This window comes from Lampris incognitus, chromosome 2, assembly GCF_029633865.1.
Source record: "Lampris incognitus isolate fLamInc1 chromosome 2, fLamInc1.hap2, whole genome shotgun sequence".
Taxonomy (NCBI): Eukaryota; Metazoa; Chordata; class Actinopteri; order Lampriformes; family Lampridae; genus Lampris; species Lampris incognitus.
The window spans coordinates 132,046,170-132,190,348 of NC_079212.1; the positions used below are offsets into that span (position 1 = coordinate 132,046,170).

Below are 144,179 nucleotides of genomic sequence, written 5' to 3' on the forward strand. Positions count from 1 at the left end.
GTCCTTCTTGCTTTTTAACACCAATATGGGTTTGAAAGTACACGTGCCTAATGGTACACTCAAGTGCCACAACATGTGAAGTGGAAGGATTAAAACAAAGTTGTATATAGGTTAGAGGGTCTATATATTAGCATCTCTGATATATTCTCTGCACCATTGCACCTTATCACCTCTTATTTCACCTGTATATAGTCAATCCTTGTGTATGTATCTGAAGATTGTTGCATTGTAGTGTTGTTATTCTGTGTTAAGTACACTGAGAGAGTCATGAAACCGGAGTCAAATTCCATGTATGTGCAAACCTACATGGCCAATAAACATGATTCTGATTCTGATAACTTCCAAACCCAGCAATGAAAAATAACTTTGTTACAACGTTGCGGTATATTAACAACAACACCTGGAGTCTGCAGTTATTGTGGTTCTTTTGTGGGTCTACATGAGGCTTACATTTGCCTTTCCTTGCTAGTCAATATAAACCAGACACTAATTTTACATCTGAAATGAGTTGTCCCTCTAGTCTCTGTGCATGGGGAGACCCCCTTGGTTAATGTCTATTCTATGGTCCTCAAATCAAATTCTTTAGTGAGTCTCTGAACTTTGGAATAGAAGGGTGTGTCAGGTTAATATGGTCTACAACACACACTTGTTCACAGCAAGACATCGTCAGTGGTCTCTGAGTCTGGATGGGTTTTTACAAGAGGTGCATTCAGACAGAGTAAATTAGTTGACCTCAATACTACCTCGTGCAAACACAGCAGAGCTCTTCTCTGGTGACGAAGAGAGAATCCCACCCTCTTCCCTCTTGTTTATAGAAAGTGTTAAAAGCTGTCCCACCCAAGGCTATGTGACCTGTTCCTTTACACATAAGGGGGTTAACCTCTGCTCAAATGTGAAGCCTCAATGGAAGGAAACTCTCTGGAAACAAAGTGGTCGTGCCAAGGCTTAGCTAAAACAACAGACACCTTCCTGCTTTTTTCAAGATCCAAGGTGGATAATTTATAGAAAGTCCTTTGCTATGAAACTCGCGCCACAAGAAAAGCTTCTTCCCCACAGCAGTAGGCCTTTCCAACAAGCCCCCAGACACCCACACTGCCCCCAACATCCCACCCTTTGACCCTCTCTCCACACATGACATACACCTACACACATGCACAAACACACATGCATACACAAACAAACACATGCACAAACACAGTGCAATATATGTGCCCTACTGTGCCCTCTGTACATGGACACTTTGCATAAGCCTGCACTACCCTGTAAATAACTCTTATTCTGCAAATAACTTCTTGTTCTGTAGATAACTCCTTATTTAAACATTCTCATTTAACATTTTGTAAATAGAGTACCATATTGCCATATTCTCAGTTTATATATATATATATAAGATCAATGTGCCAAGCACATAACATTTAACGACCTATTGAAGAACCATATGGACAAATAATAATACCTCCCTATTGGGTCGAGAGAATTCAGCATCTCTTTTTTCTCTTCTCAGTTCTCAAGTGTTTTTCCAATCAAGCCTCTGGGGGAATGGGGCATTAGCTCATCTTTCTGGGAGAAAGAGTAAAGAGCTTCTAAGAAGAACCATGCAACCCGTTACATACAGTGCCACTATTAAGCTGTTTGAAGGAAGTACTTGTACACAACTAAAGGCACGAGAGCCCTGTAAACGTGATTTATTACCAACAGAAAGTGGAGATCATTAAACTAATTGATAACATACGTCTATGACCCAAAACCTTTCTATGAGAGCGTGCAAACAACTATCACTTAAAGTGCTGTCAGTGCGATGGTACAATTGTTGTACATTGTTGGTATTCTACGTTACCGCTACGTTTCATTGTGTGTGAACATGACCATTTATAGCCAAGCAGACATAGGAGAGTGAAGAATGTGTGATGTGAAGTCCAACAGATGTGGTATGTAGTGTAAACCCAGGCTGAGTTAGTTCAGATGCCTCAGGTAGCTCCTGTGTGCTGTATATAAAACAGTGTTGTAACTATGCATGGACAGATTAAGCATGATCAGAGCCCAGCCTATTTGTCCCAGAGCTTGCCCGCTCCACTAAAACTGGTGAACACAGCAGTGCTTTGCTTCCAGTCTCCCAACTATGACCAGCTCCATAGAGGGACTGTCTCAGAGCAAGCCACATAAGGTCATCAGAAGCCTAAAAAGGGAGACCAAAAACAAAACCTGTCTGGGCCCGCAGAGCAAGCTGCAGTTACAGAAAACGCCATTCAAAAGGCAGCAAAATAAACATGTTTGAAGTCATGAGGAAACCTATTCACAACCAAAAGTGGGAGAGCTCTTGTTTTTTCCTGTCAAGTCCATGTAAATGAATAATCCTGTTTCAAATAGCCGGCCTCGGCTTAAAAATAAGGTTTTTTTTTCCATCATGCAGCGTTTGGAGCTCCACGCTGTAACAGTCTCAACAAACCGGGCAGTTTGTGCATTTACTGTCATACATGGTGAACAGCAGAAGGCTGTTTACTATGAATGCAAAGTCTGTGGTGGTCTGATATCCCCCCCCCCCCCACGTTTCTCTGTTTATGGGGTGCGCAGCAGATTAAGATGTGGATTTCACCTGTTTCACTGGCGCATTGTTAGAAATTTTAACCCTCTAGAGCCAGAGGGATCTTTTTTGGGGCAAGCCATTAGCAAATGACTTTCTATTCATGAGCTTATACTGGGATATATTTCCAGGTTTTGTTTTTTTTGTTGGTTAAATCACACATTTTGCTTACACTTAGCACAGGCCAGCAGCAATATTACACCCAAGAGGTGTTTTCCACTAAAACATATTTGGCATTGTTTGAAAGTGGCCTTGAGGTTGGCATCCGTTAATGTGAGCAGCTGCCCCGTGCAGCTATTTAAAGCGTGGAGCTGGTCCCCGCGCTGAATGAAACGGATTTTGAATGGCTGATCTGCGATGGCCTTTATTTGCCCTGAACCACTCTTATTCACAGTTTTAACGAGGTGGGAGGGAGAGACATGCTCTTTTTTAAAATGTCCTTCTTTTTTTAGCGCATCCTACAGCTTAACGCTGTCGGTGGGAAACGTTATAATGAAACATGCAAACGTAAACCGAAGACAACCGCCAGAAACACGCCGCTTTAATCGATGCAAACCAGCGAGGATCGATGCCCCCGCCACCTCTTCAGGTTGCTCTCGGAAAAATACTGGAAAATAAATGACACACGCGTTCGTGTAGTCAACGAGAAGGAAAAAAAAACTTTTCAGGTGCCGTCGGTTCAATTCCCCCGAATATAAAACCCCAAACTGAAAAATCGTTTGATATTAAACTCGCGGGTAATTAGCTCATTAGAAGAAGAAGAAGAAGAAGAAGAAGAAGAAAAAGAAAAAGAAAAAGAAGAAGAAGAAGAAGAAGAAGAAGAAGAAGAAGAAGAAGAAGAGAAGAAGAAGAAGAAACAAGAAACCCAAAGGCATTATTCACTGTTGCGATCAACTATTTCATAGTCTTGTTAGTGTTTCCGGTGTTTTCAGGCAGGGCAAGTTGTTGGGTTTTTTTGTTGTTGGTATTTTTAACAGAAAGTCGGTATTTATCGGCCGCCTGTAGAGAGACGAGGTCTTACCTTGAGACATGGCTGTGGACAGTGCGCGGTGTGTTTCCAGCGTGCCGTTATCCGGGCTGGGAGAACCTGGGCTGGTATTTGTAGCGCTTTGTACGCGTCATCACAGCTCCTCAGAAGACAGATACGTCTGGATTCCCCCACCCACCCCAATTGATCCTTGGCATTTCCCAGAAGTTGTGTAAAGAAGAAAGCGTTGCATCACTCATTCACTCACTCACACGCTGTCATTCACTGACTCGAACGGGCGAGACGGTGGAAACGAGCCTGGCTCTTGCGAGTGAGATGCTGAAAAGAGACAGCGCACAACGGCTCCCAGCTGCAGATGAGCCGTATCTACCCTTCAACAGGCAAACCCAGGCGGAGATGGACCAAGGCAGCGATGCCCCTTAGATGTAACCCGAGTCTATCTTTATTGAGTCTGATCATCTTTGTGCCGTTACAGACAAAACAGACTTTCTAGAATGATTTTAAATATATTTTGATGACCTACGTAGACCGTCATATCTCATACACAAGTAAATGATAAATTCATAAATGGTGATGCAATGCGATCTTCTGCTAACTGTTTTGATAGAGACTTTTGGAATTCATTCGTCTCCAGGCTGAAAGTGTACAGGTGCGAGGGTCTCCCTAGTCCTGCTTTTAGGGAGGATTAGCTGCACCACGGCTCCACACACCTTGTCGACGTCCCCAAACTGCGGACTTGGAGGAGGACCACGTAACGGTGTTGGGATGCCACTAGGGACCCAGTGGCATCCCAAACCGCATCAGACACAGAGCGTTTGTTCGGCCTATCGTCGCTGGTGCACCAACCACTGCTGGGTGATGGAGAGCATGTAGCTACCTGTGTGTCACTTGGGAATTTTGGCTGGAATGTTGCTACAGGCACACATTGTATTTCTCTGTATTTCTGCAAAATGCAAGCATGCATCATTGGCGTTTTTGGCCACACATTTTACAAGTGAGAGGTAGAGGAGCCGTGAGGCACCTTGTCTCATTGAAATGAATGAAAAGCATTGTACACACGTGCAAAAGCACATTAAAAAAACCTCCGTGTGTATGGCCCCTTATTTGGAAACATAAATGTATTTAAAACACGTTTTTGTAACCTCATTATAAACTGTGGAGTCATGCTTCCAAGCTCCTCTGCCCTATAATGGAGTCTCTGAGTTAGAGTCTTTAAAGATGCTAAATTTATCTGTGACACTTTTCATTAGAATTTTTTTTATCAAATCCATTATGATCATCAGAACTACCTCCACCCAGTGGGACCCGCACCTCATATTTTAAATTGCATCACTTAAAGTTGAGATGCCTTCTGAGCCGATGGACTGCGTATGGTTGCACAAGGCCAATAAGGCTGCTCATGGTACTTTGTCTCCACATCAACCAGGTGTCAGTTTTTGCAGTTCAAGGATGTCCTGGATTCTTGTTTTGCTGTCTGAAAAAAACAGCATGGAGCCCTGTCATTATATCTACAGTGCATCCGGAAAGTATTCACACCCCTTCACTTTCCCCACATTTTGTTATGTTACAGACTTATTCCGAAATGGATTAAATTCATTTTTTTCTCATCAATCTACATAAAATACCCCATAATGACAAAGCAAAAAAGGTTTTGTAGAAAGTTTTGCAAATTTATTAAAAATAAAAAACTGAAATATTGCATGTGAATACATAAGTATTCACACCCTTTACTTGGTTGAGGCACCCTTGGCAGCGATTACAGCCTCAAGTCTTCTTGGGTATGAAGCTACAAGCTTGGCACACCTATATTTGGGGGTATTTCTCCCATTCTTCTCTGCAGATCCTCTTGAGCTCTGTAAGGTTAGATGGGGAGCGTCGCTGCACAGCTATTTTCAGGTCTTTCCAGAGATGTTCAATGGGGTTCAAGTCTGGGCTCTGGCTGGGCCACTCAAGGACATACACAGACTTGTCCCGAAGCCACTCCTTCATTGTCTTGGCTGTGTGCTTAGGGTCGTTGTCGTGTTGAAAGGTAAACCTTCGCCCCAGTCTGAGGTCCTGAGCGCTCTGGAGCAGGTTTTCATCAAGGATCTCTCTGTACTTTGCTCCATTCATCTTTCCCTTGATCCTGACTAGTCTCCCAGTTCCTGCCGCTGAAAAACATCCCCACAGCATGATGCTGCCACCACCAAGCTCCACTGTAGGGATGGTATTAGCAAGGTGATGGGAGGTGCCTGGTTTCCTCCAGACGTGACGTTTGGCATTCAGGCCAAAGAGTTCAATCTTGGTTTCATCAGACCAGAGAATCTTGTTTCTCATGGTCTGAGTCCTTTAGATGCTTTCTGGCAAACTCCAAGCGGGCTGTCATGTGCCTTTTACTGAGCAGAGGCTTCCGTCTGGTCACTCTACCATAAAGGCCTGATTGGTGGAGTGCTGCAGAGATGGTTGTCCTTCTGGAAGGTTCTCTCATCTCCACAGAGGAACGCTGGAGCTCTGTCAGAGTGACCATCGGGTTGTTGGTCACCTCCCTGACCAAGAACCCGATGGTCACTCTGACAGAGCTCCAGCGTCGGGGGAGAAGGGCCTTGGTCAGCTCCCTGACCAAGAACCCGATGGTCACTCTGACAGAGCTCCCCCGATTGCTCAGTTTGGCTGGGCGGCCAGCTCTAGGAAGAGTCCTGGTGGATCCAAACTTCTTCCATTTACGAATGATGGAGACCACTGTGCTCTTCGGGACCTTCAAAGCTGTAGAAATTTTTTTGTACCTTTCCCAGATCTGTGCCTCGATACAATCCTCTCTCAGAGGTCCACAGACAGTTCCTTTGACTTCATGGCTTGGTTTCTGCTCTGACATGCACTGTCAACAGTGGGATCTTATATAGAGAAGTGTGTGCCTTTCCAAATCATGTCCAATCAATTGAATTTACTACAGGTGGACTCCAATCAAGATGTAGAAACATCTCAAGGATGATCAGTGGAAACAGGATGAACCTGAGCTCAATTTTGAGCGTCATAGCAAAGGGTGTGAATACCTATGTACATGCAATATTTCAGTTTTTTATTTTTAATACATTTGCTAAAATTTCTACAAAACCTTTTTTACTTTGTCATTATGGGGTATTGTGTGTAGATTGATGAGAAAAAAAGGAATTTAATCCATTTTGGAATAAGGCTGTAACATAACAAAATGTTCGGAAAGTGAAGGGGTGTGAATACTTTCCGGATTCACTGTATATACAACTGGGGGCCTATTTCTGCTGCAGCCTTCATCCGCCTTCCCAGTCATTGTGATGCTTCCTTAAAGTCAGCTATCATCATCCGCCTGTTCGACCGTCGAGGTCTTGGTTGGATTGCTCTTTGTCAGGGACCTCCCTCTTGACCTTACCGCCATGGGTGACCCTACCAGGACCATAGCGCCAGATGGCATTGCTCTTGGGATCTCAGGAGCATGCTTCTCCACCACAACAAGATGACAATCCATGGGTTTATATATATATATATATATATAATACATACACACACAGACGCGCACACACACACACACACATCTATATATATAATATGTGATTTTGGTGGAAACAGGTTTATCTGACATCGAAGACACAGCTACAATTTCTTAAATCCATGGCAAATGTGTGTGAAAACACGCAGCAACGGGCAAAAAGCCTAACTGAAAACATAACTGATATTGATAACAGTGAACGATCATATGACCTGGTTACACTCGTTTATTTATTACACGTACATGTGCAGGAACATTCTCTAACATACAGGTCTCGTTATAAATATGTTATGTCTTGGGATATATCTGTGACAAAAATCCCTGACAGATAGAGCAGGTCCAAAAGTGTAGCCAGAAGTCAGCCGTTGATATTGGTGCTCAGATATTTCATGATTAATAGTTTTGGCTTATCATACAGTAGCAGGATGACAAATGACCATGAATTCATTAATAGTAAAGAAAAACAAAAAACACCTACAATCATATGCATTATCAACACAAACATCCTGTATTTCAAATGGAAAACCCTACAAATGTAGATACCATATCTGCACATCAGTAAAACTTAAGTTCTCACAAACAGTGTTAATAAAAGGTAATGAAAATAGTAAAAATGGCTCACTGTCATAGGAAACATACTATTTGCAGATGACTGTACTTGTACAGCGCTACCAAACTGCTTCATAAGTAAGATAAGTAGAAGACTCAAGTCAAAACACTGACAGAGATGGATTAGTAGTGTCTTTTTTATTTCGTTCTTCACACTATGGAAGCTGGACTCGATGAGAACAAGATGTCTATACAGAACAGTTTCGTTCGACCAATAGGGCTTTGCCACGTAACTGAACTGCAGTTTTCAAATTGCAGTATCATGATATGAGCATCTGGTTAGATCACCAACCGTTTCCCTGTTTTTTTTTTTTTTTTACATCATTTCAATAGCCCCTTGTGCTATGAAACTAGCTTGATTTAAAATAGGCAGATATCACATTTTTATTAAAAAATAGTGTACACTTGGGGCATCCAGGTGGCATAGCGGTCCATTCCGTTGCCTACCAACATGGGGATCGCCGGTTTGAATCCCCATGTTACCTCCAGTTTGGTCGGGCGTCCCTATAGACACAATTGGCCGTGTCTGCGGGTGGGAAGCCTGATGTGGGTATGTGTCCTGGTCGCTGCACTAGCACCTCCTCTGGTCGGTCAGGGCACCTGTTCGGGGGGGAGAGGGAACTGGGGGGAATAGCGTGATCCTCCCACGCGCTACGTCCCCCTGGTGAAACTCCTCACTGTCAGGTGAAAAGAAGCAGCTGGCGATGCCACATGTATTGAAGGAGGCATGTGGTAGTCTGCAGCCCTCCCCGGATCGGCAGAGGGGGTGGAGCAGCGACTGGGACGGCTCGGAAGAGTGGGGGGAATTGGCTGGATACAATTGGGGATAAAAAGGGGGGGGGGAATCCCCCCCCAAAAAGTGTACACTTTTCCTTAACTGCTTGTTTAGTTGTAGCATAAAAATAGTGGTTATGGTGTACATTAGCCATTATAAAACATGGTTATAAAGTCTGTTACGATAGTCTTCTACATACGGTACCATGGTAAGGCTTTTTCTTGACCCCTCTTGAGCTGTTGCAAAATCTGTCAAAAAATATTCAAAAAATGTATTGTTTGAGACTGAGCACATGATTGAAGTGAATAAGGCATTTATTCTGTACTACTACAGTGTGCCACATAATATTCATTAGTAGCATTTGATTCTATTGTGATTATTCGCTTGATTCATGATTGGAGATCTAGCAACTCACCTCGAAAACAATTCAAACCTCAGTGGATTTTCCCACAATTGGGTTCTGAGCCTGAGGAATAATTAAACAATAATTAGTTTTTAAATGATCAGTTATTACTCTGATGAACATATTGTTAGATATCTGCAATTATCAGAGGTAGTCACTGGAAAACGTGAATTGCAAAATGAAACATCCCACACACACACACACACACACACACACACACACACACACACACACACACACACACACACACACACACACACGTGCGACATGGATTTTAAGGGTCGGAGCTACACCGCTACATACCTTGCTGCAGGACAGATCCTTGGTGTGGTTTAGAAGTGGTTTGGGTGCAACTGGTGGTGCAGTTCTCTGTGAAGCCCTCGCAGGACTGTTAGGTTTATGGAAGTCCGTAGAGGGCTTAACTTCATGGGCCGGTGCTGCCTCCTTTATGGTGAGTGTAGAGGTGCATATGGATGTGGTGTCCTCCGTCTCCCCTCCCACAGCGGAGAGGTAGCTGTGACCTGAACTGCTGAAGCCGCTCACGCTCTCTCCTGATGACTCCGAGCTGTCCACTGCAACAGTCGCGACATTTAGTGGCGCACACACGTGAATGGAAAGATAAATAAGTGAAGGAGTAAATCAATTAATGAATAGACAACTTGATCCACAAACCAACTGTCCAACCAATTAGAAATGATTGCTCTGAGACGATATCTGTGGTCTTGTTGACACAATTGTTTAACATAGGCAGCGGGGAAGCAAAAATGCCAAAACATATAGCATCACTTGTGTCTTTTAATACTATTTTCTTCTTTTGGCTTATTCCGTTTCTCTGGGGTCGCCACAGCATATTTTATAGTTTCCATCGGTACCCTGCCAGAACACAGCACCAATGGCGGCCGTTGTTAACCTGGGCCTCCACTTATCCAGTATAGAGCCTCGACCGATCCAGTATGGTCTTGTCAAGCCGCATACTGATTTGGAAAAATTGTACGTCTGATGCCCTTCCTGAAATAACCACTAACCCTATGGATGGGGGCACAGGTAAAGCCCTGGACGCCGTCCCAGTATTCATGGCTTTGTACCCATGCCCGTCGCTATTTATCATCCCATACAACAAATTATCTTTTCTCCTGAATTGTGAAGGAGGTTGTACAACTGCGGTTGATTCATTGTGTGTGTGTCAATAGGTTAGGTAGATTCTTGTTCTTGTTCCAAGCCTTGGACAGCATCTGCCTTGAAAAAAAGCGGGCCTTGGGAAATTAATGACGGCAGCTATTAAAGACTTGTGGATTCAGCCAAGCTAATGGAGTGTCTATCAGATAACTGTGCTCTGTTCATAAATTCATTTTCCCCTAAACTGTGTACTGTGTTGAGTTCTACATATTACTGTCTTAGTATGAAAGCCACTTTATTTTGTTATTGTACAGGTTACAATGAATTGTGTTCTCTGCATTTAACCCATCCTATTGTCTAGGAGCAGTGGGCGGCTGCAGCACCTGGGGACCAACTCCAGTTCTTCTTTCCATTGCCTTGCTCAGGGGCACAGACAGGAGTATTAACCCTAACATGCATGCCTTTATGTTGGTGGGAGGAAACCCACGCAGACATGGGGAGAACATGCAAACTCCACACAGAAAGGACCTGGGACGGCCTGGGGTTCGAACCCAGGACCTCCTTGCTGTGAGGCAACAGTGCTAACCAGTGGGCCACCGTGCTGCCCATCTGTGTATCTGTTGGTAAAGCTCCTCTGCTAGCTTTGGGGCACCTGTTCGGCCATCTTTGCTTTTCACCCACAACTTTGCTTCTTTAAACTCAGTTGCCTGCCTTAATCTTTTGCATTTGGCTGCTGCGGTGAACACATTAAACACTGGGTGCCATATAATTTTCCTGAGGATAGTCCCACCCAACAACTACCATTAAAATGAATGACACCTTAAAGCAAAAGCAGGTTAACTTTTTGCTTCAACATATCATCACTAAATTCATTTTGGTCTCTGTGGCAGAGAGGGGTGTGGAACAGCTTTCCTGAGTTGGTCTAATTAACTCTGGACAGATTAATTGGTTTTCACACCCAAAACGAAGGCAAACCAGAGCCAGGGAGAGAGCTGAAGGCCGTAGGGACACGGACATGCATTGCTATCTCTCACACAAGACTTTAAAATGGATGTCTGTTTTTAGTCCTTTTAATGGCTTTTAAACACTTTTGTCTTTAAAGTGTTTTAAATAACTGGGCCATTGCTCCCTCAGCGACGACCTGTGTCCATGTCTGTGCTGTGGACCCCCAACTGTGGCGCAGATTTGCCATAGACACAGGGCATAATGGTTTATGGGAGAATAACACAATCACTGCTCAGATTAGTTCTCTAGAAACCTTGTTTTCGTCATGCATTTTGTCTGCCACCGGGCACAAAACCTCCCAGGAAACATGGTGATTGCTTTACGGCACACACATAAGTATAGAAGTTTTACTTCATCTTGTCTGTGAACATAGCTCTTCTTCTGATAGTAATTTGAGCTACGGCTTGTAAACAAATGTGCTACGCTACGCTGAAAAATCAAATCCCCTCGGTTGTTTTTGAAACAGCTGACATAAAAGACATTGCTGACATCCAAAAATGCACCTGATGCCACTTTAAGTGCTCTGATGGGATATTTGTGGATTAACTATTGCCCTAAACACAGCAATGATAGAGAGAATAAGAACACATTTTGTTTGCATGGAAATATTTAAGATAGTAACTTTTTAAAATTCTATTTCTGATTTTTCTGTTTTTTCTCCCAATTTAGTGGCCAATCGATCCCTATTTTAGCTCAAACACCCACCCTCGTACTGCATGCGTTCGCCAACTGCATCTCTCCAGCCGGCAGTCTCGAAGGAGTCGCCTCGCCACTTCCGTGACAAGGCGACTCCAGGCCGAACCACTGCTTTTTTCGACACACACAGAGACGCATTCATGTGACGAACACAAGCCGACTCCGCCCCCCTCCCGAAGACGGCATTGCCAATTATTGCTGCTTCATCGAGTCCGGCCATAGTCAGATCTGACGAGACCGGGGCGTGAAACCCGGTCCCCAGTGGACAACTGCATCGACACAAAGCCGATGCTTAGACCACTACACCACCGCGGACCCCCGTTAAGGCAGTAACTTTAATACCAAACTGCTGCAGAGTCTTGCTGCACAGGGCCAAAAGTGAGAGGCTATATTACACCAAGCAGTTCATCCAGGTGTGGAGGTACCTATGTACAACTAACCCCCCCCCCCCGAGAAATGGATATATAAATCTCATGTTAAATAGCCAATCAACTGTTGAGAACATACTGACTGCATTGCATCAAGTCAAACCGCCAACTACGACATACTATCCACAGAGCTGCCACCAGCAGCAGTCCACTTACAAAGCAGGTTCTGACTCCCACTCTCATGGTCCAGGTCATCCTCCTCGAGCACTCCAGGGGGAGGTACATATCCTCCGGGGCACCCTGAAACCCCCCTCTGCTTTGGCCCACACAAGTATCCCATGGGGGACAGGGAGCCTCTTCCGGAGGAGCAAGATGAAAGACTGCTTGCAGAAGATGAACTGCTGCCCGAGCCGTCAGAGTTTGGCCGCACAGCATGAGGCCCACCCTGTGTGCCGCTCGCCCCCATGGAGCCCAGCACCTTGCCCTCTGTCAAGGAAACACAAGGACATATGGTACAAATACAGTTCAACGAATGAAAGCTCAGAGAGGGTGGATGTAAAATGAAAACCATTAACCTTATTTCTTCAATCCCAATCTTGGATGTATTTTAGCACCAGATCCACTTTACAATCATCGGGAATTTGTCTTTGTGCATTCAGAGACATGATACATAACAGAAAAGACATCACGGTCTTTTCATGGTTACACAACAACAGTGTGTTCAGTGCACACCTACAAGGCAATTACTTTTAATCAGCAAGCGATGTAAAGTAGTACAACACAATTTTGAAGGCATGTAAAAACTGGTTATAGCAAGGTGTGTGTTGTTTCTGAAATATGATGTTCTGGGTTGTATGATCCCTGAAATAAAAGCTCTTGGAGTTATCGCATAACTAAAACCAAAACTACGAGGTATATGGCTAAAAATAAATATCAGACAAGCCATTATTTGGGGATATAGGGGCTCATTGACAGCGGCAATTAACTGTAAATATAGCACGGCATACCTCTTCCCATCAGCACATAGTTGACGGCTCTGTCATGTATGGCTGCATCGCTGGGCTGGATGTCCATGAAGGGTTTGTTTCCTATACCCATGAACACTCTTTCCTGCATACGGACCTCTAGTGTGCACATGAGAAACAATATTGTCATTTTTCCATCAATTACATATAAATGTAAGTTATATGTAAGAACACATACAGCAAGTTAACCAAAGCTTGGGGAAAACACAATGTTTCTGTGATAAGTATGTGATTTAAAAGGGCAAACTGTTCAGACTTTCAGTGTCTTTCCAAAGTATGTGTACACCAAACTATGGCCTTCATCCTTCACTTTGGTTGGAAATTTGACTTCCTTACTTTTATGTAGATACTAAATATTTAGAAGAAAGAGAAGAAAGCCACTTTATTTTGTCATTGTACAGTTGTTTGGTTACAGTGAAATTTGTTCTCTGCATTTAACCCATCACTGCTGTGTGGCTAGGAGCAGTAGGCAGCTGCAGCACCCGGGGACCAGCTCCAGTTCTTCTTTCCATTGCCTTGCTCAGGGGCACAGACAGGAGTATTAACCCTAACATGCATGTCTTTTTGATGGTGGGAGGAAACTGGAGCACTCGGAGGAAATGCACAGACATAAGGAGCACATGCAAACTCCACACAGAAAGAACCTGGGACGACCTGGGGTTCGAACCCAGGACCTTCTTGCTGTGAAGCAACAATGCCAACCAGTGGGCCACCGTGCCAATTTAGTGATTTTATCATCTTGCTTGTGTGTTTCATACAACTAGCCAAGTCCTGACAGTGATTTTGACCTCTACTTGGCCGCATCTTTGTTTGTGCGGAAAGACAGTCAGCTGGCCTTTTTGATGGCTTTGTGTATGTGTGTGCAACGGTGAGTGTCTAAACAGGCTGACATGAAATTATACACAGCCAAATACACTGTATTTACAGTAAGACCTTGGGCCCCATACAAGAACCTTACTCTAGTCCTCATCAAATGTGTCACCATGAGAAGAATATAAAACAAATAAAAAACATCAGCATTATGGAACGTTCTACTTACACGTGTCTTGGATGCTGACCGCCTTTATTTGCGAACTTTTAATTGGCATCACTGATGCCTCAGAAAGACCTCATGAGGAGGATAGCTGATTTTGTTGTGCAATGTGCAATAAAATGTGCATCGTGCAATAAAATGATTTGGAGAAATAACTGAACAGCTGATGAGGCCAAAAAGAACATCAAAAAATAAAAAGAACTGATACATTTAGAAATTCCCGCCCTGCTCTGAGCTGAGAAAAAAATAATTTTCCAGATTCAATTAATCAGACTTGCCATTTGCATTTCCATGTCAATGTGAATATATAAAAGTACACTCGTGACTAATCTGAATATGATTATGCAGTATGTATTTGTTTGTATTGTATTGTATTGTATCATCATCATCATCCTTCTTTGTGGCTTGTCACCTTGTCGTGGTGGAGAAGCGTCCATGGTCCTGATATCCCGAAGGCAATGCCGTCTTTATATGTTTACACAAATGTATCATATTTTAAGCCTTAATGTATTTCTTTAAGTTCTTTGATATTAAAACTAGTCTTTCGGTGGTTTAGGCAAACAATTTACAGACTTCTCCCACTTTGAAAGATGTGGTAGTGAAGGGGCTTTTGTGAGTGCTGCCCTATAACAAGTATTACTGCTCTTAAATTTTAATGTCACAAAAAAAAATCCAAAATAATGGAAAACTAGGGAATGTCACAAGATTTCCTGAATAGTTCATGCACACACTCTAAGAACAGAAGTACTATAAGTGTTAACATTTTTTGTTGCAAGAGGCTTATTGTCATGTCATTTACTATAATGTGTACCATACAACAGTTAAAATAGCTCAGCTCTTCTGGCTCTGTGTGTGTGTGTGTGTGTGTGTGTGTGTGCGCGCGTGTGTTCGTGTGATTGAAAGATTGAGAAAAAAGGGTTTTAGAAAACCGTGACCTTCTAGCCAGAACAAAACTCCTGGCGTACAAAACGGTAGTGCTGCCCACCCTACTGTATGGGTCAGAAACCTGGACCACATACAGCAGGCACCTGAAGGCATACCAACAGTGACACCTCAGGAAGATCCTTAGGATCAGCTAGGAGGATAAGCACACCATCTTCAGCGTCCTCGGGGAGTCCAACATGCCTACTATAACTGCCACCATCGCACAACATCAGCTGAGATGGACTGGCCATGTATTCCACATGTCTGACTCTCGGCTCCCCGAAACAAGTCCTTTACTCTCAGCTCGTGACAAGACGCCTTGGCCCAGGAGGACAAACGAAGCAATATAAAGATAACATCAAGCCCCACATCAAAAGGTTTGGCATTGACCTGGGAACAAGCAGCAAAAAACAGGGAAGTCTGGAGATTGGCTGTCTGTGACCTCCACTGTGCTGCTGAAAACAAGAGCTGACTCAGGAAAGGAACAAGTTACCAGACAGGCCCAAACCACATTCTCGACCACTTAACCACTTCTTCATACCCTTGCCCACATTCCCTCAAAATATGCGGCTCCAGGATCAGCCTCTATGCCCACGTGAAGACCCACAAGGACCTAGAAGGAAGACAGTCATACTCGACCCGGAGTGACCGCCGATGATGATGATGATGGTGTGTGTGTGTGTGTGTGTGTGTGTGTGTGTACACACGAGTCTACGTGCTTGTTAATACCTCTGTTATGCACAGCCTGATCCCAGAGGATCCGCTCCAGGTCTTTGGTCCAGGCTTCCTTCACCTGTCGGCTGGCTGCCTGCAGCACGTACGTGTCCTGACTCTTCCTCCGCCGGAACCAGATTTCAAAACACAGGCCACTCTCGCCACTGTTGTGGGTCATTCCTATGTCCGATGTCTGGAAAAGCAACACATAGGAGAAAAATGATAATAACGGCTTCTGTTGCATTAAGTGGAATTGCAACAAATACAGTTGGCAGTTTGGAAGACGTTGAATATTTGCTCCCAACAAAATTTGCTCAGAAGCAATAACATGGATGACTGATGTAATTGGTAGAAATTTGAAAATTTTCCAGTATTGCTTGTAGTGCACTAAATACAGTGACTCTTCATGAATGAATTCTAGTTAATGTTGTGTAAGACAAACATGTCATCGGGAGTGGCTGGGTTCAACCTGTGCTGATCTGTTGAAAAGAGGAAGTAGAGCCAGATTAACACCCTCAGGAACTTTAATTCTATTACACATATCAGACATCTCTTTGGATTTTAATGTTTGAGCCATGACTTCTTTATACATTTGAGTTATACATCTCTGTTTTCATGAACAACAGGAACTCATTCAGTAGGAAAGTCAAGCATGAATGAACAATTACCAAGGGGTTTTTGTTCCTGTTTTCCCTTTTGAGAATTAAGATCTCAAAATAACTTAAGTGACGAAGATTGGGTATTTTTATTAGTTTACCAGTTCTTGCTATCTATATAGATGTGATTCCACTGTAGGAAAAAAAAAATACACAATATCCCAAAAATGGTAGATTTTTATGTTCATATACTCTGCTCCTGGTACATGTGCAACACTTGTCCATGTTTTACATCTGTGCATAGGGAGATGGCTTACATTTGTTTATGTTTATATACTATTGGTATGCATAGCACAGCACAGCACAGCACAGCTAAGCACAGCACAGCACTGTGTGTTTGTGTGTGTGTGTGTGTGTGTGTGTGTGCGTGGGTGGGTGTGTGCGCGTGTGCGTGCGTGGGTGGGTGTGTGCACGCACCTTGAATGACTGTTTGTAGATGTAGATATCATTGCCAACATCAGTCTTCCTGGTCTTGCTGAAGAGAATGAGGTCATGGAAGAGGAAAATATGCCGGAAGCACTTTTTCTTCCTGAATGTGACCAGAAACTCATCTTGGCGAACCAGTTGTCCTTGCTCTTTCAGGTTGACCTGTGGGAGAAGAGCAGATCACTTCAGCTGTCCTTTCATTATTATTACCCCCTCCTTTTTTTTCTCCCCAATTACCCCACTCTTCCGAGCCATCCCGGTCACTCACACACTGGTTTTTGCTGGTTTTGCTGAGTAAATGCACGATTTATGTTTTATTTCTCTTTAAAGGGATTGATGATGAAGGACTTCTTCAGAACTTCACTGCTCCTTTATTACACTAGGTTATTTTCTGCTCTCATCAGCCCCCCCCCCTTTTTTTTTTCTTTCTCCCCAGTTGTATCTGGCCAACTACCCCACTCTTCCAAGCCATCCCGATCGCTGCTCCACCCCCTCTGCCGATCCGGGGAGGGCTGCAGACTACCACATGCGTCCTCTGATACATGTGGCGTCGCCAGCCGCTTCTTTTCACCTGACAGTGAGGAGTTTCACCAGTGGGACAGGCACCCGGACTGACCAGAGGAGGCGCTAGTGCAGCAACCAGGACACATACCCACATCCGGCTTCCCACCCGCAGACACGGCCAATTCTGTCTGTAGGGACGCCCAACCAAGCCGGAGGTAAAACAAGGATTCGAACCAAAAACCCGGTGAGCCCCATGTTGGTAGGCAATGGAATTCATTATTTAAGTCTGAAATACCATAGTGATATTTTTTGATAAATGAAGCAGAGATTTGAATCCAAGTTAATTAATGACAATAGCACTGGATCCATGTGATGAATAACAATCTTAAATTCCTTCAGCGATATGACATATAATAATGTACTTCCCTGACGCATCCAAAAATGAGTTCCTTACCGGCAAAATCTTATCCGAGTAAAATTTGTGCTAACCAGAACTTAAAATGACCATTTTCAATGCAAAGACATCAAAACAGTCAAAGATGATACTGTAGGGAGACGTTGTGCATAGGATTTCTATAATCTTGAAAGGAATGAATGAACTGTTTACCTCGATTGAATCACTACCACTCTTATGGCATTTAATACTTGTATGCTTCAGGAAGGTCAAAATATTACACAAATTCTATGTACAGTGGTGCTTGAAAGTTTGTGAACCCTTTAGAATTTTCTATATTTCCGCATAAATATGACCTAAAACATCATCAGGTTTTCACACAAGTCCTAAAAGTAGATAAAGATAACCCAATTTAAACAAATGAGACAAAAATATTATACTTGTTCATTTATTTATTGAGGAAAAGGATCCAATATTACATACCCGTCAGTGGCAAAAGTATGTGAACCGCTAGTATTAGCAGTTAATTTGAAGGTAAAATTAGAGTCAGGTGTTTTCAATCAATGGGATGACAATCAGGTGTGAGTGGGCACCTGTTTTAATTAAAGAACAGGGATCTATCAAAGTCTGATCTTCACAACACATGTTCGTGGAAGTGTATCATGGCAAGAACAAATGAGATTTCTGAGGACCTCAGAAAAAGCATTGTTGATGCTCATCAGGCTGGAAAAGGTTACAAAACCATCTCTAAAGGTTTTGGACTCCACCAATCCACAGTCAGACAGATTGTGTACAAATGGAGGAAATTCAAGACCGTTGTTACCCTCCCCAGGAGTGGTCGGCCATTAAAGATCACTCCAAGAGCAAGGCGTGTAATAGTCGGCCAGGTCACAAAGGAACCCAGGGTAACTTCTAAGCAACTAAAGGCCTCTCTAACATTGGCTAATATTAATGTCATGAGTCCACCATCAGGACAACACTGAACAACAATGGTGTGCATGGCAGGGTTGCAAAGAGAAAGCCACTGCTCTCCAAAAACAACATTGCTGCCTGTCTGTAGTTTGCGAAAGATCACGTGGACAAGCCAGAAGGCTATTGGAAAAATGTTTTGTGGACGGATGAGACCAAAATAGAACTTTTTGGTTTAAAGGAGAAGCGTTATCTTTGGAGAAAGGAAAACACTGCATTTGAGCATAAGAACCTTATCCCATCTGTGAAACATGGTGGTGGTAGTATCATGGTTTGGGCCTGTTTTGCTGCATCTGGACCAGGACGGCTTGCCATCATTGATGGAACGATGAATTCGGAATCATACCAGCGAATTCTTAAAGAAAATGTCAGGATATCTGTCCCTGAATGAATCTCAAGAGAATGTGGGTCATGCAGCAAGACAATGACCCTAGCCATCAGCACTCTGAATTCGTCCTTATATTCCCCTCCTCACACACCATTGGCATAAATATCACCATTCACCTAATTGTTATGTGTGATGTGTTCGTTTCTGTTATTGTGTAACTGTATTGTTTGTGATGTGTGGAGTGTCTATTGTTGTCCATGTATGTATTGTGCTGCAGAGTGTAATGTGTACCAAAAACAAATTCCACCGGCCTTGGTCGTGTGGCTAATAAAACAATAATCTAATCTAAGCACACAAGTCGTTCTACCAAAGAGAGGTTAAAGAAGAATCAAGTTAATGTTTTGGAACGGCTAAGTCAAAGTCCTGACCTTAATCCAATCAAAATGTTGTGGAAGGACCTGAAGTGAGCAGTTCATGTGAGGGAACCCACTAACATCCCAGAGTTGAAGCTGTTCTGTACAGAGGAATGGGCTAAAATTCCTCCAAGCCAATGTGCATGACTGATCAACAGTTACCAGAAACGTTTCGCTGCAGTAATTGCTGCATGGTGTGTGTGTGTGTGGGTGGGTGGGTCACACCAGATACTGAAAGCAAAGGTTCACATATTTTTGCCACTCACAGATATGTAATATTGGATAATTTTCCTCAATAAATAAATGACCAAGTATAATATTTTGGTCTCATTTGTTTAACTGGGTTCTCTTTATCTACTTTTAGAACTTGTGTGTGAAAATCTGATGATGTTTTAGGTCATACTTACGCAGAATTATAGAAAATTCTAGAGGGTTCACAAACTTTCAAGCACCACTGTATTCCATTGAAAAGCTGCGTCATTTTGTAGTGGAACGCATTTATGACTTTTTTATGCCAATGAGCCAGACAAATACCACACAAAAAACCAAACCAAAACAAAACCAAAAGAACCAAAAAAACTTCTCCATCATTACCATAAGTCGAGAATGTCTAATTTTCTTCATATCAATCCAAGAATAGACTGTAGCAGTAAGGTCTTCACACTAAACTGCTGCCAAAAGCAACATTTCGACCAGTTAAATCTTCCTCGGTTACATAAATGTTAGTGCGCATACTTGATCTTTTCATACCACCGCAGGCATCATTTCATGAAGAAAATTAAATTCATGATTCACCTGTCAACTACCGCGCCTCCACACATTTCAGATTCCAGTAATGTTTAACGATGGATCAGGAAACGTCTCATTCCGTCATGAATCATGCTTAACCTTGCTTATGATCTGCATCCCTCCATCATCCAAGCTGCATCTCTTTTATGACTGATAAATAGGTCCATAAAAAATTATTACAGTCTGATCCCGTCAGCTCCTCAAAAAATTATTTGAATGATAATGTTTATCTTTCTAGCTATTCTAGCAAGAAAAGTCAAAGTCTGATCAAGGAGCAAACAGAAATATGAAGCCCTAAATGGTTTGTTTGTCAGTGTGGACACTGTGGAATACTACACTGCTCAAAAAAATAAAGGGAACACATAAGCAATGCAATGTAGCTCCAAGTCAGTCATACTTTTGAGATATCAACCTGTCCAGTTAAGAAGCAACACTGATTTGTGAATCAATTTTACCTGTTGATAAATTGTCTAATTTCCACCAGGTGGAAATTAGACAATTTGCAAGACAACCCCTATAAAAGGAATGGATTTGCAGGTGGTGGCCACAGACCATTTGCCTGTCCTCATCTTTTCTGGCCGATCTTTGGTTAGTTTTTCATTTTGCTAGTGCCCTCACCACTAGAGGTGGCATGAGGCGGTATCTGCAACCTACAGAAGTTGCTCAGGTAGTGCAGCTCATCCAGGATGGCACATCAATGCGTGCTGTGGCAAGAAGATTTGATGTGTCTCCCAGCACAGTATCCAGAGCATGGAGGAGGTACCAGGAGACAGGCAAGTACACCAGGAGACGTGGAGGGGGCCGCAGGAGGACAACAACCCCGCAGCAGGACCGCTATCTGGTCCTTTGTGCAAGGAGGAACAGGAGGAGCACTGCCGGAGCCCTACAAAACGACCTTCAACAGGCCACTAATGTGCAGGTTTCTGCTCAAACAGTGAGAAACAGAATGCATGAGGATGGTATGAGGGCCCGACGTCCACAATTGGGGCCTGTGCTCACAGCCCAACACCGTGGAGCCCGATTGACCTTTGCCAGAGAACATCTTGGTTGGCAGATTCGCCATTGGCGCCTTTGCTCTTCACAGATGAGAGCAGGTTCACACTGAACACATGTGACAGACGTGAGAGAGTCTGGAGACGCTGTGGAGAACGTTCTGCTGCCTGCAACATCCTCCAGCATGACCGATTTGGCGGTGGGTCAGTGATGGTCTGGGGAGGCATATCCTTGGAGGGCCGCACAGACCTCTACGTGCTAGCCAGAGGTACCATGACTGCCATTAGGTACCGGGATGAGATCCTCAGACCCATTGTCAGACAATATGCTGGTGCAGTGGGCCCTGGGTTCCTGCTCATGCATGACAATGCTCGTCCTCATGGGGCCAGAGTGTGTCAGCAGTTCCTGTATGTCGAGGGCATTGATGCTATGGACTGGCCTGCACGTTCCCCAGACCTGAATCCAATCGAGCACCTCTGGGACATCATGTCTCGTACCATCCGCCAACGCAATGTCGCACCACAGACTGTCCAGGAGTTGACCGATGCCCTGATCCAGGTCTGGGAGGAGATCCCTCAGGAGACCATCCGTCGTCTCATCAGGAGCATGCCCAGACGTTGTAGGGAGTGCATACAGGCACGTGGAGGCCACACACACTACTGAGCCTCATTTTGAATCGTCTTGAAGAATTTCCACAGAAGTTGGATCAGCCTATGTTCTCATTTTCCACTTTGATTTTGAGTATGATTCTGAATCCAGACCTTAATGGGCTAATGATTTTGATTTCCATTGATCATTCTTAGGTTATTTTGCTCTAAACACATTCCTCTGTCTAATAAATAAAGATTTTCAGCTGAAATATTTTATTCATCGAGGTCTATATTGTGTTTTTAGGTGTTCCCTTTATTTTTTTGAGCAGTGTATAAGCACCTGGGGGTGTATATAGAAAATAAACTGGACTGGGCTAAGAACACTGATGCCCTCTACAAGAAGGGACAGAGCCGTCTCTATTTTTTGAGGAGGCTGAGGTCCTTCAACATCTGCCAGACAATGCTCAGGATGTGGTATGAATCTGTGGTGGCCAGTGCTCTCCTGTTTGCTGTTGTGTGTTGGGGCAGCAGGTTGAGGGTAGCGGATGCAAACAGGCTTAATAAACTGATCCGCAAGGCCGGTGATGTGCAGGCCCTCACGTCCAACTCCACCTGCCCCTTGGCTGACCGACTCAGTACGTACTGACAGACGGAGCCTGAGAGTGGCATAGCGCAAATGGAGAAAAGGCAAACTCCCAGATGACCTTCTCAACTTCCAATCTCTTCTTTCAACTTTCCCCTCCTCCCTTTCTGCTGCTAAGGCTGCCTTCTATCGCTCTAAAATCCTATCCTCTGCCTCTAATCCTAAGAAACTCTTTGAAACCTTCTCTACACTTCTTCAACCCCCACCTCCTCCTCCTACTTCCTCCCTTCTCCCTGATGACTTCGCTAACTTCTTTGACAAGAAGGTAAATGACATCAGAGCCTCCTTTTCTCACCACCCGGTTAGTGCTGTTTGCACTATCCGCCCTTTGCACCCTCCCTCACCTCTCCACGTCCCACCCTATCCCACCTCGCTCCCCTCTCCCCCAATGAGGTTCTAAACCTCATCACATCCAGTTGCCCCACCACATGCTCCCTTGACCCGGTCCCCTCCCCTCTTCTTCAGTCTATAGCACCTGAACTCCTTCCCTATCTAACCCACCTCATCAACACCTCCCTCCAGGCAGAATGTTTTCCATCTGCCTTCAAGACTGCTAGAGTCACCCCCTTCAATTCAATTCAATTCAATTTCATTTGTATAGCCCAATATCACAAATTACAAATTTGCCTCAGTGGGCTTAACAGCAACACAACATCCTGTCCTTAGACCCTCTCATCGGATAAGGGACAACTCCCTAAAAAAACCCTTTAACAGGGAGAAAAAATAGGAAGAAACCCCTTCTCAAGAAACCATCACTTAACCCCTCTGACGTCAAAAACTACAGACCAGTTTCCCTTCTACCCTTTTTATCCAAAACTTTCGAACGTGCTGTCTTTAACCAACTTTCTTTGTACCTCCACCAGAACAACCTCCTGGACCCCAACCAGTCTGGGTTCAGGGTCGGTCACTCGACAGAGACGGCCCTCCTTGCAGTGACCGAATCGCTGCACTCTGCGAGAGCAAACTCTCTCTCCTCTGTTCTGATACTCCTGGACCTGTCAGCTGCGTTAGACACAGTGAACCACCAGATCCTCCTCTCTACCCTTGAGGGGCTGGGTGTCACAGGCTCTGCACTCTCAATGTTTGCAACCTACCTGACGGGTCGCTCCTACAAGGTGAGATGGAGGGGATCTGTGTCGGAGCCTCGCAGACTGACTACAGGCGTTCCACGGGGTTCGGTTCTGGGTCTTCTTCTTTTCTCCCTGTACACGACATCCCTGGGTTCTGTTATTTGCTCGCATGACTTCTCTTACCATTGTTATGCTGATGACACCCAGCTGATCTTGTCCTTTCCTCCCTCTGACACACAAGTAGAGACATGCATTGCTGCATGCTTGACTGACATCTCGGAGTGGATGGCGACACACCACCTGAAGCTCAATCTGGACAAGACAGAGCTGATGTTCCTCCCGGGGAAAGGTTGCCCGCACCGAGACCTGGCCATCACCATTGACAACACCATAGTGACGCCAACTCGGACTGTGAGGAATCTGGGTGTGATCCTGGATGACCAACTGTCGTTTGCTGAAAACGTTGCATCGGTTGCTCGCTCCTGCAGATTTCTCCTGTATAACATTAGGAGGATTCGCCCATTCCTCACCGACAAGATGGCACAGGTGCTCATCCAGGCTCTGGTCATCTCCCGGCTGGACTACGGCAACTCCCTCCTTGCTGGTGCCCAGGCGTCAGCCATCAGACCTCTGGAGCTTGTTCAGAAAGCTGCAGCTCGTCTGGTGTTCAACCGCCCTAAGTTCTCCCACACAACTCCCCTTCTCATGTCCCTACACTGGCTCCCAGCAGCTGCTAGCATCCAGTTTAAGACTCTGGTGCTAGCCTACAGGGCAGTGAAAGGAACAGCCCCTTCCTATCTCCAGGCCATGGCCAAGCCCTACACCCCTGCCCGACCACTTCGCTCTGCTGCCTCAGGACGCATGGTTGCCCCATCGCTCAGAGGCCCCTGCTGCCGATCAACCCGGTCACGGCTCTTTTCTGTCCTGGCCCCACAGTGGTCAAATGAACTCCCCACTGATGTCAGGACAGTGGAGTCGCTGCCCATCTTTCGGCGCAGGGTGAAAACTCACCTCTTCAAGAACTACTACCCTGTTACTTGTTCTTAGCACTTATTGTATTCACTCATTTAAAAAAAAAATCTCATTCTTGCACTTTTACTTTAGCACTGGTTTTGCTCTTAGATGCTTGTTTAGATGCACTTATGACCTCTGATGAATAGTAGTTCTCCTGACTTCCCACATTACATGCACTTATTGTAAGTCGCTTTGGATAAAAGCGTCGGCTAAATGACCAATGTTATGTGGAACTGAATTCTCTGGGAGTGGTTTCTGAGAAGAGGATGCTGTTGAAATTACATGCCATCATGGACAATGTCTCCCACCCACTCCATGACATGCTGGTTGGGTACAGGGATACTTTTAGTAATAGGCTCATTCTGCCAAAAAGCACCACAGAGCGCCACAGGAGGTCATTCCTGCCTGTGGCCATTAAACTTTACAACTCCTCCCTCAGAGTCAGACCGTCAGATACTCTGAGTTGATGGTCATTGGATTGGCCCTGTCGAGTTTTGTTTTTGCTGCTTGTTGTGTGCTGCGGTAGTGCAGTATAGATAGGGTGTTATGTGCACCATGCTTGTTGATATATTTTGTTCTTATTTCTATTTCTTATTTATCTTTTACTTCTGTTTGTTTCTGTTTCTATTTTCTTATCTTGTTAGTTTTTAGTTATTAGAGCGTGAGTGCCTGTAAATAGAACTCAATTTCCCCTCGGGGATAAATAAAGTATTCCGATTCTGATTCTGAAAACACACTTTTTAACTCCCAGGCTTTTGAGTTTGGATGGTTTGGAGACAAAGCAAGAGAGGCAAGATTGAGATGGTTTGGACATGTGTGGAGGAGAGACACTGGGTATAGTACATGACCCACCTAGATGGAGAGTTCAACAAAAATGGACCCACAATCAATTGATTTATATTTTGCAGTTAACACTTCTGAAACTTCTGCAAGCACCAGATGGGAAGCTTTTAAAGCTTAATGTTAGGGGTCAGATTATTAATTTCATGGGTTTCAAAGCCAAACCAAAATTAATATTACTGGAGTCAATAATGAAGACCATGGAGCACAAATACGTTAATAATCTCTGTCCTAAATTACACCAAGATATTCACCATATTCTTCGTATATTTTACAATTCCATTATAATTCTGTTATCCTCTTTCAATGTTGTATTCTGTAAATTGTGTACACACAACATCCGTTGCACGTTGTCCGTCTAGGGAGAATTTGACACATGTACGTGGTGCCTGGCTTAGCTAGCCTGGTTCACATGAAACTGTGATTTATTTCGTTGCTTTTACATTGTTGTAGTTTTTCCATGTAGTTCTTTCTATTTTTCTTTGTGACATTTGTAGATTATGTACATATTTTGGCTAATACAAGTTTGGTTTTTGTTTTTTTAGATGTGCTTTACATATAAGGTGACCTGGACCACAGGTCAAAAACGCACACACATCCAAAAAAAAAAGAAGCTTCTTCAGGGGCAGAGTTGGAGAAATCAAACATGAGTCAACACACACTAAATCGAATGCTTCAGACAGATTTATTCCAGCACAGTTAACCTTTCAGCCAAATAATCCTCATCTGAATAAGTTCTGACAAAGACTGTTTGGTCGTGTAAATCTTTTTTGGAGCACTTCATTTACTGTAGGAGTCCTATGTTTCTCACATTGACCATGAGCACATGAAATATTAGCCCCGTGTTCAGGGCAGGTAATATGACTTGCCTTTGTGTCAAGACAATGTCCAAAAAAAGCCCTTATATTGCAGTGGTATGTAAATAAAGGCAAGTACACTTAATCTAACCAGAACTGTCTCTGTGTTCCATCAGGACCCATTGTGCAAAGGTTTTGACTTAGGTCAAAAAGCTCAAAAAAAAAAAAACCAAAAAAAAAACAAGCCAAGTAAGCCCCTTACATCACACTGGTGGATGTCGTCCATGGCCAGCAGATTGTTGCCATGGCGGAGCTGGAAGTGGATGACCTCAAGGGCAGCCTGGACCTCTGCCATCTCCTTGCTCTGCTGTGGACCACACTCCCTCACCATGTCCTGGAGCAGCAAGCTGTACTTACTGATTCGCTGCACAGGCTTCAGCAAATAAGACCACAGGTCCATTTTATCTCCCAGCTGCAGCTGCTTTTCCTGAGAAGATGAGAAACAAAGTTAAGTTCAGAGTAAATTCCATGGTAATGGTGGCCAAAGTTGAGTTAAGCTGTAACTATGAGGACTGCGCTGAAGCCGGGTGGTGGAGGCATGGATAAACAATTTGTATGATGTATGCTGATGGATATGAAAAGCCTCAAGGGATAGCCCATATCCCAGGTAAAGTGAAAAATGTGTACAAATGATAATATAATATACTGACAGTTGGGATAAAACTTTCTCAAGACATACAGTTAAGTCTCGTAGCTCAATCCTTATTCAAAGTACATTCTTTTTAATGAAAAGACAAAATGTACTTGTTGTGCTGAAGGATGAAAAGCAGAGATAGAATAAGAAGTGGATGCTGTCCTGGGCAGTTGTCCTTACCTTAAAGAAGCTCTGTCCATGACTGATGAGTAGATTATCAGACTGGGGTTTGTTCTTGCTGTAGAGAGCATACAAAGCAAAGCTGTCTTTCTAAAAAGAGAAATGCAGATGATTAGATGGTATCCATGTCACTCCATGCAACACACACACACACACACACACACATTGTGTGCACACGTTACGTTGTGTGCACAGTAAGCAGTATCAGATGCATGGTTTACTGCACAGATTTTACAGATTTTCACTCTGTTGTTCCATGAGCAAATTAAGTTAAAAAGTTCATCTTGAGAACACATCTCGATGGGCTTTCGTCAGCAGCTGGGTGCTGATATTATTGTTTTGATTTAGAGCAGAAGTGCATGGACCACTGCTTTATACTTTTTAGCAATAAATGATATCATGCAATCAAATAATCCCCAAATTCTTGTCACTCTGGGTCATTAAACACATTTGTTAAGTTTTGAGAAAAACATTAAAGATAGCATTCTCTTATATTTGAATTAGTCTTCGAGGCAAAGTCATTTTAGCTATTAAAACAATTTGGAATCAAAAGTTATGTAGGACCCACATGTCGGAGAAAGCAGCGTCCCACTCTAAAGGGCTCTTTCACGCAGTTCTCCAACTCCTGCAGGAAATGATGGTGGTGAAAGTCATGGAGCTTCTCTAAGTTGCCGAAGATGCTCCCCCTCTGGCCCCTGAGATCCTGGGGAACGTCGGCCCTCTCTAGCTCAGGGAAGTAGTGCTCTCGCACATAGCCCAGCGCCCTCACATACTCCCTCTCTGTTGACAGTAGCTCTTCTATGATCTTTTGCAGTTTCCTGTTGCAATCAGGAAATGAAAAATTAGACAAATCTGAAAAGTGTGCATGTTGATTTTGTTTTAGTTTATGTTTAAAAGGCCATGGAGTTTAGGACCACAGCAAGAATATCATGCTTTTATGCTACTAGTCAGTTCACACAATATTTTTCCATATAAAGCATATCTCTGTAAGGTGTTATATAAAGTTAACATGGTTTGCTTAGATCACTGATGAATGATAACTGGTTAACTAAGGAGACAACTTACTGATGCAATACAGTTCCCTGGAACAAGAAATGGACAGCATACTCAAGAATATTACTCATCTTGTGGTATGCTAAATGCGGACCTTTTGATGACTGTTAAGGTATGCTGTTACTTACAAAATTTTGTCATAGTGTTTTGCTGGTGCATTGTTTACAAATAATCCCTCTTGTAGTGACGAATCTTGAAGGTTGTGACCAGGGACAAAAGATTCCTGGCCGGGATCATCCTCTTTTACACTGTTATTGTCCTTATTTGACTCAAAGCATGAGTGACCTGAGATGAAACTTTCTTTGCCAGAGATGAGTACATTTTTGGCAGTGGTCTGCAAACTCAGTCTCAGTGGGTGTGTCCCAATCCGGCAGTGGTTGAGTCCCATAGTGAAAGGTGAGAAACCAGAAGTGGATGACAGAGGGGAGCTCACACATGACCCTTCACTGAGGGAACGACCTAACGCTTGGTGCAATGGAAACTCCCTTCCGTGGCTCGTGGAGTCTACCTGCCTGAGGTCTGCCTCACTGTGGTGCTCTCTTGGCCTCCATTTGACCCCGAAATTGCAGTCAGCATTTTGTGGCGCAACCAGTATCAGATCAGCATTTTCTTGTTTTACTGTTGTTTCATGTAACTGTTGTGTAATGGCATCTTTGCTTTCTTTCAAGTCAGATTTCAAATGGTTTGAAAATACAACATTGGTGCTTTCCATGGCACCACTGTCTCTGCTTTCCTTCAGAGCCTCTGAGATACTGTCCAGCTCCGTCTCTCGGGTCAAGGAGGAACCAGCCTCCCCTATTTCCCTCTTCCCCACCTCCCTCCCTGGCACTTCTGATTTCCCCTGAGAGACTGCAGCTGTGGCATGCTGGCTCTGGTTCTTATCTACGCCATTCATCTTCTTTTTCTTTCTCTCCGCCAGACGTTGAATGACTTCTTGGTACTGAACCTGGGATGCGTTCCACATCTTCATCGCCCCTGATCCCAAGGCACAGGCCTTGGCTTTCACAGCCTGGAAGCGCTGGGTTGAGAATTCACCAGCTAATCTCTCCTCATACATCTTGAGTGTACTTAGAAAAGTCTTAGCCGGGTAACACCCTTTCTCTACTTGCTCCAGATAATGACAACATTCTTTGGCCAGGGCTGATGCCTAGAGAGAGGGATAAAAGAAGGTGGCAAAAGGTAAAAGTTAAATCCTTGTAGTGTTTCAGGCTTTGAGTTCCTATCAGTGGGAGAGACTGATGTATTTTAATGCCAGGACATACTGTGCACATTCCACATCTGTCTTTTTTTTTTTTTGATTTCCCCCCCTTTTCTCCCTAATTTTACCCGTCCAATTACCCCGCTCTTCCGAGCCGTCCTGGTTGTTGCTCCACCCCCTCTGTTGATCTGGGGAGGGCTGCAGTCTACCACATGCCTCCTCTGATACATGTGGAGTCGCCAGCCGCTTCTTTTCACATGACAGTGAAGAGTTTCACCAGGGGACGTAGCACGTGGGAGGATCACGCTATTCTCTCAGTCCCCCCCCCCCCTGAACAGCCACCCTGACCGACCAGAGGAGGCGCTAGTGCAGCGACCAGGACACATACCCACATCCGGCTTCCCACCTGCCAAGTGCCAACATGGCCAATTGTGTCTGTAGGGACGCCCGACAAAGCTGGAGGTAACACGGGGATTTGAACCAGGATCCCCATGTTGGTAAGCAACAGAATAGACTGCTATGCTACCCGGACGCCCCCTCATCCCACATCTTTTACTAAATTAAAAAAAAAAAAGGAAAAAAAATAAAAAAGGTGTAGTTAATATGTGCACATGAAGAACATTAGGGACAAGCGCTGAGCAGGTGTTTGGCTTGGGGTTGTACACAAACCTGTTCACAAAAGCGGTAAAAATACACCAATGTGTCCAGTTCTTTATGCTTTTGTTCTGCCCGCAACAGGAAGTCGTCCACATTGGATTTAAAAGTGCTGACCACAGTTCGAAATACATCTGTCGTGGGGCTGGAGTCACTCATCCCCAGAATGCTCTCTGCCTCCGTCACTAGCATCATGGCATGCTGCTTTTTCTCCTGTGACGAAAGGTACAATGTCAACTGCATATTACCAACGTTCGCTGTATTTCCTCTCCTTTGCATTTAAGTTCTGAATCTTGACATTGCGTTTAAGGTGTTTCAAATTAGAGTTCGACAACTGCAAGAAACTTGCAAAAATGATCACTCACTCATTCATTCATTCATTCATGACAACACAAATCCTAAAACTGATTTTGATTGAATTTCATTTTGATTTCATAGTGAGTTTTATATTGAGTCAAGTGTAACAGCAGAGCCTTTGATAAATTGATTTAAGCTATTTTTCCAGTACCTTAACTTGTTTGAGAAAAGAGTCAAAGTGCTGCAAGGCCTTCTCGAAGCTTTTCAGGGATTCATCAGTCGGGTTGGAGGCCTTTAGTCTCTGCTCCCCCTCTATGTTGAACCACGTCCCATCCTAAAAAGAGACATGTGGGGAATTGGGAAGTTTCCGGCATGTTGCTTTTCACACTTTAATGGAACCATTTATCTGCTCGACTGTAGATCAGGGAGCACAGATTTTTGGCACATGACAGACTAAAGGCAGCTTAAGTACATGCTATATACATGGTGTCACGGTGATCTACCGATACAGAAAAGTAGATCCTGAAACAGAACGCCCAGCACAGAGCAACCCACCATGTGGATTTTGCCCTCAATCTCTCTGAGCCTGAAGAGGAACTCGAGGTGTTGCAGGGATTCATTAGATCTCATCACAAGTGTGTGGACCTTCTCTTCCACTTGGTTATACAGACCCGTAACTGACTCTAGAGCATCTCTACAAATGAAGGAGAGAGCGAGCTGTCAAGAATGCATAAAACAGTAAGTGTATAAGACATGCATTATATGTACTGACATTGCTTTAGTTTCACTTGGGAAAAATGATGTGCATAACAAAGTATATGCATTAAAATGCATTGTAAGTATGTCTTGACTGTGTCATGACAGTTATTAGCGATGCAATTTCCTTTTTTTCAGTTTTCTGTTCAAATAAAAGAAAGCTTTGAAAATATTTGTTAAAATATCCATTGCAGTAAACAATAAGGTAAGGTATCTAATATCAAAAATATCATATCATGTACACAGTATAATATTTTCTTTGAATATTATATGGTTATACTATATTCAAGATATGGTAATTATAATATGATACAATCCCTTACAATATTTAGTGAGAAACATTTCAGAGGTCTAAAATGCAATTCATGTGATCAAATGTGGAGATCCGATGGTAAGGCTTTGCTTCACACAATGTTAACTAGACTGTTCAGAAGACATGTGCACTTGAAATTCTTCGCAATTAAGTGACTAACGGACACCATTTTCTGATCAACTCCATCATGAGTTATTGTGATATATTTCTCAAACAGTGCCGTGACTGTATCCTGCAGACTGAAGATGAGACGCAAATAAGAGTCAGACATTGATGAAGGTTAAAGTTCACACCTGTAGTCCTCTGACTGTGGAAACCGAAACTCCTCTCTCCTCATTCTGGCCAGCACGGCCCCACCCTCTCTCTGAAGAGTGACTAGCCGGGAATCTTCCAACACCTCTTTCATCAAGGCCTTCTGTTCCTGGATGCATTGCTGCACGTCCTTTTTCAAAGACAACACAGGTTAAAGCAACATGTGTGTATGAACCCATCCAAACATGTGTGGCGTCTCAAATTGCCCAAGTCATTGCACAGGGAAAATACCTGAGCAGTGTCCATTTTTTTGTTGCCATCCACTTTGTGGATGGCCCTCTGGAGCAAACCATCCGCCCCTTGCAGGTCGGTCATGAAAGAAACCAGCCGCTGAAATGAAACAAATTCAAGAGTCACGAAAAGTAAAAAAAAAAAAAAAAAAAGGTTCCTCATACCAGTTATTGGCTCCAGAGCCGTGGTTCTTAAGCTGGTCTTCAGGGACCCACAGTACTCCTGATTTTCTACTCATTCATACTACATACTAATACTATGACATTTTTAGTATACGCAATACTACGTGCTCATTTCGTATGTGAAAGGCATGTGTATGCATACTGCATACATGAAAATATTAAGTATGGAGCTTATGGTCACTAAATGATCAAAACTATCACATAATTATTTGCGCCTTTGTCATTTACATGGAAATGAGTAAGATTTCCTAAGAAATGTGGCTGGCAATGAAGTGGGAGGAGTGGAATCTGCTTGGATGGGAGTTCACCAAGTGTAACATTTGTAGTAGTAAGTAGTGCATGCTGCATTTTAGGTACTGAACAGAACATGGGGTCGAGGACTTGCGGAAACAGCTGTCTCCACTTGTGTAACACAGATTTCCTAAGAAACATTTACATAACCACATAGTCTATACTGCAAATTGACCCAAACCTTGAAACGAGGGAAAGGGATGTGTGTTGTCATTCTACCGTTAACTACTTACAGGGGCAACACCTCAACAACAGACATGCAGATAAAGTTGTGCAATTTTTACAATGTTCAAAGGGAATTGTACATTTTATATATCTATATATAAATATGTAGCGTTTTTTCCGAAACCGTCAGTGGTGTTGAGTGCTCAACTAATGAGGAGCGGAATGTCAACATAATATATATATATATGTGTGTGTGTGTGTGTGTGTGTGTATATATATATATAAAACAGTTGAGCACGTACAACACCATTGACGGTTTCAGAAAAAAACGCTATATATATATATATATATATATATATATATATATATATATATATATATATATATATATATATATATATGTGTGTGTGTGTGTGTGAGCGTGTGTGTGTGTATATATATATATGTAGGAAAAAACTAATATTTTAATAATATTACTGTTATGTATTAATGTTTTTTTTTTCTACATCTATCTTAATATTCCGCTCCTCATTTGTTGAGCACTTTTATCAACACCAATGACAGTTTCCGGAAAAAAAAAACGCTACCTACATACACTCACTGGCCACTTCATTAGGTACACCTTGCTAGTACCGGGTTGGATCCCCTTTTGCCTTCAGAACTGCCTTAATCCTTCGTGGCATAGATTCAACAAGGTACTGGAAACATTCCTCAGAGAGTTTGGTCCATATTGACATGATAGCATCACGCAGTTGCTGCAGATTTGTCGGCTGCACATCCATGATGCGAATCTCCCGGTCCACCACATCCCAAAGGTGCTCTATTGGATTGAGATCTGGTGACTGTGGAGGCCATTTGAGTACAGTGAACTCATTGTCATGTTCAAGAAACCAGTCTGAGATGATTCGAGCTTTATGACATGGCGCGTTATCCTGCTGGAAGTAGCCATCAGAAGATGGGAACACTGTGGTCATAAAGGGATGGACATGGTCAGCAACAATACTCAGGTAGGCTGTGGCGTTGACACGATGCTCAATTGGTACTAAGGGGCCCAAAGTATGCCAGGAAAATATCCCCCACACCATTACACCACCACCACCAGCCTGAACCGTTGATACAAGGCAGGATGGATCCATGCTTTCATGTTGTTGACGCCAAATTCTGACCCTACCATCCGAATGTCGCAGCAGAAATCGAGACTCATCAGACCAGGCAACGTTTTTCCAATCTTCTATTGTCCAATTTTGGTGAGCCTGTGCGAATTGTAGCCTCAGTTTCCTGTGCTTAGCTGACAGGAGTGGCACCCGGTGTGGTCTTCTGCTGCTGTAGCCCATCTGCCTCAAGGTTCGACGTATTGTGCGTTCAGAGATGCTCTTCTGCATACCTCGGTTGTAATGAGTGGTTATTTGAGTTACTGTTGCCTTTCTATCAGCTCGAACCAGTCTGGCCATTCTCATCTGACCTCTGGCATCAACAAGGCATATTCGCCCACAGAACTGCCGCTCACTGGATATTTTCTCTTTTTCGGCCATTCTCTGTAAACCCTAGAGATGGTTGTGCGTGAAAATCCCAGTAGATCAGCAGTTTCTGAAATACTCAGACCAGCCCGTCTGGCACCAACAACCATGCCACGTTCAAAGTCACTTAAATCACCTTTCTTCCCCATTCTGATGCTCGGTTTGAACTGCAGCAGATCATCTTGACCATGTCTACATGCCTAAATGCATTGAGTTGCTGCCATGTGATTGGCTGATTAGAAATTTGCGTTAACGAGCAGTTGGACAGGTGTGCCTAATAAAGTGGCCGGTGGGTGAGTGAGTGAGTGAGTGAGTGAGTGTGTGTGTGTGTGCGCGTGTGCGTGTGTGTGTAACGACCACGGATAAGTAGACTCACTAGCCCTTGGCTAACGGGTTGGACCTTTTAGTCGATTGGTTAACATTGTTGCCTGTGGTGCGGGAGATCCGGGTTTGCGTCCTGGCCGCGGCGGTTCCCGAACTGCCCACCGAATTCGCTATATATATATATAGATATATATATTGTAACGTGCATGGATAAGTAGACACGCTGGCCGCTAGCTAGCGGGTCTGACCCTTTAGTCTAGCGGTTAGCGATGCCTCCTGCGGTGCGGGCAATACAGGTTCGCTTCCCGGCCACGGCAGTTCCTGTGGTTGCGTTGTCCCCCGAATTCGCTACAATATATATACGGGCAACATTTAGGTCCCAAAATTGGGGGGGGGGGGGGGCAAAGACTTTTTTTAAATCACATAATTGTATCAATGTAAAAGTACAACTAGTGTGCAATAAACAAAACATGCGGTTTCAATGTCAAATTTGTATTTTAAATAAGTGACAAAACTTTAACACATTTACTTTTTTTATTTTTTTTACCTTTGCTGCAAAATTATGCATATCGAGGATCGCTTTTAAAAAACTTAGTCCTACACGTCCCTTTTCACAACAACATTTGGAACGTGAGACCTCTCCCGGTTTTTGAAAAAACGCTGGATGAGAGGGCAGTCACTCGCTCTTAGTTCCATCAGCTCTAAAAAAATTGCCCCGATTGGAGGAGCCCTCTGCTTCATCATGGGCACGGAGACCGATACCGGCACGACAACAGAACAGCAAACACTCGCACACTTTTTTCAGGTACTGTGTTTTCATCCAATTGCTTGCTATGTTCTGTACTGATTTGGGAAGCAACGCTGCCAGTTTTTAATGAATTTATGTAAGCGGACAGCTTTGTAGCTGCAGAAATGTGTGCATTGCATTTTTGATGGTCGCCAAATTTTTCCAATGCCTTCTTCCAATTTCCAAATCCTACCGTTCGAAACGTTTCTTCTTCGTTGTGGCCAGCAACGCTAAATGCGCGGCATGAGTAACAGAATGCCCGATCAGCGGCGGGCGGGGCTGTACTCAAGCCACGGTAGGTAGGTAACATAGTGTAACGTGCATGGATAAGTAGACACGTTGGTCCTTGACTAACGAGTCGGACCCTTTAGTCGACTGGTTAACGTTGTCGCTTGCGGAGCGGGAGACACAGGTTCACGTCCCGGCCATGGCGACGGTCTCCCAGACTGCCCCCCGAATTCGCTACAATACCATTCCTTTCCAAATCTCCTCCCTCCTGCTGCTGCTGGGAATAACAAAATAGGTTGGTAGGGGCCGTTCTCCACGAAATTCAAACAGTTTCCTACACCAAGGGCAGGATCTGGAGCTGGAGGTTGTAACACCACGGCATTGCCTGCTTCTCGCTGCTCAACCTGCATCTCTGCATTGTCCACTTCTCGCAGAGGTCGCTCTGAAATGTTGCCCGTCTCTGTGACAGACACATCAACGTCCTGACGCGATTCTTCATTTTCATTCTCCTCAGCCCGATTGATTTTTGTTTTCTTTGGAAAATAACTTAACAACGCGTTACCGCGTTTGGACATTTTCAATTAGCCTACCATAGCTAGATAATATAGTTCGCTTCAGATCGTTACATTGCCCCAGCGGCTCGTAGGTGTAATTACAGCAAATCATATTTGTATATTTTTAAATTACGTTATGTGATATATTATTTTAATTATTCTTTGTGAGCTAGGGGGGGCATTTGCCCCCCCCGTAATGTCGCCCATGTATATATATATATATATATATATATATATATATATAGTTATGTATCACAATATCTACTTACATACACAGAAACAGCTTGTTTAACAACCCAACTAAGGCTGATCACATTGGACTATTTGGTAACGTAAAGTACATTATCAAACCAAAACAATAACACTCCCTTGAAAATGTCAGACCTCATTATGTGAAAAATCTTGGGTAATAGATTCTTGATATAATGAATTTTGACAACAAAATTGTGTATCACATTAGCGCAATATCTGAATTGCTTCCTGATACAACACCATGAAAGACAATACACCGACGTTAATTCTGACTCATTAGGCTAGAGGAGCATAGTGATTGGCTACCTGATGGAACTGCAGCCAATCAGCATGGCTGTATGTAAATGTCCCGGCCAGTTCAGAGGTCAGCTGGGAACCCTCCACCATCTTGTTCAGGGCCTTTAAAGAGGTCACCACATCCATCTTGTCAAAAGAGACAGAGAGCATGTTGGAGGGTTAAGGTAAGGTAGGGAAGTTGACATTTGCAGTCTCAAATTGCTTTGGAGGTAAAGGACAAAGCAGGAGAAGTGGAAAAGTAAATGTGTCGTACTGCTCTGTATATCTGACCTGTAACCCATGCTGTCTTTCAGGGCGAGGACAGGTGTCTTTGTCCACTAGCATCACGATACTGTGGACAGCATGAAGAGCTTGCTCCTACAACAGGTGATGAAGTTTCTTTTTTTCAAGGCAGTCCATCACGGCACACTTTGATATCAATATAAACAACAGTTTTTTCACAGGTTTGGGATGGATTACAGTCATTTAGATATGATTGACGACTGGTGTGACAGACACATCAAATGCAGACGCTGATGTGTTTCACTGGCAAATTAACTTCTTGATCTCTATTAGAACCTCCAATCTAGCATATCATATCATCTTTAAAAACACATAATAATGATGATGTCTCATCTTTTTCACAGACAATTTAAGAAACCGGAACAAACTCAAAGTGGTGTCTCCCTGATGTGTGTGTGTGAGTGTGCATGCATGCGTGCATGTGCGCGCCTGTGTGTGTGTGTGTGTGTGTGTGTGTGTGGGGGGGTTGCATTTGTAACCTGGGCCATCAACAGGGATTTGTGTAGGAGAGGAGGAGGGGTCTTCTTCCTGGCATCAAGTACCAAAGTCATTCCCAGATCTCGGATGTCTTTCCTGGGAAAACATAATTATGATGGAATGAATTAGGACACACTTGGCTTATCACCGGAGAGGTTTTTATCTGATCGAGGTGTCACTCAGCACCTTTTAGGATTCGCTTCACAGCATATTCTTCTATCTATAAGGTTGCGCCCTCGCTCTCTCTTTCTCCCCCATACACACGCATAACACACCCACCCTTTCACACATCCCATTCATTCTTCTGCTTTTGACGCCTTCACACAACCCTCTTAATAGCCTCTTCTTCGGTTACCACTGTGTGAGGCTGAATAAGATGTGCCTGCCAATTCTAGCGAGTCTCCGCATACCAGACAGCTGGCAGTCTGCCTGACTATGGCCTGTTGTGTTGTTACTGCAGTTAGAATGGCACTATACAGGGATCAGAGGAAGGCCGAGGCCTTGTTTTATTCACCTTGAACGTCAAAGTCTCGTCTGTTAAGACCAGTGTAAACACACAGAAACCGTGAAAGTGTGCGGTTGTGGATCTTTGGGGAGTTTTGTAATAAAACTGCTTTAGGAGATGGTCCTTAGGAGTTAGGAGGCTACCGCTATGGAGAGTTTCTGCAAACTTATCCGGACCTTAGTTGAAACACTGCATTAGCATGCTGCAGAACAAGTAGATAATTTAGTGTGAAAACTGTTTTGAAATACATTAAATACATTGTTGTGAAACGATTAAAAAGGATGACCTGTTAGTTGTATCCAGTCTGGAGATAAAGGGAGAGGAAAGCAATAAAAAAATGAGACTTCACTGACCTCTAGTGGCTACAACTCAGACTTACAGTAATGTGTAAAATTGTGACTTGGCTTTAAAAAGCACATGGTTGTTTTCAGAAAATGCTGACAAACACTCTTATATTGATCCCCTTTTTAAATAGTGCAAGTATTAGAGGATTTATATCAGTACCTGGGTATGGAGTGTAGGTAGAGCAGCAGCTTACAGACGTCCTGGGCTGATACCAGAGGGGATGTCCATTCCTTTCTGTCGGCATACACCTCCACAACCGCTCTCCCTGTTTTGTCTCTGCCACCTAGAGGTGAGAGAAAGGAGGAGCGGTTAGACTTCCACTACCGTGGGATTGTTCTGCACGAATATTACAATAATGACAGATCTCTAAACAGAATTTTCCTGCATGCAATGGTTTAATAAAACTAAAGATTTAAGATTTGAGTTTGAGATACTTTATTGATCCCCATGAGGAAATTACACTCTGCATTTAACCCATCCTAGTTGTGTAGCTAGTAGCAGTGGGCAGCACCCGGGGACCAACTCCAGTTATTTCTTCCTATTGCCTTGGTCTGGGGCACAGACAGGAGTATTAACCCTAACATCCATTTTTGATGGTGGGATGAATACTGTCTGATTTTTTTTTCTTCCTTCAGGTGATATACAGTTGAGACTGGACAGGTACAGGGATTGGAAGACTATTAGAAAGATGGCAAATTCAAAACTGCACTGTCTCATTTTTTTTTTAGTAAGGGAATATCCATAAATAAATGAAGAATTTCAGATTTCAGGTAGCTGTGACAAAATACCTGGTAAACAGATTATGCCAAGTTGAAGAAGGCCACTGATGCTTCTGAAAGGGGATTCTTGAGATTGGGGGGAAAGGGGGACATCAGAATTCAGGGAGGCCAGCTGGGCTTGAGGAGATGATGGCTTGTCTCTCTTCACATCCTGGAGTTTAGAGGCCAGTCCAGCGGTAGTGGAAGGTGTTTCGCTCTTGCCAGATTCAGACTCTGCAGGGCAGTAAGTGTCACGAATTTTCAATAAATAAACATATACATAACCTCAAAGAACAACAGCAGAATTACAGTTAGATTAAGGTAAGCACAATAAATCAAACCCTATTATAGCAAAGCGTAACAAAAATGCGAGTGTTTTTTTTTTTTTAAATGCAAAGTTGGATATCGGAAGTATTTGTTGTTTGGTTTTTGTTTGACTGGTTTTTTTTTGTTTTTTGTTTTACCATTTTAATGCATCAATGAATTTCACTTATTTCTGACAATACTCTCATGAGTCCAGTTTTTCCAATAACAAAACCTGCTGTGTTTGGTACTGGACACCCCAAATGCCAACTTGTGTGTTCAACCCGGTGGCCTTTGTCCCCTTAATTCTGGGGCTTATTCTGCATGAGAGGGATTTCGTCAGCTACAACTCTCAATGGCTGTCTTCTGACATGCACCTAGCCACTGCGGCTGCACAGCTGTGTCCAGACAGCTTTCAAACATTGGATATGGTCTCTGTAACAAAACACGGCGGTGGCCTGGCCACTAAGCCTGGCTTTGATTTTAGACACTCTAATTGGCCCTTCTCTAAAGCCAACAATGCCTCGCCTGTGTTCCCTCTTCTGCCTCCTTCAACAATCTGTGACATGCCAAGTCTCCAGTCGACATCTTGACATGTCCCTTCGAGGGCATAAGGCTGCATGCCAGTGGGTGCACCCTGTTTCCCTGTCTCCCTACATTAGATGAATGTTATGCACGCTCCCATTTTGCCCGATGGGCACGGGCCTTCCCCCAGAATAGAGCGCAGCAGCCTGCTATTTCTGTCATCCCTGACAGTAAGGGGAATGACACGAATGCAGCTGTTTTACAAAGAAACTCTGGACAGAGAGGAGGAATCCCCCTGAGGAACATCATACTCGAGTCTCGCCTTTGCCCTCTGAACCCAATAAGGAGTCTTTATGAGCTGTTACTGTTAGTGCCCATTTCCCCGAAAGCACAAGAGGTCACGGTTGAGTTTCAGTCAGTCTGTTTGGAGACAATGGCTTCTGTGGCCCTTTGAGCAGTACATCATAACAATGGGTCTGGTGTGTTGTAATAATAATAATCATAATGATAAATACTGCAAATTGTAGCAGCTGTCTCACAATAAATATTCAAACTATAAACAGCAACTTAACAAAAAAGTGAAACTAAAGCAGAGCATGCCACAAACAGAAGGCAGAAAAAAAGAGCAAGAGTGTAAATGTAACAAAACCCTTCACTTTGACGGTAATGTCTTGAAAGAACGATCTTTATGTCCCTTTCGAATTTGCCATCTGCTCACTTTTATTTATTCACTGTGTTTTGTTTAATTTCCTCAGAGATGCTGGATACTCATTCACACCCTGTTTACATCCCGTATTGACTACTGCAACTCTGTCCTCTTTGGTCTTCCCCTCAAGTGTCTTCATAAACGTCAACTGGCCCAGAATTCAGCCGCCCGTATCACTACCAGAACTCCTTCCATAGATCATATCACTCCTGTTCTGCAGCAACTCCACTGGCTCCCTGTTAAATACTGTATGGACTTCAAGATCCAGCTCCTCACCTTTAAGGCCCTTAATAACCTAGCTCCTTCATATCTTTCCGTACTCCTTCATACGCACATGCCCTCCTGCACTCTCAGATCCTCTTCTGCTCTCCAACTCGCTACTCCATCGGCCGCTTGACTACCATGGGGTCTAGAGCCTTCAGTTGTTCGCAACATTGACTCTCTTTCAACCTTCAAATCCCATCTCAAAACTTACCTTTTCAAACTGGAATATTCAGTCTGAGTTTTGTGCTGATGATGATTTTATACTTATCTGTTGTATTAACTTTGTATTGTCCTCCCTGCTTTGTTTTGATTTTACGGTGTTGGATACAATGCCGCTTGTTTTTTCACTGTGCTCTGTAAGGTATCCTTGAGTGCTCTGAAAGGCGCCCACAAATAAAATGTATTATTATTATTATTATCAGTACATTAAGCAAACTACACGTTTCACATGTTGCAAAAAGCATAGTTTGCTCCTTTCATTTTAATGTAATCCATTAATAAAATAGAGTCAATCCTAGTCCTGCTGTGTGCTGGAATACCCATTATTTTTTGGCTTACTGTGGTTGGCAGTGCATTCGTATAGGCAAACTAGGCAATTGCCCTGGGCGGTGAAATGTGAGCCAGCTATTCCTACAGACACCAAATTCAATTATTTTCGAGAAAAAAAAATGCAATGTGAGGAATTGGATGAGGAAATACTGCAGCTTGTCTAAACAACCAAATCAAGTTATTGGAGTTAATACGCAGGCCTGTTTGGTGTGTTATTTGTATATGGATCCACAAAATGCCTCCATATTGCATCATGCATACTTTAATAATGTGGACACTTTGAGCACACTAGTGTTACACTAGACTATTTGCATTATGTGTATGGCATATTGGCTTTTGTGTGTTGTTGCCGGTATGGTACATTGCAAATAGAGGGGCGGCATAATTGTTTTTGCCCTAGAACGGCAGAAGTGCATGCACTGGTCAGTAGAGAAGCACTGCTGTGCACGGGTATCTTTAGTTTTTGGATATCTAACGCTGTATTCACATCACAATATTGTAAAGTTTGCTATCATGTATCAGGCTATAACAAAACTAGTATTGGTCATCAAAGACAGGTGTCGTGCCAAGGTACTTGCCCTCTGACAGGAAGTGTACCCCTGGCCACTCCAAGGGTCATAGTGTCAACAGTAGAGGTCAGATTGCGTCGACCCTGATACCATTCGATTCAGCAAAAAAAATGCGGAAGATTTCTTATAATGTGTATGTTTTTTTCAAATTGTGGGATCGAACAGAGAAATAAAGAGCCATTTGCTAGCAGATCCCCACAGAAACGTCTTGCTTTACAAGCACTTCATGGGTATATTTGTTCCCAAACAGACATATTCAGTGTACATCAAAATTATTCAGCGTGTTCTGCTCAATCCAATGATGTCAGAGTCATGACAAGCTTCGCAAGGGCAGCTCTGCTGTGTCAAAAACAGGTTTTTCCAGCAGAAACTTGCTATAAATGGCTCTGTATTTCCGTGTTCGATCCCACAATTTGAAACACACGTGTGTCTGATCACATAAATGATCAGCATTTTCTGTTGAATCGAATGGTACCAGGGTCGACACAATCTGACCTCTAATTTTGACGCTATGGCCCTCGGAGCGGCCAGCGGCACAAACCTGTCAGAGTATTGATACTTAAACCATAACAGAAACTATCGCACAATTACTATAATAGAGAAAAATGTATCAATTGACCCACTTAAAACTAGAAAGCACTCAGAGTGCATACTTCCAACTAAAGCTGACTGACCAATCCTCAATGAGATATTTTATTTATAGAAAATGTATTAATTTGCGTCTGCCTCCACATCAAAATAGACACACAGAAAATCATGAGAAATGTGTACTGGACCTTTTTTTTTTGCTATTCACTTATGCTTATTTTAATGCTTATTTAAATCTCTGATGGATCCGTATAAATTCACTGAAAATAAAACCAACTCACTATATCACCAACAACCAGACTCACTATCCCCCACCACTGAACATTGAGCTGAGGCAGTGCTGAGGAAAACGACCCCCCCCCCTTTACATAGTATGACGCGGTGTGTGTGTGTGTGTGTGGGGGGGGCATTTTTATGAGCTTTGCTCAAAACAGCCACCTTTTCCTCTGAATTTGGGTCCTTATGTCTTGTAAAACATTAAATCCTGCATTAACTTTTCAAATGGTCATTTTCAGGTCATTTCATGGTAAATTTCGTAAAATATTTAACCGGCAATATGCACTTTAAACCTAACCTTAACTTTAATCTTGATCTAACTTTAACCACTTATCTTAATCTAATGTTAACCCCCTGGGAGAAATTGCGTACAAATAGGGAGTTGTGTGTGACTAGTGTAACATAACATCCAGCCCTCTGCGTAGGAGAGCGGAAACACTGGACACTGTGTTGGCATGAGCATCGCACAATGTATTGTAATACTTCATGACAACAACCAGCAGGGGTGGAGGGCAATACAAAACCCATCTGGCAGAACAGTTGAACCATTTAAATGTATAAGTATTCCTCTTCACTATGCTAAGCAGAAAGTTGTTAAAATCAGAATTTATTTATACGCTTTAAAAAAAAAAGAAGATGTGGATCACATTTAAACACTTGGAAAAAATGATCATAACAAAAGACTGATTTAAGTGAGCACATTCAAGGTGATAGAGCATTAATTTCTTACCATTTTTGGGAGACTGCCATCTCTCCAGTTTTGGAGTTATTAGACCAAGGGCTGTGGTTTTCTTGCATTGCAAAATGCTTGGGATCATTTCAGGGCAAACGTCACTATGGCTCCTGGTGCCTGCTTTATGAAGATGTGGACTCCCTTTGGATGTTTCTGACACCGCTGACAGAGACCTTAGCTTAGCTTTGTGCTTCCCCAAAGGTTTAACAACCTCCACTATCTGATATTTAACATTATTGTCAAGGGTCTCCAAAATCGGATGAGGAGCATCTGGTATTGGATGCACAATGGATTCATGTCCTGTTGGTTGGGAAATCAAATTTTCCTGCATGTCCTGGCTATGACTTCCCCCTGGAGTCAATTTATAAACCGTGGGCAAATCCCTCTCAGAGTTTCCTGATACATCACTTGTGGACGTTTGCTTGAGGTGAGATACAGAGTTCCCCTGTGTTGTTATACAGCATTGTTCATTCTGGTGTGGCTCATGACACACTGTAGGTTCTTTGCAGTGGTCACAAGAGTCCTGTAGCTCATTCCCTTGAGTTACAATTGTACCTTTGGGTCCAAACTGCCCTTCTTCAAAAAGCCCAACCTCTTCCAGAGCAGTCAGGAGGTCTGTACTTACCTTCTCGAATGTGATTGGGTTTCGCAATGCTGCCAGGTAAGAATCTCTGTACCGGCACTTCAACTCTGGATCAGTGGGCTCATGCCCCAGCTTCCTCTGGCTGCATGGTGAACAAGGCTGCTCTGCATACCTCAGGGTACGTCCACAGTGGGCACTTCTCTCTGCTGGTATAGGTGGAGGGGGCCGAACCGGTTTGAATGAAATGGGACCAGGAGAATTTGGGTGGCTGTCAGGTTTATCGAAAGCCTCTGTGTCCTTTGCAAAATCAAGCAGATCTACATAATCACCCTCTATCTCACCACAGTTGCGACTGTCCCAAGTATTGGGTGAGACCCAACCCACAGGTTTGATTAAGGGCTTGGAGCGTGTTTTGGGGGTAGGTTTGTTATAATTCATTTTGACAAGTTTGGAAGAGTTTTTGGGAAGTCCTAAAGACACAGAAATCCTGTCCCTAGCAGGGGGAAACATTGCCTCTACTGGGAGGGTGGAGGCGTCAAAATGGGACGGGACTGATTCCTGCTTAAGCTCATGAGGAGCTTCATGGACAATAGAGGAAGAAATGGGCATGGTCTTAGGCTTGTCTAAAAACTCTGGGATGGCTACTTTAACCCAGGGCAACTTTATTACCCCTTGGTCAGTAGAGAGCAAGCATCGAGAAAGAGGGGTTCCATGGCGCCCTTCATTGACCTCTTGCAGCCACTCTTCAGTGAAGATGCAGGGGTAGGATGTCTCTGGGATGGGAGTCTCCTCCACTTCTCGGCACCCTTCTTCGAGAAGACTCTTTAGAACAATGCGGGCTGCCTGGTCCCCAAAGGGCTCCACTTGTAGATAGAAATCCCCAGGGCGCAGCAGCAGAGGATTCACAGGTGCTAAGTGGATGACAGTTTTATCATGGAGACACAGTGGCCAGCCCTCACAGCGGAAGAGGACGTCAAAGTATGAAGCCTGGGGGGGGGGGGGGATATGTTTGAGTGACAGAGTAAAGTTTCAAACAGGATGTTGTTCTAAATAGCATTTTCTGCATCGCATATCTGAGACAACTTATCCCCTGTGACCCAGTGATTATAAATAACATGACCTCATTGTTTGTTCCCACCGTTTTTTTTTTTTTTAATCACATGAACAATAAATAATGTCTGTACTTTTGCATCTGTGGCCTGACTGGATAATTATAGTCATAAATTTTAATTTTCAGGGCCACAAAAACAATAAACAGCTCCTGATGAAATCAAATTGAACAAAAAATGTGTAATAATTCCCTTTTAACTCATTTTGACATGTAACTTGTAGATTTCTACTTGAGGTTTAGAATTCAAGATGGACTAAAGCCACCAAACCAATTAGAGAGGTTAAAGTCTGCTGTTGCAAGAGACAGAAGAAACCTTAAACTCACCCTCAACTCTTTATTGCATTTACTGAATATTGAAGTGACAAAGCCAAAACACAATTTATCCTTTAATACACTGTTAAATTAAATCTGTTATCTGATTTTTTTTTCTTCAACTTACCATTCAAGTCATAAAATCAATATAGGAACTACTTTTTTAGCCTTACTTACATGCTTGGTTAGGAGTCACTATAAATAATTGGAATTCATGTGCCATTAACAATATATTGGCTATATCGGCCATTCTGCAGACCATTGGCCTAATCTCTTGGTTGACCTTTTTCTTTAGTGAACATCACAGAGTGCATATACGAACAATGCCTGTATATGGTAACTCAGCAGTATAAGTTTGTTAAGCTTATTTAGTATGTTCGAATATGAATGTGGAGTGTGAGAGACAGAGGATGAAATGTGAGGCTTTGAGAGTGCCTATACTCACACATGCTGCCTGCTGAACACTCTCAAGAAGATGTTTGGAGGGAATGAGGAAGTCCAGTAGGCACTGCAGGGCATCGCCGTTGTAGCGCTCCTCGATGGTGCGAAACAGCTGGCTGAGGACGATGGGCGCTGTGGCCTCAAAGGGTGGGAACAGGGCCGACAGGGCGCTCTGGATGGATGAGTCCAGGGATTCTGGGTTCTAGAGGAAGACAGAAATCACAAGATAGAGGTTACCCAACCTTGAATTCTAATTGTAAAGACCAGTGGATCACAAACTGAAACTGTCACTGCCAGATGTTTTGCAAGATTTAGGAGGAGTTGTCAGCCAGACCTCTAGGTAAAACAAGATGCAGATCAGAAAAATCCAGTGCTTACAAAACTGCACTCAATGAGGTATCAATTTTAACAGAAGAAGAAACACAGACATGTTTATATATATCTAAGACCTGCCATCAATTTTAAAAGACTCAGCAGAGGTATTGCAAACACATTCCCAAGATTAAATGGTTTGTATTCGGAGCAGACCTAGGTACATATAATCTGCAGAGGTATTACAGGTGGTGCACAAAATGAAATTGCTGTTCAAAATGTTCAATAACCCTATATATCCAATAATAAAAGTGAAGTTCTGTCATATTGTCAAGGTGTTTCAATCCAAAATAGATGGCCATTACATGTCCAAAAGCAGAAATTCATATAAACTTCGCATATAAATGGCTTATCGAAACGAGGCTTTTGCTCACAATATGGCTAAAAATGCATCAAACTCCTAAGATATTTACACTGAAAGGAGATGTGTTTGTGCAAATCCTGTTATAATGTTAAATTGGATTTAAAACGTGTCTAAAAAAAAAAACCCAAACGTCCACACAACTGAGAAACATACAAAAATAAACCATGCAAACAGAAAATGAAAGGAGAGATATTTTTATTGTAGTCCTAATAAATACTCTTATGATGTTGGCCATAGATTCTGAAACCCTCACAAATATGTGAAATGCTTTCCTCTACAAGCGTACTTTTGGATTACCTGCCTACAATCAAGTCTCACTTTCTTGCAATCACTGCAAGCCAGAATGATCTGTCTCGATGCGAAAAGCAAGATTAAGTGTACCAAAACACTGACATGTCTAACAATCATTGTGCTGAATCTCTTGATTGTAAGACCACAATGCAAACCTACTCCTTTTAGAGGGTCAGAAGGATAGAGTTTCAATGGGTTGACTCAAAAACCCTTCAACATGATCTGGATATGATTAGGTCTGTCCTGCCGGAGTATGCAACGCTCGTTTAATGTCCAGCCAAGATACACCTCATTTAAACTGGTGCACGTTACGTTGGGGGGGGGGGGGTCATCCTCTGATCTTATACAAAGGGCCAAACAAAAGAGAAGGAACAAGGAAACTTAAAGTCCCTATCACGAGTCCCCATAAAGATGATGCTGTGAAAAGGGTCACAGTTCCCTGGTAGGAGTAATGGGAGTTTGCCGGTATTTAATACACAAGAAAAATCTGCTTCAGATAAGCATGTTTTTTGTCTATTGAACTCACTGAGCCTCCGCAAAGCTACCACAACCAGCTGTGCACGGGGTAGAGCCAAGGCAAAACATGTTGAAACAATTGCGAGAAAGAGATTGAAGCCTTCCTTTGCACAGATCTCAAAGATAGACCAAACACAATTCATTGAACATAAAGAGAAACGTGGGATTAAGGTGGTAAGTGCACTTTGGATTCCATCACACTGCAAAGTTGTCAAACCCTTTTCTGTCATCTGACCACCGGAAATAAACACTGTACATTTACATGTAGGCCTACATTAATACATATGAATTTATAGGCTAATGTCAAGCCAAGTCAATTTTATTTGTACGGCCCAATATCACAAATTACAAATTTGCCTCAGGGGGCTTTACAGCAACACAACATCCTGTCCTGAGACCCTCTCATCGGATAAGGAACAACTCCCTAAAAATAGGGAGAAACCTCAGGGAGAGCAACAGAGGAGGGATCTCTCTCCCAAGACGGACAGCGTGCAATGGATGTTGTGTTTACCCAATTTACATAATACAACATTGAAAGAGGATAAACAGAATTATAATGGACTTATAAAATTTATGAAGAATATGATGCACAGGATGCCAAGCAGTGTCCAGACGCCACTGGAACAGCCCAGGACCCAAGCCACGTGACCAGCATCATCATGTTAAAAAAAAAAGAAAAAAAGGAAAAAAAAGTACCAGCTAACATGATGAGAGAGACTCATCATCTCATCCAAGTTTGTTTTTTTTCCCTCAAATGTAGAGACCAATGAAGAGTAAAAGTATAACAGCTGAAATATTGGCATGACTGGGAGCTGTATACTTGAATTTCAATGGCATAACACCGCCGGCTTTCAAAAACTCACCTTCCCCAGCAGCACGGGACATCTTAAAGAAAGTCCAACGGTAAAATGTATTGGGGCTTTTCTTCAATCGCTTTTTAGCAAGTCTTCCTATGAAATGCAAGAGGAGCATAATAATCTTGCTTAACACTTATGTTGAATGTGGACAGGTCTCAGACCTGGGGTACCACAGGCATGCAATTCATAGTTACTCCCAAGTTTATAGCAGCGTTTTCCTCCCCGCATTTCAAAGGAGTCTGTTTTTAGTCCCTTCCTCATTTAGCTTGATGGCCTTATGGTAAACACAAATGCAAAGAGCTTCAAAGATTCAGCCTGGCCAGCACTTGGCCCGGGGCTGTTTTTTTTGCTAACTGGTGCTAGGACCAATTGAGCAGTCAATTAGCATCTTTACTATGCCGTGACGAATTGGAAACAAAACTGCTCTACTGTCAAACTAATCCGCCCTTTCAGTCACGATGAGTCAATGCATCCGAAGCGATCTTAAATGTTTATTGGACATATGCTCATTTTGAGCAGAACTGATTTTGTGCAAAGTTATCTCCATGATTACTCAACTTTAATGCCATTTATGTGGGATGTAAATATGGTTGTAGCAATCAAGTGCCTATCAGTGTTTGACTGGCTACCCTGAATCTGTGTAGAGTATCAAGAAATGTTCTTGGTAGAGAAGAATGCTTCCTTTTTTTCTGATTGTGCACATCTGTCACAAATAGATTAACCACTGGAGAGCAGCATACTTGTGAGGCTGGCCTTCACACGGTAATGCATCACAGCTGTTTTGGACGGACTACAGTCACTCTAATATAGGATATCGGTAGACTTAAGGCCATGTCTAATAAAACCCAGTACACTGAAGTCACTATAGGCTGAGTCTGTGCTTTATAGACATAGAGATCCTTTTTACTGACTAATCTCAGATGGCTAGGTATAGCCTCACAGTATGTGCTGTTTAAAAGTAACTGGAGCATGTCCACACTATTAAAGACTATACAGCTGCCTCATAGCTTCTCAGCCCGTACTGGAATTCCTCAATGCTAAAACCTAGCTTCATAGATGCATGTGCTACCTATGAGTTAAGACTTGGAACTTTTTATCCATTTATTTATTTTATACCTCTGGGCAATTGTCACAATTTATACACATGACGCGACAGTTATTGGTGCTAATAAGAATACACCAAAATATGAAATATGTCAACGTCAATAAATTACGCCTTTAAAAACAACATCAGATGAATCAGATCATTTCTCAGGACAGCTGGGTGTAGTTGGTTCATGCTTGATTGACACCTTCCTATCTAGCCACTGTACCACAAACAATGTGACGATGCTACCCGACACTCTCACTATAATACCACAGTGATGCAGAAAATCATAATTGTAACGGATCAACCCAAATGCAATGACCCTTCAGGTTTACTGTTCTCGAAGGGCAGAACTTATGCCACCTACAAGGTCCTAACCTCGTTCTGCTCAGAGGCTCTTGCCAAATAATAAGTTACACAATATACTGTATACTTCTGTAAGGACCTCTAAAATATAAAAATCTTCTGTACATACTTTGTGGTACTTCATTTACCAGCATGCTTTGTGTCTTAAACATTTCCTGTGTTGGTGTGGTTTCCAAACATGTGGACCAATGGAGTGTATTTGTTCTGTGTATTTGTGTTTGAATTTTGTGGTTGGCCAATGATGTGGTGTGGAGTTGTTTTGCCCGTGAAATAGCGGGGTTCGCAACGGTCGATCTCCTCGCGGGAAGGGAGGAGTTTGGATATTCGCAGCAGGACTCCAAGGAGAGAGGTCAATTTTTTTTCCTCTCTCCGCAGCCCCGTCTGAGTGCCCGTTTCGCGGAGACTTTGTACACAGCCGTGTACTGGGCCTGCATTTGAGGACAAGAGTGTTGCGATTGGCCCACGACCGTGTGCTTGCTGGTGGGGTTTGTTTTGGTCTGATTGCTTTGTTTCCCACTGGAGGACCATTGTCTTCGCCAGGGTTTTCGGAACGTTGCGACCTGTGGCCATCTTGCGGGTGGAGGCCGCTGCCGGGGAGCCGACAGCTAGCACTGCGCTTTTCCATCCTCTTGACTGCACACAGCCTCCCGGTCGTGGGAGCGAGGGGTTGTGAGTAACCCGAAAAGATCACTTATACTGACACACACACACACTTTTGTCTTGTCGCCTGGGCATCGTAGGGTGTCTGCCTTGCTCTGCGCTCAGAGAACTGCTTTAATGTGCACCAACGGGCCCCAACAGAAAGCGCTGGGTATTTTTGTATTCTTTTGGTACTTTCTTTCTGTTTATTGTGAACGGTTGTCACACCCTGTGTAATTTTAATTAATGTTTATTTGATCAACAGTACTACACTCATGTGGTACTCTTTTTTCCTCTCTCTCTCTCTCTCTCTCTCTCTCTCTCTCTCTCTCTCTCTCTCTCTCTCTCTCTCTCTCTCTCTCTCTCTCTCTCTCTCTCTCAGTATTATCCAATAAATCCTATTATTATTAATTATATTTCGGGTGTATTGGCAGCTCATTTACTTTTAGAGTGCTGGTAATAAGCTTGTACAGTACTTCAGTACACAGCAGGGTTATAAGATCTGCCTTAACCACAGGTTTGTTAAATTTTGGGAAGATACACCATTCACTAGCCTTAGGTAAGTGTAGTATTTTCTCAGTGGAGGCACCGCGCCACTAAATTGATAATTATCTTGGTTAATTATTTCTATTATCATTTATCACTAATATTGTCATTAGTGGCACTAGCCTACTAGTACACAGGAGGTTCGGCCAGCTCACCATTCCACCGCTGAGAACTCAGGATCCTGTTGCACCATTGGATTTTATTGTAACACTTTAGTAACTGGAAGCATTAGGATGTTGTCTTGTTTAAATGTGCTTGGCGTTGCCCGCCAGTGAAGAAGGAGTTACACTTATCTATAATATTCCTACAATGAATTAGTCAGCTCACATGCAGTATAATTACATATATATATATATATATATATTTTTTTTTTTTTTTTGGGATTTTCCCCCCCTTTATTTACGAATTGTACTTGGCCAATTACCTCACTTTTCCGAGCCGTCTCGGTCACTGCTCCACCCCCTCTGCCAATCTGGGGAGGGCTGCAGACTACCACATGCCTCCTCCGATACATGTGGAGTTGCCAGCTCTTCACCTGACATTGAGGAGTTTCGCCAGGGGGACGTAGCGCGTGGGAGGATCACCCCCCCCCCCCCGGACAGGCACCTCAACCGATCAGAGGAGGCACTAGTGCAGCAACCAGGACACATACAGCTTTCCACACGCAGACACGGCCAATTGTGTCTGTAGGGACGCCCGACCAAGCTGGCAGTAACACGGGGATTCGAACCAGAGATCCCCTTGTTGGTAGGCAACGGAATAGACCGCTACACTACCCAGACACCCCCACACGCAATATTAAAAATGATACCTGGCTTGTGCATTATTAAGGTAAAGGAAACACTGGTTCTACACTGTAGTTATTGCTTCAGTGGACACAGTAGACAGATAAATGGATCTGATTCAAAGTGAACATTAACACGGAAGTTTATTTTGATAGAACTGTAATGGGTGGATATCTGACGTTCTCCAAAACTGTTATTACCAGGATATTCCTCCTTGTACAGTTCTGCCTAATTGCAAACATCGATATACTTCTGCAAAATTTAAATGTGATTAAAATTCTAATTTTAGAGATTAATTATGAGCAGAAATAGCTTTCCAGGGGCTTTAACCTAACCTGTGAGTAATAGGGCAAATGCTGACTTTGGAGAAGGTTCTTGAGTGGCTTGTTGAAGACAGGTTGTGTATGCTGGTTTTCTCCTTGAGTATACTAGTTCAGTGTTTCCCAACCCAGTCCTCAAGGAACCCCTATCCTGCAGATTTTCTTTGCAACCCTGCAACCTGTTTGTAGTTATTCAACCAATAAGCAAAGAATTATGTCAGATGTTGCACACCTTACATAATTAAGTGCTGTGAGATGATTGGTTGAGTAAGTACAAGCAGGGCTACCTATGCAGGGTTACATTGAAAATCTGCAGGATAGGGGTTTGTTGAGGACTAGGTTGGGAAACGCTGCACTAGTATATTAAACAAGTGCCATTTGCTTTATACTGCTTTGGTTTAGTACTCAACCCTTTGGTACATGCTATTCTAGCACAAAAAGACAAAGGTTTTAGAAACAAAAGTGATCAAGCAAGCAAATGCTTACTAACAAGAGCAATCCTGACTTTTAAAAAAAAATTATCATACAGATCATCATATTACACACTCATTTACCACACCAGAGACTGTCTTCATTGACTTCTTCCTGCCTCACAGTTAAATGACTGACAATTCCTTTAAATCTTCCCACTGTCTAAATTCAGTTCTGGAGCAGCTGGACCTTCTCCACAAAGGCTTGTTAGCCAAGTCAGTTGAGTTGCAGAATGAAGGCTGGGAAATTTTTTTGTTGTCTCCAATTACATATAACGGACTGCCAGACAGAAAGCCAGAAGTGCTGCAGCTATACATAGTTTAGCAATACTTTTTTCTGGAGTAACAAAAACAGTATTTTAATGGCAGGTTGGTTTTGTTTTGCTTGTTAAAGGAGAAGTAAATGTATCATATTAATAGTAGGAAGGAGTAATAGGGAGCTACATCGACCAGCCAAAACATTAAAACCACCTGAGGTCACTGCTATCAGGGAATACCGTTGTCCTGAAGGGGTGTACTTGGTCTGCAACAATGTTGGTGGTACGTGTCAAAGTAACATCCACACGAATGCCAGGACCCAAGGTTTCCCAGCAGAACATTTGCCCAGAGCATCACACTGCCTCCGCCGGCTTGCCTTCTTCCCATAGTGCATCCTGGTGCCATCTCTTCCCCAGGTAAACGACACACAGACACCTGGCCATCCACATGACGTAAAAGAAAACGTGATTCATCAGACCAGGCCATCTTCTTCCATTGCGCCATGGTCCAGTTCTGACACTCACGTGCCCATGGTAGGTACTTTCAGTGGTGGACAGGGGGTCATCATGGGCACTCTGACTGGTCTGCAGTTATGCAGCCGCATAGGCAGCAAGCTGTGATGCACTGTGTTCTGATGCCTGTCTAGCATAGCCAGCATTAACTTTTTCAGCAATTTGAGCTACAGTAACGCTTCTGTGGGATCAGACCTGAAAGGCTATTGTACGCTTCCCACGCGCATCAATGAGCCTTGTGCGCCCATGGTCCTGTCGCCGGTTCACTGGTTGTCTTTCCTTGGACCACTTTTTGTAGGTACTGACCACTGCATACCGGGAACACCTCACAAGACCTGCCATCTTGGAGATGCTCTGACCCAGTCATCTAACCATCACAATTTGGCCCTTGTCAAAGTTGCTCAGATCCTTACGCTTGCCCATTTTTCCTACTTCCAACACATCAACTTCAAGAACTGACTGTTCAATTGCTGCCTAATATGTCCCACCCCTTGACAGGGGCCATTGTAATGAGATGATCAGGGTTATTCACTTACCTGTCAGTGGTTTGAATGTTTTGGCTGATTGGTATATATTATGATAACTGAAAATGAAGAGCTCATACAGAGATGATATCCATCTCCAAGAGCCAGTTTGTAAGCAGAATTCCCTCAGCATAGACAATTTTATGAATGCTGCCTTTAAAACGTTGATGCTCAGAGGAATACCCAAAACAACATGCGTAAATACTCTGACAGCACACATCAGGTAAGACTTGAAGCACTGACCATCATCAGGTCCAGTGGCAGTGGTCTTTTAACCATCCCTCGTGCTAGGTCTAGAGCAGGGGAAGCTGAATTTTCTATTTACGCCCCAAGTAGATGGAACGCCCTGCCTGAGGACCTGAGAGAGGCCCCCACACTGGACACTTTTAAAAGCAGGTTAAAAACCATACTTTTTAAAACAGCCTACAGCTAAATTCATAGTGTGTGTGTGTGTGTGATTTTTTTTATTTTGTTATTTTTATATATTCTGCTCTGTTGTTACTTTTAATTAATCAGTGTTTATGGCACTTTTATTTATTTGACTAACTTAGTTTTAAACTTGTCTGTACTTTTATAAAACTTGCCTGTACTTTTATTTTATTTCATTTTTTTGGGGGGGGGGTTATTGTTTTATTGTGTGAAGCACTGTGTTACATTTGTTTGTATGAAAAGTGCTATACAAATAAAATCTGATTGATTGATCGATTGACTGATAATATCAACTGTTTTTTTGCACTGCCAGCTTAATTCGTACTTGCTGCCTTCCGAGTCACTTCCTGCCATGTTGTCTGCGGAAGTTGATTTCTGCCTACACGTTTTGCCTCTTCCGTACTGAGGAGTGTCATCGGTGGATTTTCTCAGCATCTTGCCTATTTTAATGACACGCGTCGCTCTTCCAGCAGACCGCGTGGCTTAGCGGCAGTAGAACAGCAACACAAAAATGCTCAAAACTTTCTCATGAACGGACAGACATGTCTGAAACTTCGGGCTTTCAATATCACACGCCACTAACCCATGCATGTATTTCTATCTTTTTAAGAAATTCATTCCAAAAATAGTTTGATTGAAGCCTTGTAAGACAGGGAGTGTTTGCCCTTCCCGTTATGGTCAGCTCCCCTAGGAATACACGGATGTGCATCTTGTTCTCAAAGTTCTAATCATGGACATCTGATGCCGGATCCCGCCAACACATTCTTTATACTCATTGAGAGGGGTCATTGTAAGAAACATTTCCTTTCCCGGCGTTTAACCTAACATCTGTTTGCTATAACAACCCTAAATAACAGTAGTTGACATGTCTGATTAAAAAGCGGCTGTCTCAAAGAAACCCTAATTGGACTATACAGTAGTGTGCAATTTGGTTAGTAGCAGGTGAATCTGTACGACTGCCATTTCAAGGCCACCAGAAGATGGTGAAATACATGATTCTCACGAGAAAAATGTGCCATGTATTGAATAAACTTAATGGTCTTTGATTTAGCGGCCATTGCAACCATTTTTTTCAGTCCAATTGACACCTAGGGACAATCACAGACATACATCATTAAGCTAAGACGTTGCAGGGCAACACCATACCAACAAATCTAGCTCTAATTTCCTCGTATCAAAAGGTTACTTCTCCAGCCAAAGCATTTTTATTCTCACAGATGGCCAGTGGGGAGCATTCAATCAAACTTAAACCCCAAACCTTTATCTTGGCCTGCAGGGATGGTGGGGTTTGATCTATGTCCAGCTGACTACCGCATTGCATGACCACCCCCTCGGCACACACAATCCAGCCTGCTGTGCGGTATAGACAGGGGGTTTCCCTCTGCCCGCTATTGTGGAATGAAGACTGTGGTTTAATTCTATTCAGCGAGCGCTGGGCTCTAGAAGAGCTTCAATCTCAGACAAAGGTCATTGTTTAACATGGACTGACATGCTAGCATGGACTAGATAGAGGCATCTGTTTTAAAGGTTTTTCTTTGTCTCGCCAACCAAAGAAGCCTTTGGGCACTTTCACAATGCCGAGTGCTAAGAAGTTAATTATAGGCTTTCCTCTGCCTTGGGCTATGGTCAAAATATGTCAGAGCCTAGATTTGAGCCACAGTGTAAACAATCTGTCAAGTTACATGTTGTATGATGTATGCCTTGGTATTTTAATCGCCATCATCAGCAATGAAAAGTCAAAAGCTTTAAGCAGGTAAAATGACCAGAATGTGATTATCTTGAGGATCATCTTCAGCTAAATGACTACAGCCCCTTAAGTAGTAGTTTACTGATGTCTCTTTCTATCCCGATCATTGCTCCTTTTTTCTAAATCCTAATAAGAGATTGTCTGTCTCCTCGCCTCCATGGAAAGCGAAGCACAAAGGAAGAACGTCTGTCCTGTTAGAAATGGCATTTCAAGGACGCCTCCGTATACTGCATGGTCGCAATCATTGCCGGTTCGATTCCAGCCGGCAAGCTTTGTTGCATGTCTTACCCTCCCCCTTCTTTCTCTCTCTCCCATTTCATGTCTGCTTTTTACTATAGCTGTCAAATAAAGGTGAAAAATACAAAAAAGGAAGAAAAGTAATCTTTAAACAAAAAACAAAAAAAAGTATTTCATCAAATTATGAATGACTGCTCAGAGGATTAGGTTAGGTAAGGTAGCCTGCTGGTAAATCTTTTGTTTCCTGCATGTCTGCCTGTGCAAACAGGTCCAAGAGTCAGAAACAACACACTACCCTCCAAACCATAACAACAGCAAATAACATCTGAGTGGACACTGGGTGGTGGTAATGGGACGTGGGTGCTCAACATAGTTTCTACCTAAAACAGATGGTGACTAAAATATCCAAAAAAAAGATGGTATCAGAGAAAGAACAACAAAGGTTTCAGCAGGAGGACAGATCTTTGTTGAGTCCTGCCCACAGACTTCATTGGACTGTTCTCTCGTTTCAATGATAGTTCAAATGAAACACGGGTAGGAAATATAATTACCTTATTTCTCAGCCTACAAATCACACCAGAGTATAAGTCTCACTAAGTAAAAAAATGTGTTGTTGCAAGGAAAACAAAAAACAAAAGTACATCTATTCAATAAGCACCCCTATTCTAGGGCAAAACTGCATTGTATTTATTTATTTTATTATTTTGGACCGTGTTGTTGGCTGTGGTTGTTTGTTTTGCTGAGGTTGTTTTGTTTTGTTTCACAGAAAGTTGAATGAGTTCATCTGGACACGTTTAAACACAAACATTGTGTCCAGATGAACTCATTCAACTTTCTGTGATTTTCCTACCTGGATTATTGAGCATGCATAAAGACATTTATTTTGTTTCGTTTCCATGTGTTTTTTAATGCACTGATCAGCATTGTATTCTGTACAATGAAAATAAAGGCTTTCTATTCTATGTCAACAAAGCTTTTCCCGGCAATGAAGTCATATGTCACTGCATATGACTTCAGATGAATGTCATATGACTACATATGAATGTCACTACAGCGAAGTTCGATACATTTCCTGGTTGTATGTTGTTTAATATATGCAGGAACAAGGGCTTTATCTTTGAAGGAGAGCTTACATTGACCGGGAAGAATGGAGCAGGTATGTCACCTCAACCCAGATTTGTGCCCATTGTAGATCAATACTTTTGCACAATTGTCGCAACCAAAAAAGTCCTGTTCCTTTCCATCTTTGTCAGTAACAACTAAGACATTTTCCAAATGTCAGACTCGCCTTGCTTTTCTTTTGTAGTGTAATGACCTGCTTTGATCTTCTTTTCAACTTAATTTGTTGACCCCATATTTCTGGTTAGTGCTAGCTAAATCCCGGGACTCGTATTTTATTTTCTGACCACCCGCCGCAAAGTTAAACCCACCCGCTCCCACAGGAACCCAATCCCAATGCAGTCCTCTGGTACAGTATTTTCAACTGAGTCACAAGATTAAACAGTGCCATCTAGTGGCTTTAGTGGGAATGCTGCGTATTCGTCCGGCAAAATGACATTCTATAATTCGCTTTGGAATATAAGTCGCAGGGCCAGCCAGATGAGTTAAAAATCAAAAATGAAACAAAACAAAAAAAAACCCCAGCGATTTATAGTCTGGGAAATACGGTACAGAAAACGCAAGTCACAAAATCGTAGCCTCTTATGATTACTACAACTATGTCATGTCATTATCATTGATATTACCATTACAGTACTGGAGGGTATTGTATGAAATCTTAGTTATCAGCAACTATCCCCACATTCAGCACTTCCTTTAGCGTGGGCATCTCTTGTTTGCTGGTGAGAGATTGCAGTCATTGTGTGTGAGCCACTCTTGTAAAACTCAGCCCAGGGCTTTGGCAGAGGGCACACTATTCAGCTAAGCCATCTTAAATCCTTTTAAAACTGGCTGCCCAATAAAAAAAAGCCCCCACGAGACACAAACCCTTCTGCTATCTATCTAGTCACTCCTCCCATGAGCCAAGTGTATTGAGATATGTGTTGGCTGATTGACTTAGCAGGGCTTATTTCCAATTGGTTTTTGGCGTGCCGAAGAACTCACGGCTATGTTGGAGAAATTAAGAGACCACCTAAATGTGTGTGTCAGGTTTCTGACCGATTCTTTTTCCTTACACCCCACAAGGTTACAAAGATTTAAAACAGGTTAGTTTCACTTTGGCAGTTTTTGGCAGAGCTGACATTTCAGGCCAGTTTAAGGCAGGGTCAGAGGCACCGCCATGTTTCATATTTGAATTGGATTTCGCCTCATGACAGCAACCTGAATCTGAAAATATAGAGCTAAAGAAATCATCATGGAATATTGAAAGAAAAAAGACCGATAATACTACAGTAGTCTTATTCAGTCTATGCGCCCATGTAAAGGCAGTAAAGGCACTTGGACTTTTTAACCTCAAATAATATGCCTTAGATATAATTTGGAGACTGGATTATTGTTTCCTACCTTTTTACATTTTTGTCATGACGTAACTAACTTGGAAGTTTACAATTCATGTGCTTTTCAGTTAAAAAAACAAACACCAGGGATCCAGACCATACTGCAGAAAAAAAAAACTGCAGCTGCAGCTTACACCTTTTTTTCCATTACATCTGTATCTGTAAATCAGTTTCATAAAGACTGAAGAGTACCTGTCTGTACAGTTCTGCAGCTAACCATCATGCCAAAAATATGTGTTCTTTTGTTATATCGTTTCATATCTCTTTAGGCAATGAACTGAGAAAGAGTGATTTGTGATGTTTAGTGTTGTCACCTTTGTAGACATCAACAACATTGACTCGTTGTTTTGCATGGCAACCTCTTGTGAAATGTAAATGCAAAGACAATGCTCTAAACTGATACTCACATTCCTCATATTTTATTTCCCTGATGCTGGTGCTTTGGATGTTTTGGCTGGTGAGAGGTATTTTGAAAGATGTTTCTTAAGCAGTCAGTTCATGCAACTCTACATCATGACCAGTTGCGCAGCACACCTGTAAATGTACAACTGGTCACCTTGCACACTGGGTTGACGGAAAGAAGGACATGGTTTGCATTAAGTGGTTTGGCATCAAACACCAAAATGCAAAAAGCTGGCCGCTCCATCCCCCCTGAAAAAATCCCCAACTGTGGCATGACCAAAAGCAGAAATTCATCATGTGAGTCACAATGATTTGTCACAATGAAATGTCAGTCAGAAAAATACAAAACTTGTATATTTCTGATTGACATTTTTTTCTCTGTCCCTGGAATGTCTCCAACTGATTCTTTATGAACCACACCCACTTAACACAATAAAACAAACTCCTGGTCTTTGGCTTTCTTTCCCCAAAGCTCCCTTCCTGAGAAAATATCAGGAAAAAACAAGATACTCTGTTTGTTTTTGAAGAGTCTGGCATACCATAATTGCTACCACAGTTTGACTCTCGAGGTTAAATAGGCCAAGAGATCAGATAAGAAGATGAGTACCAGTAAAGGTGGGATTTAAAAAGCCATTAGTTTGTGGGCTGAGTATGTTTATAAAGTGGTGTGCAGCATGAACGGTTGCTGCTCTTCGTTCCTGATCCATGCCAAATTGTCTTGGAGGTCAGACAAGTGCGGAAATTAAGCATTGGGCGAGCTACGGAGCAGGCTACATGTGGATTGTACATCTGGAAGAAGGAATGCGTTAGCATAGCGCTAACATGCTGCCACTGGAGAAAGTGAGGACCCCCTATCTATTTTAAATTTTAGCTTTGAGATGTAAATATATTACACAAAACTCTAGCCTTCTACAATGCTGTGCCACTTAATACTCTGCTGTACAGATGTGGCTGAGTCATCCGGTGGCTTCAAATTCAAGAAAAGGAGAAACCCATTGTGACCACAAAATGTTCTGCCATGGCCATCTTGCTGTAGTGCAATTACTCTCTTCCTTGAAAGACAACGAAAGAGGAAACAACAATACCGGCTATGTGATACTCAGTCTGGAAAGGAAATAAGTTTACAGTAGCTGTATTTTAATGGATTCACAGCAAACACCAAGTCAAAGACCAGCTATAGCCATTCACAAGTTAACCCTACAGTTAACACCCGGTTTGAGAATATGCTGCACAGTCTCTCTCTCTCTCTCTCTCTCTCTCTCTCTCTCTCTCTCTCTTGGGTTTGAGCCATTTTTGTGATGCAGAGATAATAAACACTCTTGAAATATAATTTGCAGCTCTTTGACAACTCTACATAGGCTTCCTGGCTAAACCATAATAGAAATCATGGAGCACATGCAGTTCCCAAATATAGGTGTCTGCAGTCAGTTTTCTTTTCTACAGAGCACATCATAATTTACCCCTCTATAGAGTTCACCTTTCTCTACTGAGTTTTGCTATGCGGGGGCAGCATAAAGCAGGAGTTGTTGTTTTGCTGCCAAAGGGAGCACAGATGATAGTATTGTAGCGATATAATGACTCGTCCCTGGTAGTGGAGGGGAGGCCCTGATTACTCACGTGTAGCTGTTTGGAGAGAAACACAGCTGTGACCCAAACCAGGACGGGCCAATTTGTCTACCACCGGTCAATAAACATCTGGATACTATCACACACGGTCTGTATGTATCAGTGCTGTATGTTGCAGCACAATTACATGATGGTCTATGCATGCACTGTGGTGCTTAGCTGCACTGTAACAAGGCCCTGAAAATAGGACTACATATGATCAGTATATATGATTTACAAAGCTGTATTGTGTGTGTTTTTTTTAAATGAAATAAAATGGGTATGGATAGCGATATTCTTTGAAAGCGAAGTGACTGTTGTGTGGTGACACCATTAGAGACCTCAGTATAAATACAACGCTAAACAATGGCTGTTTTGACCTGCAAAGCAAGGTAAAAAGCTATTTGATGGGAGAATCCTCATCTTGTCCTGGTATGTTATACTCTAATCACATGCCTGTCATTAAACTATATTATAATCCATTTATATAATGCCAAGTGAACGTTGTGAATCATACATATGCATGGCACGTAGCAGAGGTACTCAGCTCAATCCGAAGGTGTTTTTTTGTGCAAAGTAGAAAATACATGCAAAGCCCAAGGGGAGCTCTGGCATTGGATTTGGTCATTTGCATTAAATATGAATAGACTTTGGGTTTTGCTTATCTGTGCTGCTCTAGACCGCGCTTACATTGACTGAAGTACTCTTACTTTTTTTTTTTAATGAATGGCAGCCTCTTGGCTAACTTTTGTCTCCTCGTCACAGTGTGACTAAAGACAAATAAAGCCTGGCTTGCAAGCGCTGGGTCATGTTTTATGTGTATTATTGTTGCATGTTTGCCCTACACAGCACAGTCAGTGATATAGTAATTTTGACTGAAAGGCTTATCACTGAGTTGAAGGGTTGGTCACAGGAGACAATGTCAGTCATTCATTGCACAACACAGTGTGTGGGGAGACAGTTTGAGTAGTAACACCTGGTCAAACAACAACTGCAGTGGATGTGAAGGGAGGGACAAAGTACAGTAGTGGCCCAAATCTGCTGCCAAGTTTGGATTCTTTTTTAACATCCTTCCTGTTTACCTAGAAGCTATCACGTAACTAGTGAGCTTTAATAAACTTAACGTGTCTGCTAGCTTCCCGTACAACAACTTCTGTATATTCAGCAAATTAATAGTGGAATATAATAGAGGTCTCTAGAATAAACCTAACTAAGAAAAGCTGTGTTTAACCAGTTTGTTTTGAATAGCTGATGCCTGTTGCATGCTGAATAATATCATCCTAAGCTACAGTCCAGTTATTTATGTTTATTTGTCCATTTATAAAGCAGAGGAACTAGTAAAGTTTCAAACAAGCCACATCCTCCCACGATACCATATTTAAGTTTAACAAGACCTCTTGTGGCAACAACCACAATCATCACTTCGACTCTGTTGGGACCTGATTTTATCCACCGATGTCACTTCAAAACACCATCGATTTATTAGCAGAACTTTTTAAAGGATGCCAAGTCGGGGAGTCTCGAGAAATAGTCATTCAAAGCATCAGTTAATATACGCTGCATAATAATCACCCTTCACACAAGTATGTGTGCCATCTGCATTAATTAAATCCTAACCAAAAGATTTCATCACGGCTGGAGCAAGAAAACAAAAGACTGCCCACCTCCCTCTCTTTCTTCCTCAGTGTGTGTGTGCTTAAGAGGTTTCGGATGCTGTGCTCTTGTAAAAAAAAAAAAGTCCCACCAACTCTCCTTGGGGCAACAAAAGCAATTTTACAGAGTGCTGAATAGATGCGTCAATGATAAGATTTCATTAATAACTTTAAGCAAACTGCTAAATGCTTTGTGCAGCGGACAGGCTCCGTATTGTGCTCATGAACCATCTAAACCACCTCTCAACAACGCACCTCTTGAATATAGGACGCTCTGCACTTAAAAGACCTGTTCTTCGTTTTACGTGTACACACTGGTGCTTTACAGGCCCTCGGGGCTTAAAATGACTCAGTCACGCATGGCTGCAGAAACCACAGAGAGAAACATCGACAACAAAGTCACCGGTCCAAACCAGCAGCCCGCCCCCCCCCCTCTCTCAGTCACTGGGTCAGTGGGGCACTTTCAAACTCACAAACCAGAAGCAATGGCAAGGAACAGTGACACACGGGAGGAAAGGCTAGAAAAGTGTGATTACTTTACCATCTTCGCGGGGAGTGTGTCCTCTAGCTGGCAGAGGGTTTGCTCATGTTTGGCTCTTGATAATCCTCTCCAGAGAACTCCCCCTGGGTGCTAGGGTGAGAGACTTGCCATGTTTAGTTCATCAACACCCAAAAGCGCGGCCGGTTTTGCTGTAAGGTGCGCCCAGCCTGACAACGAGTTGTGTTAAGAAGGAGAGTAAAAACCGAAGTCTCTCCCCATTCTTCACGGGCCGCTCCACAGGCGTGAGCGAGTCACACAGAACGCAGCAGAGTGTCAGGCTGCCTGTTGAATCTCTGCTTTTGCTTTCCTGGCTGCACTGAGTGCTCAGCGCAAGTAGCGGTAAAGGGAGCGGGGAGGGAGAGAGTGTCTGAGAGGGGGAGGAGAAAAGCTTCCCTTTTCAAAGGAAATCCCCTTCGAGGCTTTTCAGACTTTCTTCTCTGTATTTCACACACACACATGCACACACACGCACACACACACACACACACACACACACACACACACATGCACGCACACAGACACTGTCCAAGCAGGCTTTCTCACACATCTAAGGACAACCACAGACACAGCACTGTCCAAACGAATGCACACAAGTATGCCAGCAAGCGGGCACGCAAGCGGGGGATGCACAACTTTTATTTAAATTTCTAATAAGTTGTCGAAAACTCTTGTATCCACATTCATTTGAATGCATCCCCCCACCCCCGACACACACACGCACACATGCACACACCTGCTTTGCGGTGCTGTGCATAAACATACGAATGAGCGCACAAACAGACACACGTGCACACGCGCACACTGACACACTCCCTCAGACCAGCAATGGAGCGCAGCAGAAAACCAGCCCCTCCTTTGTGGCCCCAGTTCTCTCTATTTTAATCAGTGGGGGCTTTGAGAAAGGTAGTTCATTCAGCCCCCCTACTCTGTCTCTCTCTCTCTGTTGCTCTCTCTCTCTCTCTCAGTTGCTCTCTCTCTCTCTGTTGCTCTCTCTCTCTCTCAGCCTTAGTAGCCTTCCACTGTCTCCTCCAGGCGTTTTCATTTCCTTTCATCAGACATTCTCTCCTCGCAGACTGCCCAGTGTTAGACTCACATCAAAGCTGAAGACTGCAGAGGGGCTTCCCTGCAGAAGTCCCGGCCAGGCAGCAAGCATGCGAAGAGCGTAGCTGCTTCCACATTAGGTCGGAGGAATGCAGGGTTACGCCCTCTGGACGACAGCATACGTCTGGGGCTGTCAGGTCAGAACGGTATGGAATACGAAGACCCGCAGCGAGAGACGCTAGTTGGACGGGAGCTGAAACTTTCCACGGATGAAAAGATTGACAAGACCGGTGTTTATTGCTCTAAGCCCCAAGTTAAAATGATCATTGTTGGTGTGGTTCAGGCCAATAAACGTGCAGTTGGTCTTTAGATGCGTCAGTGTTTTGCCTGGCCGTGGTCCAGACCTCACGTGAGACTACGCGAGTGTTTCTACCATTAAAAGACAGGATGGAAATTGTCGGTTTCGGGCAAAAGCTCAGCCGCTAAATTCGACAGGTTGAATATTCGGAGCTATAAAAGAAGGAATGTAGTATCCAGCTAATCTCCCTCGGTGTCTGTGGTTTTCAATTCTGCCCAAACTGCAGTCTTTGGTTGTTTTTTTAACATTCCTCAAATGCTTTTAAGACAAAGTAACCCATACTAATTTGTCTTTCACCCCGAACGACAAAAACATGTAGGTGAATTTCCTCTTTGTCCCTCTTGTTCTAATTCTCTATATTCGTTCTTCTTTTTTTTTTCTTTGCCTGTTTGTTTCTGTCTTGTTCGAGAGGGCCAAGCTGTACTTGCCTGAGGTTTTGGCAGACGTGTGTCACAGTGAAAGGAGACTATTTAACATGGACAGATGTTTCAGTCTAACAGAAAAAAAAACAGCATGACCTCCACCTCCCTGTGGTTTACTCAACTTTACCTTTCTTCAATTTTAGTGGCATATGACGCACATCTCAGCTACTTTTTCTCATCCTTCTATTCTTGGCTTTCTGTCACACATCCCGTATCCTCTCCATCAGCTGGAAACATTCAGTATCCCTATATGAAGACAAAGGAAGAATGTTATACCTCAGGATGTTATTTACAATAGGAAACAGATCATATCATCTAATAATAACTATACAGATTCCTGCCTTAGTCTCATATATTCTATATACTCCATTTCCCCCCCCCATTTTAAACGGACACAGTTTTGGTTTTCTCTCGCCTCTATTGCTCCCTGATGCCTGCCGCTGATGGCAGATATGGGAATAAGACATCGATACGGGAACGAGAGGCCAGCTGTTTTTGTTTTTGTCTCATTCATCGTCGGGGTGTCTCTCCTTCAGAAACATGATGGCGAAGTTCGGGGAAGGCAGGATGAAAGAGACCACAGCAGGCTGACACTCACTTCTGAGCCTCCCCTCATGAAAACCAGATGGGCTGTCCATATCCGCCAACAGAAAGAGAAAGTGTGCATGCGGAGGATGGGGGGGGGCTGCTGATGTGTTAGAGAGAGGGGAGCTGGTAAAGTGCTGGGAGAGTGTGCTTTCAAAAATGCAGACAAAAAACAAAAAAAAAGCACATATAAACACTCCAGACAACCAGACATAACTAAACAGGGAATATACACAAGAGACAGTGAAGGGGAGGCAGAGAGAGGGAGAGAGAGAGAGAGAGATTGCCAATGTCAGTTATTCATTCATATTTGTTGAACAGCCATGTAAACATACACCTTTAATTACTGGAATAGACACACAAATATATGAGGGGCTGTACGAGCCATAATATATTCTGGCCCTCTCATGTTCTCCTTTCACATGCACATATGTTTTCACTCTTACACCCGCACATTTTTATTCTCATATTTATATATTTTAAGTCACACGTTCATACATTTTATGCTCATTTTTATATATTTTCACTCACAGAAGAATGTAAGTGTGTGAGAGTGAAAATATACTGTGTATGTGCAAGGAGAATGTATGTATATGAGAGGGCCAGAATGAATTATGGCTTGTACGGCCCCTCATACACGTGTGCGTACACGTGCATGCACGCGTGCGCACACACACGCACACACGCACATATGCACACATTCACTCAAACAGAGCAGGAAGACAGGAAGAGACACTTGGCTTTGCCCTCTGTCCTCTCTCCCTCCTTTTCTAATTCCATCCAAATGAGTCGGAGACCCTTAAGGCAAATGAACAGGACCCCTTCCATGATATAGTACTGGGATTTTTACCCCCCACTCAAAACACACACACACACACACACACACACACACACACACACACACACACTAGCCAGACATTAGCCTCATGTCTGACTATATAGTTTTGTTTATTTAGTGTGACTCAGAGTGAGTGTACACAGTAATACCATCATTACAGCAGGGGTAAACACCAGTTCTCCCCTGGCGATCTACCCCCTGCATCATTATTGGGATAAATTACCCAGCTACGTTTGCTCTCAAAACCCTTTGTCGTTAATTTCTTATTTATCTATTCTATTTCTAACTACTGTTACTTTTTTTTCTCATTTAAAGCTTAAAGCTATAATCCAAGTTTTAAATGCAAACAAGTGAACAAATTACATTTTTGATGCTTTCTATCACTGGTGTGTTTGAAAACAAAAAACCCAGTCCACTAATTCTGAAAACCTTCGTGGTGGGTCATTCAGATGGTTTCTATCCAATAGCACTTCACGGAGAAATGCACCAGCGACTGCTGATTCAGAATGGCACCGGTGACTCTGCTGTATTTCTAATAGATCTGCAGGACTTTAAAGTGGTCTAACAACATTACACCTAACTGCGTCATCAGAAGTTTGTGCAAACCAGGGCAAAACTGAGGATCCTCAGGATTGAGGCTTTAAATGCAGAAATCAGGACACATTATTGTGTTTGTGCTCCGAACCCACATGAAGAATCGTCTCGCGGTCAGCGGCCATGTCTGATAGGGACAAGATGAAAGGAGGAACGAGAGGACAATGGGCCTATCTGTCTTCTCTCTGCTCGCTTTCCCAGAGAGTCCAGCCCAGCCTTATCTGTGTCTGGAGATCTGCTGCGAAGACTGTGACATCATTTCCTGCTTAACCCAGGCTCGTCAAGATTAGGGGGTCCTGCACTGCAATTTAGACATTCAGGAGCTCAGTCTTTCAACAAGCAGAGGTTGATAGCGGTCCAGGCGTCTTCTTAGCCAATGTCTGTCTGCACTGCAGATGTGTTTTTGTGTGATGTATTCCCCTGTCTTTTTAGGAGTGGATTTAAGGCATGTTTTGACTGCTTGAGTGTCACTCTGCGGTGTTTAAGAGAAAATAGGGGTCATCCTGGGAAAGCTTTGCATTCAAGTGCATTCCAAAATGTTGAATGGGAATTCAGTGTTACCGTGTGCCATGTGTGTGTGTGCATGTCTGTGTCTTAAGAAGAGGTGTGTAGTTGCTGTTAATTTTTATCTAGGGCTGTAGAATAGACAGACACTTTATTGTCCTCACAAGAGAATTGTTTTCAACCTTTGTACAGAACATCAAATACAGTAAACGCCAACTAGTATATCAAAAAAGCAGACGGGAGTAATTCATGGTGATAGTTAAGGTCTCCCATGCATGTGTAGCAATCATCAAACTAGACAAGGTCTACAGAAAAACTCTCCATTTTTATGGTAAGTGAAAAACTGTCAGAAGACTCCCCCCCCCGCCCCCAACACTCTGAATGGCTTTCCATCTGTCCCATTCTAACTAGACTTTTCCTACTGCGATTCTATAATGAAACATGAAATACTGACACGACTATTGGGTTTCTCGTCCACTGAAGCATTCTTTTGTCAGTAAACCGAGCTCCTCCTGTTTTCAGAGAACTTGTACTTCACCCAATAGACTTAAAAAAAAAAGGTTTGCTAATGCAAACGTTTGAGCGAAGCATAAATGTTGCTTTGAAAATGAAGACAGACTAAGGTGTAGAGTTTGAATATCGAATTGAAACGATTTCAAAAGTTCTTGCTAAATCTCCAGTAGACTCCCACACAAAAACATCAGACGGGACCGTACATTGTGTGTGTGTGTTTGTGTGTGTGTGTGTGTGTGTGTGTGTGTGTGTGTTTGGTAAACATATTCGGTGCTGTGGTCCTGTCTTGCCTGTCTCTATCAAATACTCATTTCCTGCAAAGTGTGCACAGCTCATTATTCTTAGTGTTAAATCCACTTAGCACTCACCCATACATATATTCTATTTATACTTTATGCAGGGTTGGCGTCCCTCCTACATTTTAAATGAGTACTTTATCTAGAACTGCAAAGGGGACAAAAACGTTTTTCAAATGTCTGCAGGTGATCACATCACATCACGCCAGGTAACTGACCATGCGATACGACTGTGAGGCGCTCTGAACCCGTTCTTGAATTCAAACCAGATCGTGCACCCTGAAAACTAGCAAAATGTTCCGTTCTCTGTGGAATTAGTGCACTCCCTTGGCCATAAGGGTTAAATGGGGAACGTGGGTTACAATCATACATGCTTGTAGGGCAGTGAGAATCCTTTACAGACCATACTTCTCATGGTCCCACTGAGCAGTCCCACATGCCGGAGCTGTTTCCTTCTTCCCTAATGTGTTTTTCCTGGGAGTCACCGTATTGACAGGCCATAACCTCGGCTGACCACTGCTGCGTCCTGCTCCAGTATTAGAGGCAGGTGCTACATTCTCAACAGCAGTCAAGCCTGTGAAAAGGCGACTCCAAGCCGAGGTACTAGAATGTGGGAAATGTTGTAGTTGTCTGTTTAGGAAGAGACGCTACGAATGACGCAGAAGGTTGTTATGTGTTATATTTTGGCTGAAATTATATGATTTTTAATTTTTTTTCTTTTTGCAATCGATTCAAGAGCGAATGGCAGATAGGTTGACGACACAGCTACAAAGTCAAGGTCAGCTTTAACGGTGCTCATTGTGCTCCACATGCACACCTCCAACTAAATCTCATTCTGATATCTCTGTACGCTTTTCACTCAGCCATTTTCTATCAAACAAAAAAAAAAGCATTTGGGGAAAGTCAGTGGACTGAAATAGCCGACAGAACACCCAAGAAGAAGGCACCGTGATGCTGGTGAGCAGCGGGCCAGGCCAACTCCATATCTCCAATGGCCTTTGTAAGCAAAGCTGTGGACACAATGGTGTTTTGAGAGAGCGCTATATGAAAACAAGACCTGCTGCCGAGGGCCCTGGGAAACAAGGGGGCCCAACATGGGACTGAGTCAGAGACAGACGAACAGAAATGTTGTTTCAGGTTAGGCAGAGGGCAACAGGTGTGTGTGTCTTGTGTGTCAGTGTGTAAGCACGAGAGAGGAGATACTCGGGAGAAGCTTTTCCAGTGTTTGTCTTCACCTTTTCCACATCCCATTCATCTGCCGCTCGGCAGACAGACTAAATAATTGGACACAAGTGCAAACAGCTTTTTAATACGGAGCATAATGTTCAGCGTCTTTTATCAATAACAGATTCATTCTGAAATCTTACCCACATCATATCTGATGTGTGAGGAAATAGGAGGCGTGTTAAGCATCTTGGGAGAGAGCCCGAGACACACAGTCAAAACTATGTGAGCTTTATTAAAATACCGCTGAGTCACCACACGTCTGCCTAGACATCAGTAAATCACACTTGCCGAGCACCACCCTCTTTCTCAATCTCTACACATCTGTGTTTCCAACTGTCTCGCCATCCATTCGCTCTCATGCTCGAGCGACGACCCTCTGGTCATATTTGCACTTTTCGACACTCATTTCTCAGCCCTTGTCTCTGATGGCGCTTCCTCCCCCCCCCCATCTTTCTTTTCTGACTTTCTTCAAATCGCTCACACTCTTTCAGACTCTCTTCTTTATTTGTCTATTTGCAGCAGGCGTCTCTCCTTTCCCTTTCTCACCATCTGTCTAATTTTGAGTTTGCTGGAACTCTACTTTCATCTTTTACTTTGCCTCCCTTTATGTTCCCGTTTTTCCCTTTGAATTTCGCTCGCTTCATTGCTCCCCTGGTCTCAACTCTCCGTTCACCCATATCTCAGCCCCCACACCCTCCCCCCTCCCCCTCCTCTCTGTCTATAGTACAGAAGGCGGTGCAGGAACAGCTGCTGGGACCGCAGTAATAACTGAGATTGATCACTTGGAAACACTGGGACAGGAGCTGATCAGGCCTGATGGTCCTTAATGGGGAATTGGGTGTGAAAGCCTCTGTGTCTTGACAACGTTGATCATGTTTTTCTCTCTCTTCTTTCTTATCTATCTATCTATCTATCTATCTATCTATCTATCTATCTATCTATCTATCTATCTATCTATCTATCTATCTATCTCTTGTCTGTCTGCCTAGCTATCTATCTATCTGGTCTGTCTGTCAGTCTATCTGTCTAGCTTTTTACTTTATTTTCTGGTTCAAGATTAAAGAAACTTTATGGCCACATAACCTGGTTGGTGGTATTTGTTAACGGTACAGCATGGTAGCTCCGTGTTAACATACCCGGCTTCCCAACATAAATACATACAATACAATAAATACGTATGGAATACACATAACTACAATAGCATAGTCATCGAGGGGAACCAGGGTTCAGGGTTAGGAGGGGATTCTTTCTGTTCTTGCTCTTTTCTCCTCCTCCCTCTCTGTCAGCTGTTCATAAAACTGTGTAAAGTCTTGCTCATTTTCTCAGAGTTTCAACACGACCCTGCGTCCCCTCTCTTCCCTTGATTTAGAGGTTGATGGGGATGTGTCAGATGTCTCGGCTGGCCTGCAAACCACTCTGCACAATGGTGGACAGACTGTATCATGACCGCTGGCCCAACTAGGATACGAGCTACTAGCCCCAATAAATGCACAGGAAAAACAAAACTGACTGTAAGGAGGACAAAGATACAAGACAGTACACACTTTAAACACACACACAAATACAGATTATCCTAGATGAATGCCACACATAAACATACACCACAAACATATTGTATTTGCTACACAATCCCTTAGCTCCCCTTGACCAACAGCCACCCTCCTGACATTATACCACTAGGTGGCACACTCCCACAACTTAACATGACCAACAGTAAACTTATTCTGCTTGGACTCCTTTCGTGGTACTCTATTGCTGATCTTCTCTCTCTCTCTCTCTCTCTCTCTCTCTCTCTCTCTCTCTCTCTCTCTCTCTCTCTCTCTCTCTCTCTCTCTCTCTCTCTCTCTCTCTCTCTCTCTCTCTCTCTCTCTCTCTCTCTCTCTCTCTCTCTCTCTCTCTCTCTCTCTCTCTCTCTCTCTCTCTCTCTCTCTCTCTCTCTCTCTCTCTCTCTCTCTCTCTCTCTCTCTCTCTCTCTCTCTCTCTCTCACACACACACACACACACACACACACACACACACACACACACACACACACACCAGTAATGCTTGAAATGATACAGGAAAACATATATGCCTAACGGTTGTCGAAATGAACACCAAAAGAGCAAATAAACAAAATGAACAAAAATGTATCTCTTGCTGGGCATTTTTTTGCACTGCTTCATCTCAACTCTGATGGTTGTAAATATCCTCAAAGCAATGTTAAATTTCCATTCATTATCATACGTGCTCTTGCTATGGCTTTCAGAAAACTACTGACACAACACCATACATTTCTGTGTTATCTTTTCAGTGTCTGATGCTATAAAATGAACAGACACTAGTCTAACACAGCTGTGTACGTGCAAGTTCATTCATGCATGTGTTTGTGCATGTGTTTTTGTGTGTATGTGTGTGTTTGATGGGTTTACTAATGCACCTGTCTGCCTATTCCTTTGTTTGTTCAGGATTTAAAGGCTTTCTGTCCCAGGGAAACCTTGAAAATCCTTCAAGCAGGACACCAGACTATTTTTGGAAATGTGAAATACAGCAATAAAACACATGTATTCGATGCATCAGAGAGGTTAAATCAAGTTGCACTGTGAGCTGTCTCTTTTGTTTCATAAGTGCGTAAGAAGACCAGCTTACAGTTTGAGTTTTTTTGAAATCTGCCCCTATTTTATCCTCACCGCACTCATGTTGTCCATAAGTAGGTCAGGCATGTTATTTCCATCCATTTCTTCATAATGGATCCATAGTTCCAGCTATGCTAAAGGTAGAATGAGCAGGACTTTCCTAAAACTCAATGTGTAGACTCACTCATACAAAAATAATCTCTCTCAATCACCACTTATGACCCATTAGACATGTGTGGCGGTGTCTGTCTCTGCAGAAATCCTGTCCTCTGTCTTTAGTTTCTTATTTTGCTGTGTATGTGATGTTTCTGGGCGTTAACCTTTGGGAAGCAGGACTCTATAAAAATCCAGCGACCAGGTGCCAGAACGTAAGCACGCATCCAAGAGGAAGCTACGACAATGGCGACAAAGACGCAAATATAGCGAGGTGAAACGCCAAGCGGACAAAGCTCGTTCCAAAATGAGAGTGAATCTGGGCCTGGCTTTCGCCCACTGGTGAGCACTGAAGGAGAGGATGGGGATGAAGAGTGACGCAGCGTTGGCCCTGTACACTGGGATGTGTTCTGGACACTGCGGCCGGGGGGTGTGTCCTTCTGGTGTCGTTGAGCCGGGGGGGGGGGGCAACTTCGAATGTTGTGTTTACAAACCGCAACCCACAAATCCTACTCGTTCTACCTTTAACATCTACAGTTCAATATAATTATTGGAGAGCAAATCCACAGTCCTCATTCAGTGCAGAAAAACACTACAACTCCTACTACTACTACTTTCAGCTGCCCCCATTGGGGATCACCATAGCAAAAAAAACACTCCACGGTTCAAATACCCGGTGTGGGAAGATGGCGGCGCGAACTCGAGTTTGCGGCGGCCTCAACCAGTGCTGACTATGCAGTGTCTTTGTCCACGTCTATGTCTGAGTTTGTGTCATCGTGTGAAGAATTGTCTGTGATCGTTGACTTCATCTGATAGCTGGGAATGCTGGCGTTGGATCGGCTGGGAGAGCTTGGTCTGCTGTGTCCTGTGGGCCCAGGGACCATGACCTTGCTCGGAGCTGTGCCCGAAGAGGAAACACCGAGGGTGGTCTGACAGGACGCAGAAGCGGGGCAGGCTAAGCTAACTGCTAGCCCATGCAGACCAGCAGTTCTGATAACACTGAGATAACACCAAGAATGGTCTGGTGGCGGCCTCGCCTAGCATCGACTGTGCAGTGTTTTTGTCTGTGTCTGTGTCGTCGTGTGGAGTGCGGGGGGAGGTGTGTCGAAGGTGTCTGGCTGGGAGAGCTAGCGTTGGATCAGCTGAGGGAGCCTGGTCTGCTGCGTCCGGTGGGCCCAAGGACCACAGCCCTGCCTGGAGCTGCGCCCGAACAGGAAACACATCTGACAGGATGCGGGAGCGTGGCAGGCTAAGCTAACTGCTAGCCCACGCAGACCAGAAGTTCCGACAGTCATCCTGGCTGGTGTTCCTTCTCTGGACAGTGAAATTTTTGGACTGTGTTGCAAATTTACTGACTGGACTATGTTGTTGACTGTTTGTGTGTGTGGTTTTTTTTGTTTTTGCTTTGTTCTCTCTGTTTTTGTATGTTTTTGGTGGTGTCATTTTTGGGAGATTTTGGATATGGGTTGGTTTTTGTTTTTTTGTCTTTGTGTTGCACTGCTGTTGGCTGGGAGAAATGAAATTTCCACTCTTTTGTGTACGCCAGTAAATGAATGAGATGACAAATTGTTCCTGATTCCTTAAATGTTAAGGTAATTATGGCTAAAAGGTAGCATTATGCTACAGCAATCTATGATAGCGAATTCGAGTGTTCATTTTAAAATTTACTTTTGTCTGAATTGCTAAATTGATGGACTTATAAAAAAAACAACAAAACCTTTCTTTTAAGATTTGTATTTCACTTGTTCAAATTGTTTTGCAGATATTTTCTTTTCAGCTCCATAAAATGACTTTGCACCTAACCCGTTTACTTATAAGTATTTCTGCATACTTGAAAAACAAACAATATGTACGCATTTAATAATAAACATTTTTACCAATGTTAAACTTCTCACATCCTCCTCGATACTGTCATCAACACATGGATCGGGATATTGAAGTGGTAAGAAGTGACCAGTCACCTTTCTCCGTGGGTGCCAAATAAAGACCTTAGAATTTTGACGCATGGTAGGCAGCTGACCCACAGACAGGCCGCTGACTGACTCTTGCACATGAGGTCAAGGGGTTGTAACCTTTTGTTTTCAAGACCTCAAAGATCCTGCTGCTCTAGAAAGAAAAGATAGAACGGACAGACAAATGTTTCACACACACACACACACCCACACACACACACACACACACACACACACAGTAACTGACAGGTGGGATTCCATGACAAAAGACTGAATCCTAGACAGACAAGTCAGTGGCACGTCTCTCAGTGTACACAGTCTGTCAGGCCTCGAGGTAGAAAACACAATCTCTTTAGTGAAATAAGTCGCTTTTGTTACCTAAACTCATACACTGACCTACATTTATCTGCCCCACTCAGTCCAAAAGCTCGATGGAGGTGGCTTCATATTCCATCTCACTGTTACTCCCCTGAAAAGAAAGCTTGTCTCACCTTTCTACCCCCCATTACTTTTGAGAAGCATCGACGTTATACTGCCATCAATTTTGCTGAGAGAAAATGAAAAAAAAAGCCTATTCTTGTCTTTCAAACATCCAACAGTGCTGTAAAAACAAGTGTACAGATGAAAAGAGTGAGGCATGTTTCAAAAGAAGTGGCTTTCAGAACAACCCCCTTAAAGGCAACCTGCTAAGTTTCGCTATCTGGCTTCCAGACAATGTAATATATATCTGGTAAAAGATGTAAAACTCATATTAAGCAGATAAATCTATTGTTTTGTTAACGTCAGGATGGCAAAATGTATCCATGTGGGGAAAGGTAATGTAAAACTCATGCCTTGCAGATAAATGTACTGTCTTTTAGTAATTGCAGCAATTTCATTTGTGTTGCATTAAGGTTTCACAGCCTGGCTCTATCCTCTCAACAGCCATGACAGAACTGACTCAATCCTGCAAACCCCAAGAAGAATTTTATGGTAAAGATCATGCTAGCAGATGCTTAAGTGAGGTAATGGAGTAGAAGCTGGAAAACTCAAGTTCTGCGGTCAGGCTCCCTGACAACTACAACAACTTGCAGCAAAGCAGACTTCACTGTTGATGCCCATTCTCTCGACATTTTATCCATTTTTCAAAAGCATAGCACATTTACTTCAAAATAGGCCATCAGAATCAGTATCAGGTTTATTGCCCATGTAAGTCTGGTCTTATTCTAAGGTTAAATTTGAGACAGGATCAGGATATGGTTCCTCAATGTCAATACGGGCGTATGTGTTCTAGTTCCAGAAGGAAAAGAAACGAGCCGTTGAAATGGCATCACTACACATGGTCATTTTTCAAGGAGGCAGCTGCTGTATGTTATGCAGAAATAAACAACAGTTTTACCATTTTATTTGCAGGTAATTTTTCATTATTGGGGGGGGGGGCAAAAATATGAGTGCAATGATATTCAATATCCAGGTACAAGTCATGAAGATTACCCTTCATCCAAACACTAAATCATGATCCCTTCCAGGTCAATTGGACTAAGAAGAGTGAGAGGCACTTGTGAATTTTGTTCAGTTGTATAATGGAGACAATTGGTGCTTCAAAACTGTAGCGTTCAGAACTGCTGTAGTCAGCATAATCTGATAAATCAGTGCATATTTTACTACTACTACTACTACTACTACTTCTTCTACTAATCCTATTAATTTAGCCTCTATGTGCACCTCTGATCTTTCTCCATTTACCCCTCCAAGTTACTGACTACCACAGGATCATACAATTGCCCTTGGGTGTTACTTCAAACTGCTTATAAAATGTTGGGGCACATTCAGAGCTGTGTGTATTTACTCTGGTACTGCTATTTAATTGCAAATTGACCCCTTTTAACATCTCCAAAGGTCACAAGGTAACAATTCTCTTCCTCCCTTTACTGTACACACATGGAAATGTACATGCACTTTTTTAGCTTCATATTTTGCAAAATTAAGTAAAACAAAATTTACCACCTTCTCCACTATGCTATTTCCAAGTCCACATATAATATTGTAAGCTATAGCCTACAATCTGATGAAAAATCTGTCAGTCACACAAAAGAAACAAATCCACATGGTCTCGATTTCAAATGACAAATTGAAGATAAGTCACACAATCACCGAAGCCACACCAAACAGGCTAATCCAACAAACAATATCCAACTAACAATATAAGTGATCTTGCTGTGTCTGGGTTTAGAATTTTTAATTATGAATTTACCTTGTTAAGACGCCTGATGCAGTTTTCTTTTTTCTATGTCACCATCAAATCTTGGGAAAGTCAGTTTCAGAACTTGTGCAGTCTTCATTTTTAAGGCAGCAGATTGGAGAACAAGCTGTAACAACATGTCCTATGTAACAGGTGTAGCTGTGGAGGGAGGGTGGAGGAAAAGATAGGAGGACCAAAGTGAATTCGGGGCGGTGGCAAAGAATAGGCCTGCTTGAGTAAAAACTTTTGGCCTTGCTACAGTTAGCATATTTGAAGGTTCCATTCATTCTCCCTGTCTCTATCTGTCCCTATCTGTCTCCATCTGTCTCTGTCTGTCTCTATCTGTCAGTCTGTCTCTCTCTCCCCTTCTTTCATGCTTATCTAAATACAAACACTAGAGGGCAATATAAAATCCCAATCTGACAACTACTTAGCAGTGATTCAGATAACATTCATTAAAATTCATTTCCATTTGCTTGGGTTAAATGTTCCTTCCTCTTCTGTAGTCACATTACAATGATTTTGCACCTTTCATAGTCTAAGGTACCCTTTGGCCAGCATCTTGCCCTGAATTACAGCGGGTAGTCTACCCTACTATAAAATCAGAGATAATGTAAAGGAACTGTTCAGACACCCCACTCATACCAAAATCAAAATATCATACCACTCATATTTGCATAAAATGGCTGTCTGTTATGCACAGTGGAAGATATAATAACCTGCAACCTTCTTAACACATTGTTGTTTTAAGTCTCTGACCTAGAATTTAGATGAGTTTCAAAAGATTTCCAGGGAACATTAAAGATAATGAGAAATGTTCAAACAAACTTTTGTTTCTGTAACATGAGACACAAAGTAACTATGACCTCATTGAAGACTCCGCAGAGGACACATTGGCCTTCATAAGGGAAGATCAGCTGGTGAAAGAATTTGCCGGATGTAACCTCTTTTGAACAAATATAGCCGTGTGCCATCTCATCTTCAGCCCAGCCTTATTCTCAGTGTGCCCATTGTGCCTGCCTTCCACCTGTCACACAAAAAAGGAGATCTGAATTTGGGTCAAGCAGCCCCAAGAGTTAAGAGGCAGAGTTTTGTTCAGACTGCAGCATATTTTTATGAGGCGAGGTTGCCCTACGTCTTCCCGCAGTGAAGCTCGGTGAAGATTACATTTGTGGTACATTACATGCAACAGGATATCCCATACAAGCTTCGTTCATGTTCATACCTTTAAAGCTCTCTTTCATAAATACGCTGCTTTGATTAAATAGTAATAAAACTGGCTTGAGGTTTTCATTCTTTAAATGTTTAAATGCAGAAACTGTGGTGACATTTCACGTTTTCAGTGATGACAACAGATTTAGTATGGACTGACCCCTTCTTTCTGCTGACCTCGTCATTGTCCATATGCTTGCCTCTGCTTAACCCATATATAAAGTGAGTCTTCCAGTGAAGACTTTCTAAGCATGGCCTCCTCTTCCTCCTTACAGGGAGCCCCCTGCTGCATCGATCAGATGGGGATGAAGGCCAGTTTAGTCTGCACCACTCCTTCCCTCTTTAAGTCCTCTAATGGCAGTGGCCCAGCGAGGGGCAACATAGCCACCGTCCTCACTGTCTCCTTGGAAACGCCGTGGATGGGACGATAACGTTGTAGCAAGTCTCTAGATGCAACCTGGGCCAAAGGATAGTAAGTATAAAGAGCTACAGGGCCTTTTAAAAGAAGCACTTAAGTATTAACTGACAATTTATAGAATATACTAAATGCTTTCATCAGGATTCTGGAGATCAAAGTAAGAATTTGAAGCTACTATATAGAAAGAAGAAAGCCACTTTATTTTGTCAATGTACAGTTGTTCGGTTACAATTATATTTGTTTGCTGCATTTAACCCATCCTATTGTAGTGTAGTCGCCAGCCGCTTCTTTTCACCCGACAGTGAGGAGTTTCGCCAGGGGGACGTAGCGCATGGGAGGATCACACTATTCCCCCCAGTTCCCAGCCCCCCCCCCCCCCGACGAGGCATCTCGACCGACCAGAGGAGGCGCTAGTGCAGCGACCAGGACACATACCCACATCCGGTTTCCCACCTGCAGACATGGCCAATTGTGTCTGTAGGGATGCCCGACAAAGCCGGAGGTAACACGGGAATTCGAACTGGCGATCCCCGTGTTGGTAGGCAACGGAATAGATCGCTACGCTACCCAGATGCCCCTATAGTATCTGTCTTATTATGTTATTAGTATTTGACATAAAAGAGTAATTTCTTTATTGCATCATACAAAGTGATGTTTACATATGGCCCAAATTAGGTCGTTTGAGATCGTTTATTCAAGTGTCTATGAAACACAAAGTCAATAGCTTGAGTAAAAAAGCCTTTGGCAGTTTTCCTTCATGGGATGCGAAAGGTTTCGAGCGCAGTATCTCAAAACCAATCAGGTCAAAATTGGAGGCTTTTATTTGTAAACTCTCATGGGCATATCCACAAAAAGGATTGCGTGGCTTTTGCGGCCGCTAAACCTGCACAAGTAAGACTAAAGAAACCATGTAATTCTCAAAGCACCCTCAAAGGGTGAAATGCACCCCGAACTGCGCTGCTAAGCAAATAGCATCTCAGTGCTCCGGCGCTAGTTGCACATATTCAAATTGGGTAATATGCATACGTTTGGCACAAAATTAGCCCTTTCTATGCAAATGAGCCTCACTGCAAAAAACTAGCACTAATAGCCACACACCGAGGGGAAATTATTGGCCTCTCCAGACAGTTGGTAGTAACTGACGCCCAGACTTTCCAGAAATCATGGCCGCAGTGATTGTACCCAGGTGGAAGTATCGTCATGCCAGGCATGCTTGAGTGGATATTTCGAAGGACAATATCACTCTCTGATTTAACTGAGACCGAAATCATTGGCAGATACAGGTTGCCAGGTCAAACAATTCTTGCTATACTTGATGACATCAGGGATGACATTGAGCCTGCCTACTGTGTTCTTGGCGCGATGCCACCATTTATACTTGCTAAATGGATAATTGCAATCAGACGCAAAACAAGGGCAATTTGCACTCAGCTGCAAGACTTTATGGGCGTGTTTGTGCTGTAATATCCTTAGCGCAACACCTTTTGTGAATCGGACCTTGAGACGGGCCAGATAGCAGTTGCAAGTGATGCGCACGTCATGGTGCTATCGGCGGCTGCAATCCATTCTTTGTGAATTTGCCTGACAAAGTGCAAAAGAAAAGAAAATCCAGCCCCTGGGAGCCCATACAGAACCCCCCCCCAGAACAGCCTGGAGAAACAACACCGCGACGTACCCAGGCCAAAGTCAGCACTCGGAGTGGTGAGAAAAACATGCATACATGCACACCTCTTTTAACCTCCGCATGCATCACATCCCACTCCCCACATCTTGCTTGGAGCTAACTTGATGGGCCCCTTATAAAATGTCTGGCTGTGTTTATTAGCTTATAAACATAACAAACAAAAACCCTATGTGAAACAACAGAGCTAGAACACTCATTATTCCAAGGACATTAGTCCTTTCAGCATACCCAGTCTTCATTAGTAAGACCTCCCCAAACCCCACCACCAGCTTGCACGCACGCACGCACGCACGCACGCACGCACGCACGCACGCACGCACGCACGCACACACACACACTTTCTTTTACTTCTATCACTGACTGCATTTATTCTCTAGCCCTTAACCATAACCTTAACCATCATATCTACATGCTTAACCTTAACCCTGACCCTAACCTTAACTTAATCCTACTTCTAATCTTAACCGTAAACCTAAATCGTAACCCTAAATTAGACCCTTAAAGTAGTGGGGACTGGCCAAAATCTCCTAACTTTGCTAAAATGTCCTCACTCTGACTCACAAAAAACTTAAATTGGTCCTCAAAAATATAGCTGAACACACACACACACACACACACACACACAAAAAAAACAGTTTTTCTCAAACTTCTTCACGGATAGCCTTCCATCCACTGGAGGGGTGCTAATGTGAATATATGGATTGCATTAGTAAATGACTGCATTTACATATAGCGCTTGTCTAGCTACAGAAGCCACTCAAACCACTATACAATCAATTAATGCCTCACATTCACCCACACACACAGACACACCCCTAAATCGACGGCGTTGTCAGCCATGCAAGATGCCAACCAGCTCATTCAGGGGAGCAGTTAAGGGTTAAGTCTTCAGAGGGGAACCGTCAGGGCCCTCCAGGCCATTGGTTCTCAACCCGGGGGTCAGGACCCCAAAGGGGGTCGCGAGATAATTTCCAGGGGTCGCCAGATGGTTGTAGAGAAAACACGCATGAAACCGTCCAGATCCCCTGGCGCACCTGGGGCCTCATGTATCAATCGTTACTATGGGCAAATTTGTTCTTACACACCATGGGATTTTTCAGCCCTGAAGTTTGTCTCAGAGACCAGTGTAGAACCTGGGTAACCCCTGAATTTAGACACCGATTGGCTAACACTGATATCTTTGCAGGCCTGGGTGACTGCTCGTTGCAAGAGGTAGACAATAGATGTCAGGAGGAAGGAATTACAAATAACCATCATGCTTTGCTACTCTGACTGTCAGACAATCTTCAGGGCTAAAAAATGCCATGGGTGTGTAAGAACAAATTTGCCCATAGTTACGATTGATACATGAGGCCCCTTGATGTGAAAAGTAGAGCGCTGAGAGCAATACACGTCTGTATGTTTAGTAGAAAATAATGATCATTCTTCATATCAGGATCAGCAGGAAAAAACATTGCAGGCATTGAATGTTACAGGAATTGAACATAAATGATTGTCCACTTTAAAAATGCTTTAAATGTATTGTCACATGAAGACATACATCACCAATAACAGCATATATGCAAATCATCATCAGCTTCTTCAGAGGATCCTGGGATCCAGGCTGTTGTGCATGGAGGAACGGTTGTTGAGAAATCCGAAGGACATCTAGGACAACAGTAGACTAAAAGCAGGTCCAGTCCAGAACAACAAGGTTACTGTATATAGTTGATATATCAAAGACTGACGTTCAGTAGGACGCGCTCATGCGTGAGTGACCACAATTTGCGACGCAGAGCCCATGGCAGCAGCATATTTTAGACTGGGGAATAGTTTTTACATTAAATTGCCTGTATCGGGGACATACTTTGCCTAGAGTAGATTTTATTGAGTGTGTTTGTGAGAGCCAAAGTGTGTGTTCACATGAGGTGCCTTTATTTCAATAAATCTGAAACTAAATAAAGCCAAAATCGAAGCTGTTGTTCTGACTGTGGGCAAAGCAATGGTCTTCTGTGTGAGTTTGGTAGCTTTCATGTAATATATATATATATATTTAGTATATTACAGTAATCCCTGAACAGTCTCCGGCAGGCAGTTTATGAGCGATCAATGTGTTTGCATCAGGGTGTTGTGAGTTAAATGTCCCAGTGCTATTGGGGGGGGGGGGCACAACTCGAAAAGGTTGAGAACCACTGGCCTAAAGTATTAGTCCATGGGCCAGACGATATTTCGGTACACTCAAGGTGGCAAAACTTACTTATAATTTTTGAAAGGATCCATGTCTGTAGATGATATTTTGGTATGATAACCATTCCTGAGTGGCAGCTGTATCACAGTTATCAGCTCATGAAGTTAACCACCCGCTAAACTAAATTGCATTTTAGACGCTGGTGCATATCCTGGTTTAGCCTCATGGTCAGGACATTTTTCAATGTTCTATAATATTGTCTTTGGTATCATTTTAAAGGGGACCTTCTTAGCTTTCATTCAAGCCCTGTTGTGGATATTTCTCACAAATATAGAGGTCACTTGAGCTCTTCAACCCGTCAATAACACACATCTTTCTGCAATGTTCGCCTAAACTATATACTTTCTTTTAGCCCTGTGGCATCTAGGAATATCAGGGACACAAAACACAAACACTGGAATACTCACAGGACTGTAAAGATTCAGGAAATGTATAATATACCCATACTATTTCATTGTGTGAGGTGATTGTGAGCCTTAAATGAGAACTAGACTAAAGCCAGTTAGGTCACAAACTGGTCTCTATACATTTGTTTAAATACACAATCAAAATACATGATAAAAAGGAATACCATAGTGAGGTAATGAACTATTTTAATATTTTAAACAACATTGACATTTACATATACTTAGTCAATGATACATGTAATCCCATATCATTAGTGGGTATATGTAATGGTAATGGGTAGGGTAATGGGTATATGTGAATATGGTTACATTATTGTTATCAAGCTCTGGGTAACCAAGTCCAGAATCAACATCCTGTGCATCAATAGACTACTACCACAGTAATACCATCAGATTCATCACACTGTCATTCATCAAACTGCTCGTTTCTCTCATCATCTGACTCCCCAAGTTCAAAGTCCAGTTCTGGACCATCCTGCTGTTTTTGGTTACTGCAGGTCTGTAACCTGCACATGTCTGTGCATGGAAGTCCATTTGACAGGCACATGCAGCTTGGCATTTTGCATGAATGCACACACTTGCATGTTAGCATTTCCAAGACCACATCTGGTGCAGGTGGGGAGCGCATCCAGTAAATGGCCAGCTTGCCTTCATCCTCTGTCCATCCATACTCAGTAGGGCTTGGCACCACAGGGTTAGCCTGCAGACAGCACTTCCATATTGCTGCCTGATAGTTGGCTCGTTGAACATGCATAAAGAGACAGTCTCTACATGGTGGCAGCTGGCTGGACTCAACCTCTCCCCTTTTGGTGCAGAAGAGCTGGTAACGCAGTTTGTTCACCTCAGCAGTGCTGCTATTAGCAACATAGATCCGACAGGTGAACTGCTCAATTTTCTGGAACAGCTCATCACTCACATTCCATGTCTGTCCCAGTTGACTAAAAGTCTCTTGGCAGGAAGTGTGCTTTCTCACTATCTTCAGGGCATTCAGCTTCCCTCGACCAGCGAATGCACTGACAGTGTCGCAGCCTGTGAAGGCATGTAAGCCAATTAAGCTGTCACAGATGCTGTCTCCAAGTGAACTTGCCAGTTTGGTGATGTCGACAAACCGTGTGCGGTTCTGAGTCCCACACTTCTGGTAGATGGGACAGGTGATGTCCTTCTGGAAGCCAAGACAAAGCACCATGACATCAGTGTCCTCAGCTGTGATGATAACTGACTTTGAGCCCGCATTTGCTGCATGCAATGCATGCAGGAGCAGACGGGTGTCAGCTTCTTCATGTGTGGAGTGCAGTTCTGCTGCTTCCTCACACCCATCTTCTGTCAACTTGTAGCAGGTTTCCTCACAGGTCATGTACAACACCTTGCCATGCAGCATAGCTCTGTATCGTGGGAGTTTCCACTCTTCCACCAGAAACTTGATGAGACTGGTCTTGTTGGAGGAACTGCACAGAAATTTTCTCCACTGCTGGACGTGGTGTCCCCCTGCAAGATTCTTGTACTGGAGAGTGATGTCTCCACCCCGGTTCAGTCGTTCAGCATCTTTGATCGAAGTCTGGTGATAGACATCAAAAACAACATCAATCCTCCCACTCTGTGCTCCCTCATGGAGGACCTGGGTCAAGGCTGACTCTGCCACCTGTGCAAAGGTTTTGTTGTTGCCATTCATTTTTTGGACCAGGCTCATCCCATCAATGATGGAAGTAGATGGGATTGGGATGTCTTCTGCAGGAGATACATTCTTTTCAAGCTCTCTGGCAAGTGCAGCCTTGTTTGTTTTTCGTAAGGACCCATCAGCATTTGCCAGTGCCCATGGTAGTGGGCCCAATGGGTAGGCAAGGACATCCTTCAGATTCACCTTCCTGCTTTCAGCCACCAGGATCATGTGACTGAAAAGGTTTCTATCTGCCTTCAGAACCACATCCTGTGCTTTCTTTCCATGAGCTTGTTTTATGCTGACATTGGAGAATGTTTTCAGACTTTGCTTGGTCATCTTGTCGTGGAATTTCACAGGTGGTGGGTCTGCATCTAACCTTGTTTGCTGGAATGCTTGGTAGGCCTCTTCTCCTTTCTCAAGAGCTCTCAAGAGATCTATGGTCACATCAGGTGGAGCCATGTTGCCAGTGGAGAGGCTAACCAAATCAATCTCATCAGGGGACATAGGATTGAGCCAGTTATTCTCCATAAGGTCCATGAGAGACTGGACATCTGCTTCATCTCTCTTGATCCTTGGACTCTGTAGATCTGGATGAGACCATTTGCACCTGCCTTGACCTGTCAGGTCTCTCAGCTGTCTGAGGTACATGCTTCTATACTCAGCTGTGAGATAATATTTGGTCACAGCTCCTGGCTTCAAGCTGAATCCCTTTGTCCCTCCAGCTGTTTGGGTGTCTTTGTTCACCGTTTCTTCTATAGCTTGGTCAACAGGGATTCGGCCAAAGGGATTGGTGGAGCCCAGTTGGACTGAGAAGCCTCCTTCCATGAATTCTGTGTACACATCTGGGTGTGTGATGGGCAGCTCAGACATCTGGGCGTAGTAGTAGGGGAGGTAGCGTGCATAATTCATCCTGTCATAAGCAAAGCACCATGGGATCATTGCTCGAATGCTAGCCAAGTGTAGCATCCAGTCTCCCTCTCTGGATGCTCGGATGAGCCCCAACAAGATTTCAACCATGTCCAAATAGGACATCCAGAAGTTCGAGAGGCTGCCGTTTCCACCTCTAAGGAACTCACGATAGACTTCAAATAGATCCATGATGCGTGTACAAGAGCTGTTCTCGAGGACCTCCTTCAAAGCATGTTGTGAGACTTCTTTCCCAAGGCTGTCAATGGTCTTCAGTGTCTCATTCAGGTGAACCATGTCATTCCTGTGAGTTTCTTCCAACCAGGACAGGAAACCATTCAAGGTCAGTCGCATGAGAGCCTCATACAGGAGCTTGTGTAGTCGCACTGCCCTGTTGTACTTGCGGCCATCCATAACACCAGCAATTGAGCCTTCTGCAATCATGCCAGACTCAATGCAGAGGTCTTTGAGTCCAGCATCTTGGAAATGCTTTCCTATTATTGCCAGCAGTGTGCAGATGGTGTGGAATACCCCAAGCCTAACGATGATATCATGGAACTTGTCATGGTGTTTCCATGTGATCTCGACAGCCTTCGCATACAGGGCTTGGTCAAAGACACAGACAATCTTCCTCAGGCCTAAGCACTACATGATGCTCAGTGACTGGTTAAGCACCTCGTTGACAGTAGACATTTGTGTCGCTGGAGCATTGATGGTAGGCAGATAGCCTATATTGTCGGGGATGACCGTCATCTCTCCTCGAGTCAGGATGTTGAAGCCTGTCCAGCTGCTGACTGACTGTTCTTCTTGTTGTGACATGCGTGCTAGGACCCAAAGAAGGTTTTTCTCTCTGGCAAGCTTAGTATTGGCTGCAGTATCGGCATCTGACTTTTTGCTTTGTGGTGGCCCTACCCGTTGTCCAGCATTGTAAGTTGGTAACACTGGTGGGGGTCCATCAATGCTTCTCTTCTTTGTTTTGGGAACAGTGGGCATGGGTTGGACAGGAAGTGGGTTGACTGACTTTGCTTGCACAGCAATCCCATTGACTCTGTGAGATGTTCCCTCACCACTGACAGTTTCTTCAAGACGGTCGATATTGTCCCAGGCTAAAGTTGTGAATATGCCAGGATGGATGTTAGCTGGAAGGGCAATGCCACTCCCTGATGATGAGAGTTTCTGGAGACACAGGGCAGTGTTGATCTCTTCCATCTGTGAATAGGACACACTGTGACCAAGTCGGTTGAGGATGTTTATCAACTCTACATTTCCTGTCAACGATTTGACACTGAATGGCAGAACAATGTGCTTGGAAGGCTTGGTATTTCCACATGTCACTGCATATACTATGTCATGGCCAAATGACTGCAGAAGGCACTGCACTCTCTGGGATGCATGATCAGGATCATTTGAGCCTGTGAGTAGAGAGTACAGGAAGATAATGAGCGACTCTGGAATGGTAGGACATTCTGCTTCTGGTTTGACTTCAGGCGGCCAGGTTTGAGGAACATCTTGACTTTTAATGTCTGCTTGTCGTGGAAAAGTCGTATATACAAAAAAAAAAACACACACACAGAAAACACACACAAAAACAAAACCTGGAACACACATCAGTTCAATACTGGAGTGACCTTAAATTGAAAGGGGGATGATTTAGAGATGTAGAATGGGGTGGATACCAGTAGGGATGGATACCAACTGAACATTTACTACTACTTTCGGCTGCTCCAGTTAGGGGTCGCCACAGTGGATCATCTGCTTCCATCTCTTCCTGTCCTGTGCATCTTCCTCAGTCACACCAGCCAGCTGTGTGTCCTCTCTCACCACATCCATAAACCTCCTCTTTGGCCTTCCTCTTTAACTGTTCCCTGGCAGCTCCATATTGAGCATCCTTCTCCCAATATACGCAGCATCTCTCCTCCACACATGTCCAAACCATCTCAATCTTGCTTCTTTTGGTTTGTCACCAGACCGTCCAACCTGAGCTGTCCCTCTAATATAATCATTCCTAATCCTGTCCTTCTTCGTCACTCCCAGTGAAAATCTTAGCATCTTCAACACTGCCACCTCCAGCTCTGCCTCCTGTCTTTTCATCAGTGCCACTGTCTCCAAACTATATAACATAGCTGGTCTCACAACCATCTTGTAAACCTTCCCTTTAACTCTTGCTGGTACCCTTCTGTTGCAAATCACTCCTGACACTTCTCCACCCACTCCACCCTGCCTGCACCCTCTTCTTCACCTCTCTTCCACACTCCCCATTACTTTGGACAGTCGACCCCAAGTATTTAAACTCATACACCTTCGTCACCTCCACTCCTTGCATCCTGACCATTCCACTGTCCTCCCTCTCATTCACGCATAAGTATTCTGTCTTGCTCCTTTCATTCCTCTTCTCTCCAGTGCATACCTTCACCTCCCCTAGGCTCTCCTCAACCTGCATCCTACACTCACTACAGATCACAATGTCATCCGCAAATATCATAGTCCACGGAGACTCCTGCATGATCTCGTCCATCAACCTGTCCATCACCACTGCAAACAAGAAAGGACTCAGAGCCGATCCTTGATGTAATCCCACCTCCACCTTGAACCCATCTGTCATTCCAACCGCACACCTCACCACTGTCACACTTCCCTCATACGTATCCTGCACTATACTATGTGTGTGTGTGTGTATAATGGTTACTGTAGATTCCAAACTATATATATATATATATATATATATATATATATATATATATATATATATATATGTGTGAGAGAGAGGACACTTAAAGCCCTTGCTTCTTTTTTAGTCCTGCATATTTACACTTAATCAAAGACTATACAGTTCAGTTCCCTATTTCTTTCATATATAGGGATGGGTATCGTTAAGATTTTAATGGCACAGCTACTCTTACCAATATTGCTTATCGATCCTGTACTTTTACGGTACGCTTTTTGGTTCTTTTGGGTTTTTTTAAGAGAAAAAAAATGAAACAAATTAAGAACAGAATAAACACTGCTTTATTTTCTCATGTCTGGACAGAGCATTTCTTTTAATCACTAACCCATGTACTATGCATAATTTAGTTAACTCCGTGCGGGCTCTAGGCTGCTAGCATACATAACATACCTGAGGTAGATAGGGCAACAAGAGATGAGCTACAAGCTAGGCAGTCGAAAATTGCATTTCTCCACCTGTACTTGATGCACTTTCACTAGATGTTTCAAAAGATTACTTGTGTTTCCGACCCTTACAAGCAAAAGACTTGTTGCACTTGTGGTAATGAGCATTGTCCGCATCGACTCTAGTGAACGACCAAGACAGTCATTTTGACCATTTTGGATTTTCAAAGTTTAATAAAAACTTTGTGGGAAAAAAAGATATAAAAACCCTTCGACTCCCTGAACGCTCCTAAAATTACATACATTTACATTAAAATGAGCACGGTGGCGCAGTGGTTAGCGCGGTTGCCTCACAGCAAGAAAGTCCAGGGTTCAAACTCCGGGGTTGTCCAACCTTGGGGGTCATCCCAGGTCATCCTCTGTGTGGAGTTTGCATGTTCTACCCGTGTCTGCGTGGGTTTCCTCCCACAGTCCATAGACATGTAGGTCAGGTGAATTGGTCACACTAAATTGTACCTAGATATGAATGTCTCGGCCCTGTGATGGTCTGGCGGCCTGTCCAGGGTGTCTCCCCGCCTGTCGCCCAGTGACTGCTGGGATAGACTCCAGCATCCCGTGACTCAAATTCGGATAAGCGGCTTGGATAATGGATGGATGGATGGAATTTTAGATCAATTGCACAAAAAAGTTACAAGATCTACCTAAAATGACTATGAGCTGTCAAAATTACCGCTCATAATTGGCACGTCATCGCGCACATCATGTGACTATTTATGACATGTGTTGGTCACGTCATTTCCTTCGTGAAGTTCATTGCTCTGTCCTAGAAACACACTAGCATTCTCCAGTGCAGAATTATAGTCTAAACTTGATTTCTGATTATTGCCAACATGTCTGGTTACAGCCGCCGTTTCAGACGCACCATGACTACCACCGAGGCGTTGCAGTATTTACAGGCGTTGGACAGCAGCGATTTTAAATTATTTGAAAAATAGTATTAAAGTTGTTAAAATGTTAATTTTGGTGTCAGTCATTTCTTAACAGATATACTAACATATGCAATATGTTAAAATCTCAATTGGGCATTTTTCTTGACAGAATATAGAGTTTAAAAACATGGTCATGGACCATGGACCATTTTCTGGCGCAGTGTGTTTTGGGGTTTGAAAGCAGCTGAGTACAAGAGTATATCTGTCGCCATCTTACAATGCTGTGATTGCAACCATTCCCAAATCCTTTGTGAATAGTACACATGACCATTGTAAGGCCAGTTAATGGTCATATGGTCATATGGAGATACCTGCAGTAGAGACTGAAGAGGTCACTTAGTGATGAAACGATTCTCTCAATAAATGTTGTGTCCAGATGATCTTTATCTATAAATTCTATCTCACCCCTATAAAGATGTGTAAAATCTCAAAAGATATTTCACAAAATTTTCCTAGATGTACTAACACCTAAAAGCAAGAGAGGCAAGATTGAGATGGCTTGGACAAGTGCGGAAGAGAGATGCTGGGTATATTGGGAGAAGGATGCTGAATATGGAGCTGCCAGCAAAGAGGGAGGCCAAAGAGAGGTTTATGGACGTGGTGAGGGAGGACATGCAGGTGGCTGGTGTGACAGAGGAAGACGCAGAAGAGAGGAAGAAATGGAAACGGATGATCCGCTGTGGCGACCCCTAACGGGAGCAGCTGAAAGTAGTAGTAGTAGTAGAATGAACATTTATGAAGGAACATTTATGCATCCATCAAAGAAAGTGGAATCAGTTCATCGACACAACATTTATAGACAGAAACGTTTCCTCACTCATCTAAGTGACCTCTTCAGTCTTAGACTGGTCAATTAGATGAGAAAGGAAACGTGAAGAAGACTATATACATTGTGTCCAACCATAGGATTACACTTGTATCTGTTGAACTCAGCCAAGCCAACTAACCCCGTGAAATCACAGGTACTGCAAGATGGTGGCGCCCTTGTCACAAAAGATCTAACAGGGCTTCTGTTTTTCTTTTATATTTATATATAAAAACATTTGTCATGTTTTTATGTAATTGTTGACTAGAGTGGAAATACATTTAGTAAATTATGTTAACTTGATTGACTACTTCATGTCCACTTTAAGATTGAACTCTGCCAGAGTAGCTAGGACAACTCTGTCAATAATTCTTTCTGACTTAGATGACAAATAATGGCATATATTAGATGGCTTAATAGTATATTCCTCATGTAGACACAGTAACACGAGATGAATTTATTAAGCATTAACAGCTCCTCATAGATCTACGTAATGGATTACAGCACTAGAGCAGATGCACAGTGGTCTGTGCATTCATTAAACATATCAGATATATAATTCATCGAATGCGTAGGCAGCAAATACTGGATTTCCCCTCAGCATCACTGAATACATCTTGAATGTGCATTTTCTTTCACTTTACACCAATACACTAAGATATTGTAGGGTTTACTCTGGAGTTTTAGTTCCAGTTCTTTGACATAGTCTTTGATTATCTGGTAGCCTGATTGTTTGACCATCTTCTTCTTATTTTTTCTATCCACACTGTTAATGAAAGTAAATCCCACTGGACTTCCTCTGATCCTTGCCAAAAGGTCAACCACTGTAATCCTATGGGCAGACTAGAATTGTTCACCTCACACACACACACACACACACACACACACACACACACACACACACACACACACACACACACACACACACACACACACACACACACACACACAAGCCATGGTGTCATCACCTACACGCATGCTGGGGTTTCCCAATTTAGCTCCCTATGTAATGATCTTGATTGTGAGATATGCTGTCACCACAATTAGTTAATGGCTGTCAAACTGGACAGAATTGTACTCATCTGGTCCCAAATCCTCTCACTAATCTTCTCTTGAACCAAGGCTAATCCCGTATTCGCATCGCTGGCAGCTACTGACCATGATGACAGTTGTCAAAAGTGTTAAAGAAAGCAAAAGGAGTTTCCCTCTCGTTTTGCTTTTCTTTTCTTTTTTTTAAGGTTCAGCCAACAGCTGAAAAGCACTCCTTCGCACTTTAGCACTCAGGCTAATCCCTCTGTTTCTGTCCCATCTGGTTGCTTTAGTTCAGATTTTTTTGCCTTATCTGTGAATGCCCATGCTAGCATTAAGCAACCATCTGTGGCTGTGTTTCATTGGCCCGTCTCACGGCGCGGGAGCTGGTTTTTAAATACATGCATTGGCAGGGTTAACCCCAAATGGAACACAGTTGATTGGTTTGTGCGCGTGTGTGTGTGTGTGTGTGTGTGTGTGAGAGAGAGAGAGAGAGCGAGAGAGAGAGAGAGAAGCTCTGTGTGGGTGTGTACAAACTCATAGGAAGTGTGAGTGTGAGTATGTTTAGAGTTCTGCACAAATGAGAAAAGGGCAATGGTGGTCCTGAAATACTGAGGACCTCAACACTGTTGTCAGAAGACCAGCCAACCATGAACAGGTGTGACACAAACCAAATGAGCTGCATTCACAAGTCCTCACTGAACACGTCCACACACCTATGTCTGCCTCCAGTTCCGCAGCCTTTCAACACACAGGACGCCATTTTAACTTCTTGCTATTCAACATGTCAAAAAAAGTTTACTAAGTATGTGGCAATGGAAGACCGACCTCCTCCTTGTTCTATCATTTTACCTCTCACTTATTTTATGTGTTGTTCCAAAAGGATCATAGAAGAAACGAAAACTAGATGTATTTTGTCAAAGAGGAGAGAAGAAATGAAAACAAAAAACTGACACAGAATAAAAATAAAAAAGTAAAAATACTGCTGGATAGATAAATAACTCATTACAGCTAATATTTGCGCAGCTAATCATAGTCAAGATATGGAGTTCTATATTTTTTGTTATCCCAGTCTAAGGGTGTTTTCATAATTTTTGATCAAAAGTATGTTTTCCCATAGCAGTGAACTCTGTTTCAAGTCATATTAAGGAATTTCAGGCCCGCATCAGCATTAATCCACGTATTACACTCAAAACTGCATTTTATCATTCTATTCACGTTCAGAGATAAGTCAATCTGATTTGTGCTCCCCATTAATGTCATTGGCTGGCTGTGATGAAACCATAGTCGGCAATTTATAAAGTGAATACGGGAGTTCTTCTAAAAGGACAGACATAAACACGCATACAGCTTGTTTCTCTCCCATTTTCTTCCTGACATAAAGCTCAACTGTCATGAAGATAAAAAGGGCCTTTTTATGTATAGATGATACTTTCACTCACCAAAAATCTAGGCCAACTCATCTCGTTTTTTTTATACCTACCTATAAAAAAGTAAGATAGTGTTGAATGTTACTGATATACACACAGGTACTGAAAGCCAGCAGTTGGATGTAGGACTGCAACTACCAACTATTTTGATAATTGATTACTCTGTCGATTATTTCTTCAATTAACTGATGAATCGAATAAAAACACAATGAAAAAAATCCATCATTTGATTAAAAAAACAGGATATTACTCCAAATTGACAATATTAACACAAATAATAGACCTAAATGTATTCTATACAACATGTCCAAAGGATGTGCTTTTTTTAATATTCAAAGAAAGTTGAATCAATTCATCTGAACACGTTTATTGAGAGAAATGTTTCATCACTCATCTAAGTGACATCTTCAGTCTCAACTGACTGCAGGTATCCATCCTCAAACAATACAGTGACATAAGGACTGAAACCAACGATCAGTTCATATGCATTTATGGGCGTGACTATTAACTAGAGTTACAATGGCCATGTGTACTATTCACAGAGGATTTGGGAATGTCTGCAATCACACCATTGTAAGATGGCCACAGACATACTCTTAGTGCCCCCGCCGGTTCAGGGATGGTCGTTCCCTCTTCACATAGATGGCTTCTTTCAGCACCGTGTATAGAGAGTCTGGCCATTCTTTGATCTTTGCAACATGTGCTGTGATTGGCTGAGAGCCTGTCACGTGCTTGACAGGCGCCATGTTGCCTACCAATGTCTGGCTCTATCATCATGACGTTTCAACGATTTTTCCTGCGTTTCCAGCCCATTTCTCGCCGATTTGTAGCAGTTGAAGGAGAAATGGTGTGTTGTGCGGTTTGGGGCTGTTCCGTTCGGCCGGGACAAGGCCTTATGATGCATCGATTTCCACAAGATGCACAAAGGAGGGCAGTTTGGACCGCGAAGATTCGCAGGCTGGGCTGGTCCCCCTCATCTTACTTGTACTCGGTGAGTTCATTTCAGTGTTTACGACTTTTCGATAAACTAACTGCCCTAGAGCAATCCGAGAGTCTGTAAGGTATGGATTTGTGGAAATCAGTTACTATATAGCACAAGCCATGTATAACCGTTGACAGAAATCAGGCAAATGTAAACAGTGTCAGATTGTCATATGGGATGGACGGGTTGAGTGACAGGCCTGAGCCAAGGCAGTGTGTGGGTAGTGATGAGATAAACTACACAAGAGCCCCGATACAGAACTGACGCTGCACTGGGTAAACCTTGAAACAGGTAGGCCTAATATTTCTCGTGTCCCTGATATTTTTGCTCATTATCATTCACTAGTAGCCTAACCCAGCCGCTGAGGATGCACAAGCCAGTGCATCCTTAGTGCCGGTCCCAAGCCCGGACAAATGGGGAGGGTTGCGTCAGGAAGGGCATCCGGCGTAAAATCTTTGCCAAATCAAATATGCGGATCATAAATAAGACTTACATACCGGATCGGTCGAGGCCCGGGTTACCAACGACCGCCACCGGTACTGTTAACCAGCAGGGCGTCGGTGGAAACTATGCTACTGTTGGGCAAAGGAGAAGGAGAGGGGGAAAGCATGTCCAGAGGCAGCTAGAGAGGAGGAAGGGTAGGCATGTGGAGGTGAGAGTTGGAACTTTGAATGTTGGCACTATGACTGGTAAAGGGAGAGAGCTGGCTGACATGATGGAAAGAAGAAAGGTAGGCATACTGTGTGTGCAAGAGACCAGGTGGAAGGGGAGTAAGGCCAGGAGTATCGGAGGTGGGTTCAAACTCTTCTACCATGGTGTGAATGGGAGGAGTAATGGGGTAGGGGTAATTCTGAAGGAAGAGTATGTCAAGAGCATGCTGGAGGTGAAGAGAGTGTCAGACAGAGTGATGAGTATGAAGCTGGAAATTGAAGGTTTATTGCTGAATGTTATCAGCGCATATGCCCCGCAAGTTGGGTGTGAGATGGATGAAAAAGAAGAATTCTGGAATGAGTTGGACGACATGGTGGAGAGGGTACCCAAGGAGGAGAGAGTGGTGATTGGAGCGGACTTCAATGGACATGTTGGTGAAGGGAACAGAGGTGATGAGGAGGTGATGGGAAGGTATGGAGTCAAGAAGAGAAATGTGGAAGGACAGATGGTGGTGGATTTTGCGAAAAGGATGGAAATGGCTGTGGTGAATACATATTTCAAGAAGAGGGAGGAAGACAGGGTGATGTACAAGAGTGGAGGAAAGTGCACACAGGTGGACTATATCTTATGTAGAAGGCGCCATCTAAAAGGGATTGGAGACTGCAAGGTGGTGACAGGGGAGAACGTAGCTAGGCAGCATCGGATGTTGGTCTGTAGGATGACTTTGGAGACCAAGAAGAGGAAGCGATCAAAGACACAGCTGAAGATCAAATGGTGGAAGTTGAAGAAGGACGACTGTTGTGTGGAGTTCAGGCAGGAGTTAAGACAGGCACTGGGTGGTAGTGAAGAGTTGCCAGATGGCTGGAAAACCATTGCAGAAATAGTGAGGGAGACAGCTAGGAAGGTACTTGGTGTGTCATCAGGACAGAGGAAGGAAGACAAGGAGACTTGGTGGTGGAATGAGGAAGTACAGCAAATTATACAGAGGAAAAGGTTGGCAAAGAAGAAGTGGGATAGTAAGAGAGATGAAGAAAGTAGACAGGAGTACAAGGAGATGCAGCGTAAAGCAAAGAGAGAGGTGGCAAAGGCAAAGGAAAAGGCGTATGGTGAGTTGTATGACAGATTAGACACTAAGGAAGGAGAAAAGGACTTGTACCGATTGGCTAGACAGAGGGACCAAGCTGCAAAGGATGTGCAGCAAGTTAGGGCGATCAAGGATAGAGATGGAAATGTGCTGACAAGCGAGGAGAGTGTGCTAAGAAGGTGGAAGGAATACTTTGAGGGGCTGATGAATGAAGAAAATGAGGGAGAGAGAAGGTTGGATGATGTAGGGATAGTGAATCAGGAAGTTCAGCGGATTAGTAAGGAGGAAGTGAGGGCAGCTATGAAGAGGATGAAGAGTGGAAAGGCAGTTGGTCCTGATGACATACCTGTGGAGGCATGGAGATGTTTAGGAGAGATGGCAGTGGAGTTTTTAACTAGATTGTTTAACACAATCCTGGAAAGTGAGAGGATGCCTGAGGAGTGGAGAAGAAGCATACTGGTGCCGATTTTCAAGAACAAGGGCGATGTGCAGAACTGTAACAACTACAGAGGTATAAAGTTGATCAGCCACAGCATGAAGATTTGGGAAAGAGTAATAGAAGCTAGGTTAAGAGGAAAGGTGACGATCAGCGAGCAGCAGTATGGTTTCATGCCACGAAAGAACACCACAGATGCGATGTTTGCTTTGAGAATGTTGATTGAGAAGTATAGAGAAGGCCAGAAAGAGTTGCATTGTGTCTTTGTAAATTTAGAGAAAGCTTATGACAGAGTGCCGAGAGAGGAGGTGTGGTATTGTATGAGGAAGTCAGGAGTTGCAGAGAAGTATGTAGGAGTGGAGCAGGATACGTATGAGGGAAGTGTGACAATGGTGAGGTGTGCGGTTGGAATGACAGATGGGTTCAAGGTGGAGGTGGGATTACATCAAGGATCGGCTCTTAGCCCTTTCTTGTTTGCAATGGTGATGGACAGGTTGACGGACAAGATCAGGCAGGAGTCTCCATGGACGATGATGTTCGCGGATGACATTGTGATCTGTAGCGAGAGTAGGGTGCAGGTTGAGGAGAGCCTGGAGAGGTGGAGGTATGCACTGGAGAGAAGAGGAATGAAAGTCAGTAGGAGCAAGACGGAATGCCTATGTGTGAATGAGAGAGACGACAGTGGAATGGTCAGGATGCAAGGAGTGGAGGTGACAAAGGCATTTGAGTTTAAATACTTGGGGTCAACTGTCCAAAGTAACGGGGAGTGCAGTAGAGAGGTGAAAAAGAGAGTGCAGGCAGGTTGGAGTGGGTGCAGAAGAGTGTCAGGAGTGATTTGCGACAGAAGGGTATCAGCAAGAGTTAAAGGGAAAGTTTACAAGATGGTTGTGAGACCAGCTATGTTATATGGTTTGGAGACAGTGGCACTGACGAAAAGACAGGAGGCGGAGCTGGAGGTGGCAGAGTTGAAGATGCTAAGATTTTCACTGGGAGTAACGAAGAAGGGCAGGATTAGGAACGATTATATTAGAGGGACCGCTCAGGTTGGACGGTTTGGAGACAAAGCAAGAGAGGCAAGATTGAGATGGCTTGGACATGTGTGGAGGAGAGATGCTGAGTATATTGGGAGAAGGATGCTGAATATGGAGCTGCCAGGGAAGAGGAGAAGAGGAAGGCCAAAGAGGAGGTTTATGGATGTGGTGAGGGAAGACATGCAGGTGGCTGGTGTGACAGAGGAAGACGCAGAAGACAGGAAGAAATGGAAACGGATGATCCGCTGTGGCGACCCCTAACGGGAGCAGCCGAAAGTAGTAGTAGATCATTCACTAGTAGCCTACTGAACATTGCAAAATGTGTAATACTGGTACTGATCACCAATTTATTCACCACACCAGTAATGTAGTGGATAAAAACTAAAGTCTCTGGAGTAAATTCTTTGGGTTGAAATCTACACGTATGCAGCAGAGACCCCTGCTCAGTGCCTGCGACTGTGTTAAGATCGCTGGTGGGTTTCTACCTGATCTCATCACCTTCATCATGGACTGAAAAAGTGAAACACGTTATTACCATAGCCCCTGCTCCTGATCTGTGTTAAACCACCTACTCTGACTACTGGTACGCAATGATATAAAAAAAAATGTCTGGTTCTCTGAGCTTGAGAGATCGTGAAGTGAGAGTGATTTTGAATAGTGCACACATGGGGCTGCCTACCAGGCAATATGGTGCCCGTCTAGCCAGTTAGCCAAACTCTCTACACACGACGCTGGCTTCTTTGACACCCCCCCCCTGTTCAGACCACAAACCAGCGTTCCTCCCCATCAAGGATGTGCACACCCTCATCCTTGAAAGAGCGGCCACTGGCCTGTAGATGGGTGTAGACTGCAGTCCTGGCCTGACGTGTTCGCTCTTCTGTGTTGTGCCATCCTCTTGAGGCCAGCGTCTGTTTAGTTTCCCCAATGTACATGTCACGGCAATCCTCCTGGCACTTAACAGCGTACACGATATTGCTGTTTTTGCCGGGAGACTCGAACCTTGGCGTGGACCAGTTTCTGGGGCAGCGTGTTTTGGGGTTTGAAAGCAACTGGGAAAATACGCCTATCGACTTTTCCCGACACTCCTGCCACATACGGAATCACCACTAGTTTACGCTTAGGCACAAAAACCGGTATCGTTTACATTACGTGAATGGATCTGGGCTGTTAAAATAATAATAAACCACAAATAAAAAAGAAAAACGTAAGATACAAAGTGTTACGCTTTGTTAACTCAAATAGCTCTAGCAGTGTAGACTACTAATAAAACACGTTAGTCCCTTGCTATCGGGTCTGACCCTTTAGCCGAGCGGTTTGTGACGTCGCCTTGTGACGCAGTACACCCCGTATCGAATCCCGCACCGGGCAAGAAAATAACCGGCTACAGCAGTAACTCTCTCTCTCTCTCTCTCTCTCTCTCTTCAGGAACTTTGCGTTGCAATGTAAAAATGTTAGCATGTCCGAATGCTCCTGGCTAAGGCTAGCTCTTCATGGGAGCAACCACCGGCTATTAGATAAACGAGAAGAACTGGTGTGAGACGAACGAGTCCTCACCTCAAACCGCAACGCGTGCCATGGGTCTAAACTGGCTTAATTAACAAAGATTGTGTCGTGACTTACCCCGCTGTGGAGCCCCGGCCCTTCGTCCATGGCGCCATCGTGTTTCGTGTCAGGTGTAACCGTGGTGCTCACGAGCTATTCAAGGTCGGTTTTACGTAGTTTGCGGCTAACACACTTTTCACTCGAATTTAACATGAAACGCCAGTTGATTCTGCTCGAACACGCCTCCGCCGTGTTTCAAATATTGTTTTTTTCTTGAAGTGACGTAGCCAGCTCCGCGACACAGCGCGCACCAACAACACTCACGTACGTAAACGCAAAATTATAAAAGTTACCCTGCCCTGTCACGTGAAGAGAACTCAAGCGTCAGCGTTTGAATACAAATCAGCGCATGCGCGAAGTTCGTTTTTTTTTTTTTGGCGGGTCTGACGGACAATAAAGTTGTCCGCTGTTTCACACGTATGGAAGTGTCCGAGTGTAAGTGTACGAAAACGCCACATGGTGTCAGAAGTAAAGTCGTTAGTGAGCAAGTGTGTGCATCGCTATGGCAAAGTCTCCCCCTCCGGATACGCTGGACTCCACAAAGCCTGCCAGCTGGCCGGACTGGAAGCAAAGGCTTTCACAGTAGAGGGGCGACTAAGCTACACGAGGAGGCGGAAGGAGTGCAGGTCAGTGCGTTGATATTGTCGCGGTTTTTCTATAGCCCGGATAACTATGGATGGAGGCGGGGACTTTTAGGTGCGACAAACCGGGCTTCACCACCGTTAGCTAGATAGCTGCGCCAATGCTAGGGCTAGCCTGCTAGTTAGCTAGTTAGCCGTGTGCTAATGGGTTAGCAAGCTCACCTTGGGACCAGGGCTGGTGATGGAACAGGGCGGCTGAGCTCTAGGCGGGGCGGGAGATGGATGGCTGCTCTCCGGGGTGCGTGTCTCTCTCTCTCTCTGTACTCTGGCTCCGGTGTGACCGGGTGAATGTCTCTCTCAGTCTCTCTGGGGAAGCTCTCGGGGGTAGTCAGCTAGCTACAGGTACCGAGGCAGTCTGCTGCTAACACTACCACTGCTAGCCACCGTATCTACTGTCTAGCCCAGGATACGCTAGGTTTCCCTGCTCTATCCCACGCTAAGGTGACAGTCTACGATATGGTTACTAAACAGTTCTGGCGCTTTGTCTCTCCCGCGGTGTCTAATATAGTTGCGTCTGTGACAGCGCGAGCTAACCTGTGATTGGTCCTCTAGCTGCACGAGCCCAGTGCAACATTCCAAGTACATCCTCAGGCATTTCCCACTACACTGCCCCCCTCCAGCACTGTTGAGTCCCTTCAACATAAATGAACAACAGACTACAAAGATCAGTCTGATTAATCTAACACGATAAACGGGACAGAACACCCGCGAAATGAACTAGGCCCGGAACAAAGGGCGTCAAACAAATGTGGGTGGTCGCTATCCATACTGGACTCTTGTGACTAGCCTAGTAACCCCCAAGTCAACTAGTCACGTCCGTCAAAGTTAGTCTAGGAGCCAGGCGGGCCTCCGGACTGGCCGGCCCCGTCTGGTGGTGTACGGGAGATGGGACTCAGCGGCGTCGGCTTCGTCTCCTTCTGGGTCAGGGGCGTTGGACTGCCCGCCCGGAGCACAGGCTGCTGTCCCACGACGTTGGGTGATTGTCGACTCGCCTGAAGAGTAGCTGGCAGCAGTGTGTTGGAGCGGCTGGAACCGAGCCGGGGAGCCTGGTGTGCTGGGTCCTCCATCGTCGTTTGCGTGGAACAGGTCCTCCAGCCGGAGATCAAGGTCTTCATCGATCTCCTCCTGCTCTGTCACTCCTTCGTACTCCTCTGTTCTCTGCGCCCCCGGCTCCTCCATGTCAGCAGCGGGAGGACCTCCTTCAGGTGTTTCCTGCGGCCCTATGGCTGGTGCTGGAGCAGACAACAGAGCATGGCGCCTCCGCTGAATCCAGACCGGCACGTCGTCTGAGAGGTAGGGTAGCAGTCGATCGTGGTGGAGGACTCTCTCCTTACGACCTTCCTGGACTCTGTACAAGACGTCTCCCATCTTCTCTGTGATGAGGCCGGGACCTCTCCACCGTGGCTTCAACTTTGGAGATTGACCCTTCTTCCTGGTGTCGTCCCGGACATACACTAGATCTCCAGGGTGAAATGTGCGTTGTCGAGCACGTAGGTCGTGGTCCTTCTTGTTCCTGAGCTGGGCAGCACGGAGATGCTGGCGCGCCACTTCGTGGGTGTCCCGCATGTTCGCCTCCAGGTCAGCAACGTACTCGGCTGGGGAAGTGCGATGAACGTTGGCTTCCTGCACCCTCAGGGTGAGTCCTTGCGGCTGGTTGACTTCTCGCCCAAGCATCATCCGGTTTGGTGTGTAACCCGTACAGGCATGGGGTGAGCTGCGGTAAGCCCCGGCGAGGAGGTGGAGGTGTTGGTCCCACTCGCTCTGGTGTTTCCCCACGTAACAGCGGATCATTTGCAGGAGAGTTCGGTTGAACCTCTCGACTTGACCATTCGACGCAGGATGGTAGGGGGTCGTTCTGGTCTTGGCCACCTGGAGAAGTTCACAGAGCTCACGAAACAGGGCACTCTCGAAGTTGCGTCCCTGGTCTGTGTGGATCTCCAGGGGTACTCCAAACCTGGAGAGGAACTCCTGTAGCAGCTTCTGAGCGGTGATCTCTGCAGTTTGCTCGGGGATCGGGGCCACCTCCACCCAGCGCGTGAACTGGTCCACCATCACAAGGATGTATCGGTTCTCCATCTTGGATACTGGGAGCGGTCCAACCACGTCGATGTGAACCCTGTCCATAGGAGCGCCGGCCTGGTACATCTGCAAGGCAGCTCTGCCTGTTCTTCCAGAGGATTTACACGCCTGACATTCAGGACAGCGTCGGACGAACTGGTTCACACTGTCAGTCAGACCAACCCAGTAGAACTCTCTGCGAACTCGATGGTAGGTCTTCTCACGGCCCAAGTGACCGGACCGCAGGGCGCAGTGACACAAACGTAGGACCTCTTCTTGGAGCGCTGTTGGAACAATGAGACGGAGGATGGATGGCGTGTCAGCTCCTTCGTCCCAGCGGTAGTACAGGACTCCATTTCGCCTTTCTACTTGCGTCCAGACCAACCAGTACTTCCGTGCAGCAGGTCCTTCCAGCGCCATCTCCTCCTGTGACGGTAGCTTCCCCTCATCCTTCCACTGGTGCAACTTCGCTAGCACGGCGTCTCCCCTCTGGCGCTCCGCTAGCTCGTTGGTCGAATACTGGGCCAACCAGTTGATAGCAGGTGGTTCACTCTCTTCAGCACCATTCTGATGTTCATTGACAGGTTGTGACATCGTTAGGCCTCCTGCCTCTCCTCCTGGAGCCGATGGTGGAACGCCCTCTTCTGCCGCTCCGGAGGTGTTCTCTTCCGAGTCAGTTCGACGGATCGCTAGCGGGACCACATCATCCACATCGTCGCTGAACCTTGCCCAATGGTGGTGTTCACGGTGACAGTAGGAGCAACCTCCACAAGGCAGCGAGTCCAGACTCTCCCCAGCATGATAGCAGTCACAGGCGGGTTTGGGTGACCTGGACAGCGCGTCCGCGTTGCTGTGCTTGACTCCTGGCCGGTGTTCGATTTTGAAGTCGTACTGGCTCAGCTCCTCGATCCACCTCGCCAGCTGGCCTTCTGGGCTCTTGAACCGAAACAGCCAAATCAAACTGTTATGGTCCGTCCGGATGATGAACGACCGGCCCAACAGGTAGTGGCGAAACTGCCGTGTGAAGCGGACTACAGCCAGAAGCTCTCGGCGTGTGACGCAGTATCGCTGCTGTGTGCTTTGCAGATGTGCACTGGCGTAGGCTATGACCTTTTCTTCTCCTGCTTGCATCTGTGACAGGACAGCTCCGACGCATGTGTTGGACGCGTCAGTGTCGAGCAGAAACAGTCCATCTCGAGTGGGGTATGCCAGAAGAGGTGCCGTGGTGAGTCTTGCCTTTAACTCCTCGAAGGCTACTTGTTGTGTGTCGCCCCACTTAAACTCCTCCCCCTTTTTCTGAAGTTCGTAGAGGGGGCTGCACAGATGGGCAAATCCTCGCACAAACCGTCTGTAGTAGTTACACAAGCCGAGAAAAGCCTGGAGCTCAGTGAGGTTTCTTGGGGTCCTCCAGTCGTTCACAGACTTCACAAGCTCCGGGTTCGGGCTGACTCCGTCTCCGCTCACGACATGCCCCAAGAACAGGACCTCCCTCCGCAGCAGGTGGCATTTAGATGGCTTGAGTTTGAGACCGTACGCCAGGATGCGCTCCAAGACCTTCCCCAGGCTCTGCAGACCCTCTTCGACTCCACGCCCCAGCACAATGATGTCGTCGAGGTATACAAGCAGGTGTCTCCACTGTAACCCTCTCAACACCACCTCCATCGCACGTTGAAATGTGCCGGGCGCATTGCACAGCCCGAAGGGCATTCGGGTGTACTCGAACAGCCCATAGCGTGTTATAAAGGCTGTCTTTCCACGATCATCCGGGTGCACTCCAATCTGCCAATATCCACTTTGCATATCTAAAGTCGAGAATACAGTGGCCCCCTCGAGGGTGTCCAGACACTCTTCGATCCGCGGCAGTGGATATGCATCTTTGAGAGTCAGGTCGTTGAGTCTTCTATAATCTATGCACCACCGCACACCTCTGTCCTTCTTTCTAACTAACACCACTGGAGAGGCCCATTCCGAAGTGGATGGTGTAATCACTCCGGCCTCTAGCATGCTCTTCAGGTGCCGCTCCTTTTCTTGTTGAAAGCCCAGGGGCGTGCGCCGAGCCGGTTGTCGGACAGGTTGGCCTTCGCTAGTGTTGATTCGGTGCTGGACCGCATCGAAGCGCCCCAGGTCCGCGTCACTGGCCGCGAACACGCCCTGGTGTTCAATCAGGAGTTGTTGCAGGGCCCTCCGCTGATCCTCATCCAACCCTTCACTGGCGGACTCATACAGGGATGACAGATGGTCGGGCAGACCCATAGTTGGTGACGACTCCATCCGTCGGACTGTGGCTGGTTCATTTTTTCGGCTCATGTCGTCCTCTTGTGGGGCCTGAAGCTCCTCTTCCGCCTCCACTAGCACGCCGAGGCAGGCTCCTTTCTTCAGCCTAACTTCTTTCGGCATCAGGTTACACAGTCGCACAGGGACGTGTGGGGCAACGTTGACCAACACACTGCCAGATGAAACTCCCTCGGTGAGGCCAGCAGGCTCCAGGACGGCGGAGATACCTGCCTTGGGGCTTTCCACCACACCCCAGACGTCCTGCTCGCTCTCCGCTGATAGTGTCAAAGAGTCCTGCAGCAGTACGCGAGAGACGGCGTACTCCCCCACGGACGTACCCACGATAACTGTGGCCACTGGCTCCCCTTCGACGTAGACCTGGCCTCCCCCGGATACAGTGACATGAGCGGCCAACATGAGATCTAGGCCCAGGAGGAAGGGGTCGCGGATGGGCGCGACGAACACATCCCATTCGATGGTCTTGGGGCCCAAGCGGATGGTCACCCTATACTTCGGGGTTTCAGCCATGTCTTTACCCTCTTCAGCGTTACGCAGAATGGCGATTCCGACGCTCGGCTGGTCGGCCAGATTTAATCGTTGGAATGTGTCTCGGGACATCACCGTGGCTTCGGCCCCTGTGTCAACGATGCACTTCAGCTGCAGGCTGTTCACGGTGATGGGAATGACGAGACTGGGTCCATTCCCCGAGGCTCGGCCGAGATTGACTGATGGCTGCTCGCTGACCTTCCTCGGAGCCCTCGGGCTTGGTGACCGTGAGTTACACTCTCGCTTGAAATGGCCCTCCTCTCCACACTGGTAACAGGTCCCTTTGCTGCGGGAACTTGGGCTCGGGGACCGCTGCGCGCGTTGCCCCGTGTGCGCGTAGGTAGCCCGCTCAAGCGTCCTTCCCCGTTCCACTCCTACTTGTTCTTTGGCCATGTACCGCTCAATGTTTAAGAGCACCTTGTTAATGTTGTCGATGCCACTGGCCAGGGTCTTGAGCTCGGGGGTGCTCATGCTGTCTCCTACCGGCGGAGGACTTGGAGAGCTATCGCGACGCCGCTCGTCTTCCCATGCTACTCGCCGGATTCTCCCTTTTCCTTCAACCTCTCGCCCCAGCGTCGCTTTAAAGTCATACTCGCGTGCCTCAACCTTCCTGATTGCTTCAGCTAGTGTTTTGGGTTCTGCCCCCAGGACTTCATACGCGATGTTTTGGTTCTTCAGCCCGCGCAGAAAGGCTTCTGCAGCGTAGGCCTCCTGCAGTGTAACACCAACCTGCGGGTATGCCAGTGTGACAAGTCTCCTCACTTCCTCGCCAAACTCATAGAGGGTCATCTCTCTGGCCTGCTTAACCTCGCTGAGTTTACGGCGCGCAGTTCCCTCAGGCAGCTCTTTACCGTAGCGGCGGCGTAACTGGGTGATGAGCGCGTGGTAGTCATCTTTTATCGGAGCCGGCTGCGCGATGACAAAAGACATGGCGTTGTCCCTCAGTCGGAGATACAAGGCGTCCAAACAGGTCTCGTCGGTCCAGCCCCTCTTTCTCGCCATCCGTTCGAATGGTCCAACGAAACTATCCCAGTCGCCCTTACCATCAAAAGTGGCGAGGAGCTTGATGTCATTTTCGTGTCCTCGGTCGGGACCTTGTGAGCTTCGGTTGCCGCTCCGACTTTGAAGGTCTCCTGTCTGGCTCTGTTGACCTCTAGAGGAACCTGCCTGCCCTCCAACGCTGTCATCCAGCAGGTTTCGGCCGCCGTTGCTGTCCAGGGACATTTGGCCACCCTGCATCCCGTCGGGGGGTGGTACTGCAGTCGCTCCATTTTTTCCACCATGACCGATCGGAGTGTTGGTAAGTGGTGCGGGCTCACTGGGTCCATTTCCTGTATAGCGCAGGGCTGCTGGGGCCGCTTTGCTGCTCGGCCTGGCTGGCGTCTCCTCGTTGCGCCGGTCGCTCAAGTTAGCCACTGCGGCCATAGCTGCTGGCAACAGGTGATCAGCGCCGTCTCGCTGTCGGGCCCCTGGGTTCTCCCGGGCCGGGGTGAACTGCGAGAGTAGGCTCATGTCTTGCACCGTTCTGCTAGTTCGTTCTCCGAGCACAGCCCCTGCCGACCCTACACCACTATCACTTTGAGGGCTACTAGGAGAAACCCCTTGCTTCACTACTTGAGCGATGGGCGACAAACCGGGAGGCTCACCTTGGATATCTGAACGATGACGGGCCCAATCGGTGCGCTGAATGGGAGGTGTGGGGGGACGAGATCGCTTAGCCACCGCTTCCGCTAGTCCATCGATACGCGCTGTGAGGGCCTCCATCTGCATCTCTATCTGGCGTTGCATCTTAACCTGGGTCTGGCATTCCATGTTTTCCATCTGGCGTTGCATCTGAACCTGGGTCTGGTTCATGGTTTCCATCTGCGCCAGGAGGAGCTTCATCCAGGCGTGCTCTCCGGGGTCTTCTGTCCCCACACCAGCACCATCCAGACTCAACTCAGACTGTTCTTTTACATTTTCTTTGTCCTGTGACATTTTTATTTTTCCACTGATTTACGTGACTACTGAAGAAATTACAGTGCTTCACAAAATGGCTGACTCACTCAGTTGCTAGCTAGCTATAGCGATGCCGCCAAAAAGCTGCTAAATGCTGCTTTGAAATGCTGCAGAATATCAATGCTAATTAGCTAGCGCCACTGGACGTCCTTTTGTGCACTTTCAGGGTGAAACTCGGTGAAAAACAATATCCTCACAGTGTGAATGGCGTTGAGAAACTAATGAGTCTTTTTATTCACTTTTTCGTTTGGGTTCCACTTCATAAAGAAGTTCAAAATGGCTTCTTGCTAGCTGGGTTAGCTCACAGTGTGCAGGCTGAATTATGCCGCCATGTGACCGGGGCAGGATCCTCCGGTGTTGAGATTATGGCGAATCCCAACCTTTTATCCCACTTCTGACACCACTTGTCGCGGTTTTTCTATAGCCCGGATAACTATGGATGGAGGCGGGGACTTTTAGGTGCGACAAACCGGGCTTCACCACCGTTAGCTAGATAGCTGCGCCAATGCTAGGGCTAGCCTGCTAGTTAGCTAGTTAGCCGTGTGCTAATGGGTTAGCAAGCTCACCTTGGGACCAGGGCTGGTGATGGAACAGGGCGGCTGAGCTCTAGGCGGGGCGGGAGATGGATGGCTGCTCTCCGGGGTGCGTGTCTCTCTCTCTCTCTGTACTCTGGCTCCGGTGTGACCGGGTGAATGTCTCTCTCAGTCTCTCTGGGGAAGCTCTCGGGGGTAGTCAGCTAGCTACAGGTACCGAGGCAGTCTGCTGCTAACACTACCACTGCTAGCCACCGTATCTACTGTCTAGCCCAGGATACGCTAGGTTTCCCTGCTCTATCCCACGCTAAGGTGACAGTCTACGATATGGTTACTAAACAGTTCTGGCGCTTTGTCTCTCCCGCGGTGTCTAATATAGTTGCGTCTGTGACAGCGCGAGCTAACCTGTGATTGGTCCTCTAGCTGCACGAGCCCAGTGCAACATTCCAAGTACATCCTCAGGCATTTCCCACTACAATATATTCGATGTGGGCAGAGGCTGAGCACATATTCAGATCGTTCACTTTCGAGATAGCAGAGGATGCCCATATATATATATATAAATGTTCATTGAATGTTCATTGAATTTTGCAAGCACTGTGTCATATGACACAGTGCTTGCAAAATTCAATGAACATTTCATTCCCAAACGCAGTCTTCTTTGAGAGGGCTAAATTTCACTCGCGACTGTAGAATGCTGGTGAAAGCGTGGAAGCTTTTAGTAGATTGCTCTACGAGCTAGCAGAAAGTTGGGATTTTGGAGCCCAAAAGGAAGAACCTCTAAGAGATAGAATTGTCACTGGAATTCGTGATAAATCACTGTCTCAGAAGTTGCAAATGAAGGATGACTCAACTCTACGTAGTGCAATAGAAATATCGAGACATGATGAGCTAATTAAGGTCCAGAATAAACGACCCAGCTCATCTGATAATGTGGACGAAGTAAAGGGGGAGGCGAAGCAATAGCGCCTGTGCAGAAAAAAAGCATACTGACGGAGAAATGAGAGAATAAAAGGAAGATGTAACCGAGACCATAGTAATCCAGACCAATGTCCATCAAAAGGGAAAATCATAGGGGGCGGAAAGGGATTAGGGGAAAAATGCAACAAATGCATGAAAACAGGACACTTTGTTGTAGCATGTTACACAAAGAATGTGCTGGAGATAACAGAAAACTACAGTGAAAATGATGAGTCATTCTTTTTGGGGGTCACTCACAGAGAATCAGACAAATTTGGACGCAGTCGTCACTGAGGATGAGCCACCATGGCATACCACACTGTACATTGCAAATACCCCAGTGACATTTAAAATAGACTCGGGGGCTGATACATTAGTAAACTCAGGAGCTACTTTTCATAGCCTAGTCAAAAAGTCCCAGCTTAAACCTGTGAAGAGACCACTTGGAAGCCCAAGTGACACAGTGACCACTAGAGGGCAGCTTATGGCCAAAATTAAGATGAGGTGCAGAACAAGCTGCGTGATTGCTACTTTAGAGTAGTTGTAGTCAATTTACGTGGAGAAAACCTGCTTGGCTGGGCTGGAGCCATCAAGTTGGGTCTGAGCAAGCGTCTGGATGAAGTGAATGTGTTCGGTGGTGTGGGCACATTAGAGGGAGATCCCATGAAGCTTGTCCTGAAAGAGGGAGCCAAACCCTACAGTGTAGCCACACCACGACATGTCCCTGTTCCACTACTACCCAAAGTGGAGGAAGAGTTGAAACGAATGGAGTCAATGGACATCATAGAAAAGGTTACACAACCAACGCAATGGTGCGCACCCATGGCTCAGGTGGTAAAGAAAAACCATAAATCAGAATGTGTCGATTTGAAGAGGCTGAATGAATGTGTGGCACGAGAAAAGTTCATCTTGCCTACCGTTGACGGCCTGCACCCCAAGCTCACCGGAAGCACAGTCTTCTCGAGCCTGGATGCTGCCAGCAGATTCTGGCAGATCCCTTTGGAGTACTGCGCCCTACTAACGACACGTTTATCACCTCAATGGGATGATATTGCTTCAAATGGCTGTCGTTTGGCATTACTTCAGTGCCTGAAAAAAATTCCAAGGCAACATTTCAGAGCTACTACAAGGGCATGACAGCGTATTAATATACATGGATGACATCTTAAGTTTTGGAGAAACAAAACACCAACATAACATGAGACTCATGAGAGTGATGGAGTCCATAAGAGAATCTGGCCTCAAGCTCAATAAACAGTCCCTCCAGGATTTCGCAGGCTTTTTTTGGGGGGGGGGGGGGATTGTTGCAGCCTAAAATGCCTGGTTTCGCAGCAGCTTTTTTAAAAATTGCAATGCATGTTGCAATGTTTTTAGCCGTTTTTTTAATGAAATTGCGGGAGCAAGTGAAAATTGCCAAAATAGTTGCGATTTTAAAAAAAAAATTCATTAAAAATCGAAGGCAACGTGTCCCAGTGAGAATAAAACCGTAGTGTTATAAGTAAGCTTACCAAAACCACCTTACTTGGTGTAACGGGGGCAGTCCTATGGTGTTCTATGCTGTTCAGCCTGCTGCACGCCCGTCACTCTCATCGTTAGTTCTGCGTTGTGTTCTAGTTGAGTGGGGCCCCAGGTGTTGTTGGGGGGGGCCCTCAGTCTCTCATCATCATCATCATGATCAAGGAAGGAGGGGGGACACACAGGACTCTATTTGGCCCACCTTGCCATTTATTTTATTTTATTACGGACGTGGGGGTTGAAGCTCAACCACTGCCCGGACTTCACTCGTGTGCGTTAGAAGGAGAAACCGTCCACGGGACTCCGATGTAAGAAAGGATAAAACAAGTATTTTATCCCACAGCTTGCAGTATCTTCTTACAGGGATACTCAAGGTTACGTTCTCCTCAATCAGCAAAAACTGTGCTACGGTAAGAAACACGCGTGGCTCGGCTCGGTCGCTGCTTGACACTCCCCCCACAAAACAAAAATGGCCTCTCCCGCGCTCCCTCTTCCGTTTACCCACAAGACCTCTCTCTTAAAGCGACAGTACATGTATATGATGGTCGTTGTAAAACATACATAAAAGTAAATAATGACATAAAATAAAATGTAGTAAACACAAATAACAGCACACAGACAGGATTTGGTGATATTTCATACTCAAACAAAATAAAATAAAAACATTCATTTTAACCTGGTAACATTGGCTCTTGCTAACTAGCCACATGCTGCTAGCTCTGTCCACCTAGACCAGCCAGCCCAATGTTACAACACACACACACACACACACACACACACACACACACACAGTTTGTCATGCAAACAGCACGCGTTACCACTAACCATGCATATTGGATCTAGCTCACCTTGATTCTTTCTGTGGTTGCAATAGATTTGGATGCAACAGGCCCTGTCATTACATTACATTACAGTTATTTAGCTGACGCTTTTATCCAAAGTGACTTACAATAAGTGCATTTAATATAGGAAATCAGGAGAAGTACTAGTCATTAGAGGTTATAAATACATCTTCTCTCTAAACAAGCATCTAAGAGCAAAACCAGGGCTAAGTAAAAGTGCAAGAGATTTTTTTTTTAAATGAGTGAATACAATAAGTGCTAAGAGCAAGTAACAGGGTAGTAGTCATGGTGATTTGTCTTGTCTGTTGTCCATGCGTTTCAGCCATTCGCCGGGTGTGTTTTGCGGTAGAAAAGTGCTTGTCAATCGATGATTTACGTTTGTGTTCCACCACAATGTTGCACGTGGTGCAAAATAGCAAAACAGTTTACACCCGCTTTTGTGCAGAACATAAGGGAATTGCCTTGCATGGTCTTTGGTAGGGTTGCCAACCGTTCGTTAAAATAAGGAATCATTCCTTATTATTATATATATATATATATATATATATATGTGTGTGTGTATTGTGTAAGGCACATTATATTTGTTATGCCCGTGCCGCCCCATCCATCCAACCCCCGTCCCTGTCCCCTGTTCCTTATTTCCATTTCAAAGAGTTGGCAACCCTAGTCTTTGGCAGTAATTTTAGTTGGTAAATGTGAGACGTTTGTGGCGCACTTGTCCGCATCTTCACAACCAGAAACAAGGGAGTTTGGTGACATATGGCTCAATGGTTTGCACAGGGGACTGCTATGATTGGTGAAACTCGCAGGAAACTACGATACTCGGTCAAATTTGCGGAAAAGTTGCAGTGATTGGACAAAATTGCAAGGTCACGCGGAATTCAGGGGGATTGGCTGAATTTGCGTTAATTGTTGCGATTGCGACATTGTGAAATTCTGGAGGGCCTGAATAAAGAGAAATGCAAGCTGTCTCAATCTAAATTGGACTTTTTAGGGCAAGTGGTAAACAAAGATGGCATTAGGCCAAGCCCAGTGAGAGTTGCTGCTATCAGAGACATGAGTGCCCCTAAGAACATTGCAGAACTACGACAGTTCCTGGGGATGGTGAACTATATAGGTTGCTACCTGTCAAACTTGTCCACCCATCTCCAGCTGACGAATGACCTGCTGAAATCGGACCGAGAGTGGATTTGGGGTCCTCAACAAGAAAAGGCCCTTCACTGAGGTAAAATCACTGATCTCCTCAGCACCCGCCTTGGCCTACTTTGACCCCCGGAGGACCACAGTCGTTAGCGCCGATGCGAGCAGCCCTTACTCACCACACTACTGCCAGAGCTGCCGTGGCAGAAAATTGCAGCCAATCTCTGTGAGTACAAAGACCAAACATACCCAATCATAATAGATTGCTTTTCAAGATGGCTGGAAATTCCGAATCTGCCAAAGACAAACTGACAGACGGACAATGGACGACAGTTCTCTGCAGAACTGTTCAAGAGGTTTGCTGCAGAGTTTGATTTTCAACATGTCAATTCCAGCCCTCACTTTCCCTAGTCAAACAGCATGGCTGAACACGCTGTGAAGACAGCCAAGGTTATTCTCAAGCAGGATGTCCCCCACCTAGGACTCCTGAGCTACTGCTCAGCACCAACAGAGTTGACATGGGAGAGCCCTGCTAAGCTCATGATGGGGTGGTGCCTATGTACAACCCTGCCAACCCTCAAGGAAAAACTAAGACCTGCCTGGCCTGACCTGGAGAAAGTGAGGATAAAAGACAAGCAAGCCAAGCAGTTCTATGAGAGGTTTTACAACCGAAGCCACTCAGCAAAGCCACTCCCTTCTCTCACCTGTGGTGACCGAGTTCATCTCAAGATTGATGGAGAGGAAATATGGGCAAAGACAGCGGTTGTGCAGAAAAGGAAATGGCGCCACGGTCGTTCACACTACAAAAAGGATGAGGTGACACACCGAGAAGGAACCGCAGGAACATCCAGTTGGTGAACAAAGAAACTCCTGCTGAATCACTGATGGTCCCGCCTGAGCCAGTACATCCAGAGACACTCACTACACAACCTGTCAGCAGCCACCCAACACCAGGTCCTGGAGGTCCTGTTGTCACAAGGAGCGGAAGAGTGGTGAAGCCAAACACCCGTTATGATATTTAGAGAGATGGATGGCATATAGGACAGAATTATCCCTGCCTCCTCTCTATCAAGGGGTTGTGGTGGTCTACCCACTCCCCTTTAGTTAGATTGTGTTTATATTAGTAACAGTTAATTATTGCATTCATACAGAAACAGAGACTTTGACTCACACATGTCTATTTTTATTTTGGGGGAAAAAAAGGACAAGAAAAACTTTTAAATGGAATTTATGATTTCAGATTTATAGTTCTGGGAATGAAAAACCCAGCCACTGAGTGCCAAGCCCGGATAAATGGGGAGGGTTGCATCAGGAAGGGCATCCGGCATAAAATCTTTGCCAAATCAAATATGCGAATCATAAATCAGATTTCCATACCGGATTGGTCAAGGCCCGGGTTACCAACGACCGCCACCAGTACTGTTGGCCAGCAGGGTGCCGGTGGAAACTATGCTACTGTTAGGTGAAGGAGAAGGAGAGGGGGAAGGCATGTCCAGAGACAGCGGGAGAGGAGGAAGGGTAGGAGTGTAGAGGGGAGAGTCGGAACTTTGAATGTTGGCACTATGACTAGTAAAGGGAGTGAGCTGGCTGACATGAAAGAAAGAAAGGTATGTATACTGCGTGTGCAAGAGACTAGGCGGAAGGGGAGTAAGGCCAGGAGCATCGGAGATGGGTTCAAACTCTTCTACCTTGGTGCGAATGTGAAGAGAAAGGGGTAATTCTGAAAGAAGCGTATGTCAAGATTGTGCCAGAGGTGAAGAGAGTGTCGGACAGAGTGATGATGAATATGAAGCTGGAAATCGAAGGTCTATTGATGAATGTTATCAGCGCATATGCCCCGCAAGTTGGGTGTGAGATGGAAGAGAAAGAAGAATTCTGGTGTGAGTTGGATAAAGTGGTGGAGAGCATTCCCACGGAGGAGAGAGTGGTGATTGAAGTGGAATTCAATGGGCATGTTGGTGAAGGGAACAGAGGTGATGAGGAGGTGATGGGTAGGTATGGTGTCAAGGAGAGCAATGTGGAAGGACAGATGGTGGTGGATTTTGCAAAAAGGATGGAAATGGCTGTGGTGAATACATAGTTCAAGAAGAGAGAGGAACACAGGGTGACGTATTAGAGTGGAGAAAAGTCCACGCAGTTGGACTGTATCTTATGTAGAAGGCGTGATCTGAAAGGTATGGGAGACTGCAAGGTAGTGACAGGGGAGAAGGTAGCAAGGCAGTATCGGATGGTGGTATGTAGGATGACTTTGGAGACCAAGAAGAGGAAGAGAGTGAAGGCAGAGCAAAGGATCAAATGGTGGAAGTTGAAGAAGAGAGACTGCCTAAGGCACCGTATGTCATAGGCCCTCTTCTGCTGTACCCCGGAGTTGGCTTGGGCCCAGCAGGTGTAGTCATGGACCACTTGCAGGCGATCCCTCAGTCTTCGGAAGTATAGTCCATCTCTATCCCCTCCAGCAATCTCAGGCTCAGGCAGGGACCCAAACACCAAGTCAACCGGTGTCTGGAGCTCCCGCCCAAACATGAGGGCAGCAGGTGTGTATTGAATGGACTCCTGGACAGCAGTCCCATAGGACCACAGGACCAGGGGCAGGTGGCGGTCCCAGTCCCGCTGGTGTTGGCTGGTGAGGATGGCAAGCTGAGTGGGCAGGGTGTGATTGAACCAATCCACCAGCCTATCACTTTGCAGATGGAGTAGTGTTGTTCTCATCTTTTTCACCCCCAGCCGCTGGCAGACCTCACTGAAGACCTGGGACTCGAAGTTTTGCCCCTGGTCACTGTGGAGCTCGGTTGGAACTCCGAAGCAGGCGAACATCTCTTCCACCAGCCCCTCCGCTGTTATGGTGGTGCTCTGATCCAGCACCACGTACACCTCTGTCCACTTTGTGAAGTAGTCCATAGCCATGTGGACATAGCAGTTGCCGGAGTCGGTGACGGGGAAAGGCCCAACTTGCTCCATTAGAACACATAATGGTGATCTTGCAAGTTTATGAACTCTGCAATTTTTTAACAGTGACTTACAGAGAGAATTATGCACTTTTATTAAAAGTGAGTGACAGAGTGAATATAATACACTAATTGCACTTTTATTCAAATTGACTTATGGAGCCATTCATTTATACAAGGAACAACAGCACGTGAGCACCAACATGTGACTGTCATCACACACTGAAAAGGTAATAAGACCGTCCAAGTCCACTACCCAATTTCCCCTCGGGGATGAATAAAGTATTCTGATTCTGACTCTGATTCTGAAGACATAACATGAATATTAAACGTAGTCTATTGACATTACTTGCGATCTCATGACAATCTCTCAAAAAAACTTCATCAAGAGTACACGCCTTTGAATACTATCGACAAGTATGCCTATTGTCATTACCAGCACAACACATACCGTTACTACAGCATAAATGCCAAATAAGTATAAATAAAGTAATATATCTTAAGGTTAGCCTATGGACCAATGGATGTATGTCATAGCAGAACAATGCATCTGTTGTGTTTCATGGCAAAAGCATCAATGATGTCCTGCACACACTCATCTGGAGTTGATGGACGACAAAGACAGATTGCTGTTTCTAGTGTCCCCGCTGTTATTCCTTGTGTAATTTTTGACAAGGCATAAACAAGAAAAGCTGCATTTAGAGGTCGCCGATGTGATGGGCAGTGTGACTGGTGTACACAAAAGTCTGTGCAAATCAATAAATGCATCCTTGTATGGTCAGAGAAGAGACAAATTCTTGTGTAGTGTTCACGATCTGTCCCTGCTCTTTTTTTCGGCCAGAGAGCTGTCGGACTTGGTGCAATTCTGCAGACAGTTTGTCATCTGTGATCTCATAATGCTGGCCCATGGATGACAGCCATTCCATTTAAAGAAATGAATTGTGTTCCAGGTTTAAGACAGATGTGCCCCATAGAACATCACATGATTCTGATGAAAAATGCCTTTTCAGTTCATTGACAAGTCTGTTAATGACAGGATAAAAGGAGTGCTTATGGATGTCATCGTTGGAGTTGAATGCTGGGTGCTCTGCTGTTGGAGCACCAACTATGAATCCCTCTAGGTATTTGGTTAGTGAGCCTGTCTTCTCTTGTCTAAGCTGGACAGGGATGCCAGCCTTTGAGGACAGTCCCTGTGCTTTGTCCTATATGTCATTCCACGACTTCTCATTTCGCTTTTTCTGAGCGAGACGTAATCATAGATTCAACAAGATCCATTGCAGATGCTAGCAGCAGATCTGGGGACTGTAAATGATCAGACAAGAATTTGGTGGTGTGAAACATACCCTCAAATAAAGTGAGCTGAAGAGCAAACTAACCGTTTATTAGTGCCTTTATTCCCATTGCCTCTGTCTTCCACCAAGTGTTTGACTGTTTGACAACATCATCCAGCGTTGCACGGCTTGCTGGCAGGGTTTTCTGAATGGCCCACAGTGCTGAATATTGACAAGCCAATCTCATTTCTGATAACTTTTTCAGTTCACCCAGCTTGAGTTTCTTTTGCTTTTTAAAGAAAACTGTACGATAGAGCTGGAAAAAACTGTACAGCACCTACACAGTTTCAAAGAATTTTCCTGTTGGTTGCACATTATTGACACAGTCAACTAACACTAAATTGAGTCGGTGGGCATGACAATGTACATAAAGAGCTTGAGAGACCTCTCTCTGAAAAATTTCCTGCACGCTGTTATTGCACCCCGACATAACAGCGGCACCATCATAGCACTGGCCAATGCATATGTTGTGGTCAATGTTGCAGGTACTAAGTGTGTGTTTGATTGTTGTCAAGAGTGAATCGGCATCTATTAGCTGCGGTGAGTTGAAGGAACTCCTCCTGTACTTCATTGTTGTGCAAGTACCACACAACCACAGACACATGCTCCTTTTTACTCACATCTCCGCTCCCGGCCACCATCAGTGCAAAATCTCCAGCTTCATTAACTTCTCCACTGATTTGGTCCCTAACCATATTTGTCATTGTGTCAACCAGCTCATTCTGTATGTCATGGTGAGTGTACTTTGCGTTTCTCAAATTGTCAGATATTTTCGACGCCATGGTTTTGTCAAATTTGCCAATTTCATGTAAGAGTTCAATAAAGTTGCCCCTGTTGGCTGGTATTACATTTCCCTGTGCCCTTGCTGTGCAACAGTTTGACATGCCCTGTAACGCAGTGCCTCTATGACTGCCCACATATACTCTCTATTTTCATGCATTGTTTTTGAATGGCCCTCACTGAGTGCATTTCCAACTTTTGAACCACTCTCTTTTCTTAATTTGAATTCAGACCATGCATCAATGGCGTATTTGTGCCCTGCGCTTACATGGTGTGTTTGGAATAACTGGGTAGCTTTGACCCAGGTGCTGAACCCATTCTGCGTAAATGCTGTCTATTTATGAAACCCACTGCACCCCTCATGTGAAAAACGTCTGCAAGCAAAGCAGAAGGTAGAGTCCTTGGTAATCGAATATTCCAACCAAGAATATTGTTCATACCATCAGCGATTGAAGGATTGCATTTGAAATCTGTACTTCTTTGCCAGGTATTTTCGGAGAATAGTGCGCCGTGGTTCTTCGTTAGTTCTGTGGCTAATATCAGTTACAACACTACTGCAGCTAAGGTTGGAGGCTAACTGCTGATCAGATGGCGGGGACAGAAGCTCATCTTCTGCCTCCATAACTAACGTTATGCGAATCCTCGCTGCAAACTTGCTCATTCCGGCTGTCAGCCAGCTCTTCTTCAACATTACCAGAGCCAGGAGGGTTAACATTTGTCTCATTTGTCTCCTCAACATTTGTTGAGGTCCATGGTCTTCTGGGCATGAGAAATCTCTTCATGTTCAGCTGGCGTTAGCTAACGTCTGAAGTGTGCAAAACTGAACTAGCCAACTTCATAACCTCTGAATCTTTCTCACGAGACGTGAGTAGCGTTACTTCATTTGAGAAGACTGCATTTAAATGTTTTATTCATTGTGTTTGTAATTAAAAACACACAATGTATTACCAAAATAATAAAGAGTTTTTGAATAATTTATATCTTATTAGTTTTATTAGTTTTATTATTTATTAGTTTTCATAACGAAATTCTTGGGGTTGCTTTGCAGTTGCTTCGCCAAATCTTGGGGTCTTTATAAAAAATCCAAGCAACACTGTGCCATGCTTAAATGTCATCTAATTGTCATGAAACTAAAAGCTTGGGGTTAAACCCACTGTTTGTGTGTTAACCCACTAATCTTGCTTGATGAGACATGCCCCCGCTTTATGGCAGGTTGTGTGCATCAGCCTACATGACCATGACCACATATCCTGTTTAAAAGTGATGAGCCTCTGAAAAGCTGAAAACCAGGGGTTAAGCACATGTTAGCGCACTAATCCACTAATGTTGCTTCCTGAGACCGACCCCTGCTGTTTGTGGATACATTAATGACCCTATAATCTATGTTTCAAAATCCAACACGGACCTAAGAAGAAGAAAAATAGAGAAAATATTTTTATTTTCTTTTTATTTCAAAGTGCAACAGTGTGCCATGTCAGTTTCACCAGGGCAGAAGCATTAGCATGCAAGCCTTGTAGAAACAGGGTGATGTAATGGTGAGTCTGCGTGCGTGCAAATATATGAGCTATGTGTGTGTGAGTGTAATGTCTGTGGGGTATGAAGAGGTAAAAGAGAGGATTGGATTTGAAGAGGAGATGTACCGGAGCAGTAAATGGATAAACAACGATGAAGATGAGGGAGGTATAGATGAAAAGATACTGGCAGATTCCACAGCAGGGAAGATGACATACTGGACTGGGTTTTAACAGGAGATCACAGTGGACAGAGGCAGAGAGTATTGAGGGTGGGAGAGAGGGAGAGAGAAAGAGGGGTGGGAACAATTGTGATGTGGTGATCTATATGTGCGCCATGTTTAATAACCCCCAGTGTAGATAACCAGAGACTGAGCGTGGCACCTCATATCCATTGGCAAGCAAAATGAAAACCCATGAAGGCATGCTACACTTTGATTGACAGATGCACTCTCTATCTTTTAACCCCTTCTCTTGCTTGTCTCGGTCTCATTCTCACTGCATCTTTTCAGCTAGATAGCCTTTCCCCACTGTCGCTCATCTACTTTTCTCCACTTTCCCGCTTTACATTTAATTTCCTTCTATTTTCCTTGGTTAGCATAAAAATATAATTGACAGACAAAAAATAAAAGCCCACATGTATTCGCATATATCTTAAGATATAACAAAAATGGCATTATTAATGATACATGGTAACAGTACATTTGCTCTTATTTGTGAACTATTATTTCTTTTTTTCATTTTTACTTTTTTTCTGTGTAGTGAATCCTTCCTCACCCCCACCATCCAGAGGAGGCCAGGTGCCTAATTACTTTAACAGCTAGCCTTAATAGCTACTGTGGTTGTCGACCCAGCCACTGGGGATGCAAAAGCCAGTGCATTCTTAGTTTCAGTCCCAAGCTCAGATAAATGGGGTGGGTTGCATTAGAAGGGCATCTGGCGTAAAATCTTTGCCAAATTAAATATGCGGATTATAAATTAGATTTCCATACTGGATCGGTCAAGACCCAGTTTGCCAATGACCACCGCTAGTACTGTTGGCCAGCAGGGTGCCGGTGGAAATTGTGCTATTGTTGGGCAAAGGAGAAGGAGAGGGGGAAGGCGTGTCCAGAGGCAGCAGGAGAGGAGGAAGGGTAGGAGTGTGGAGATGAGAGTTGGAACTTTGAATGTTGGCACTATGACTGGTAAAGGGAGAGAGCTGGCTGATATGATGGAGAGAAGGAAGGTAGATACATATACTGTGTGTGTAAGAGACCAGGTGGAAGGGGAGTAAGGTCAGGAGCACTGGAGGTGGGTTCAAACTCTTTTACCATGGTGTGGATAGGAGGAGGAGTGGGGGAGAGGTAATCCTGAAGGAAGAGTGTGTTGGAGATGAAGACAGTGTCAAACAGAGAGATGAGTATGAAGCTGGAAATTGAAGGTGTGATGATGAATGTTGTCAGCACTTATTCCATGCAATTTGGGTGTGAGATGGAAGAGAAAAAATAATTCTGGAGTGAGTTGGATGAAGTGGTGGAGAGTGTACCCATGGAGGAGAGAGTGGTGATTGGAGCGGACTTTAATGGGCATGTTGTTGAAGGAAACAGGTGATGAGCAGGTATGGCGTCAAGGAGAGGAATGTGGAAGGACAGATGGTGATGGATTTTTCAAAAAGGATAGAAATGGCTGTGTTGAATCCTTTAAGAAGTGAGAGGAACACAGGGTGACGTATAAGAGTGGAGGAAGGTGCACACAGGTGGACTATATCTTATGCAGGAGGTGCAATCTGAAAGAAATTGGGGACTGCCAGGTGGTGACAGGGAGAATGTAGCTAGGCAGCATTGGATGGTGGTCTGCAGGATGTCTTTGGAGATCAAGAAGAGGAAGAGAGTGAAGGCAGAGCCAAAGATCAAATGGTAGAAGTTGAAGAAGGAACACTGTTGTGTAGAGTTCAGGGAGGATCTAACATAGGCATTGTGTGGTCACGAAGAGTTGCCTGATGGCTGGGCAAACAATGTATAAATGGGAAGGGGACAGCTAGAAAGGTACTTTTTTTTGGGATTTCCCCCCTCTTTCTCCCCAATTGTACCACACCAATTACCCCACTCTTCCAAGCTGTCCCAGTTGCTGCTCCAACCGCCTCTGCCAAGCCGGGGATGGCTGCAGACTACCACATGCCTCCTCTGATACATGTGGAGTTGCCACACCTGACAGTGAGGAGTTTCGCCAGGGGGACGCAGCACATGGGAGGATTACGCTATTCCCCTCAGTTCCCCCTCCCCCCTGAACAGGTGCCCCGACTGACCAGAGGGGGCGCTAGTGCAGCGACACATCTCACATCGGGCTTCCCATCCGTAGACATGGCCAATTGTGTATGTAGGGATGCCCGACCAAGCCAGAGGTAACATAGGGATTCGAACCGGCGATCCCCGATGTTGGTAGGCAACGGAATAGACTGCTACTTTACCCGGACGCCCGAAGTGAGGGCAGCTCTGAAGCAGATGAAGAGTGGAAAGGTGGTTGGTCCAGATGACATACCTGTGGAGACCTGGAGATATTTAGGGGAGATGGCAGTGGAGTTTTTAACTAGATTGTTTAACACAATCTTGGAATGTGAAAGGATGCCTGAGGAGTGGAGAAGAAGTGTACAGGTACCAGTTTTCAACAACAAGGGTGATGTGCAGAGCTGTAGTAACTACACAGGTATAGTTGATCAGCCACAGCATGAAGTTATGGGAAAGAGCAAGCAGCAGTATGGTTTCATGCCAGGAAACAGCAGTATAGGTGTGATGTTTGCTTTGAGAATGTTGATTGAAAAGTATAGAGAAGGTCAGATGGAGTTACATTTTGTCTTTGTGGATTTAGAGAAAGCATATGACAGGGTGCCGAGAGAGGAGGTGTGGTATTTTATGAGGAAGTCGGGAGTGGCGGAGAAGTATGCAAGAGTGGTGCAGGATATGTATGAGGGCAGTGTGACAGTGGTGAGGTGTGCGGTAGGAGTGATGGATGGGTTCAAGGTAGAGGTTGGATTACATCAAAGATCGGCTATGAGCCTTTCCTTGTTTGCACTGATGATGGACAGGTTGACGGACGAGATCAGGAAGGAGACTCTGTGGACAATATGATGTTCACGGATGACATTGTTATTTGTTGTGAGAGTAGGGAACAGGTTTAAGAGAGCCTGGAGAGGTGGAGGTATGCACCGGAGAGAAGAGGAATTAAATTCAGTAGGAGCAAGATGGAATACATATACCTGAATGACCGGGAGGACAGCAGAATGGTGAGGATGCAAGGAATAGAGGTGGCAAAAGGGTACCAGCAAGAGTGAAAGGGAAACTTTAAAAGATGGTAGTGAGATCGGTTGTGTTGTATGGTTTGGAGACAGCGGCACTCACGAAAAGGCAGGAGGCGGAGCTGAGTTGAAGATGCTAAGATTTTCGTTGTGAGTGATGAAGAAGGACAGGGTTAGGAACATGCATATTAGAAGGACAGCTCAAGTTGGACGGGCTTGGAGACAAAGCAAGAGAGGCGAGATTGGGATGGTTTGGACATTTGTGGAGGAGAGATGTTGGTTATATTGGGAGAAGGATGCTGAATATGGAGCTGCCAGGGAAGAGGAAAAGAGGAAGGCCAAAGAGGAGCTTTATGGATGTGGTGAGGAAGGACATGCAGGTGGTTGGTGTGACAGAGGAAGACGCAGAGGACAGGAAGAGATGGCATCAGATGATCCACTGTGGCGACCCCCAACGGGAACAGCCAAAAGAAGGAGACTTTTACTGTGGTTATCACATAATGGTGTTTGAGATTCTGAGCTGAATATTGTCTTCTCCGACTGTCAAACTCACTAGCCTCAAACTACTTTGGTTTCTTTACCCATTTGGAAGCATGTATTGACACAGATGCATGACTACATTCGTGTTCTCTCTCTCTTTCTTTTTCTCAATAGTTAGTATAGTTAGCAATCCAGTTGTGCATGTGTATAAATACAAACGCAAAAAAACAAAACAAAACACACACAAATATAACTGTACTTAAATTGCTGTTGTGGTTCCATGTTCCTCTAGGTTCATAACTGGCTATTCAATATGGAAGGTCTGTGTTTCTGTATTTTTGCGAGTGTATGTGTCTGCATATCATGTCTGTTTCTGTGTTTTGTGTGGCGTCTACGTGTTGATTATGTGTCTAAGTGACGGTGTCTAGGCTACACACCAGTGAATGCATGTGTCAACAACATGGATGATATTGATGTGGTTAGGTTATAGATGAGAATAGAAAGATAGACTCAGATTCATGGCGTGAACTGGCGAGGATGAGTGAGAGGGGGCACGTTTTTCTGACATTTCTTGTTTTGACATTTCCATCTGACTGATAGTTAGAAGCACTAAAGGAAGAGCAAATGTATCAAAGCAAACTGTGCACTCTGTATAGACTTTTAGTGTTAGCTTTCTGTTTGCTCATTTCCCAAAGTGGAAATAATTGGGATGAGCTCCAGGAGCCCAGCACAGGTCAATTATCCATGTTTTTATGTCAGCCCCATCTTATTTCAACCTGACAGAGATAAAGGTCAGAAATGCAGTTGATTGCGGAGGTAAAATCCATGGGGTGTGCAACAGTGTCAGCAAAACAGCAGGTAAAGATGTATGGTGGAAACGGGAGTATGATAGAGGTTCTCTTCTGTGTGTTAACAGTTCAGCAATCTCATGTTTTCTATCACTGTCATCCGTTTTCTATCAATTTAGTTAGAAGGGAATGGGACATTTTGATAAAATGAAAGCAATTTACGTATGTGTGGAAACCATAGCAGCAAAATACAAGGGAATGTTGCGAGGGAGAGATCAGGACAAGTAAAATCACCTAGACTAAACATGGTCTGGAATTGTTTCATTAATATGGGCCTTTGGTTGCCTTCTTAAAATGAAATACTACATAAAACAGTTACACATCACAGTTATATCATCACAATGCATTTGTTGATGGTATATTCAAGAAAATCCCACATTACCTTCAACTGCAATATAGCTACACTGTAGTAGTACTACTACTACTACTACTACTAATTTTGGGGTGCTCCTGTTAAGGGTTGACGCAGTGATTCCGCCATTTTCATCTCCTTCTGTACTCTGCATCTTCCTCTGTCATGCTAGCCACCTGCATGTCCTCCCTCACCACATCCATAAGCCTCCTCTTTGGCCTTCCTCTTTTCCTCTTCCCTGGCAGTTCCACCTTCAGCATCCTTCTTCCAATGTACCCAGCATCTCTCCTCTGCACATGCCAGAACCATTTCAATCTTGCCTCTCTTGCTTTGTGTCCAAACCGTCCAACCTAAATTGTCCCTCTAATATACTCGTTCCTAATCCTGTCCTTCAACACTCCGAAGTGAAAATCTTAGCATCTTCAACTCTGCCACCTCCAGCTCCGCCTCCTGTCTTTTTGTCAGTGCCACTGTCTCCAAACCATATAATGTAGCTGGTCTCACAAGATGGTTGTGAGACCAGCTACGTTATATGGTTTGGCACTGACAGAAAGAAAAAGGTAAATTACTTCCCTTCAACGCTTGCTGGTACCCTTCTGTTGCAAATCACTCCTAGCCCTCTTCTCCACCCACTCCACCCTGCCTGCACTGTCTTCTTCACCTCTCTTCTGCACTCCCCATTACTTTAAACTGTTGACCCCAGGTATTTAAACTCATATGCCTTCGTCACCTCTACTCTTTGCATCTTCACCATTCCGCTGTCTTCCCTCTCATTTATTCATATGTATTCTGTCTTGCTCCCACTGACTTTCATTCCTCTTCTCTCCAGTACATACCTCCACTTTTCCAGGCTCTTCTCAACTGCTCCCTACTTTCACTACAGATCACAATGTCATCCACGAACATCATCGTCCACCGAGCTACACTGTCCAATATAAATAAGCTCTACAGTATGTAAAAAATGATTGCACAAACTCATGAATCCCAGAATGCTTTCATTTGATTACACTATAGTATGTTTTGTAGTAAATTACTTCAATACAACACAGCTAACTATTGATAAGTGAAGCCCTGTTTATTCTGGGACAGCAGCCCACTGGCCATTATCAGCTTATTGCCATCATTTGCCAATTTCTACCAGTGTCTCATGAATTCCACTTCTTTCCAGTCATCGACTTCATGTATAACCGGGAGCCATTCACTCAAGGGGCAACAGTCATGAATACAAACCCTGTTAGAAACAAGATCTGTATATTTCTGCAATATGGTACTCCTAACAAAAAGAGAATCAGAATCAGAACCAACTTTATTGGCCAAGTCTGCCTATTCCTGCACCATACTGTTAAGTGTTCACGAGAGAGATGGCTATGGGGGAAAAAAACTGTTCTTCTGTCTGGTGGTATTGGTGCACATTGCTCTGTAGCGCTTGCCAGAGGGTATGATTTTAAACAGACTGTATCCTGGGTGTTGGGGTCTGTGCTGATTCTGCCCACCCATTTCCAGGCTCTAGAGGTGTACAAGTCCTGCAGGGTGGGCAGGGGAGCGCCAATGATTTTTTTCTGCTGTCCTTACTGTTCGCTGCAGTCTGTTCCTATCCTGTTTTGCTGCTGCTCTGAACAAGGCCATGGTGGATGTACACAGGACAGATTCAATGACTGGAGTGTAGAACTGGCTCAACAACTCCTGTGGCAGACCAAATTTCCTCAATTGCCACACAAAGAACATCCTCTGCTGGGCCTTTTTGAGGATGGAGTTGCATTCCCAGAAACTTCAGGGTCTTCACGGTTGACACGGGGCTGTTGGATATTGTGAAGGGGCGCAGTGCTGAGGGGTGTCTCCTAAAGTCTACTGTCATCTCCACAGTCTTGAGCATGTCCAACTCCAAGTTGTTCTGAATACACCAGAGCACCACCCATTACACCTCCCCCTGATATGCAGACTCATTGCCATCCTGGAGGAGTCTGATGACTGTAGTGTCATCTGAAATCTTCAGTAGTTTAACAGCTGGGTCTATGGAGGTGCAGTTGTTGTAGAGGGATAAGAGCAGTGGGGAGAGGACACATCCCTGGGGTGCACCAGTTCTGACTGTCCGTATACCAAAAGTAACTTCCCCCAGCCTCACCTGTTTCCTGCCTGTCAGGAAACTGGTGATCCACTGACAGATGGCGGGGATACAGTGAGCTGGGAGAGTTCGGAGGAGAGGATTTCTGGAATGAGTGTTGAACGCCAAGCTGAAGTCCACAAACAGGATCCACAATCAGTAGTAATGAACTGTCCATTCTTTCTGATGAGCTGAGGAGGATTGGATAGCATAGAGCAAATGTGTCAGTAACTGTTTTTTTTCCTTCTAAAGTGAGCTGGGATATTTTGGATTATCTTTGTGTACCCAGACACGTTATTTGGTTTAGGCTTCCTGCCTTTTCTGTAGCTAAATTAAGAATGATTTGCCAAAGACTAGTTATTTTAAACTTTTTTTTTTTTTTACATTATCCTGACATCAAATCTTGTTTAAGGCATGAAGGCATCGGTTATATCTTCTGCGGGCTGGGAAGATTTATGGCAACCTTTTTTTTTCTTCATTTGATTAAAACATGCATAAGGATATATGAACGGTAGATGAATATATCATCATAAAGCCAAATGACTGTGGATACCAAGCATGTGCAGAGATGCTATAATCTGTGTTCATCCAGGAAAATTAGCTGTATCTGCATTCATCTTTAGCTTTATATCTTTATGTTTAGTGGAAAGTAATGGGAGATAACTGGCTAGCTCCCAGTGAGGTTAGAACATGCAGAGTGACATCAGTGTCAAATACTGAAATGCTAAGCTAGTAATGCTGGCAATTTTTTACGTTTTATTATTGCGGCTTCAAAACTGGCTGACCCCCAGCCTAACAAATCAAATCTAACGGTCTTAAGCAAAATAGCCATTGATGGAGTCAGGTGTCGTTTAAGGCAATAATTGTATACCTGTATTCATTTTTCCAGTAGTCTGGCAAGGCAATGGGACCGGAATCCCTTATTCGGATGGATAATTTCTACTACTATGTCTGCACCAAGATCTACTATCTACTGTGGCAGCACTGGGCTAATTATAATACACTGAAGAATCAATAGTGTTTCAATAACAAATGTACACACACACACACACATACACACACATACACACACACACACACACACACACACACACACACACACACACACACACACACACACACACACACACACACACACACACACAAGTGCACATCTTATGACAGTCTCAAAAAGTGCAACACTTGAGGTGATAATTAAATGAGCAGTGAGAATATTTAGAGCTGGCTTGTATCACATCAGAGACGTATTGCGAGGGCGATATATGGTAAAAAAAATGTCTGGAACTGTATAGGCACTGGGAAAATGTGAGATATGCTTAACATTTTGTGCACAGTGAAATACTATAAGGTTATAACCTTTCTCAATGCTGTAGCCCTTTTGGTGCAAATACAATACAGTATGTGACTAATTTGGTGCTCTTTCATGTGCTGCAGTAAACAAACTGCTGGTACCTGTGCAGTAATTGCAGACTAACACAGTAAAACAATCAGTTTGGTTTATGGTAAAGGAACGAGGCCATAATGCTTTTGAGCAATGAATAGTTTATACTGACAGATAAAGGCTCTATATTTCCCAGTGCATATTTATTGTTCCAAATAAGTGTCATATTCTGCAGTGCAAACAGATTGATAAAATCTACTACTACTACTACTACTTTCAGCTGCTCCCATTATGGGTCGCCACAGCAGATCATCCGTTTCCATTTCTTCCTGTCTTCTGCATCGTCCTCTGTCACACCAGCCACCTGCATGTCCTCCCTCACCTCATCCATAAACCTCCTCTTTGGCCTTCCTCTTTTCCTCTTCCCTGGCAGCTCCATATTCAGCATCCTTCCCCCAATATACCCAGCATCTCTCCTCCACACATGTCCAAGCCATCTCAATCTTGCCTCTCTTGCTTTGTCTCCAAACTGTCCAGCTTGAGTGGTCCCTCTAATGTAATCGTTCCTAATGCTGTCCTTCTTTGTCACTCCCAGTGTTCAACAAATAAGGAGCAAAATAATCCAGTGAGTCAAGTAAATTCTTTATGAGACAGTACAAGCCTGTTTCATGCCATAAGTAATCATCAGCATATATATATATACTGAATATGAACTATTACTTTCAGGTAGACATTACAGAACCAGTCAATGTAAAAACAACTGCTTTAGCTTTCTTTTCTCCCAATGTCTATAATGCTGCTTAACAAACAACCAGTTCAATCCTCCCTTATGTAATGTCTCATAAGAAAGTAGTCACTGCTGCTTTTAGTTCTAGGCATTAGGAATTATAGTTTTATGGCTTTTACGATTTCATTACTCATCTTTTATGTTAATGTAGTTTTAACTTTATCTCATGAGGCATGTGCAATATCCACATCTTTTTTTTAAATTTTTGCTATATGTAATTTATCATTGTGTCTTTGACGTACCACTGTATTGTTCTGTTGGTTATGTATTGTTTGAAGTTTATTGCAGCTGCATAGAGCACTATTGCCCATGGCAAATTTCCCCTCAGGGACAATACAGTTTATCTTATATTATCTTGTCTGGTCTGGTCTGGTCTGGTCCGGTCCGGTCCGGTCCGGTCCGGTCCTCCCACATCTTACAGCCTCTTCTTGTTTTACCGCTAGCAGAACAAAATTAAAGGCTGATTCATTTCCTTTGGGTTACTGCAACCAAGAAGTTGTTTATTACTTTCCAGCCATGTCCTCACCAAATGTGATGTCCAATTAAATGCCTTTATGGCAAAAGTTTTCCGTGTGTGTGTGCATGCGTGCATGCATGCACATTCCAACATTACCCATGCATGTGCTGAACCCTGGGTCAGCTTTATTAACCACGATCATGTCAGACTTAATGCCTTGACAGGAAAACAATGGATAAAGGTTCAACAAAATAATATTTACCAGAATGTGGGCAGGGAGGACAGGGAACCAAATATAGAAAAGGAAGCATGACCGCTTGTTAATATTTTCAGCTCTTCTCAAAGGAAAAGTACTCAGTGTTCTGATGCTGGTTTCTGTCCAGCCTGATGTCTTTGCTGAAAGTGTTGCAGTCACGAAACAAGTTGTTTCTGAGGAAGCTGCTGTATCTGTTCAGAGCAACAATCATACGCATAGTCATATGTAGCTTACAGGGCCTTAAGATGTCATAGCTGAAATTTGTCACAAATGCTTAGGTGTGATTTATTACATAAAAAAACATAGGGCGTCCGGGTGGCGTGGCGGTCTATTCCATTGCCTACCAACACAGGGATTGCCGGTTCAAATCCCCGTGTTACCTCTGTCTTGGTCGGGCGTCCCTACAGATACAATTGGCCATGTCTGCGGGTGGGATATGGGTATGTGTCCTGGTTGCTGCACTAGCACCTCCTCTGGTCGGTCGGGGCACCTGTTCGGGGGGACTGGGGGGAAGAGCATGATCCTCCCATGCACTATGTCCCCCTGGTGAAACTCCTCACTGTCAGGTGAAAAGAAGCGGCTGGCGACTCCACATGTATCTGAGGAGGCATGTGGTAGTCTGCAGCCCTCCCCGGGTCGGCAGAGGGGGTGGAGCAGCGACCGGGACGGCTCGGAAGAGTGGGGTAATTGGCAAAGTACAATTGGGGAGAAAAATGCAAGAAAAAAAAACAAACATAAACGACATTTTTTAAACGGGCCATTTCATTACTACATACTGAGAGGTTGTTTTAATGCAAAAAAGAAAGGTAATTAATTTGCACATTGCATTACAAAAAAAAAATCATGACAAAAAAAGTGAGATACGCAAGACAAATATGATCACACACATGACATGACAGCTAAAAGCTTTGGTAAATTAGCTCTATGTAAACAAATATAAGCTGGAGACTATCTTTTTGTCACCCCAGGATCAGGAACTTCAGGGAAGCCAAAACTCTAGCCTGGGCTGCGTAGCTCCACACCTGCTCACCAGCCGTTTCCTCTTGGCATTTGTTCATTTGTTTAATAGACAGCCAAGTCTGTTCTTATGACGGCATGAAGCTAACGATTCCTGTCATGTGAATTGATGAGTGAATGCAAGGTACTTTGCATAATTGGGATTATTTGCCCTGCGTAGCGCAGGCAACTGTCACCCTGTGAAACCAGATATCATAGAGAGGAACCAGCAGTCCCACACAGCGTGCTAGAATCCCTCCGACATGTCCTTTTAATCCACACTCTTTTGTGATTGTGCAATTCATGGCCTTTTAATGCAAGCACATTAAACCACTTTTTGTGTGTGTGTGTGTGTCTGTGTGTGTGTGTGTCTGTGTGTGTGCGTGTGCGTGAATGCTTGAGTGCATGCATGTATGGTTGTGTGTGTATGTGTGTGTGAACGAGACGGAGCAACAGAGGGGCCATCTGTTTATCAGCTGGCTCATCACATGACACATTTTCTGCTGCGGTTGTTCCCTGTCCTTTATTTTAAACATTCATCGCTAACGAACGACTGCTGAATCCAAATCTAGCAATTATGTATGTGGAATATGATTGTGTCTTTTTTTACATCGCTATCACAATTAGGTGTATAAATCGACCAAAGCAATAAAAAATTAAAATGGTTATATGGTGAAATAATGGCCTCAATTACTCACTGGCTTGCAAACCTAATCCTTTGAGACATCTTGAGTGAAATGTTTCATTATGATGTCCCCTTTGTGTTCACACACACACATACACACACACACACACACACACACAGTATGTTTTGCTATACTTGTGGGAACCCCTCATTGACTACATTCATTCCCTAGCCCTTCAACCTTAACCATTATAACTACATGCCTAATCTTTTAACCCTTAAATTAATACTAATTCTAATCTTGATCCTGAACCCAAGTCCTACCCCTAAAAAAAACCCTAACCCTTTTCCTCATGGGGACTCACAAAATGCACCACATTGGGATAGAAAAGCAAGGACACACACACACACACACACACACATACACACCCTTCTAATTAACAGGTAACAACCCCATGTGCTACTCATACTCCGCTGCAGCTGAGGGTGACAGAGGGTGTAGCATACTTTCATTTAAATGTGCATCGGCCGGGTTCATTAGCAGGTTGTTTTTTGTTTCGAAGGGGAAATCATCTTAGAATACATACCGAGTTAGTTGCCTGCCAACAGTTCATGTCAGCGAGGGGTTTGGGTCTGGCGTGTGAGAGTCTACTTGTCATGGTATGTTGTTTAGCCTTTAAGTTCTCCTGATGCCTTGTCTCTTACGATACAGCATAAAAAGGTATACAAATATACTGTAAATGTGCGCCACGGTAAGCCTGCCATGTCTCGCAGAGTAGTGTGTGTCTGTCAGATAGAGTGCTCTGGCCTCAGGCCTAGCCTCTCCTCTAATTTCATTACAGCGGCGCGGGTAAAGCTTTCATTTCACAACATCATATTGGCCTATTAATCATCACTACAAAGCTTATTAAAATGCGAATTGATAAACATCAGCTTGGCTCTGTTTTGGATCGGGGGCTGATGTAGCCTGCTGAGTCTGACTGACTGAGAGCTTCATCGTGCCTCGCAGCATACCCACAGTATACCAGATATAATGGGGGACATGGGCAGCAGAGCACCATGGTTACACACCTTAGGGCCGGATAGCGCAGAATGCACACAATCAATACATGCGGTTATATCCCCCTGCGTACATGAAGCTGTGTAACTGTACATCACAATACTGACAGAAGTCGTTTCTGTTTCAAACCATCTTTCAGAAAGGACGTTCAAGGACGTCTTGATGTTCCCACACAAATTATGGACCATGACAGGTGAGAAGAGGGCGACAGCCCAGCAACACGGCTGTTGTTCCGCCTCTGCGCCTGCTCCCTCCGTCGCTCTCTCTCTGCATGCAGCATGTGGTGGTCTCGGTGGGCTCGGCGGGTGCAGTCTGGCCGGGCTTGGGGGAATATGAGCGTCCTCAACGCAGCAGCCTTGATATATTAGGGACGTTAAACCAAGAACAGGAGCTACGCGTCCCCGTTTTATACTGTGGATACCAACAGAGCTGTCCGCGGTGCTGATCCCAACTTCTCTCTCTCGCTCTCGCTCTCGCTCTCCTCTCTCTCTCTCTCTCCTCTCTCTCCTCTCTCTCTCCCTCTCTCCTCCTTCCTCTCCTCTCTCGCTTCTCTCTCGTCTCTCTCTCGTCTCTCTCTCTCTCTCTCTCTCTCTTCTCTCTCTCTCTCTCTCTCTCTCTCTCGCTCTCTCTCTCTCTCTCTCTCTCTCTCTCTCTCTCTCTCTCTCTCTCTCTCTCTCTCTCTCTCTCTCTCTCTCTCTCTCTCGCTCTCTCTCTCTCTCTGAGTTTGTTCGCTCTGGATGCAGCATCACTGCTCGCCTCGCCTCACGGAGTCCAGTCGTCTCTCCTGGCCAAAGGCAAAGGCGGATGAGGCGCTCGGTAATGGGGGCTGCCGTGGACCGGGGTCCTCGCTTCTTCCGTCGACGGAGAGAGACGAACTCGGGGGACATTTAAGCTCAGTCCTGGCTCGCTCTCTCTCTCGCTCGCTCTCTCTCTCTCTCTCTCTCTCTCCCTCCCTGCCGGCAGATCTCAACGCCGAGGCGCCGCCGCTGCCAGTTCATCCCGCTCGGCGGAGCTTTTCCCGTCCGTCTGCAGGAGCAGAGTGGTTAACCGGGAAGTTACCGCGAAACAAGCCGGATACATCACATTACCCCGACTGACTTTACAGGCCCACTGACCAACCGCACACCTCCGAAAGGTAAATATCTGCTGCCCGAAACTGTTGAATGCTGGCTGGCTGGCTGGTTGGTCGGCATGTTGGTTGTTCGGTTGGTTGGTTGTTTGGTTGGTTATTCGGTTAGTTGGTTGGTTGGTTGGTTGGTTGTATTGTTTGTTTGGTTGATCGGCTGGTTGGTTGTTCGGTTGGTTGGTTGGTTGTTTGTTTGGTTGATTGGTTGTTTGGTTGTTTGGTTGTTTGTTTGGTTGGTTGGTTGGTTGGTTGATTGGTTGATTGGTTGGTTGGTTGTTTTGTGTACGTTCAGATGGATCTAGCCTGCATATTTTAGAGTTGAAGCTTATGTTTTAGTGGACGGCTGTCCCAAATATATGATGTGTAAATGGAGCGATAAGTCCAGTTTAATCAAATGATTCAAAATGTTTGTAATCATTTTCCCTGGCATGCTACTGCTGGCTTCACTAGTATATATATGTGTATATATATATATATATATATATATATATATATATATATATATATATATATTGCACTCATATGAGCTAATGCAGGACCTAGGAATTGCTTATTTCACCGTTTTATATATATATATATATATACACACCTTCTTTTTTTAATCTTTTTTTTAAATTTCCCTGTCTATTGTGAACTGTGTAGCTCGTTCACGTCACAATATTTACTTTGGATCACATCTTTTAGTGAGCTGAGCTGGTGTCTTCAGAAAAAGTTAGCATCATTTGGATATTTACTCCATCTAAAATGTCTAAACACCAACCGTCTCGGCATTCAGAGCAAATTGACAGCTGTCGAAAAAGTCTGGCGCTGTGAAACGGCAGGTAGTTGTACGTCTGAACATGGCCAGAGAGAGAAGCATAAGCATCCTGGGTGCTGAGAAGGGGGGGGGCTTGGTATTTGTCTTGACCTTGTGTACTATTGTGCACTGTGGAGTCATGCAGAGCTCACTCCTCTATGCAAAATGTTGTCCATAAGGGTGGGAAAAACACTGGGTTGTCATTCTGCCAAGGAAAGAGTGTAATTGTTGGCAGTATTGAGAAGTTGGGTTGTTTCACCAGTTAAATACTTGGTAGGCAGAATGCTCATGGGGACATTTCTATTTTCAGTGTTTTCACCGAAAAACAGTCACAGCCGTGGACCCCCCGTTAAAGGTACCAGAACGGTGCCAGAGACACAACAATGCGAAATATTAAGTTAACGAGGTTTTACATTAATTGCTCAACATTTTTGGGGCTCGTGAATAGAAAGAAAATCAGAATAAAATCGCCCCTTGGGCCACTGGAGGACTTAAACAGCGTGCCCAATTTAAACCTGGAGTCCAGAATGAGTAGCAGTATTTATTCATTGTACACGTTACCTGAGTTTTCAAGTCCCCCCTGCTAGCGGGAACGTGCATTTAAGAAAAGCAAACCAGCACTGTGTATTTTAAGCAGGCCTCGTGTTGAGAAGACCTCATCATAGAGATTTCATCAGCGTACAAGAAAATAAAATTATGTGGCATACTACAGACGACAGCCATTCACGTGACTTACCAAAAACAGTGTGCATACAATCCCCATATATATAACAATATACACAGCATCGTGGACAGAATTCAAGTACATGCAAAAACAGGCATAGAAATGTTGACAGATAGGAGTGAGAGAGATTTGATTAGGCTCGATTGGCCTCGTAAAGGAAACTGGACCACCGAGTGTCAGAGCCAGCCGCGCTCAACCTGGGATTATCCACTAATCAAGTCAAATCAATAGCATTTCTCCAAGCAATTTAATCATATTAACGCCGATGGAGTGCAGCAGATGCTCGATACACTGCGGCTGACTTTGTAGAAGTGACATTAGAGTTATAATCACTTTATGCACTACCGCCGTGCCTGACTCCCCTGGCAGGTCGACATCTCTTTCATTCCATCAAATTAACATTGGTTTTAGGACTCGCTACCTTTTAGAACAGTTTTTTTTTTTAGTGACCTCAAAAGCAGCCTAACTGTTGTGTTAGTGGCCTCAATTTGCTTCAGCTGAAAGATACAGGGTGGGGGGTGGGGGGGGGGAAGAGCAGACTGTGTACAGCGATTTCTGTCCATACCCTCTCTCCCGCTCTCTTGCTCACTCTCTCTCTCTCTCTCTCCCTCCCTTTCTCTCATCTTCTGTCTGTGGTACCAAACACACACCCTAAAAAAACACAACTCAAACATACACAAACACATAAAGACATGGACACACACACACACACACACACACACACACACACACACACACACACACACACACACACACACACACACACACACACACACACACGTGCATTCTCTCATACTCTCTTCCTCTCTCTTCCATCCTCCCTCTCTTGCTAATCTGCACTCACTCAAACTTTGTCTCATCGTATCTCATCAGTACCAGTGGCACTCTGCCCTCTGCTCTCTCCCGTTCTCTGTCTGTCTCTCTTGGGGACACAAACACACACCCCTCACACATGCACACACTCACACACACACACACACACACACACACACACACACGGTCATTTACAGTATGCATGCACGCATAAGTAAAGACATTTATCAGCCGGGCCCCAGCCTAACTTTCAGCATAATCTTTGCTCTTTGCTCCGGACCCATCACTCTCTTTTTCATCATCTAATGACGAACTGGAGACCTGCTTCAATTTGCTCGGCTCATTTGTTGACAGTAGGAACTGAATTGTTTGAGTGACTTCGCCACCCGGCTCCTCAGTGTGCGTAAAGAGCTCTGTAACCGCAGCGCTCGCTTATCTGTTTATTTAGGTCTGTTTAAAAAAAAAAAAAAGGCACTTTTTTTTTTATGAAGTGAGGAACCACACAAACATAGACACGCCTAACCCCAGCAGTATACCAAGGACATGTCATTGCTATTTCCTGGATTGCGCAGTGGCTGCGTTTTAATAGGATGTTATATTGCGGAGGCCCATCCATAATGTATAGGGCAGTCCTGTATTAAATATCTGCAGAGTTGGAGGTGTGTGTTCCTCTGCTCAAATAAGGGAAAAGGGGGGGGGGGGTTGCAAGATTACTCTTGTATTTCCTTGAAGGGTTTGCCTTGTTGTTATGTATTTTTGGACGTGGGCTCAGTAATAATTCATAATGAAGAGCCTGTTTCAGAGGCCAGGTTATTGCAGTAAATACCGGTTATGGCGCTGCCAGTCATAGAGAGCATAAACCGAGAAAATGTCATTACTTAGGCTGAAGCCCGAGACGTGAGCCGTAAAAGACAATATATTAGTATATGCTCATGGATGAGTTTACCCTGAAGATGCGTATTACAAGTACGGATTAAGTAGCGGGAGTCTATATTTAAACAACCTCACTTTGGGGATAAGATGTCATCATTCTTTCCAGCAGGTAGTCGTGTCAGCTGGGGGAACCAAATCTTATTCATCTGTTGGTGCTTTGTAAAGTAGCTCTAAATAAAGCCGTGGCTTCTTAGAAAGAAAACTTGATCCCGCTCCTGTTCATATTTTCCTTAGCCAGCCATACTCACATGGCGTGACTGTGTCTTCTTCCTTTCTCTGAGAGTAAAAATATATTGTGTGCCTTAATTTACCTTCCTTAGTATTTGGCGCATCTCCGGTATGGACGGAAGTGTGAATAATGGAGGCCGGGACAAAGTCAAGTGGCTCCAGTCTCTTCTGTGTTGGGCAAGGAGATGTTTGGTGTTTCGAAAGGCATAAAGGAGACAGACATGATGACTCTGTGAGGAGCGCTGAATGATGAGCAACCTCGGCCTGTAAGGCTAGTTGGGATATAATAGGAATCAATGGGAGAACGCTGTCAATGAGGTGGATGCGGGGCTTAATCTCGCTATCAATAATATGCTGCCTGGCAGAGAAAAAAAAAAGCGATTGTCAGGGTGGAATAATGGGTCTGCCAATAACTGGATGATCACATTATGTCACACCAATGATCACAAAATGGTGCATAATGTCTGGATGAATGAATTAATGAATGACTGTGATTCTGCGGTGCTCTTCAGATGCTAGGACACAACGCACTTTACGGTGCAACGACCACCACTTTGTTTGACTATAGTGGTATGATCGTGGGCCTGTTGTTTTCCAGAACATGCTTGTGGAAACGTCAATGTTGTCCACTTTGCAGCAACCAGAGTTACAGTTGGCCACTCACAATATCACAAGGTGGGGCGTCTGCGTGGCGTAGCGGTCTATTCCATTGCCTACCAACATGGGAATCACCGGTTCGAATCCCCGTGTTACCTCCGACTTGGTCAGGTGTCCCTACAGACACAATTGGCAGTATCTGCGGGTGGGAAGCCAGATGTGGGTATGTGTCCTGGTCGCTGCACTAGCGCCTCCTCTGGTCGGTCAGGGTGCCTGTTCAGGGGGGAGGGGGAACTGAGGGGAATAACGTGATCCTTCCACGCGCTACGTCCCCCCGGTGAAACTCCTCACTGTCAGGTGAAAAGAAGCGGCTGGCGACTTCACATGTATCGAAGGAGGCATGTGGTAGTCTGCAGCCCTCCCCGGATTGGCGGGGGGTGACTGGGACGGCTTGGATGAGTGGGGTAATTGGCCAGATACAATTGGGGAGAAAAATGGAGGGGGGGAAATATCACAAGGAATCATGATGTAATGTCATTATCGATTTAAAAAAGAAAAACAGTATTGTTGAGTTTTACATCTGATTGTACAAATATAAAGAGAGGAAGACCATCAAATTGATCAACTACATTTTTTGTGTGAAATTGACAAATTTGTGGCCATAAAATTGGAAGGTACAAAAGAAGAACATTCAATAAACAAGGAAAACGTTTTAACATTGGATTTACGTATTTTGCTTATTTGGGCAAATGGTGACGTCAAAGCGTGTCAGAGAGAGGGCAAAATGTCAAACCTTTCACTCAATAAATAGCTCCAACAAAATAAAACACACAAAGAATGAATAAAAATAATTAGTCTGACTTTCTCCTACTGTCACAGGCTTTGACTGTGCCCTGAAAAGCAGAAGAAATAAGCCAGACATTGGAAATAGACTGGACTTGTGGCAACGTGTCCCTTGCTGCCTGTACCTTGTGCCTCGAAGCAGCCTGTAAGCCATGTAGCCACAATCTGCTGGCAGGCCTAGCTGTCCTCCTTTTGCTCTGATTTGAAGGAGGCGCTATACCGTGTTTGCAAGCAACTCTGATCGGAACACATTTAATACAGCATGCAAGTAAAGCAAATGTACAATATATGCACCACCATTATTCTAGTAATTAGGTGCCAATACTTGGGGCGGCAGCGGCTCAGGAGCTAGAGCAGGTCGTCTGGTAAGCGGAGGGTTGCTGGTTTGATACTTGGCTCTTCCTTGCAAACGTGTCAAAGTGTCCCTGAGCAAGACCTGAACTGCTCCTGATGAGCTGGTTGTTACTTTGCATGGTTGACACCGCCATCAGTGTGTGTGTGTGTGTATGTGTGTGTCTTCTCCTAGATCGCAACCTTGCCGTGCTAGAGAAGCTTGCGTGTAACAATGATCCCAAGAGCTATGCTGTCCAGAGCTTGGCTCCTGGTAGGGTCACCCAAGGCGGATAGGTCAAGGGGGAAGGTTCCAGATGAAGTGCGATCTAATGAAGGCCTCAATGGTGGAACTGGCAGAAGATGTCTCCAGGTCATAATGACAAGTGAAGGCAGATGAAGGCTGCAACAGAGGGTGGTCCCCAATCGTCTTGGTTGACCATGCTAATGGACTCAGGCCACCTCCCTGCCAAGGACTGTGCGATGGCTGCAGGCACATCAGCCACTCCACATAAAAAGCTGTCACGCGCAGGCATCCTCCCATTATGCAGCTCCAGGATCAAACTCTACGCCCACCTGAGGACCCAGAAGGAGGACGGTCATACTCGACCCCAAGTGATCGCCGTGTGTGTGTGTGTGTGTGTGTGTGTGTGTGTGTGTGTGTGTGTGTGTGTGTGTGTGTGTGTGTGTGTGTGTGTGTGTGTGTAAATATGAGAGGCATCAATTATAAAGCACTCTGGAAAAAAAAGCTCTATATAAATGCAGAACATTTACTTCTAGAGTCAGTGCATGAACTTTTTTGATGGTTCATAAAATTAGCTAGGTTTGTCACGAGTCACTTTTGAGAATTAGTTAGCAGTGACGTGTTAAAAGTCCATTGTATGTCCAAGTGACATATTGTGCAAGTTAGCAACAGCAGAGTACGTATGTCAGTATCTTACAAACTTCTCCTTGCAGTACCATCTTGTACATTATGTACCAAATTGGCATATCAGACATCCAGGATTTAGTGGTTGCAAGCCGAATCAAACGGCTCCCTCAGTAACTTTTGTTAAAACCAACCAATTACGAAGCGATTGCCCACGCCTACACTAAACCACACTTTTCCTGCTCCATGAAATTAAATAAATGCATTGTTGGCACAGCTGGTGCAATGTAAGAGACATCTTGCGTCAATTAAACTGACTTTTCAGAAACCTAACCCCTTCCACTTTGACTCAGCCCTCCATCTCTCTTCCCCCAAGGGTGGAGGCTGGGCAGGGGCACCAAGCACGTTTCTGCCCCACCTCAAAGCTAACAGCCGGACTAGCTTTACCCCCCATTGACACTGCAGCCTGGCACACGCTTAGCCTGGCAAGCGGGGAACTCCACAATGCTGCCGAGGCCGTTGTTGCTCCGTTCACGGCATCACATGTGGATCAGGTTGACCTTAGACTGATGTATATTTCTGCCTTTTCAAAACCATTTTTGCAAAAAAAAGTCCCTTTTGCAAAGTGCAACACTGACCTTAAGTTTAGCTAGGGGTGTTTTCATGCAGCATCTATCAAAGGATGACTTCAGTTAAAAAGTAATAGCGAGAATATTTCAGATGCTAGTGGTTTGAGATTCAGATTGTGTAACACCACGTTTCTGTTAACTTCGGCCTGACAAGTCAGCACAGGATGTGGGATGGAGATCCACATATGGCTGATAAATAGGCTGTCAGATAAAAGTAAGAGTTAACTGAAATGGCACATTGATGCTGCACCGAGGAGCTTGGTTGGAACACGGTACCACGGTGGGGGTTTTGGGCTATAAAGGATACCATTTGTTTTGGAACATGATAATGTAGAAATAAATTGGGTGCAATGTCATGCAATACTCACCTGAAAGGCTTTTTAGCATCTCGGACAATTTACTCTCAGGCCTTGCCAGTCGTTAAGTTTGGTAATTTATTGGTTATTGGCGCTCTCCCATTGAACGCATTTTTCAAAATACATCCGCTAACAAGCTTCCCTACGCCGCACCTCATTACGTCTTTTATTCTGCAGCGTTTTTTTCCCTCCCTCTGCAGTAGCCTAACCTTAGCAAGATAATTATGAAGTCTGCCAAAGCTCCTCTGATGACTGGGTAGTGTTATGCAAAACACTCACCTGCGGTCTAATAAATATCCACCAAAGCCTTGGGAGACGTTCGACTGATTCTGGAGTTTTCCTCGGCTGCTAAAATGAAGGAGATCCACGCCGAGGAGAAACAGCCAAAGTCTTTTAAGGACAAACAAGTCTGCCGGCTTTGTCTCGCCCGGAGCTGGATCGTTTCATCATGTAGGGTTGATTCCCCACGGAGACACACACACACACACACACACACACACACACACACATCTAATTTGCATACTCTCGCGATCTTTAGATGAGGAGCACATATGTTTACCGTGCCTGACTAAAAAAGAGCCGGCTCCTCACTGGTGCTGCCAGTACAAATGGAAAACCTTAAAGGCGGGTATTACAGTTTGACTACACTGTTTGTGCACCCACTATTTGTGTAAGTGTAGCATGGTTAAAAATGTCATAACCAAAATATGTTGTATAATTACACAAAGTATCACCACATGATTATTATTGTTATTATTTTCATTGCTAACATTATTATTTTATTTTCTTATATCATCAGGAAACACTTATAGTAGCCCCTCCCTGTTGTGACCCCATTTCCTGTTAGTAGCCCCAAAATGTATGTTCCCCCTGACCTCTGCCTCTTTACCGCTCTGGACATGTAGAAAGAGGTATGTGTTCATTTTTGTCTGCCCCTGTAATTTATTTTATCCATTCCTAATGTGTCTTATGTCTAATGTGGGTCCCAATTCTTGTGTAGGCTACAGTAGGAGCTGATCTGAAGTTTCCTGAAACCTGTCCTGTTTTGTTTATATGCAACAGGCAACAGCGACAGAATACAGATCCCATGCATGAGAGAAGTTGTCCTGTCTTTCCTACACAACGCAACTGAAAAAGTACACCGGTCACATAAGCAACTGCTGTCGTTCTGAGGACAGATTTTACCCGCAGCAAGCGTCGCTGAATCTTAATTTCTCTCTAAGTTTGTAGGGGGGTTCAGATCTGTGAATGATGTGGGTATCAGCCTCTGCCAGTGACGCCACTTCATTTCCTCTGCCGTTGAACTAATGAGCTGAGCAATAATTTTCCGCTCGTAGTTTTTTTTCCTGCTCTTTAACAGATTTGAAGTGTCTCTGGAAGGCCTACCATGGGCTAATTATGTCTTGCTCTATCTTAATAGGATGGATGATCAAATAACCATAGTAACTGGAAATGGATTGGATGTGAAATACCCCTACGATGCCTCGATATTGCATTTTGTGTGTGTTTATTTGTTATTATTTGTGTGTTGTGTGGGTGTGTGCAGGTATAATCCCGCGATCAAACTCGTGCATGTAAAGCGAGGTGAAAATTGGCTGCGCGTTTGGTGGGAACGCAACATTAGGCAAACTTTTAATTCAGTAGTCTTTATTAACAGTGAAACGTTGTTACGGTGCCGGCAGCAGTAACCAAACAGCGGTGAACCCCGTCTTAGAGAAGAAGATTGTGTTTTCAGAGATAACATCTTAATGAACTACTGACACGACAGGAATATCTTTCATAATTTGTTTTGATATTTTCACACGTATCATACCTGCATACAGACATGAGGAGCACATGCTTATTCTATTGCTGTGCTAATGTGGGGACAGTGTCACTAACAACTAAGTATTTGTGTTCACCTATTTACCTGCACACACAACACACAAATAATAACATATAAACACACACACACAAAATAAAAATCGTTGTAAGATCTTGGTGGCGCAGTGCTTAGCGCGGTCGCCTCACAGCAAGAAAGTCCTGGGTTCGAGACCCCGGGGTAGTCCAACATTGGGGGTCGTCCCGGGTCGTCCTCTTGTGTGGAGTTTGCATGTTCTCCCCGTGTCTGTCTGGGTTTCCTCCGGGTGCTCCGGTTTCCTCCCACAGTCCAAAGACATGTAGGTCAGGTGATTTGGCCGTACTAAATTGCCCCTAGGTGTGTGTGTGTGTGTGTGTGTCAGCCCATTGTGTTGGCCTGGCGGCCTGGCCAGGGGAGAGCAGGATAAGTGGTTCGGATAACGGATGGATGGATGGAAGATCTTTGCTTAAAAAGCGATTACATTTTTGGTGAACGAATCAATGGTACTTTGAAATATTGACTGGTGAATATAATTATGGCAGGATTCCAGGTAGCAAAACTTTTCCAAACTGGTTGGAAGCGTTAAAAACACCAACACAGTAAGTTTGGTTTACCCCGTGGTTGTGCTTTTTAATTACAGAGAAAAAAAAAAGTGGCGCCTTGAAAACTATTTAAAACCTTCCACGTTTGCCAATAAGCGCTCCAGCCCTTATTGGCAAGGCTTTTAAACTGAGATGGATTGTGGGGGTGGAGAGAACAATAAAAACCACGAGATAAGAAAACGACATTGCAAACGACGTTAGAGAGAGGGCGAGGGAAGCGAGAGACCACCAACGTCTCTGATCTTCCCCCCCAAAACAATTCTCACTGCCTCGTAGTTCCATTAAACTAAAGCCGGAGGAGGGCTAAAATAACAAGGTGCGCAAAACATACACATGACTAGCATGAGTCATTTGAAGTGGCTATAAACAGCAGACATTGTTTTTAGCCACCTGTTTTTTCCCCATTTCTTGCTCTCCACACTTCTTGTTGTCCTCCTTTCTCAATTTAATTGCACACACAACCATCCACTAGCCATTGCATCCTCCCCTCCCTCTCCACTTCCCTCCCTTTGCCAGGCATCCTAATAACAAAGCTGTTCCACACTCAAGCCTGCATTAGGATGCAGAACCCTCTCTCTCTCTCTCTCTCTCTCTCGCTCTCGCTCTCTCTTTCAATGACCTTAATCCTTTCCCCCTCTCTGCTGTGAATGATAGCCTCAGCGACGAGCCCCCTGTCACAGGCAGGCACAGGCCCATTCCGTAATATAAAGGAGAGAAAAAATGAATGTAGTCAACAGATGTCCCTGAGAGAGGTTGAGCCGTCAGTTCCTCCATCACGGCAGCAGGAACAGGGGGTCTTGGAACCAGGGAAAACTGAGGACGTGGAGCGCTGAATGGTTGTTGAGGTGTGGCTCGTTGACCGGCTAGTGTACGTTTGTGAGTGAACATTATACTTGGGAATTTGGGAAGGCGAGGTTCTCTTTGACTGTTTGTTGCTTTGGTTTATTCGTGGATATCTGTCTGGCCCGTTCATTTTCAGACAAGTTCAAGTGTGAGCTTGTCATGTTGTCTTAGTGTCGGCATTGTTCTGTTATGAAAATGGTCTCCGGTATGTATTTTGTACCAACCACACCTAGAGGGGTTGGGGCTCGATAGCCAGTTCTGTTTGGGAACCAGTTCCGAGTTGATCTTCAGCTTATTTTGGGCTATATAAATAAACTTGACTTGACCACTGAAAAGGTTTGATAAGGGGGCTCTATGGACTTGGATTCGATGAGCAGATTCCATACTGCATAAAATGCTATCAAACCCTAACCACACCAAAAATAGAAATGGGTCTGCACATACTGTGCATATTGTATGCCCACATGCCCATGAGTTTAAACACATTACTACAAATTCACATTATCTTCACTCATGTTGAATTACGAAGAGCTTGAGAGAAATGTTATTTGGAAGGAGTGAGGCAACTTCCATGCAGTAAAAGGGCTCGAATTAATGGGAGACCCCTGGTAGTGAATGTGATTACAAAAGGAAATTAGAGGACAGAGAACGATGCAAAGACCAGGCCCAACTCTGTGTTCAATTTACTCGTCAGGTTTACCTAAAATGTCCGGGGTCACCACACCCCCCACCTTTTTTTTTTGTCATTCTCGGTTGAGGTGCATGAAATCAATTATGTGTGGACAACTGTGACCGGAGCACTGCATACTAATAATGTGATTGCACTGTCAGTGAACCGTAGAAGAAGACGAACTGGTTTTGCACAGGTGCAACTTGCCAGCCTCAGACACAAACGTTCACTTTATCCTGAGCTATGTGACGTCAATTGGAAGTGACACTGGATGACGCTGGAATAGTTTCTAACAGGTCCCACAGTAAATTAACTTGGCATCCTTAAAGCTTCCTGAAGTGACTAATGTTTGTAGGCAAAAGGGCCTACCATTTAGATGCCTCACATTTACATCGAAAAGGTTCAGTTTCAATAGTTAGTTACTTAAAATGTAAATGAAATGGTCTTTGATTTCCTTCTGCTGTCATTCTTTTACTCTACAGTTTATAGCATGAAATCTATATACTATGCACAAAACACTCAAAATGGCACTCAAGGGTGTCCGGGTAGCGTGGCAGTCTATTCCGTTGCTTACCAATATGAGGCTTGCCGGTTCGAATCCCCTTGTTACCTTCGGCTTGGTCGGGCGTCCCTACAGACACAATTGGCTGTGTCTACAGGTGGGAGGCCGAATGTCGGTATGTGTCCTGGTCACTGCACCAGCGCCTCCTCTGGTCGGTCGGAGCGCCTGTTCAGGAGGGAGGGGGAACTGGGGGGAATAGCGTGATGCTCCTACTTGCTACGTCCCCCTGGGGAGACTCCTCACTGTCAGGTAAGAAGAAGCGGCTGGCGACTCCACATGTATCGGAGGAGGCATGTGGTAGTCTGCAGCCCTGCCCGGATCAGCAGAGGGGGTGGAGCAGTGACTTAGATGGCTGGGAAGAGTGGGGTAATTGGCCAAGTACAACTGGGGAAAAAGGGGGAGAGGGTTCTCGAGACATATTTCACAGGTATGCCAATAGGGAATGGTCATACTTTATCACTCTCCCACCATTTGTGTGTACATGTGTGTGTGATCGTCTGCATGAATGTGCACATTTGTGACACCAAGGAGTGCTTCATTTGAATGAGCGCGGATTAAGCATTAAAGAGGTGAGACACGTTGGACAACCGCATTGTTACACCTGGATGATCAGCAGCTTGAGTGAACTCCCTCTTGTCTTATTTTTTCAGCACATATCAACGGAGAAATAACACAATATGGCCAAATTAATATCGTTGAACAGACTGGGCTGAGAGAAGCTTGAAGGATCAAATTAGCAAAGAGCAAAGAGCGCAGGGTTTGATTAGCTCATGCAGCTGTTGAGGGCTGTTGAGGGTCTCCTTTCCTTCTCTATCTTAATGAGTGCATGGCTCCGCAACTGTCAACCTGACCAATTTAGATTAATGTGTGTGTGTGTTTGTGTGTGTGTGTGTGTGTGTGTGGGGGGGGGGGTGATAAAAAGGAATTGTGTTTATCTTTTTATTAGATAGTGATAGTGGCGGCAGACAGGTGGTTGGTTGGATCCAAACCAATGACAGTTGCGACCATGTGGTATCTACTCTTAACCATTCGGCTACAGTGGCGCCCCAGGATTTGTATATCTTTTTAGGCAGGTGTGTGTTGGGCTATATGGAGCAGGACTATGTGTATGTCTCTACACATACATGGCTGCAGGTTGAGTAACAGCACACGTAGTATATGAGTTTGTGTGAATGGTTTGAGCTAGAGCTTGTAAAGTCCTAATTATTGGAGTCCTCAACTGTACAGACCTGCATGAGTCATTAATGCTGCAGACACAGAGACCGATCAAGAGCAGGGGTTGGGAGCAACCAGGAACGAAAAAGACAGGCAGGGAGGGAGACAAGTTCAGACAGCACCTTCAGAAAAGCATGCAGTACGAACGCATGCAGTACGAGGGTGGGAGTTTGAACTAAAATAGGGAGCGATTGGCCACTAAATTTGGAGAAAAATGGGAAAAATCAGAAATAAATTTAAAAAGAAAAAAGAAAAGCAAACCAAGAACAAGTGCCAATAATGAGTGTTAGGACACCCAAGCAAGTATCTTAGCGGTGTATGCAAGAATATATTTTATATTTCTTTATATGTAAAGGTGCTCTGGATGCTCTTTTTTGGGGGGTTCCCCCTTTTTCTCCCAAATTGTATCCGGCCAATTACTCCACTCTTCACTACCACATGCCTCCTCTGATACATGTGGAGTCATCAGCCTCTTCTTTTCACCTGACAGTGAGGAGTTTCACCAGGAGGGCGTAGCGCATGGGAGGATCATGCTATTCCCCCCAGTTCCCACTCCTCCCTAAACAGGCGCCCCGACAAACCAGAGGAGGCGCTAGTGCAGCAACCAGGAAACATACCCACATCCGGCTTCCAACCATAGACATGCCAGTTGTGTCTGTAGGGATGCCCAACCAAGCCGTAGGTAACACAGAGATTCGAACCGGCGATCCCCCGTGTTGGTAGGCAGCGGACTAGACCGCTACGCCACC

At 44.5% G+C, this 144,179-nt stretch overlaps 3 protein-coding genes across 3 annotated transcripts in view; all 3 read right to left on the minus strand.

The window, feature by feature from the left end:
* tgm2b (transglutaminase 2b) overlaps window positions 1–3,711 on the minus strand; it is a 21,575-nt gene extending 17,864 nt beyond the window's left edge. The window contains exon 1 of the mRNA XM_056273185.1: window positions 3,603–3,711. Within this exon, the coding sequence (XP_056129160.1) occupies window positions 3,603–3,612 (10 nt within the window). The 5' untranslated portion in view covers window positions 3,613–3,711. The remainder of the gene's footprint in view (window positions 1–3,602) is intronic.
* A 3,565-nt stretch (window positions 3,712–7,276) lies between these two features.
* quo (quattro) lies at window positions 7,277–44,534 on the minus strand. The gene is made up of 22 exons (XM_056274290.1): window positions 43,325–44,534; window positions 38,845–39,048; window positions 38,216–38,339; window positions 37,209–37,302; window positions 36,718–36,804; window positions 36,457–36,573; window positions 31,851–31,949; window positions 31,601–31,749; window positions 30,794–30,932; window positions 30,450–30,572; window positions 29,957–30,154; window positions 28,218–29,236; window positions 27,605–27,854; window positions 27,037–27,126; window positions 26,425–26,649; window positions 16,810–16,980; window positions 15,752–15,929; window positions 13,048–13,164; window positions 12,257–12,526; window positions 9,159–9,427; window positions 8,868–8,918; window positions 7,277–8,700 (listed from the first exon to the last, which is right to left on the minus strand). Exons 1-21 carry the CDS (start codon window positions 44,517–44,519, stop codon window positions 8,880–8,882), a joined length of 5,157 nt encoding a protein of 1,718 aa, XP_056130265.1. The 5' UTR covers window positions 44,520–44,534; the 3' UTR covers window positions 7,277–8,700; window positions 8,868–8,879.
* Window positions 44,535–44,812: 278 nt separating this feature from the next.
* On the minus strand, window positions 44,813–113,232 carry LOC130132152 (uncharacterized). Its single transcript, XM_056301743.1, has 5 exons — window positions 112,636–113,232; window positions 101,058–102,566; window positions 100,212–100,520; window positions 45,779–45,976; window positions 44,813–44,821 (listed from the first exon to the last, which is right to left on the minus strand). Exons 1-5 carry the CDS (start codon window positions 113,230–113,232, stop codon window positions 44,813–44,815), a joined length of 2,622 nt encoding a protein of 873 aa, XP_056157718.1.
* Between the last annotated feature and the right edge of the window lie 30,947 nt (window positions 113,233–144,179).

Excerpts from the sequence above, each read along its gene's own strand:
- quo (XM_056274290.1), bottom strand. The coding sequence starts at position 44,519 with ATGCCCATTTCTTCCTCTATTGTCCATGAAGCTCCTCATGAGCTTAAG. Across the intron at positions 39,049-43,324 it reads ATGGCAGTCTCCCAAAAATG|AGTCTGAATCTGGCAAGAGC; the intron begins GTAAGAAATTAA and ends ACTGCCCTGCAG. Across the intron at positions 37,303-38,215 it reads TACCTACACTCCATACCCAG|GAAAGACATCCGAGATCTGG; the intron begins GTACTGATATAA and ends ATGTTTTCCCAG.
- LOC130132152 (XM_056301743.1), bottom strand. The coding sequence starts at position 113,232 with ATGGAGCAAGTTGGGCCTTTCCCCGTCACCGACTCCGGCAACTGCTAT. Across the intron at positions 102,567-112,635 it reads GGGCCCAAGCCAACTCCGGG|CACCGAATCAACACTAGCGA; the intron begins GTACAGCAGAAG and ends GATGCGGTCCAG. Across the intron at positions 100,521-101,057 it reads AGGCAGGAGGCCTAACGATG|CACATCGACGTGGTTGGACC; the intron begins TCACAACCTGTC and ends ATGGACAGGGTT.